The 144179-nt window shown below is 41.0% G+C and overlaps 1 long non-coding RNA gene across 1 annotated transcript; it reads left to right on the forward strand.

Moving 5' to 3' along the window:
- Positions 1–15524: 15524 nt before the first annotated feature.
- LOC128410352 (uncharacterized) lies at positions 15525–102774 on the forward strand. Its single transcript, XR_008329465.1, has 4 exons — positions 15525–15612; positions 36001–36161; positions 99212–99311; positions 102124–102774. It is a non-coding gene; the product is annotated as an uncharacterized LOC128410352 (long non-coding RNA).
- Positions 102775–144179: the final 41405 nt, after the last annotated feature.

Here is a 144179-nt window from a genome sequence, read left to right on the forward strand (position 1 = left end):
TTAAAGGCATTTTGATATTGGCAGTTTTATTTTTGATCCCTTTCCTTATGTTCAATTAAAGGGGGGGAACCCACACTTGTGATAAAAGCTCTATTAAGAAAGGGGATTGATAGTTCATTTTAATTAGGAGTTTGAACTGATTTCCTATGGGTAACTGTTTAAAGACTTTCTTGGTTCATATTAGAAGACATTGTATTCCAGCTTGGTAACCTTTATAGATCTTCTCCTCTGGGCTCAATGCTATTTAGAAAATGAGTTTTCAGTAATTTTTAGGAGAAAGAGTACAACGTATTTCAAGCCAGCACAACATGAGTTGTGGAAAAGCCTGCCCTTATTTAAGCCAGTGAAAATGGGCCGTAAATTTGAATTAAGTAGCCAGATCCCATATTGCCCCAATACAATTTGGGGATTCCCCAGGCTGGGCAAATTGTCTGTTGACTGATTAAATTGGTTTAATGGCCTATTTGTGCCACTGCAGTATACAGAGGGGTTGTAGTAAAGCCAAAGGTTTGTGTGCTTAATGCTGACACATGCTCTCCTCAAGCTATCTGGAGACCTAGAGGTTTTGAGGCTTTTCAAGGTGCAATATAACTAACACAGGCACCAGCAAATAGTGTGTTCTCATGTGTAAAGGAGAAACCCTTCTGGATACATTTAATATCCTAGTTTAGCCCTCTGTAGAGCCCACTAGATCCATATAGATAGAATCACAGAATTGTAGAATTGGAAGGGACTTCGAGGGCCACCTAGTCCCTTAAATACAAAAATCTCAACACACAGTACTCCATCCACTTTTAAATCATTCTAGACCCTGCAGATGTATGAGTATCTAAGGATCAAATGACACTTTGCACTGGATGTGCAACCTGTAGTTTCAGTTGCTGAAGCTAAGATTAGTATTTTGAATATTTTATCAGTAAAGAGAAGATGAATAATTTGCCTACTGTCTTAAAAAAAAAGCTGAACAATTTGCTTGATCTCTTGAAAATTAATTAATGAATGCAACACAAGTAGCTACTTCTTAAAATTCAGGGATGGCTTTTGCATCACTGTGATTCATTACCCTCCTCTTGATGTCACTCAATAAAAAGAAGTATTATGATAACCTCTTTCCATGACCTTAACTAAAGTGCTGTCAACTGAAAATTCACCTGTGTGCCCCCATTTACAATATGCATGAAAGGACAGGCATCGAAATGTATTTTCTGCAGTTCTCCATATCTGACTGCTTGTGCAGCATGGTGCAAAATTGCAAATTAGGCAAACATGGTAGATTGATGCTGGAGACGTTTAAGGTGTTGGTGGGGAATGAAATCTTCTCATTTATACATGAGATGGCAAGATAAATTAATAAAGGAAATTGACAATCATTTATACATGCCAGCATCAGCAGGCCTCTCAGCAAAACTGCCAGCCCTAGGTCATAGCTCACCTGCCACTAAGACAACCCGCAGTAAGGGCTAAAAGTTATTCTTTTGCAGACATTGTTTGGGCGCTTTGATTACAGTGGAGGCAGAAGTGCTTCTTTCTCCCCCCGCCCTTTAAAACTGGCAGAAGCTATAAATCAGCCCCTTTAAGAAGACTCAGCTAACTCAACCTAGATCGATTTCACAGGGAAGTTGATGAGCTGTTAATAGAATTACAACTACCTGTCATAACTTGGAAAACATATCTGTGGCAGTGACAAAGGGCAAATCAATTCAAAAACAGGTTTTCTTTCATTTATTTATTTTACTCCACACCAGACACACAGACGCAGAAAATACAGGTGTCTTCCTTTTTGAATTACAGTGGTACCTCGGGCTGCAGAGACTTCAGGTTACAGACTCCACTAACCCAGAAATAGTACCTCAGGTTAAGAACTTTGCTTCAGGATGAGAAGAGATATCGTGCTCCGGCGGCATGGCGGCAGCAGGAGGCCCCATTAGCTAAAGTGGTACCTCAGGTTAAGAACAGTTTCAGGTTAAGAACGGACCTCCAGAACAAATTAAGTTCTTAACCTGAGGTACCACTGTATAATGGTGAGTTTAACATAGGATATAACCTGAATTTTCCCAGATTGTTCAGTTGAGGTCAGTGGTTCAATATCCTAGCAGGAGGGTTTCCTAGAATGTTGTTTTCAGGGGCTTGTCAATACAGCTGTAAAAAATAGGGTTAAACTGAAAATTTAATAGACAAGATGATAGCATATTTTATTTATTGCTGTTTCCCATAGTTTTCCCACATAGCTTTAGCCTTTCACCTGCATCCTTCAGTTTACAGTATTCAGACTTGGAATGCTTTGTACTATCATATTTGAACATGAGTTACATCTTAATATAACCAAATTATAATGTATAGTCATGTGCATAGAATGGGATTAGAGCCATCTTGCTGGTTTAATAATGAGATGGACTGTAAAAAACATAGGTACCAATATATTTTTAGCAGATGGATTGGAATGGCTCTATGGAATCTTTCAGTTCAGTTGAGTAGTTATATTTCCCAAGACACAGCACTGGTTAAGTTTTATTTTTTAAACAGGAAATTATAGCAAAACTGAAAATACATACATATTGCAGCCTTTTTTAAAAAAACAAAACAAAACAAACTTTTAATACATTGTGTCATTGTCTGTTATATAAGCAAAGTTAAATATACAAAATTTATGAAGAAAGTTCATGCAGTTGAGAGTAGGGTTGTACATTATCCCATGCTGTACTTACTTTCCTCTTCCCAGGTATGGACATGAAGAAGCATTTATCACCTGCTCATAAAGGTGTGCTGAGGAAGGTATTCCTTCTGACCTATCTCTGTTTACATGGGAGCAGTTCCCATTGAAGAATGCATGATTTACTTCCGAGTATAGATTTACTTCCGGGTGGCGCTGTGGGTAAAACCTCAGCGCCTAGGACTTGCCGATCGCATGGTTGGCAGTTCGAATCCCCGCGGTGGGGTGCGCGCCCATCGTTCGGTCCCAGCGCCTGCCAACCTAGCAGTTTGAAAGCACCCCCGGGTGCAAGTAGATAAATAGGGACCGCTTACCAGCGGGAAGGTAAACGGCGTTCAGTGTGCTGCGCTGCCTCTCCAGATGCAGCTTGTCACGCTGGCCACGTGACCCGGAAGTGTCTGCGGACAGCGCTGGCTCCCGGCCTATAGAGTGAGATGAGCGCACAACCCTAGAGTCTGTCAAGACTGGCCCGTACGGGCAGGGGTACCTTTACCTTTACCTATAGATAAATAGGATTGTTTTGTATGTGAACTAAGTCAGTTGAGGATTCTTGAGTCTGGGGGCTGTTGCCTTAGTATACAGGAAGCTGCTGAACCAAATGGAAGCATCTTTAGCTGTTAATATCCTTAACAATCTATAATTCCATTTCCTCTCCTCCAATGGATATGATTGGCTAAGAAAGACCAGTGCTGTAATTTCCCCCCCAAAAGACAACAGGGCTAAATTTAGTAATGTTGGAGCTAGAGCTGTAGCAACTGACCTTCATTTGAAAACAAGATAAAGCTGTGTTGTGTCATATCCTGTCACTGGCATTTTAAGGCTTGATCCCAAAGGTGGCTGCCGCCATCCTACATGGTGATGTGCTTGTTTGATCTGAAATCAGAATTGAGCTTAAGGCTTGTTGCATCAGGGACTACCCTTTACTGCTTCACAAGTCTGAAAAGCTTGCTGTGCATTTCTAACGCTAAAAGTAATTTAAAGTAAGTAATAAGATTCAAGTAATCCCTTCCTTCAGAAAGGCCACTTCTGATGTTAGTTTGCAAATCTTTTAATTTGATGCCTGACAAAGTCACCTAGACAGCAGAATGTTTCCTTTTTCTGTGTTGACAATAGATTAAGCTATATATTCCGCCTACAAATGGGCTTCCTATGTGTTTTCCCAATGCTGCCATCTGTTATGATTCTCTAGATATTACCGCAGCCACTCTGAATCATTTCCAAATAACTGCAGTGAAGAGTGTAAAGAATATGAATAATAAAATGTATTTAAATGAGATATTTAAGTTAACTGAGTGCATCATAAAAATGATAAATGCAAATTAAACGCACACCATGAATCCCTCCCAAACAGATCTTGACACTATTACCTACTGCTCTAAAGGCAGAGAAGTTTCTTAGGGTAGGGATGGGGAAATCTGTGGCCCTCCAGAGGTTGTTGGTCTCCAAGTAACCACCAGCCCCAGCCAGCATGGCCAATTGTCAGGGATAATGGAAATTGGAGTCCAACAACATTTGGAGGGTCACAAATTCCTCACCACTTGCTTTCAAAGACCATTTCTGAATGGTCTTTGAGAGCAAGCCCTCCTAACTTTTAACCTTTGCTTGGTACCCCTCAGGCAAACTCCTTTTTCAGTGACTAGGATATGAAGCACCATGAGTGGAAGACTGAAATACTGTATACTGGTGCTCTTCTCTGAACACTTGCACAAGCACTAGTAAGAACAGTGGACGCTTGGGTTGCAAATGTGATCCATGAGGGATGCATGTTCGCAACCTGCAGCGGCGCGTCTGTGCACGTGCGGGTTGCAATTTGGCGCTTCTGCACATGTGCAAAGCACAATTTAGCGTTTCTGTGCATGCGCGAGCCCCAAAACCCGGAAGTAACCTGTTCCAGTACTTCCAGGTTTCGGCGGGTCCATAACCTGAAAAAACGCAACCTGAAGCGTCTGTAACCCGAGGTATGATTGTAGAAGGCTCCTTGTAGTGAAGTGCCACAATGTATCAGGGGTTGCATCACAGTACAAGAAACATGGTGAGTAAGACAGATTTTGACTATGGCCTACCCACTTTGTTGTTGTTGTTTAGTCATTTAGTCGTGTCTGACTCTTTGTGACCCCATGAACTAGAGCACTCCAGGCACTCCTGTCTTCCAGTGCCTCCCACAGTTTGGTCAAACTACCCACTTTAGTGGGTGGTAAAAAGTTATTGAAAAACCCCCTGCACATTTTAGAAGTTATTGTACAAATATTCCTGTGAGGATAGAGCATCTGCTTTGCATACAAAAGCTCTCAGGTTCAATCCCTAGCATCTCTATGTAAAGCTGGTGAGTTTTCTCTCATGCAACACTCTTCTGCTAGATTGGAAACAATAGTCTCATGAGTGGAAGAGGCTTTCTGTGACTCAGAGGGCACCTTTGGATTCAAGATAATGACAACATCCTTTTCACAGGTAACATCTGGGGTGGGGGATACATTTTCAGGGCAGGAGACAAAGCTGTTTAAGAATGTTTAAGAATGCAATCTGACTCAATACTCACTAAGTGGTAGGTGTTGGTGATTAAAGAGGGCGGGGGAAAGGATAGTTTTGCTTGGGCTTCTTGTTGATCTTGAATACCAGAGGGTCAAACTTGACAGCCTCTGAACCACGTCTTTGAATGCTGACCAACACTTTAAGGCAGTGGAGTCAATCCCCATTGCAGAAGTGGTTTGCCTGAACCCTGCCTCTGGTTGCTGTTTTCATCTTGCAACCTCTTCCCTCAAGTCATTTTTCTTCCACTCAGGCTCTGACACACATCTCAAAGTGTAGGGAAAGGCCATCCTTCCTGATTGCAGTTGAACGCAGGCTGAGGCATCAAATCCTAAAACATCCTAAACATGTCAATGTTTTCCTGTTATCTGTGAGCTGAACTGGTGCAAACTTGATATGATGTTTATTGCATGAATACAATTCATGTGCATTAAAAAAGAAAGTGTAGGAAATAGAAACTACAGGTAGACCAGAACAGCCTTGGGATAATGGGTACTGGAGAGTGTTCCTGCCTCTCTTAAGCTGCCATTTGCAAGCTCCAATTGGCCCCAACAGAGGCTTCTGTTGAAATACCAACAGCAGCTTCAGAGAGGTGATGTTTATTTCTCTTCTGATACTGTGTTACATAGGACCAGATGTTAAAGTCGTTAGCAACCGACCCCAGCCAGCTACATGATTCTTAATCTACCTGACACAGGAATTAAATGAAGGTTTCCAGGAAAATTATAACAACATTTATCTACAAAGTAATTTACAAAATAAAATTTGAAAGTATCATTTGGTGGGGGGAGGAAAATTAAAGCAGAATAAAACTAAATGTAGCAGAACTAAAATGTGCCTTTTTAATTTAGTTTTTTTATGCTGCTTGCTGCAAAAAAATAACATTTAATTTTCTGAGAAGAAATATTCTTTACTTAAAATGAAATGAAACTCGGCTCTGCAAAAACAGTTTAATTAACTTAGGGCTGCATTATGCAACAAGAAGCATTTTCACAGAAAGACAGCAGCTTTATCATCTGTAAACCTTTTGCCTCTAATTTATTTGTTACCTCATAGAGTTATAAACTACATTAACACTCATGCGTAGGGCTCAGCAATCTTTCAGAACTCTTGAGCAGATGCACGACAAGAGATCCTTTTCATTATTATTATTATTATTATTATTATTTATTTCAACTCAAAGAATAATGACTCTGCAATATCATGTGGTGAATGAGCAATAATTTGATAAACATTGTCGTTCAATTAGATTAGAGCAATTAATCTGATTCCAATTTAGCTGAAACATTACCATACAGGAATCCCTAGAGCCCTGTGAATAATCTCTAAACACATTGACACACTCAGCAGACAGACATTATCTCCACTCTTACTGTTCTTCCATATGGTCTCCTCCCATAGTGATGGAGGGCACCCTGCTGTTTCAATCAAATAAATGTCAATTATCTGAGATGGATTTTTAGTTCACAAGCTGAGGCTTGCTATTCAGCCAGCACATTTCCTGTTTGTGATCCTTTTCTGAAATGATCTCTCTTTCTCTTTCTTGGAATTGTCTCCAAACTCTGCTGCATCATTGAAAGTTGCCTGGGTTAAAATTGCAGGTGCAGGGACTACATGGGCCTGGCAGAAATGACGAGCAGAATCCGAAACCAGGGAAGAGAAGCAGCGGAAGAAGAATGGAAAAAGTTTAAGGAATATCTAAAGAAACACTATAAAATTAATGACAGTTAGAATGATGTTGGACTGGAAAGTAAATGGTTACTATTAGCAATGGTTAAGACAAAGAACAAGGATGATTAGCTTAAATTTAAAGTAAAATAAGAGAAGATTTGCTGAGTAATTGATTAGAATTTGGAATACAGAAATGGGAGGCATGAGGAAGTCGAGGAAGAAAGGTTTAAGAAATTAGGATATGAAATGGTACTTGTTTTTTGTTTTGTTTCTGTCTTTTGTTTGTTTGTTTATGTATGTTCTGTTTGTATGGTTTTAAAAACGGTTTAATAAAAATATTTAAAAAAAAATAAAAAATTGCAGGTGCAGGAATCAATTTCTGGCTGAGCACGAAAGAGAAGTAGAATGAAGTGGGAGCAGGGAAATGGTGGCAGACTTCTATATGGATACACCTCTTCTGGCCTCTTTATTATAGGTATTATAGAAGACATGCAACAGGCTATGGACTTGCTAGTTGCATTGGCATGACAGCCCATCAGGGGCTTGATAAAACTTGCTTCTATTGTGTGCCTTGGATTGTACAGACAGGGAGGTTAACAAGTGCCTGGGAAGTGCATGGCTTCCTCAGTTTACTTAGCAAAGGGGGCATCTTAAATGTGCTTGAAATACATTTGTGTAAACATGTATTTGTACATTTCAGAGCCAGGGAACCTGGGGCCCTCCCAGTGTTGATGGACTACAAGAGGTGTGTGGAACTTCTGGTATTCCAGATGCCACTTACTATAACTCTTATCACCCCTGGTCATTAGCCGTGCTTGCTGGGGCTCATGGGAGTTGTAGTTTAGCAACATCTCGAGTTCAAAAGGTTCTCCACACCTCGATTCCCAATAACTTCCACCACCGTTGACCACTGGCCATGTTAGCAGGCCATATTAGCAGAGGCCGATAGGAATGGATAACATCTGGAGGTCAACAGGTTATTGATCCTTGGTGTATATGAGCTCTGAGAATTGCTGTCCAATACTATACTTTACTTCCTCATTTTTTCTGTCTGCTAGCAGGCTATATTCATACAGTGGCACACCAAGGAAGTAATAAGGAATCAGATACTGAATCTGTATTATATTGGTGTGCTATAAATCATGTGTCTGGATCATAAGAAAGGTATTCCCATGGTGTGATTTTGCACATTATCAACTGTGACAATAATTATTGGTTTTTTATTTTTATTAAAAAACCATTGCTTTGAAATATATTTTACTGTTGTGCTGTGTTTTATTTAGTATTGTTGTAAAACCGCCCTTTGATTCAGACTGGGGGAAGGATGGGATATAAAGCATTTAATAAATAAATCTGGATTATTCTTTACTGTGGGCCTGATCCTTTACTGTGGGCCTGATCCTGTGCTCCTGTGTTGCCTTCTCTCCATTCTGATATGGTTGGTGCTCCTTGTGTGCAAGGCAGCTTTCCTGACTCATCTTGCACTCCCCAAAGCTATTATTGATGGTTGATGGATATGCTGGAACAGTGTGGAATGGCAGGCTGTAGCAGGATGGGATAATTTGGTAAGACTCCCTTGCACAAGCAGAGTTCATACACACATCTTTGGATCCATAATATTCACTACAGTTCATTTAAGGAAGTGTGGTATTTGATTCTCTTTATTTTCCTGATTTGGAAGATTACACACAGAAATTCTATTTGCTACAGCAAGCAAATTTGCATGCAGGAGTTATATGAGCCTTTCAGTGCAAGATGAGATGCGAGATGAATAATGTGATGTATTTATTGTATTGAAGCTAAAAGTTTTAGTTACTTAGATCTACAGATTTCATAAACAAAAAAGTGCCACTTACCTAATGAATTTGGACACACTTCTCACTATTAATGGAATCACACAGCCTTTGCTCGAGGACATTGGGAACTACACATTCTTGTTGATGTTACTCAATAAAACAATTAATGCAATCAATTTGGTGTGATGTGTGTCTTGTCTTGTAAACCACTGGGTCGTTAACTTTAACAATGTCACTGTGCTCTCACTATCAAATTCAACTAAATTAATGTTCACGGAATAGGTATGAAGAATTCATTTTGCAGAGAGAAAATGTTTAATGCACTGATGACATTAAAGAAACAAGTCACCTAACCTTCAATTTGTTTGGAAGGGTTTTGGCAAGAACTGCATATCAGTAGAAGGCAAATAAGAAGAACAGAATGCACACCTAATGGCAGGCAGAAATAGCTCTTGAAGAAAAATAGGTTCTAGCAAAAAAGACTCCTCTTCTACACACTCTTGTAAAGTCTGCAGGGAGGGAGGGTGTTGCTGTAGGTCAAGGGTGGCTAGCTTTAGTTTCCCAATATATTGTTGGGCTTCAACTCTCAGCATCCCTGAATCCCATTTGTCTTTCTGTTAGGAGTTGATGGGAGTTGGAATCCAGCATCCTCATAGCCACAGGGTAAACAAACCTGCTGTAGTGATCAGGCTTTGTATTGGGAGGTTTTGTGGCAGTTGTCTGTAGTTTCACAATACCTGAGATTTGGCCATGGGCTCCTGTGAGAATTCTAATGAGAGACATGAGTGGGACCAACAAAAATTCTATTTCTACCTTGCCTTAGTACAGTTGGGCAGGCAGAAGTATAGCATACTCAGCCAACAGCTTTTGTGATGGAGTACTCTGGGCTATGGCTGCTTGCTTTTAATGGGGTCTGGAAAGGATTTTAAAAAATCTGTTCCTGATTGCCTGCTGGCACATTTCTGACCTTTGCTTGGGTCTTCTATCTTCCAGGTGGCTTTTATTTTGGGCTATTTGGATAATTTACTTGCTATGGATATGGGAAAAAACACCTGCTTAGATGTGTGCATGTGGGAGTATTGGAAAGTATAAGAGTAGAGATGGCCCCCGACTGGGAAAGTCATGGTGGTGAAACTATGAATTCCCTCAAATGGGAAACCTAGAAAACCCCAAACTCTCTCCGTGAGGAAAATGGTTAATTTATCAGATGCAATTCCTGGGTGAGCTGAATTGCATTGGAGAAACATCTCATTTGGAGGTTCATACTAGTTTCTGTGGGCACAGGCTTAAATCACTCAATCCACACTAGTCCGAATAGCTACTGGTCCCTCATGGCTCAGGTGTATGACTGATTTCCAACAGGAGCCATGTCGTCAGTAGGGATAGTATTCCCCACCTCTGTTTTGCACCTGGAACTATATTGCCACCCCACAGTTTTCCATGGGATACTCAAGCTCCAAATATGCCCCAAATGAAGCCCCTCTGTTTCCTAAGACCATTTCTATAAAGGTAAAGGTAAAGGGACCCCTGACCATTAGGTCCAGTCATGACCGACTCTGGGGTTGCGGCGCTCATCTTGCTTTATTGGCACAAGGAGCTGGCTTCCGGGTCATGTGGCCAGCATGACTAAGCCGCTTCTGGCGAACCAGAGCAGAGCACGGAAATGCTGTTTACCTTCCTGCTGGAGCGGTACCTATTTATCTACTTGCACTTTGACGTGCTTTTGAACTGCTAGGTTGGCAGGAGCAGGGACCGAGCAACAGGAGCTCACCCCGTCACAGGGATTCGCACCGCCGACCTTCTGATCAGCAAGTCCTAGGCTCTGTGGTTTAACCCACAGCGCCATCCGCGTCCCTAGACCATTTCTATGCTGTGCAACAAACTTGATTTGCCATGCTTCTCATCACTTAGCATCTTCACTTCGGTCTTGGAAATTGCTTTCCACTTGAGTATGTTGCCCTTCTCTTCAGCCATATTCAAGTTTATCTATTGTTTCTATTAATTTCCCTGGTATGTTCTTGGGTCCACGTTGTTCAGTCTTCATACTCAAGCTGTTTTAGTCTTTGTGGAAACACTGTGTGCACTGCAGCATTGCTCCAACTCCAGCTAGTTCCTCCCTCTCATTCCCTTGTCGCTTCTCCATGTTCACTGTTTTCTTTTGGATAGTTAGGAACCTTAAAGGAACATGAAGCTGTGCTCTCTCTTGCATTTCTGCTTTTTGAACACTTTTGCAGTCAAGTTTGCTGACTAAGAATGCAAATATGTGCAAAAGAAAGATTTGATCTAAGCATAAATGCTCCTCTATCACACTGGCAATACTTTAAGTATGCACTGCTAACATTTTGCTAGCTTTTGTGAAATAATGGCACTGTGTAGTTGATTTCTGTGATACATTTCTTTGGTTCAGCAACCTTGTGCAGAATTCTCTTTTCACACTGTTATTTCCTTTGTCTCCCCAGTCTGATTAATCATTGGTTCAATGTATTTGTATTGACTGGGTCGAAGATTTAATAACTCTCCCATGTCAGAGCTATGTACAAGCCCTTCCCAAGGGCATTCACTGTACCATCTCTGCTCGCACTGTTTACCCACCCAGCTACATGGTTTAATATTAAAGGGCAGACGTAGCATCCCTTTCCATCTCCTCCAGTGCACGAGAACTTGAAAAACATAGTAAACATTACAAAGAAACTTCAGGATAACTTGGTATATCGTTCAGAATTCTTTCTGACCTTGTTTAATAGATAGCTATGTACTCCAAACTTGCTCAGAAATCAAATTAAGTTTCAGGGGTCTTCTCTACACAACAAGTTTACTGCAAGTAAGTGCTAAGTTAAAAGTGTTATGTAGAGTCCAAATTGTGAAACAGAAACATCTGGGACTTGATGAATACTAAGGCTGAAAGAAAAAAAGGGGAGAAACTGCTCCTCCTAATTCTTCTCAAAACACTCCTTTTCTGGATACACATTTGGTAGATACTCTCTCAATATTTAACACTGAGCATTAGCATTTGACACCCAAAGACTTCTTACAATAGGGAGCCAGCCAGACTGACTCTAGAATTTGGAGGTTCCTTGACATCCATCTCATTGTGAAAAGATCAACACAAAATTGTTCTGCAAAATTGTTAATGGCCCCATGTTTCATCTACACATCAGATGAAACTAACTCCCACTGTTCACATTGAAAAAAGGGGCTTCTGGAGGCAATAAGAATGTTGTGTAGTGCATTACAGTGGTGTCGCTTTCAGTGCTGTTAGCTGCAGTGAGGCTTGCTGACTTCATTTTTGCGGGGCGGGGGGGGGGGGGGGGCGGGCCTGAGGCCTGAGCATATAATAAATGCTTCCACTATTACCACCTTCACCACATCTCCTTGTCTAGGAAGTATTATCAGTTACTTGTTGCAGTCTTAAGTATTCAGCTTCTGACTCTCAGTGGCAGCCTTAATGTTCCATTATTATAATTTTCTTTTGGAATTGTTGTAAAGTAATCTTTTTTTCTCGTATTCAAATATTTGCAGACAATTAGCATGCATCACAGAGATAGCTAGCTCTGCATAAGTAATAGCCACAATGTCGACTATGTCTTTCATGCACCCTGGTTTTTGTGTAAAAGCATTGTGGTACTTAGAAGGCTATATTTATAATAAAACTAGTTATTCAAATGTTGGCTCTGTCTTTAGTGGAAGTGATGGCCTCTTAGCTGAGGAAGTGTCTTGTCCCAGTACAAAGTATCAAGGTAACAAGTGAGTTTTTCAGTAGGGCAAGGAGCCAGAAACTCATTAGACAACAACAATACATGCGCAGGTAGAAATGTGGCAGCAGGAACGTGGGAGCTATTCTGTATATTGTGTCTTGCTGGACCGAAGTTGTAAGCTCTTGGCACTAAGGACACAAGTTTGTTTTGTTGAGTCAAGATAACCAGAGAGAGTCAGTGAAGTTGCTGGATGAGGTCTTAGGGACATGAGAGTGCTTTCCCACTCCCAAGTCAGAGTGCTATCACAGAGATTGAGGGTCTTGGGAATGAGCGGACTTTGGTCTTTCAAAATTCAGCGGTGCTCTGTGCAGGGCCAAAATTCGGTGCACACTCCCCCCTCCCCCCTTCCATTCTGCTCAATTCAAGTCATAGTTGTGACACCTTGTGGTTCCCCCTAGGCTTGGCGTTCAGTGCAGTGGAACCTGTTGTGTTGCTCAAATCCACCTCTTTCTTAGGAAACAAGGTCATCAGTCTGAGGAAGATGGAAATGATCCATTAGGAAAGAGGGACCCAGTGCACAAGTTCCTTTCTACCCAGGCATCTATTGGGTACAACCCACAGCCCTCCAGCTCATTCTATTTTATAAGTGGTGGGCTGGGGGGGATATCATCTCAGTTTTACAAGCCTAGCTGGTATATCAGTATGTAGTAAGAGCATAACAAAAGACCTGCTGGATCAGGACAAAAGGGCATACAGCTTAGTATCCTGTACCCAGAGTGGTCAAGCAGATACTCATCGGAAGCCTGCATGCAGGACCAGTGCAGCAAAACCCCTTCTTCCTTGTGATTTAATTTCTTTAACCAAGATTATAATATTGTATACAATTATATATTAGTTACTGAAAAACTGAAACACATCATAGTAAATTGTTGTAATTTCACAGCCTTCTTTCCTGATAGTAGGGGTAGGATCCCCTATTTTCCCTTTCCTCTCTTTTCTTGTCATGGTTGACAGCTGCCATTGGCTTTCCTGACAAACTGTTGAAACAAAAAAATTGCTTTACATTTCCATCTGTGAATTAATGTGGAGATCAGGTCAGCGTCTGCATCAATATTTCTTACTGCCCAAGGGATAGGATAGTACTAATCAAATCTGGAAATATACCATCACCAGAAATCGAACATGGCATGTTGGTCTCATAATGCCACTGTCATATGAGTGCTTACAAATGTTACAAAGTTGCTTTGTGTACTGTAAAAATTGGCAGAGAAAATTATTATCCCAGTAAAAATGGCTTTTAAAAAGCAATGAGTAAATAAATACATATATTTATATGCAGTGGGGTTGCTGTTAGTCAATTAGATTTGGCAAGATGATGACATCACAGATGATAAATAAAGCTAAGGAGGCAATGCCCCCATCCCAAATAGCTTCAATTGACTGCAGTGACATCATCACTTAACCAAATGTGATTAACTACACCATGGCCTCACTGTTTCCAGAACGAAAAAGGTCACTACAAATGGGACTGAAGCAATAGCTATGCAAATCTGTGACTAGCAGCAAATTGGCTCAAAAATTGTGAGTGTGTCTGTAGCTCTCAGGAAACTTTTAACTTCATCAAAAAGTCCCTTTTTGCACTAAAATTCAAATCCTGAATTCAGCACAGCAATCTTCTGTATTGTATTTTTATGTATCTTATTTAGCATTTTGCCTGCTTAAATGTGTAGAGGTTCTCAGTGCACCTGACCTCTAGCTGTAAGAAGCTCTTTAGCATGAAAGAGCTACTGGGTCACAGGTTCACAGTTTTTCTCTGCCATGAACTTAACAGATGGCCTTAGGTGAGATACTCTCAGCCTCACTCCCCACTGCCTTCCCCATTCTGGATAATGATACTGACCTGATGCAGCTTTTGCAAAGATTGTGGCAATAATTCATGTGAAGGACTTTGAACACTCTAAAATGCTATATAAATGTCAGATATTATTATGCTGAAAACCAAATGTGTTTTTATATATATATATATATATATATATATATATATATATAACACAACCTGTATCTTCTTTAGCATATGAAATCCTTTAAAAATTGTTTTCACTTAAAAAGTAAGTGGTATAAGTTTTGTAGCTATCATGCAGAACCTATTAATGCAAGAAGTGCTGACAATAACAACAAAACAGGCATAAGCCAAGCTAGTTTACTTCTGATTAGAAGTAAGACTTTTATTCCAGAAGTCTTCTAAAGCAGAAAAAGCTGGGGGGGGGGAGGAGGTTATATTTACCTAGGCTATAGTTGTGCAGGCCAACCCTACAAATGTCTACTCAAATGTAAGAACCTCTGAATTCCACCAAGAGCTTTCGTCAAGCATTTATCCTGATTTACTTTCAAAGCTTATGTTGAGGTTAGATAGGCTTGTTCTTTTTAAGGATTCATTCCAATTTGTTTGTAGATAAATTAATGAGTGTCATTCTTTATACACTTGCAGGACATCCATACATAGCACCTTAGGGTGAAGGGAGGGTAGGTGATAAAATAATAACAGTGCTTCCTGTCAATCATTAATTCACCTCAAACTTTCCAGTGCATTTTCTCATCACTTTCCTAACTGCAAAAAATGGATTTGTTGTGCCTGGATGACAGAATGCTTTTATCCACTTTAATTGTGCAAACTGTACAACTGTACATTGTATGTACATTTTGCTTCATAGTTTTCCTTCCAAGAGGGGACTTCCTTCCTTCCTGCCTTCCTTCCTTCCAGCTAAGAATATGGGGCCCTCTTATAGACAAGGATCATTGTGCAGTTGCTCCAAGTACACCATTATAATCCAGCCATAGAAATACAAAAAGGATTGTGGGACAAATAAGACCGAAAATGCAATCATATTTTCCTCTTTCTTCATCTGGTAAGCTCTCAGCTTCCTACCTACTTTGAGCGTACCTTGAAATAACAAACAATTTGCTTTCCTAATGGCTATTTGTTTATTACATTTGTTACTTTAAAAAAGAGGAAGCTAGATTTAGAATTAGAACACAAAAATACCTTTAAAAGCCCTTCTGATTTAGCTCACTGCAGTCAGTTTAAAGATAGGCATTTGAACAACTCTGGGGTATCTTTTTCCCTTTAGGAATTTCTACACAAGAGAAGAACAGAAGCCACATATTGAGGGAACCATCAGAGCCATTTGGGTGATTGCATTTCTAGATTTGACAGGTAATTTTGGACATGACCATAAACCTCTATATTTTATTAATCCATTCTCTGCAGGATGGGATTTCTTTTTCAGAAAACTGTGATTACAACTGCAGACCTACTTTTTCATATCTTTTTGTCTGTGGCACTTAATATGCTCACAGTAAGACACCATGTACAGCCAATACACCCATGGGCTCAAATACATTGCTTCATTGAGCTGTAGCTTGGTTCATTCAATGGTTTTTCAATCTCTTGGTGAATTTGTTAAATAAAGCGTGCAATCTTTTCCTTATTTCCTGCTTTCCTCCCATCCCAATATAGCGATAATACAGACAGCTGCTAATACTTTAAATATGGAAGCTTTTCTTTTGAACAGTTATTACCGAGAAAGCCAGCCTCAAATGCCATTTAATTCTTCTGATTGCTTAACATGGCTCTGTAAAACAGGCCATCTTAGATGTTGTGATAGTTATAATTGAGCGTAAAATTCTCTGCAAGGATAATACAGTAGGTTACTGGGATTCGTGAGGAGTTAGCACAAGATAAAGGGGTCAATGAAGGGTGAGTGGAATTTGATAGGATGCCCAGTATAAATATCCAGATGAAACTACAGCTAGTTACTCAGTTCTTGATATCATGCCTTGACTGGTGGGGTAGGAATCCCCCTCCATCAGGCTGTTCAAGGCTTTAAATAGTCATTCATAATAAGAATTGTGATAGAATGATATGATTTCACCACACAGAAGAAACAAATCTGACAGCTGAAAACAGGCAAGGTATTAATCTCAGAACACCACATAAGGCTTTCTTTTCTTCCCATTCTGCAGTAGGAACAAAACCAGCTTCTCTTGTTTTTATCCCAGCTCAAATGTCATTGCTCAGGGAAAGGGTGATGAAGGAAAAGGAGAGAGAGAGAGAGGATGAGATGTGACAGGAAAACAGAAAAAAATGGAGCCCGTTTGTCCCTCTCAGTCTGCCTGAGGCCTAACATAGTAGACGGCTTCACAGTGATTACATTCAGCCAAAAGAGCCCAACAGAACAGCTTGCATACTGCATTTGATCATATATCATGTGGGCATAACTGAGTGGAAAATTTCACAAAGTACAGTCTCATCACTGAGCGAGGCAATTATTATGTTTTTTGGTGTCGCATTTGGCCTTTGATATTTTCTGACATGAGGAGTAGAAAGGGACAACTCTATTGTCCATAGCAGAATGGGTCTCTGCTCCAGTTTCTTTGAAGAAACCACCTTTTGGCACGTGACACATGGAGTCAGGTTTCATTCTCTTGGAGAACTCTTTTAAATACCACCATAAGGTTACAAGGGCTAAGTCTCCATTCAGACATTCCTGGAATGGGAACATTAATGGAAGAGGACTCTCAGGACCCCAATTCATACCTTATGCCAACTGTTACCTTCTTCTTTTGCTGCTGCAGAAACCTATGCACCCTGACTTTGGTGTAACTCCCACTGAACTAAGTAACTTTATTCGTTTTCAATAATAATAGATTAAGTTTATTTTAATATCAGTTAAGCTAATATTATAGGGTGGATTAAGCTACTATTACAGTTAAACCACTGGGTTTATCACAGTATATTTTTCTGAATAAATTCTGTTGGCCTTCATCCCTAGTTCTGATGCCATAGCAGACAATAGAAAATCTGTAATTTCCAAAGGGAAATATAAACTTCCCAGATGCTATTTAAGAGCCCTAGAGCACCATAAAATAGCCTTTCCGTTTATGTTGCACAGATTTACCAACCAAGATTATTTGACCTTACTTTTGTAGGGTACTACTAATCACGGATTAGTTTCATACATTTCACCTGTATGCGCATTTGCCTGAATGCAACTGAACTTAAAGTGGTGAGAGCACATAAGCCACAAGTCCACCAGTTCCACATCAGACCTTACTGTGTTGAAAAGGAAGTTCTGAGGGGAGATTCTACGTATGTTCACCTAGATGTCCTTAGAACCCCTTTCAGAACTTCTCTCTTGATGAGGATTGTGAATACAGTCCTTCCCCTTTCAATTTTTAGCCTGCATGCATTCACCTCAAATGTCTGAAAACAAAGCCTTTATCCTCTCCCTATGCTTTCAGGATGTCCAAAGCTCAGCTGACATATTTCCCCAGGGAAATATTTGTGCATATGCTGTCTCTTCATCTAGAGGAGACACATATTCCCAAAGGAATAGTTTTGGATATTCTTTGCATGCAATCTCAGGTTACCCTCATTTCACTTTTTTTTTAAAAAGAATGGAGCTAGTCCTATCAACATTCTGAAGATGGTAGACACTTACAAGCATTTAGGAATTCAATTAAAAATGTCTTCCAATTGGAAATCTTTTTCTGTCTTTGGAAGATCAAACAGTTTGAGCATCAAGCACCACCATTAACCCAGTATAGCTCCCCCCCCCCACTTTGCTAGTTAATATATCATTTTCTTTTTGCTATATCAAGCTTGGATAGCTCATTTCCTATTATTACGTTCTTTTTCACAATGAGTCCTACTGAAAATTTGCATAATGGAATTGTAGAGCAGGTCCAAAGGTAAAAAGAAAAGAAAAGTCTAGGTGTCTCTGATTATGTGGAAGAAGATATTCACATAGATTAAAACAGAATTGAAAGAGCACGGCTTTCTTCTGGTTGCTTAAAAGTTAGGATTTAGATGATGGTGAGATCATGGTAGAATCAGATATGACTTTTTATCCTGGGCTAAGTATAACTATCAGTATAAATTGGAGATTTATATTGAATGTATTTCAGAAAACAGATAAAGACGCTAAATCAATAGAAATGTTTTTAAACCTGACTTAGGTTTGATCTTATTGTCATAATAGATTTCTCCCTAAAATAAAAATACAACTGCACAGTTGTTATTGTTCTTATTTCATTTAAGGTGCATTGAGTATTTTGCTTCTCTTTTTTTAAAATAATATTTATTAAAATTTCAAAGAATTACAAAAGTAAAACAAAAATGCAAAATACAAAAAATACAGAAAAATAAAACAATTAAAAACAAGTCAATTTTTCCACATCTTATCTTTCATTTGCTTGTTTCCTTGACCTCCTCAAACCTCCCTTTTTTGTGTTCTAGTTCAATTAGTTAATTCAGCAAATCCTTTCCATCTTTGTTTTTATCTTAATAATTTATCTTAGTATATTGTAACTTTACATTCTCACCTTCAGTCTCTTTACATTTCCAGCACTTATTATCAGGCAAATGATATATTTTTGCAAGCTTGACTGGTGTCATGTACCACCTGTATATCATTTTCATAATATTCTCTCTTAAGGCATTGCATGCCGTGAACTTCATACCTGTGGTCCATAACTGTTCCCAGTCAGCCAACATAATGTTGTGTCCAACATCTTGTGCCCATTTAATCATAGCAGATTTCACCGTTTCATCCTGAGTATTCCATTTCAGCAGCAGATTATACATCCTTGACAGAGTCTTAGTTTTGGGATCTAACAGTTCTATTTCCAGTTTTGATTTTTCCACCTGGAAGCCAACTTTCTTGTCCAAATTGTATGCCTCCATTATTTGATAATAATGAAGCCAATCTCGCACTTTATTTTTTAGTTTTTCAAAGCTCTGCAGGAGTATTTTGCTTCTCAATGAGCTTTAACTAAAAGGAACTTACGGGCCACTTAGCAAATATGGTGATTCATGGCAAAAGTTCAGATCCAAAGCACCATACACTCTTGCATTAACTTGAATGTAAGTGGTGTACAATAAACATGCAAATGTGGATCACATGCTGAATCTTATCCTTTCCTTGTTGAATTGATGGGAAAAAGAAGTGAGGTCCACTGAGTTGCAATATCCTTTTATGAAATCCCTTACCCAGAAATGCAAAATTGGTAATTATTGCTCTTTGTTGCTGGGTTAATTTTACTTAAAGTTTATTTTATTCAGGGCACCATTATAAGGCAATGGTGTATACTTTATATTGTAGTTAACTTCTCTGAGTGCATGGAGGTGCCATATGGCAGGATGTATATTCCAGAATCCATAGAAATAAATATAAGGTTCTATCATTCTCTAATAAAAGACCACGGTTAGGGATGTATAACATTTTGGACCCAGCAGGCCAGGTTCTTATCTGCCCTTACTCCATGGGTCAGCTTTGACAGGTGGGCAGGGCCACCCACTTGACCATCATCTGACATCATAATGCTAATTAGCTATTTAGCTGAATTGGTAGAGCATGTTGGGCAAAAGATTCCTGCATTTGAAGGGTTTGGACTAGATGGCCCTTGTGGGCCCTTCCACGATGTCAGGTGATTGGTAGGTGTATGTATGTGTATGTATTGGGGGGGGGGTCCCATCCACTGGACAAAGTTGGCCCATGGGTTGGGGGGATTGAACACTACATGCATCAGTTGATATGCAGAGTTCAATCCTGCTTTCTAAGGTTGGAAGAGTTCTCCATGGGGAAGGTGGTCTCAAACAGGACCAAAGGCTAGAGGAAAAGACTTCACCATAATTAAATAAAATAAGTGTATTGTGGAATCTAGTTGTGGATGACCCTGGAAATCTTGGGCACATTTTTAAAACTGTCTGACTCTTCTTGTTTTCAAGTCCAAATTAGGGTTGAGCTTTCACAGTTGTTCTCCCTCTGCTTTGTTTTACAGTGGATACAATATTAATCACCTTAGAACACAGTTACCCTAATAGCGAAAAGGGAACTATTATCTGTTGTAAGGAATGCTTTGCAACTCTATCTATCTATCCCTTTCTCATTCATTTTAATTGCAAGGCAATATTTTACATTACTGGATAAGGAAACTTTAGGATGTTTAACTATTGAGCCTATAAAACTACTTATGTTGTAATAAGGTTTGCCTGGGTTTGTATTCAGGTTTGTAGTATTTGTGTGTAGGGTGGGACACAATGTGGCACAAAGTAAGAGTGGCTTTGAATTGTCAAAAAACATAGGAATGGGGTTTTTTTTTGAGGGGGGGTTCTGAGACCCCAAAAACTCTGCTTAAAAGCTTAATCTGCATCCACAATGGTTTTTTAATGGTACACAGGTGATATAAAGTACACAAAAGCCCTATTCACACATTTACTCACACGAAGCAGCAGAAGTGGGGTGATGCCTCTGGCTCCACCAATAACATTATATTGTTGTTGCCATGTTACCTTAGATCTTCAGGTATTTACTGTGGAGGACTTTGTGTGGACAGCTACTGATGCAAAGCTATCTCTTTTCAGACTCCTGTGTTCAGCATGGGAAGGCCATGGGAAGCACGGCAATAGGACATAATTTTGAGGACGGGGCCATTGCTACTATGTGTGAGTGTCCTGCATAAATGCATGAACAGAGCTAGAGTTAAAATGGGCTCAAAGCAGGTACATAGATAGGAAGCTGTCTTATACCAAGTCAGACCATAGGTCTTATCTAGCTCAGGACTGTCCACACTGACTAGAGTGGCTTTTCAATATTTCCAGCAGGAGATACTGGGGATAGAATCTGGGGCCTTCTGCATGCACAGCAGACACCCTGCCACTGAACTGCAACTTAGTTCATCCATCAAGGTTTTCTCTCAGGGTTTAGCCTTAGGGAGCTGAAATGAATACAATATGGAGTTTCCCTTGGCAGCTTACCTATGCAGGCACAAGAAACCAACTGCTGAAGAACCATAGACAAAAACCTTCCTTTTTGAATCCATTAGTAGCTATTCCTCAGAGTGTGCTCCCTTCCTTCTGTCTGGGGTTATATCATGACACATGGGAGGCAGAAGGAAGTGGGAAGAGCAGCTTCTGGAGGGCAGGAGGCCCTCGTCTTTCAAATCTCAAGTCCCACTGACACGAGTGGGAGCTGAAGGTGCCTGGTACCTTGCAGGACCGCAGCCCTTCAGAACGGCATATGATTAATACATGTTATGAATATCTATTAAATGTTACAGCAGGTTGGTGACACTCAGCCGTATCGCTCATTTATTACGAGCAGCTCTTCAGTTATAGGCTGAACAGGGGGTGAGAGAGCAACTGCACTGCAGTCTTAGATTGATGACACTTCTAAAAATTGTCCAAGCATGTGTGCAAAAATCTATCAAAATAAGAGTGTAATAAATGAGAAGGTAACTCTTACAGTGCACAAAAGCTGCAATCATGCCTCATTTCTCCTCCTCTATACAGGGGGAATAAACAATAGTCTACATAGGTAAATAACAATCTTGAAAGAAAAGATGGTATAGAGGAGGAATGGCACAGCCGTGTCAAGAGCCGCTTCTTTGTCAGGGTCAAGTTCTCAGCCTGGTGTGAGGAGCTGAACTGTAGCCACATCCAAATTGGGCTGTTAGAGGATTTCTTGCCTCAGGCCCCTCAAATTAATGTGAATAACTTCCATTAATCAGCAGGGAGCTATTCTGAAGAGTTAACACTCTGTAATGAAGGTTGTGGTCCTGCAGGACAACTAGATTGACAATAATGGAGAAGAGACTGGGTTACTTACACCTGTCAGCAAGATCATTATGAACCAAGCCTCCAAGCCATATTGTCTGCTAGGCTGGGTACATGTCATATATTGAAAGCATATTCTCCTCTCCCCAAGAATCCTGGGAACTGTACTTCACCCCTCATGGAGCTATAATTCCCAGTACCATTAACAAACTACATTTCTGAGGATTCTTGGGGTTGTGCTTTACATGTTTGGTATTTGCACAGCCCTAGTCATGCTGTTTATAGATCATCTCCAGAATCAGAGACAGCATGCCTCTGAATACCAGTTGCTGAGGAAAAACAGAAAGAGAGGGCTATTGCTCTTGTATGCTGCTTGTGAGCTTTCCATAGCCATAGGTCTTTGGTCTGAGCCAGCAGAGCTCTTCTTGTGTCTTTAGGGATGTTTCAACATCAAAGCATCTTACCTATGTTAGATAGAAGCACTGTACTAGTTGGTGAAAGGATTGTGGCACATTTGCAATGAAAACACCCTCCCAAATCATTACCAGCCAGTCTCTTTGAAAACTTGAGATGATCTTTGGAAATGGTAATGGTTTGGAAGAAATGTTGTCTGGATTCCCTGCAATAAATGAGTGATGAATAGTGTCAAAGCCAGTTTGATGGGCTGCTACACAAAGGCTAGTGCAGAAACACTCAATTAACACATTTAGCATGGAACTGTGCACTGCTTGGTTGCCAGTTTGACAGTGTCATTTAATAGGCAGCATATGTGGCCTTATGCTGTACGCTTTTGCCATGGCTAAAATGGAAGAAATAGATCTTCACAAGCAATTTAGCACAGCAGAAGGAAGGAAATGTAGCTGTCTGGCATTTGTTTTCATTTCTGAATCTAATTGCAATAGATTTTGGACTAACGACACAGACTATGACATTCATGTTCTATACGTTTTGCGAAAACCTGACACCATTGGGGAAGAAAAGCTACAATGGTTTTTATGATTACACATGATAATACACACATAATAAAATACCTTTCTAAATAAAGCTGATCTTGCCTTTGACCATTAATGCTGTAGTGCAGGAGTGCAGGGCTGAGAAATCTGTGGCCCTCTATGTAAGGGCCAGCCAGTATGGCCAATGGTCAGGGACGGTGGGAGTTGGGGGTTCAATAATATCTGCAGTCATGTGGGCTTCAGCCTCACTTTATGCTGATGGGAAGAAGAAGTGGGAAAGGGAGTGGCAGAGAGACAGAGAGAGGGAGGGACGGAGGGCAAAGGGGATGACTTTGGACTCAGTTCCTGCCCACCATCTGCATGAGGACCCATCCTCCACTGGCATGCAGACCCTGACAATTGTCTCAAGATAATGCAGTCCTTGATGGGCATGGGGGAAGATTCCCTACCCTGCTCTTAGCAAGAAGCTATGTTTGACACACTTGAAATAGCATACCTGCTTAGTTTTGGCATAGTTTCCCCCACTCAGTTACATTTGTCCCTAGACTGCACCACTGTGCCTAGAATGCATATTATGTCACTGAACCCTCTCTGGCATACAAAGTACCTCTTCCACACATATGTGGAGGAAAAGGGATTTAGCTTATCTGTCTTGGTAAATTTTAGTTTTCTCTTTGCAGATTTTGTCTATCCAACAATCCATAGCTTCAAGTGATAGAGCTCCGAAACAGGTCTGTCACCACAGTGAGAATATGCCTTTATTTCAATACAGGCGCATTTGTTTCCTCTTTAAACAGGGCTTCCCTTCTTTAATGCTGCTATAAGATTGACATTAAAGGAAAAGCAAGAAGTAAAATAATCATTAAATAAATGCTCTGGCTGATGAGATCTAAGTACTTACGCTTCTTCATGATGGAAAGTGAACACCCACTTCAGATTAATATTTTGTCATGCAGAATGAATGTAAAGGTGCATCAATTTGTCTTTACTGTCTGTAATGGAACAAAACTCGTTTGATCAAAAAGTACAAAACCTACATTTACTAAGCATTTTGATCCATTGCCCCTCTGCCTATGATGAACACAGTATTTAATTTTAAATGACCCAAATAGCAGAATAAACACCTCCTGGGTGCAATTTGTAACCATTTCCTGTAAATGCACATGCCAGAAATATAAGCATCCATTTGTATGCTTGAGTCTTGCCCATTGTGGCTAGTAAAATCTAGAAGAGAAGGCATGGCTGGTTGGGCCAAGGAGCTGATTAATACCTCCTTGTGTGAGGGGGCAGTCCTAATCCATGTGAAAAAGGTGCTAATAAGACCATTCTCTGGATCTGAATAATTATAGACCAGTCACAAATGTTCCCTTCCAGGGCATGATTCCCAAACAGGTCCAATCACTCTGAAATAGATGAAATTGATTTTCTAGATCCATTAATCGGGTTTTGGCACTGAAACTGTCTTGGTCACCCTGTATGATGAACTTGTATGATAAGGCACCTGTTGATTCTCCTTGGTCTCCCAGTGACTTTTGATACAATTAATCATGGCATCCTGGAGTGGCTGTCTGACTTCGGAGTGGATGCTGCTGCTTTGCAAGAACAAGACTTGCTGAAGCAGAACCAACATGGTTTATGCAAGGGTGAGTCCTGTCTCACTAACCTATTAGAATCCTTAGAGATTGTCAACAAGCACATAGACAGATGTGTTCGAGTTGACACTGTGTACTTGTATGAAGTATACTTGAGTTCTGCACCAGATATGGGGGAATCCTGAGTGAATCAGGATTCCTCTTTGTGTGAAGGAGCTTAGCACATGTGTATGACCCCTTCACACAGCTACTGAATGCACAACAGACAGGGGGTATGGCAGGTGGTTGTATCAGTCGTGGAGGATGGGACTAGCTATCATGTTCCTTCAACAACATCACATGTGTTTTCAGAATGTGAAGCAGATCACCTGAAGGCCACTTACCACATCAAAGCAAGTTTCTGTTTTCCATGCTTACCTCGACACTCAAAATATCTCATTGTAGTTGCTCACATTCGAATTAAATAGTTATAACAGCAACAGCAACAACCACACTGATGTGGTGAAAATGGTGAGTTTTACATGCCGAAAAATAACTTAAGTAACTGGCCTGAACTGGTTAGTAATTGCAGGAGTTTGCAAAGCTTTTGCTTGAAGCTTTCTGAATAGTCTACTAAGCGTGCAACAATAAGTAGGAGTTTTATTTTTTCTGGGCTTTAGTGAGCCCGTTTCACACCTCCATGTGTAACTCTATGGAGAGTGAAGTTACTTCAGAAACATGGCAACATCATATGATTTTGTTGCAGAAAAAAATGCATGTATGTGGTGAATGCACAGGTCTGTTGCACCACAAAATACATGCCAGTATTTTTCCAATGGAATCGTTTACATGGGATACATGGGAATTTTCCTACATTTGTTTATTTGAGTCACTTTTGGCTTCCTCTTCATTACATTCATTCCCAGAGTGGGTTGAAACATACATGGAACTCATATATGGCATTGGTGTTTGTATATGGCAGTGATGTCAGGCTGAGATGTCTCCCTTTCTCTGTCCCTCTTTCTCTTTCTGAGCTCTGCCTTCAAGGAGCTTGGCCCACAAAAGTTTAGTGGACTTGGTCTAGAAGTTGGCCATCACACCGGTAGAGTAATAAGGACTTTATTTCTATAGATAACCTTCACCCCCATCTATTTTTGGAATGCCAGAGAATCAATATGTTCTACCCAGAACCTTCTTATTTAAACCATCTTTAGGACGCTGGTTGTTCAATATCAATTACAACTCTTTTGCTTCACCTGGGAAGAATAAGAGATGAAAATAGTGTCTGGTTGAGCAATTACTGGGCTATTTTGAAAAGGTATGTTGAAGGCCCTTTTAATATTTAATGGAAGTCATCACTGGAATGCAGATTGGTTATCAAGATATCAACCATCTAATAAATCAGTTACCTCCCAGCTGGCATCTTTTAGGTGCATTACTCATCTTCGGCAAGTGTAATTGAGGATAAAAAAGCGTAACACCGATGGAGGCCTCTTCTTCATCTTCAGAACTCTTGTTTTAATTCTTGAACTGTCAATGGAAAGAGAATCTTCTACATTTAATTGCACACCTGTTGGACATCTTAAGAAGAAAAAGCCCTCCAGTTTAGTTGAATTAGGGTCGTGTGTATATGTAAATGGAAAAATCCTGTTAAAATAACTCTACCAAATTCATTGATTGTATTCCTAAAAACTTAGATCTACCAAACTGTTTTAATAAATTAATTCAAAACTAATGATGTAGGATCAGTGAAGTTCGGAGGTGTCAGCTGAAAAAAGAAGAGGTGCTCTCCAATAGAGCAAAGCCATACAACCCATATCACCTGCTCTAAGTTTTTGGACACCAGCGGTAGCCCATACAGTAGCCTCCATATATTGTTGGACTACAACTCCCATCGTACCTGGCCACGTTGGCTGAGGCCGATGGAAATAATAACTCAGCAACGTCTGAAGAGCACCATGTTAGCTATGCTAAAAAATATTAAAGCTCTCTAAGCAAACATGCCACTATAATTCCTACTTGAGGCTAATTCATCTTGAAGGTTGGTTTCAAAGTTTGTTGAAATAGTCCCAGCTGCTTCAGTTCTATCTTCTTTTTCAGAAGAGCTTTGACATTTGAGGAAAGCATTGCGTTGTCTTCCTTTTTTCGTCTTTTCCTCCCTGGGGTTGCCTGTTGCTCCTGGGAACTCTTTCTTCTGTTTAATGAGATATTTCTTGTCAGTTGCAAGGAGTAACCTTGATGATACCTTGATCTCTGTGTCTGTCTCCATATATCCTTTTGTTGCTGCTGCTGTTGAATGGTGAAGATTTCTCCCAGAAATCCTTCCCTTTCATAGAACCTTTTCTAGAGTGTCAAGGATTGACTTCCAAACATCTGGTGATCATTGATATTTTTGTTAGCGAGACATCAATGCTTTTTAACCTGACTATAGAGTATGAACCAGGATGCAGTCCCTGGAGCTCTGGAGGGAACCCCACTTCCTCTTAAACAGTTTTCTGAGTAATTATGTTTGAATATTTTTAAACATATGTGAATCTCAAACCAATGTTTGATTGTTTGACAAATAAACATCAAGGCTTCCAGGGTACTGACATGGGGTTCATAGCACAGGGAGTGCATGTTTATTGACATTGAAGGCTCCTCACTTCCATTTTGTTCAAAGGTTCTGAAGAAAAGTGAGTGCAAATAATAATAATAATAATAATAATAATAATAATAATAATAATGCATGCTCATTTTGCTCTGTACATTCCATCCCCAAACCTGTGAGTGAATGCATTAATGCATTAATATAATGAACCTGCAGCGTAATGTCTGAATCAAAAGCAGAGTTATCTTTTGGTATATTGCTCAACTCTTTCGTTTGTAAAGCTATTTATTAAAAAGAAGGCACTCATGAAGCTAGTGTCTCGGATTGGCCATCTCCTTATGTTAACTATCCTTGGATTCAAGCTACTGTATTCTGGTGAAAAATATGCAAGGTTCCTTATCAAAAGAGACACCCAGTTTTTCTTCAGAGGCCATACTGCAGTTTCAGTATCAAACGTGGGGGTTAGTGCTAATAATTAGAACCAGAATTTCTCACCCATTTTCTTTAGACCTTTCTGCAAACAAGGACTTCCTTCATTAATTAAAAAAATATAATCACTGGGCCTTGGCACTCAATTATGTCCAGAAACATCTGAATAATGAAAAATTGTTTGCCAGTTCTAAATATTGCTCTAGTTTTGAGCCCTAAAAATTCAGATGTCGCGTTGTAAAATTGTGTTAATGCAAAATCTGATGATATTTGAATTTTTCGTGTATTTTTTGTTTTCACATTCTGAATTCGATTCGCATTAATTTTACATTAGTTTAAGATTGATGGGGCACTACCACAGGATATACCTATTTAACTATGAAAAAGAAAATGTAGTCTATTGTTTCATAGGTAAACAGAATTTTAGCAAGTCTGACTTTTCAAACTCTATAGCACTTTGCCAGAATCCCTGTTATAGCCAGCAGTTAAAGTTATAGGTTCTACAATGTTGAAAAGCTGGCTATCCTGGCATAGAACTATACTTTAAACCTTGGGAAGGGAAACTGGCTCTCCAAGTGTTGCTGGACTACAACTCCCATCACCCATGACCATTGGCCATGCTAATTGGGACTGATGGGAGCTGGAGTAAAAAAACAACAACCTAGAGTCACAGGTTCCTTACTCCTAACTTAAGCAACAGTTTGAGCCATTTTGAATGATTTATTGTTCTGGGTTAGTACAACATAAATCATTTGGCTGAATCAAAAGCATTATTTCTGGTAGCAGCGCATAGGTTCAGAATAGTACATGATATTTCTTCCTGTACATCATAATTAATTGTACCAGCCACACCTAATGATGCTTACTGGTTTGATTCTTATTGATGTTATCCACCTTGGAGATTTCTAATGAAATGGAAAGGATGGTTTTAAAACCTCTCAATCAATAAGAAATAAAAAATAAAACACTTCTATAACTTACTGGTCTTTTCTGTGAATAAAATAAAAGCACCTGGATTATTTGGTGTAGAAGAATGTAAAGTAGCATCCACTTAGTGACCTGGCCATGCACATCAGCAGATAGTTTCCTGAACATGGTGAAACTGACTGCATCGAGCATTTCATAGGTGATAGCAGTAATATGTTAAATTGAAATCTGTTACTTTACGGATGTTGTTAGTGTTGTAGAGAAGCTTAAAAGACCCAGTTGAATGTGCAAGGCAGCTTTTAGAATTTAAATTGCAGACATGAGAAATGCAAAGATTACAGCATCATTTGTGCAAATGACCATAGAGGGTGACTGGCAATACATGTAGAACAATTGCTGCGAGAAGAGCTAAGGGGTGTAAGGGGACACAACAATTACATGGAGCCTAAAAACATCTGGCAACTATGATGTGTACATCTATCAGCACAGCAAATTTGCAATTAATTGTCCTAAAGATGGATGTTTGAGGAGGCGGCAAAAATTGGCTTGATATGCTGTGTCAAACATTTCTGCCAAGCTTCCTTTAATGCTAATAAATCATAAAATGTGGCCTAGACAAGCTTTTTCATATTTAAAATGCCCCCCCCTTTCTACTTGTATGGAGTATTCTGATTTAATTTCTGTATGATAATGTTACAGTCTAAAAGTTGCCATCCGTGACCCAACATACTTGTGGATCATGTAGTAGACAGCAGTACAGGCTTAACAGGAAAGCTAAGATTTGGAAAGGGTGGATGGAAACATTTTTATTCAATATTTCCTCAGAGGCCCCAGTTTAAGAACGGACTTCCGGAATGGATTAATTTCGTAAACCGAGGTACCACTGTATCTAGAAAATTTTGTATGGATTTTTAAAAAAGAAAAAACCCAACAGAGACTGGGTGAAATGTGGTTTAATACAAAGTGAAAGCTTAGTCTGAAAAGCACAGCTTTTCACCTTTAGGCAAGGTTTATAGCTAAGATGACTACAAAAGCAAATATATTCTGTGAGCCTGTTCGTATTGCCCTGACAGATTGTAATTTGTATTTACCTGTTCAATATATTAAAATAAAATGCAACCTTCTCCCTTAAAAAAAAAAAAAGATTTTGAGCAGAAGATGTCCTTTAAGTAGGTGGAATATTGAAATGATGAAAAAAAGTTTTTAAACTCTTCATAGAATAATCTAAAGGAGTTTTATCAGAAAGAGATAATCCATGGTCTATGTGCATATTTTAAGAGGAAACATTTGGAGGAATATTCCAATAAATGGCAAAGAGTGCTATGCATTTATTCACTTCCATTGGAATAAGCTTTCTCAATTACCAGAATGAATATGTCCCCAGTTTCACTGTATCTTTCTCAGCCGCTAAGTATATTCCAAAGGTTATTGAAAGCATGTAAATGCAAGCTCTGAAACACACAAAAGCTCTAAAGATATTCCTTCTTCATCATTCTAAAGTTCCCCAAAGACTTAGGCATTTTAAGGCAGAGAGACTCAATTTTATAAATGAGTCAAAAGGATGCAGAGCAAAGCAAAGACCCCGAGCTAAAGCAGAGGGTGGGAAACCTTGGGGTGGGGTGGGGTGTGGTCGGATGCGCCCTTCTAGGAATTTCTATCCAGTCCTCAGTACTTTTCCCAGGCCACGTCCCACTTCCCTAGTCACACTTCCTTTCCCCAGACCAGCCCTCCTTAGCACCCTCCTTAAGAACTCTGGCCTGGCTGGCATTATGTCCTTGAGTTGTGAATGTGAGTCTTGCTTGCCTTGATGGAGGATGCTGAACAATGTGTGTGTGTGTGTGTGTGTGTGTGTGTGTGTAAACCTCTAACTTTTGCATGGGTGGAACGTAAAAATAATCATATCCGTTGTTGCTCCTCTCTTTTACCTCTGGCCCCCACCCCCCACTGGTGGTTGCAGGAAAGTTGTCCTCAAGGGAACGTGGTCTTCAGATTGAAAATGGCTCCCCATATCTATCTAGAGGTCTTTCTGTTTCACTGTGTTACAGTGGCAATCACTCAGTTTAGGTAAATGACGCAAGTTAGCAATCCACAGCAACAACGATTTTGTAGCTACCGTATCTAGAATGCTGACACGCTCTTCTCAAGATGGTACTATGAAGTTTTCAGGTTGCAAAATGATTGCCTTTAATCTTTAATATGGTTAAGCAGCAGGAGGTAAATAGACATTTGAACATAGCTTTGCTTTTTATAAGTGGCATTTAATATATTCAGAATCTCCTAGACAACGTCTCTTCTGTCCGATGCTTTTGGCTTTTAGGGTTTTAATTTGTACTGTATGCTAGTGAAATAATGGAAAGTTCAGAAGATTTCCTTAGGGGAAAGCATGGTGTCTTGAGCCGGACCATCTGCTTACAAAATACAAAAATAATTAAAGGACACATTTCACCAGGACCTTCTCTTATGAAGGTCCCATTGAAATGAGTGGGAGGTGTGTATGAAGCAGCATCTCTTGTGCAAGTGCTTGCTCAGAAAGTGTTACCACTGGATTGTGGCCAATAACAGATCTTTATGAAAGAGAACTATGACTTAAAAAATGAAAACAAATGTTATTTCCCCCTTCACATTTGTGTTACAGCTGCCATAGCCGCCCCCTCGCAAACTGCTTTAACAATTACTTCCTCTGCTCTGGGAAACCTGGGAACTGTAGTTCTGCGAAGGCAACTTGGGAATGCTGGGAATTCTTAACATCCTCACTAAACTCCCATTTTCAGAATTTGAGCTCTTTTGTAGATACGGAGCTCGTTTGTAGAACTGGAGCTCATTTGTAGATACGGCAGGTGATTTAGAACTTCGCCTATGCTGCTGGAAAAACAACCTGGGATAGTATTACAGAGATTTGTTCACCTTGTGAAACTAATACTCTGTTCTGAAACATCTACTTCTAACCATGACATTTTATATTATTCCATGTTTGCTGTGGCCATACAAAATTGCAGTTCTGCAGGTCAGAGCTGGTGGGTAGGAACAGAGCCGTCCCAGCCATTAGGCAGGGTGAGTCCACTGTCTCAGGGCACTTCATTGGTTATTCTTTGACCCTGACTTGTGGCTTACTCCTGGCTTGTCCTTTGGTTCTGGCTTCTTTGCATGTCCTCACAATGAGTGTGTACTATAGTTCCTGGTTCACCTAAGTCAAAAGTACCACTCATACCTTTAGTATGTACCTTTAGACTCATGCCCTTTAAAACATTGCTCTTTTTATTTGAAAAAAAAGCAGGATGAATTTCTAGCCTTACTATTCAGCTGTAAGGCTCCCAAGGAGAAAACTTTTGTTAAATTACTGGTTCCTTCTGAACTGAATGCCCATGGGCTCTTGAAAACAGTGTGTATCTATTTTTTTGTTCCTTTGTTTCTTCATTAAAAGAATCAAGGTCTCTTGCCCCTGAAATGAAAAAGGTAAAAAAACCCCACAACACTATCACAGTCTTTCTCTGCACACCAGTCTTGTGCTGATAGAGAACTTTAGCTATCATGCTGTGTCGTTCTGAACTAATCCTCCTTGCTAAGAAAACTTTGATAGATTTCAGCTTCCTTTTATTTCCCGCCCAATAGCGATCATTGTGGCGCAAAATAATTTTGGAGGGTCTCGGGTAAGAAAAAAAGTGCTATTAAAGTAAGCTTTATTGATCTCTGTTGCAGGAGGTCTTATCACAGCTGACACCATCTGCGACTGCAAAAATGGCTTTTAACCAACCATAGAATAGTTAGTGCATTTAAGTGAAGATGGGCTTTTTCCTCCTTTTAAAGAATCAGATACAACAAACCTATCCTGGTGTGAAATTATAGATTCAAACGACTTGAAATTTATTTCTTTAAAGTTCATCCATTATTGTATTCATTTTCTCTCTCATCTTATTTTGATTTCTGAGGCTTCTTTAAAAAGAAAAGAAAAGAAAAGAAAAGAAAAGAAAAAGAGGATGGGAAGAACTTAAAAAGTTAATTCCAGCTTATTGCAAACACATGGGATGCCTTTGTTAGGACGAGGAGGGTGAGCACATGAGAATTCTTCAAGGCTGCACTATACCATATGGCACATTATGTCTTGTGCACTGCATTATACTTCAATATTCTCCACCTAAATGGAGTACTAAATTTGCAATAAGGACGTCTTTGCTCTTTCGGCTCCTCAAGAAGTTGTCTTGCCTTAACTCTGATATGCATTCAGGCTTTGTGAAAGGGACTGCTGTGGAACACTGCCATGCTCTAGGCACTATGCAGAGCATAGGTGACGTGGCACGCTTCCATTTTGAAAGTGACTTCTGTCGGACAAGGTTCACAAATCTTTTGGGCCCTGTGCGCACATAGGAAAACCAGAGAAACTGTTGCCGGCACCACACATCCCTCACAATGAAGCACACACTGCAGCCTGTTCCACGGGCTACAGCTGAATACTGCTTTCACTTTGAAGTTCATCTGGAGGGGGCAGTGGGGAGAGGACACTGGGGGCAGCAGGGAGGCCTCTGTATTCTCATGTGTGCCTGTTGATGCCATGTCAGTGATGCCTGCTGTAGGCCACTGGCCTGTAAAATGCAGTTTAGAATATTACTGATTCACTCAACCGCATTGCCATGGCAAGTCATGTAACTTTTTTCCATTTTCCATGAACCAGAAGGCCGCAGATGTTGTCCGGCAAAACAAATCTCTAGGCTAGCTTAATGAGACAAATGACAAGTCGTTATTGAGGACACTAAAGTTCCCCAATAAAGGTTGGATTTCTGCTCAAAATCTATTAGGGCACTTTATGTCCTTCTCTTTCATAGCCTTCAAAACCTTCCATAAAAAATGTGTTTACTGCTGTCTCAGATGATGAAGTCAGATTTAAAGGTGTTAAAAAAAAAAAGTTTTCCAGAGCATTTTACTGCTTTGAATGCAAACACAGATGAAACTAAGTATGAGTCGTAACCAGAAGGCTTGTCTTAAAAGATGATGCAGTTATACCTTCCCTTAATGAAATAAGATGTTACTTTCTCAAAGATAGATGGCTTACATTAGAACCATAAAATCAATAGGAAGGTCATGAATCCCAGTTTTCTGAATCAAGGTAACTTTCTTTATGTTGAAACATCCCAAAGATTGTAAAAAGAGCCCCGTGGGGGTCAGTCCAAAAGCCTACATAATACAGCGTCTGATACCCACAGTAGCCAACAAACAGGACAAAAGCCTTCTCCCACTGTTTGTTTGTTTGTTTAATTAATTAATTAATTAATAAACTTATGCCTACTTTTTCAGAAATCTTCTTTACAAAGCAGCTTACACTGTGTTTAATTTTTTTAACAAGCATTATGATACATAAAAGACAGATGGAGAAGAAACTTTTATTCCATAAATTAATCAATTGAATAAAACAGCAAAGCAACATTAAAACCCAGAGCCACACAAAATGAGTTTCTCCAGATATGTTACCCACTAAAAGCCACTGAGAGGAGCTGGGTCTTCCATGCTCTCTTAAACATTGCAAGAGATGAGGCCTGTCACACTCTGAAAGGGACAGAGTTCCACAAGAGAGGTGCCACAGCGGAGAAGACTTTACTACAGGTGGTCAGCAATCTTAACAGGTGGACACCTAAGCCAAACTTCTGATGTTGATCTCGTGGAATGGGCAGGTTGACATGACAGCACACCATTCTTCAAGTAGCTTGGGTCAAAACCATCTAGGGCAAGGTGGTGTCCATATTTGGTAGACTATCATAAAGAACTATAATTTCCAGAGTTCTCTGGGAAGAGAAATTCATTGTTAAACCACTCTAGGAACTGTAGTTCTGTGAGGGAATTGGGGTTCTTCTGAGAACTCCCAGCATCCTTAATAAGCTACAGTTCCCAGGATTCTTTGGAGGAAGCCGCAACTATTTAAAGTGATATGATGCTGCTTTTGATGTCTAGTGCAGATGGTGTCCATGTCTCAGCATCTAGCACTTGCAGTTAGACAAATATCAATATTGTAAATACATTTGTGATCATTTGCTAGGCCAAAATCCAATAACCCAACTGACTTACACAGTTGTCTTTGACATAGTAAAGTCTTCAACAGCTTGCCCAGTTTTCAAGCATAAAGCCACTTGTGTGAAATTCAAACTGAAAATTCACTCCAACACAGAAAACAGCTTTCACATAAGCACTTCCACCTCTCACCAGCAAATACCTGTAGAGGTATGACATTTAGCTCCATGGAAGACAATGGAAGGACCTGGTTGACTTAGCTGGTGCTGGTAACGTAATCAGTGAATTGGGGCAACATATTTCAGAGATAGGGTGGTGCTTGCTTCCGTGCAAGAGACAAATAGCATGGACAATATAGGTATATTTTGCTCACTCAAAAGAGGCCAGCTGAAGAAGAGATCAATATGTATTTGTAGAAGATGCTTGCCAATACAGCACTAGTTCTTCAAGGGATCCCAAGCAACCAGATGCTGGGTGCCCTCAGAGTTGCTAATGTCAGTTTCAAATAAGCAGCCCCACCTCAGCCACCCCCCCCTATGTTAAGGAAGAAGGAAAAGCATGTTGCTAAGCAACCACAGCACCCTGTTCTACTTACTCAGCACCTTGGCGAAATGGATGAGCTTAATATGGTACACATTTTATGAAAATGCTATAGGTGGGAATAGAAATTCCCTTGGGACAGTGACTAATCTGGTGTGTCTGTGTGTCTGGAGCTTCCCTTCCTGTCCTGATAAGGCCATGGAAATTGAAGTGCAATAGCTGATTTTCAGTCATTTTGAATTTCAAGTCCCGAACCTCTTGGTTTACCTCATTATGAACTATTATTATTTTTTAAAGACTCATCATGCTGGTATTTTCCATGTGAAATTGGCTGCTTAGTTGGGCACACAGCTATGGGAGCAAAATTTCCAATTTCTAATTGCACTGTGCACTCCAATTATGCTTATAATAGTGCGTATATATATATATATATATTCATTTGAATGTGAAGTTTTCCCTTCGTGATAAAAACAGAAGCCTTTAGAAAACTAATGTGTTTATTTATGTAGATGCCAGGATGCATGTATGGAAAGTGCTTTAACTCCAGCGATGCCAAGGCACTCTGCCCGAATGAGCCTATAGCAGTCTGCGTTCTGAAGCTGCCATCTCCCAAACAAAATATGTCTCCTAAGAACAGTGAAAATGAAATAATGTTTCACTAACCCCATGTGGAAGAGGGTGGGCAATAGCTCAAAAGAAAGATATTTTGGAATTTTATACAGTTCAAATAGTAAATGAACCTGACACTTCCCCAGAATTCCGCAGATAATGGCTCTTTAAGTACCTTCCTTATGAGGTCCTAGAGCAGCTCTTTCTCTTAATGTAATTTTCTTAAAAGCCATATTTCGAGCAGGAAAAATTATACTATTATTTCATTGTTATGACCATCAGCTTCAGGATAAGCTTTGCTGCCTCCCATAAAACTGCCTAGAATAAAGTATATTAACTCCTGGGGAAAGTGTAAATTTTCTTATAATTACAGATTGATTCTGGTGTTCTCACCTGCTCTAAGGCACTGGGAGTCAGCAGGGGAAAAGAAGAGGATGGCGCGGCCAGCGGTGACTTTGCAACAGCGGAAAAGCAGGCAGCCACAACTCTCTTGGCGTTGTCGCCTTTCTTCACAAGCAAGCTGTTGAACTGAAGGTACAAAGAGATTTCTCACCCCCAATTTCTTGAGGCTCACAAAAGATGATGCATCCTATGATCTTGCCCCCAGCGTAACCCTGGAGGAGGCTAAGTACAATGCTAAGCAGCAGCATAGCTCCTGGTAGTAGTAAGAGTTATGCAATTCCACATTCTTAGTGGGACTGGTGCCAGAGTTCGTGTTGCTGGGCATCTACTGCCCATTTCCAGGGGCCTCCTCTGCCCCTGTCCTCCTTGCTATTGCTTCTTGTTCACCTGCCCTCTCCGAAAAGGCAGTAAGGAGAAGGAGTACAGTGGTACCTCGGGTTAAGTACTTACTTCGCTCCAGAGGTCCATTCTTAACCTGAAACTGTTCTTAACCTGAAGCACCACTTTAGCTAGTGGGGTCTCCCACTGCTGCCACGCCGCTGGAATACGATATCTGTTCTCATCCTGAAGCAAAGTTCTTAACCAGAGGTACTAATTCTGGGTTAGCGGAGTCTGTAACCTGAAGCGTATGTAACCCGAGGTACCACTGTAGTAGGTTTTGCATGCCTTGTCCTCTAGCTCCATGTGCTGGTACTGAATGGGCCCAGAGTGGGAGGCAAAGAAAGAGGGCATGGCAATAGTAGGAAGGAAAAGGGGAAAACTCAGGGAGATGGCTCTTGAGAGTATTTTGCTCAAGAATCAGCAAAAACCTGGAACCAGCAATATGCTCTAGCATGCATCCCCCAAATTCACACACTATGCAATCATTATGTACCATGACAGGGGAAGGTAGCCCATCTAGGAGAAGGAAACTCTGATCCTAAACTTCTGCTGCCTTGTGGCTGTACTCATTCATGATAATTTGTAGACTTAGGCTGCATCCAGACAGCACTTTATTCTGTTTTCCTGCTGTCGCTTTACCTGAGCATTTCTGTGTTTTATGTGAAAGTCTTACACCTTGTAAAAGCCACTTCCAGAAATCTAGTGGAATCTAGTGAAAGGCTTGTTAGGATATTTCCGTTCCACCTTAAAAGGGAGCAGGATGTTTGTATAACAGCCTGCGTAGTTTCCTGTCTCACAGGATGTTTATGTTGTAAGTTCGTTTCGTTTTCTGCTGTTTTTGCCTGAGCAGTCGGAGCAGACGGTCATGCTTTCTTTGTTCTGACCAACGCCTAATAAACTGTAAATATGCATGTTCTGCTCTCATGCTGTGCAACTTCTGTTGTGTGAATTCTGCTGATAGAGTGTGCACAAGTCCAAGAATGTGGCTATCTTTTCTTGAGGCTTCATGTCGCTATAATTGCTAGATATTGCCTGACTAAGGGAGGTCGATGGATCGTCCGGCACCGAGCTTGGGGGCTCAGATGGACTTTATCTCCCTGGCAGTATCCCAACAACAGGTTTCGGGCCCAGATTCACGGCACTTGCAGGAGTAAGACAGCGACAGACTGCTGAAAGGTATGTGCTGGGAAAGTGAAAGCAGAGGCTTTTCTGCCGCGGCAAGAGTCTTTGATGTCCGGCAAAGACTAATTGGCCTGGGAGCCGAGCCAGAGGCATCGTGATTTATGAGCTGCCGAGATAAGACGCAATAAAGGCTCACGGCTCACGTAAAAAGCTGGAATGGAGTTTTTCCAAGCTTCAGAGGCCACTGAGTGCCCAAAGTTAAATCGGCACAATTATCAGACCTGGGCAAAATGGTGTGAGAGTTTGCTGCGTCAGTTTGGAGTCTGGCATACTGTATCTCAAGCCACTCCAGTTCCTCGGACAGAGAAATGGCAGGGCCAGAATTTGAAGGCCGTGGATATTATTGTCTTATCCGTCTCTCTGGAGGAAATAAAGACGCTTGCTGGAAATCTCACGGCACGTGACATGTGGGATGCTTTGAAAAAGGCCCACCAGCCAATAATCCCAGCCCAGTGTTTGAATGCATCGGAGGTCCTGGCTGTTTCCCAGAATGCTAGTGAATGCAGGGATGCTGAGGGCACCGGTTGCAAGCTGCAGGGGGAGAAGACTGCCACGTCATCCCAGGCAGCATTCCAGCCTCCAGGGGGAGCCAAGGAGTCGGCAGCTGAGAGCTCTGTTTCTCGTGAGAACCAAGGTCAGAGCCTTTGCAGAGGCCGGAAGACCAGATGTAAACAGAGCAAGATGCTTGCAGGTGGCCAGGAACGGGGGGGCAAGTTGCAACAGCCCACGCCAGTGGAAAACAAGGCTGTTTGCTGGCACAGCTCCACCAAAGGCTAAAGGCACGTCTGATGGCCAGGAGCAGGGGGGCAAGTTGCAAAAGCCCTCGCCAGTGGAAAACAAGGCTATGTTTGCTGGCACAGCTTCACCAAAGGCTAAAGGCAAGCTACAAAAGCCCACGCCGGTGGGAAACAAGGCCAAGGCCAGGTTTGTTATTGACTCTGCGGCCACGCACCATCTCACCAAAGACCGCCATCTGTTTATCTCCTTCACACCTCAAGATGGAGAGGTCCAGCTGGCTGATGGAAGGACTTTGCAAGCTACAGGAGTTGGGACTGTGAAGCTTGAAAGTCTGCATACTACCATTAGTAATGTACTTTTTGTTCCAGGAGCTGCGGACAATTTGATTAGTGTACCACAGCTGACTGGGCGTGGTTTTGAGGTTTCCTTCAAGAGGACTGTCTGTGTCATCAGAAAAGGCAAAGAGGACATGTGGCATGCAAAGTTGGTGGATGGTTTGTTCAGTCTAACTTATGATGATGTTGCTGTGTCTAATGCTGATACTTGTTGTGTTGCACAAACTAACAAGGTTCTTCATGCAGGATGCATTCACGATGCACATCGCAGATTTTGTCACCTCTCTTGGCAAGCGCTAGCCAAGATGCCTGAGTTGGTTGAAGGTTTGGACATCAAACCTTGTAAGTTTCACATGAAATGTGTCTCTTGTGCAGAGAACAAGGTGAAGGTTGCTCCAAAAGGCAAGGAGTCTAGCAGGCAGGCTTCCAAACCCTACCAGCTAGTTCATGCAGACCTGGTAGGTCCTCTAGCGCCCTCTTTGGGTAGAGCAAGGTACTTCATGGTTCTAATTGATTCTTTTTCCAGGTACATTCATGTGTTTATGCTGGAGCAGAAATCGCAAGCATTTCCTAGGTTCAAGGCATTCTGTGCTTGGTTGGAGAATGCTCACGGTAAACGTATTGGTTGTCTGTTTACTGATCGAGGCGGGGAATTCACTTCTCAGCAGTTTGAAGCTTTCCTGACTGAGAAGGGAATCCAGCATGACATGTCAACGCCTAGATCGCCATGGATGAATGGGCTTGCGGAGAGAGCAAATCAAACGTTGCTGCAAGGCATAAAAACCTTGTTGCATGATGCCAATCTCCCTGAGAAGTTTTGGGGGGAGGCTCTCTCGAATTTTGTTTACACTTTTAATCGCAGACTGTCATCACCTATTGGCTGCACTCCCTATGAGAAAATGTTTGGTAAGCAACCTAATGTCAAACACATGAGAATCTTTGGTTCTGACATGTGGGTACACACCCCACAAAGCAACAAGCTTGGGAAGCGTGGGGCACATGGTTTGTTCATGGGGTACGAAAAAGGTGCATACAGGGTATGGATGACTAACTCTAGATCCATAAAGTTCACAAGGAGTGTTGAGTACAATCCTAAGTGGGGGGAAAATGTGGGAATTTTCCAGAGTTACCCAGAGGAGGATGAAGGTGATGTAAAGAAAGCAGATCATGCTGAGAAAGCTGAGGAAACTGAGGATGATGATGATGATGATGATCAGAGTTCGGATTCCAGTTCAGTGGGCGGCGCTGCTGCTGCTGTCAGTGACAGTGATGACACAGCAGACTACAAGAGCGCAAAGGCCTCAGTCAGACCATCTGATGAGTCTGACAATGAACTGGAAGAACCACTGTTCACCATTGGTCACTTTTCTCCTAAGAAGGAGGAGATGAGTCCAGAAGACTTGCGTCTGGTTCGCAGGTCTGAAAGGGCGACCAAAAGCAAACCTCCAAAGAGATTTGCTGATGAGTTTGCTAAGACGGCAACTGCTGTTCTTAGTAGCTCAGAGAAGGTGTGGGAACCTTCAAGCTTCAAAGAGGTCCAGGAGTTAACCTCTAAAGATGCTGAGCCTTGGCTTAATGCCATGAAGGCTGAAGTTGATTCCTTGAACAGGAACCAGACTTGGGAACTGGTACCGGTAGTCCCAGGGATGAGACTGGTTGGCAGCAAATGGGTCTTCAAGGCCAAGACAGACCAGAATGGCAAGGTTGTCAGACACAAAGCCAGATTGGTTGCCAGAGGTTTTTCACAGGTACCAGGGCAGGATTACCACGAGACCTACTCACCCACGGTCAAATATGAGAGCATTCGGCTGATGCTCAAGATCGCTGCGGAGGAGAAACTGCATGTTTCCCATCATGACATAAATACAGCTTTTTTGTACGGGATTTTGAACGAGCAGCTGTACATGCTTCCACCTGATGGGATGCAGATACAGAAGGGAATGGTCTGTAAACTGCGGAAATCCTTATATGGTCTCAAGCAGAGTGCCAGGTGTTGGAACACAAAACTCACTGAGACATTGCTTTCTCTAGGTTTTCACCAGGGCAAAGCTGATCCATGTGTGTTTGTCAAGGAGGAGGGGCAAAACAAACTGTATTGTTTATGTTTTGTTGATGATCTTCTGATGTTTTGGAAGAATCAGGCTTTTTACCAAAGCACCCTAGCTCAGCTGAAGGAGCACTTTGACATGAAGGATCTTGGTGAGGTATCCAACTATCTTTCTCTGCAGGTGGAGAGGGACCAAGCAGGTAATTTTCTGGTACACCAAACACAGAAAATTGCTGATGTATTAACCAGGTTGAATTTGGTTGATGCAAACCCAGCAGACACACCGATGGTGACAGGTTACCAGGTAGACAGTACTGCTGAAGCGTTTTCTGACACAACGCTGTACAGATGCATTCTAGGCAAGTTGAATTTCATTGCTAGATGTTCGAGACCTGATATTGCTGTAAGCACTAACCTGCTTAGCAGACATGCTAACAATCCTACTGTTCAGGATTGGAAAGCTCTGAAGCGCATAGCCCGGTATTTGAAAGGGACTATGCACTACAGGCTGAGGTTCACCAGTCAGAAGACTGGAGGTCTTGAAATCTTTGCAGATGCAAGTTTTGGAAGTGACACCACGGATGGTACAAGCACTTCTGGAGTATGCTACATGTACAACCACTGCCTGTTTGACTGGTTGTGCAAAAAGCAGACGACAGTTAGCCTAAGTTCCTGTGAAGCAGAACTCAATGCTCTGTCATTTTCACTTATGGATTGTGAATGGTTGATGCAACTGTTTAAGGACATTGGGGTTTCTGTAAAATGTCCTATACAAGTGTATCAAGACAATAGATCTTGTTTGGCTTTGCTGAACTCAGAGAGTTGCAAGCAAAGAACCAAGTACTTGCAGATTAAGCTACATCGTGCAAGAGAGTGTATTCAGAAAGGACTCATTCAGGTGTCCTACATGCCAGGAAATGAAATTCCTGCTGATCTGTTGTCTAAGGTTGTTAACAGAGAACAACTGAAGGTTTACGCACAAAGGTTGCAATTGGGTTGAACCACAGGTACTACAGGTTACACGGAAAGGGGGAGGATGTTAGGATATTTCCGTTCCACCTTAAAAGGGAGCAGGATGTTTGTATAACAGCCTGCGTAGTTTCCTGTCTCACAGGATGTTTATGTTGTAAGTTCGTTTCGTTTTCTGCTGTTTTTGCCTGAGCAGTCGGAGCAGACGGTCATGCTTTCTTTGTTCTGACCAACGCCTAATAAACTGTAAATATGCATGTTCTGCTCTCATGCTGTGCAACTTCTGTTGTGTGAATTCTGCTGATAGAGTGTGCACAAGTCCAAGAATGTGGCTATCTTTTCTTGAGGCTTCGTGTCGCTATAATTGCTAGATATTGCCTGACTAAGGGAGGTCGATGGATCGTCCGGCACCGAGCTTGGGGGCTCAGATGGACTTTATCTCCCTGGCAGTATCCCAACAAGGCTAGCATTCATTTCTGTTTTAATTATTTCCAGAAAAAAGTCCATTTGCAAACCCATTAACTTGGGAAATTGTAGAAATTTTGCATTGCTGAAACTTGGGACACTATTCTGGCATACAGTTATTTCCCACCATTTAAAATTTAGCATGACATGTTGGTATAGGGATCAAAAAGCCACTGTTGCATAATGCAATGCTTGCAACCAGCTGGGATTGCATGACAGAGCCAGTTGCACGAACTGGTACTGCCAAAAGAGGATAGGCATGTTGTGATGAATTTTCATGAACACACACACACACACACACACACACAAAATGCAACCTGGTTCAGAAATGTGGCAAACTGAATTTAATACTTGGAAAATGAGAAATGGAAAGAAACCAAAATGGGCAGATCCATCCATCCCTGATCTGACCATCCTGACAACCTGTGAAAGGACCCACGACCACCCTGTAATTGGCAGCAGCTCCACCTGGAGGTGCCAATTCATACACAATCCACACTCCCACAAGCCGCCACGTGAAAGCCTAAGAGCATCGGAACCTCAACATTTAATTCATAACCTACCTCATCAATTTAAATACCGACTTTCCCTGCAGACTTTGCTACTGTGCAGCAACTTCCTGTGCAGAAAATGAGTTTTTGCCGTTCTGAACAAGATTAGCGAATCTTCAATCAGATATGCTTGGCCTATAATGGGCTTGGAAAGCTTATAAATACATTTTCATTGCAAACATTGCTGGCTGACAAATGTCAGTTTTGCAGCAGATTTGTAGGGAAATGAAGAATGTATCATACAAGGAGGGCTCTGCTGCTGGTATGATCAACTCTTAAAAGCAAGCCGAGACCACCTTATCTGAGCCCTTTTATTTATTTTCCGACTGGGCTCTCCCAATCTGTGATTTTCTTCTGGAATTCTTGGTTTGTACGTTATGAGTTGTAGCAAAGGTTGTGTTTTCCTGAGTATGTTGCAGGTTGATTGGACTGCAGAAAGTGCTACAGATAGAGGCTGCTCTTTTCCTAAATCAAGTTGCATCCAGCAAATGTATACCTCTGACTGCCAAGGAAGTGAGAGAAGCCCAAAGCAGTGCATTCTTGGGAAGTATTGTAAACAAAAAATGTTGCCTTTCTTCTGTGTAGGAAGGCAACATAGTAAAGTCTTAATCTCAGTTAAAGTAAAGCTGCTGGCTTAGCATGTGTGCAGGAGTTTACCACGTAAGCTGCACGTTTCATTGCAAACCTGCAAATATTTCAAAAGAAAGGCTTCTGTACCGAGTGTTGTCATAAAAGGGCTCTAGTGCCTAATCTAAAGCATCTTAGTGGCCAGTTCAGTTGAATGAATGAATGAATGTATAGAATCTCAAAATGTCAGCAACACCACTGCCCCAACTGGTATGTCTTTTGAACCTGGTCAGCAAGCATATTTCTAAAGAGGGGCACAAAGACTTCACTTACTCCCATGTGAGCTAAGGGCGCTTTCAGACGGTCACTATTTTCCGGTGTGGTTCAGTCACCTGAAAACATTATTTCATTACTAGGTTGAACAATTAGAGTCACCTAATTACCTTTTTTTTTTTTTTTGCAAAGCAGTTTGCCTTAATATGCTTTTTGGGAATGTTACTTTAGCCAGTACATGAATTTTTGCACACATTACTTGGCTGGAGAACCTCATTGCAAAATTCAGAGAACTGTGAATTTCAAAGGATGGCTGTGTTTCAGTCTGCCTTTTGTTTGGAAAAGTGTGTATTGCATATATGTGAACTGAGTTCAGTTTCTCCCCTATCCCCTGTCCCCTCCACAGGACAGATAATAGTTCTTCTCATGTGCAAAGTCAGGCTGTAGTAATATGTCAGCCTTATGACAAAAGAACCTGAAAGGAACTGATGGAATATCTCATTTTAAAGTTGATAAATGTACGAGTTGATCAGGAAGGTACCTGGATATTTGAGGAGAACTGATAAGATGCATAGGAGTCTTCTGATTACACACAGATTTCATTTAAAACCTTGTTTGTTGCTGGGGCTGTTTACAAAACACAGCGGGATGCCAAGGAACAGCTTTCCAGTCTGAACAAATAGATCAAACAAGCCTAATAGTAAACAACATGTTGCGCTTGCGTACACACACACACACACACACACACACACACACATTACTGACAATCTCAGAAGGATTACAGCAGGAAGTTTACATCACTAACCTTTTCAAACATTTATCTTGATAGTACTCCTTTTGTCAAATTTTAGAGGGGGTGAGTGGCCCTACTTTGTAGAAAGGCATTGCAGCGTACTGATAAAAAATGTTATTATTGGAGGATAATGACCATTGTTGGCGCCTCTTTATAACAGCGGTATAATGTTAACAACACAGAGGATTGCTTCAGGATAAATGAGCTCTGGTAAGGTCTGTTCAAATGTTTGCTTTCCTCCTACCTAGCTGCTGGCATTTCCAACAATCCGCCCTGGGTTTCCTTTTCACTTTCTACAAAGTTCTTGTATTCATATACAAAGTCCTGAAAAAACTGGGCCTGGGATATAAGGACTGCCGGAGGCCTTATATCTCAGCCCAGTTCCTGAGAACATCCAGAGGAGCACTGTTTGGTATCCTCCTGTGTTGCAGAGGTCCAGCTGGTCTGAACTAGAAGACAAGTATTTAGTGGTGCTGCTCCCATTCTGGGGAACTCTCTTCCAGCAGAGATTCAACAGGCACCTTCACCTTTGACTCTCAGGTATCTCTGGAAGACCTTTTCCATTTGGTGGTTTGCTTTTTCTTAATGCGAGTTAGTCATTTCTATGATTATTCAATGATGTGAGCAGAAGTGATTCAGTTGGTGGAGCAGAGCTAAAGAAATGGCCTTCCTGCAATAGTATTGCTACTGCTTCCAGAGAGGGGGGATACAGCAATGAGGTTAAAGCTGTGTATGGGAGCAGCAGTGGGAGCACCACATTGGCTCTGCTATTGTGTCCAAGAGGCCCTGAAGTCCTTGCTGCCTCTCCCGTCCACCTGATGTCTCTAGGAGATGATTGCTGAAGCTCCATTCCACCAAGTTTGGTGAGTGACCCTCCACCATATCTCAGGGAGCTTCCAGGCTGTCCCTTTTTTCAGGTGGGATTCAATCACATGATGGCAAATTCAGGTGAAACTCAAACTGAATTGGTGCTGCTATGCAACAAGCCCACTACCCCACCTTGCAAGAAGACATTTTGTGATCAGAAAAGTGATGGGGAAATGCATTGGAAAGTGCAAGATAACAATCACTTAGCACAACATCGTCTAACTTCTCCACAAAAAAAATCAGAACAACATTGTCTAACCTCCCCACAAACTTTGTGGAAACAAATCATAATGAATGCTCAAGAAACACCTCATCTGGAAGCAATCTTGTTCTGGAATCTGGAGGATTCTCCCATGTGCTATAGGATATACTGGGATGGTTTCTAAACCTCAGAATGAAAGATTTCTGAATCAAGCAGTAAAATATATTATTGAATAAGAGGCATTTCCATTAAGAACTCTTTAGGAAACTAAAACTTAGTAGAAAAGATAAATTATTCAGTAGGTTTTAAATACTGCTTGGAATTGTTTTGAGGTTTTGTTTTTTAAAAAAACCAATCATAAAGAGACAATGCAAGTATTGGCTTCACAGCAATGCTTATGCCAACTGTGTACCCATGCGGACATGAGTGAGCATTCAGAGCCACACGCCATCTCACAGTGGAAAGAAATGGAAAATTAAACCTCTAATTATTTCACTGGAAATTATAGGATTATATGCAACCAACCATAGCAGATAGCGGATAAAATGCCCAGCTTTGTTTAGTGTGCTTATAAAAGTGTGCCGGAAGAGTGAAAACTCAGGAGTTACTTTAATTGTGCATGTGTGTTTTTAAATAAACAAGACAATTACAGGAAACCATTTTCCTCCTGAGTTAAATTGTCAGGTACACTTTGCGACCACAGTTCCACAAACACCTGAAAGTTCCACTGAGCACAACAGTATTTACTTTTGAACAGGACTAGAGCTGCACTGTTAAAAGACAGATATCAACATGTGCTCAAGGGAAATGATGTTCTTAAAATGATGACTAACAGTCTATGTCCTTTTAAATGTGTTTGTGAAAGGGGGGTTATTAGTTTGCTTTGTTCTTTTTCTTGTTTATATTATGTATCTTGTGGTTTTATTCTGTATTTTTGTGCTGTGAACTGCCCTGAGATCTTTGGCTGAAGGGCAGCATACAAATTTAATTAATAACAATTATATCCGATGTATGGTTGATTTAGAAACCAGAAATAGGTCGCTCTCCTTTAGTCAGGATATTTGAGCCATCTTGGTCCAGCTGATAAGCAAATGAGACTGTATAAAACAGGAATAGTGAACTGGGGATAGTATGTATGCACGCATGACAATGTATGTATGAATGTTTGTTGTTTAGTCGTTCAGTCGTGTCCGACTCTTCGTGACCCCATGGACCAGAGCACGCCAGGCACTCCTGTCTTCCACTGCCTCCCACAGTTTGGTCAGACTCATGTTTGTAGCTTCAAGAACACTGTCCAACCATCTCATCCTCTGTCGTCCTCTTCATCTTGTGCCCTCCATCTTTCCCAACATCAGGGTCTTTTCCAGGGGTATGAATGTTTATTTTCCTCAATTTTTTTATATAAATGAATCCTCAAAACATCTTACAAAGCTACAGGTGTGCTTTTTGTAACTATCAGCTCAGGGCTTTGTATCATTATACTTCTAAAGACAGAACTGTTTAAACTTGTAATGCCCAAGATGGCTGGGATTTTTCTCCTCTTAAGATCTTGGGCCTCCAGAAGGGTGGAAGTGAGCTGTAGAAAGGGGAAGAAGCAGATTCCTTAGTATGGGGATGAAGTTGAAGGAACATACAGGAACCAAAAAGAAGGGGTGGAACAGGGAGAGAATGAGGAGTAGCAGAGTGTAATTAGGGCCTGAGCGGTAGGTCCATCTTAGTTGGTCACAGGCTGTGCCTTTAACTTAATGTATAGAAAGATTAACAAGCTGAGTTATGCATATTGATCCACTGTGAAAAGCACAGGTGCAAGCTGTCTGTTTTTCTGATCAGTTGGCAAGCCTAGTTAGTTGGCTGTTGTGTGGCCCGATGTTTGGGATGTCCCATGGCATCTGCAACCCTTGTTCTGCTCTGACATCATTGCCGGTATGTGTGGGTACCCTGTGTTGTTGCAAGGACGCTGTTACCACGATGGCAGACACTGCTGGCAGAGAGCAAGTTGGCTATCCCTGGAATGACCATAGAGTACAATTAGGCTCAGTTCCCTGAAGATCAGGACCTAATAATGTGAGCTACTGAATCATCTGGGTCAGGTTTTAAGTCCAATTATACAAGCATAACTGAAGAGTGAATTGCAAAGGAGTGTAGTTCATCAAGCCTTAAGAGATGCCTTAAGAGCCTTAAGAGATGTCAGCAGTGAATTATTATCCTGTTGAAATAAACAGAATAAGATAAACTCAATTGACCTTTAATACTTTTGCTGCTCACAGTTTCCCCAGTGGAAATCATTCCCAAGTAAAGCTGGACTAGATCAAGCAAATGACCTAAGTTTACCATCAGGCAGAGTGAGGAAACAACATTAGAAAACAGGTACTGGGGGTGCCCCCTAAATTGTCCCACCATTACCATACTTTGGAGCTGGTATCCCAGTAGTGATAACAGCATTTGCTTACTGCTGTTCTGGGCTGCCCTGCCCCAACTCCCAGCATATTATGCACAGCACTGTTGCGAAAGGCCTTAATGAGGCAAGCAGGCAGAGAAGCAGCCATTCTGTGTATGCTTGCTTGAGCCCCACTGCCATTGCAGGAGGAAGCAGAAGGCAGAGAGGTGCAAAGGGAGTGAGAAGTGGTGAGGCCTCTTGGCTGGAGTGGAAGATAGTGAGGAGGGTGGGTGCAGAAAAGGTGTGGTGTACCATAAAAACAAAAAATGTACATTAGTTGCTCTGCCTGCTTTTGCCTCTGGCCCTACCCACTCCTGGCAGGTGGCTCTTAGAAGGTTGCCCAGAAGGGAATGTGGTCCTGAGGCTGAAAAGTGTTCCCCTTGTCTCCTTTACTCACTGCTCTAACATCCTCCAATCACTTCCTCCCAAAGCAACTTTTCAAGCACAAAAGAGTCCACTCTTACTGTGTTGTGTAACTTTTTTGAGTGTGTTTGGGTTCAGTCTTCCCCTTCTTTAATGTAATCCTTGAATATCAGGGATGGCTGCTATATGGGTGACCCCAGCCAGTTACGGATGGTAGGACTGATAGCTCAACAAAATTTGCAGGGCCACAAGTTAGCCACCTCCGCCTTACATGAACTGAACAGGACCGACAAGTAGATATGCGCCTATTCTACTCTAGTTAGGTTGATGCCTGGTTGGTTTATGCAGAGAGCGCTTCTTCTCAAAATACTATTCACCAGGCACCTTTTGTTACTCACTAAAAGATAAAACCTGTTCCATTGTACTGAGAGTTTGCTTTAATGTTTTATTCCTAGACTCTTCTTTTTCTACAATGACTGTGAATGCTAAAAATACCCTGTCTAGACATTTATAGTATCCCTTGCAAGCACCATAAACCCTGGTGTGAAGAGCTGGAAAAATAAGTTTTGTCTCATTGAATTCCCCCTGGCCCTCCCTAATGCATTCCAATGTGCTGTCCAACTTTTGCATGTATTATGTTTTCAAAGTTGTGCAAATGCCTTAGAAACTGTTTTAATAATAAACTGATAACAAAGGCTGCATGCACACCAGACAATTAAAGCATCTCTGCAAAAGAATCCTGGGAATTATAGTTTACTCTTCACAGAGCTACAGTTCCCAGCACCTTTGACAAACTACAGTTCTTATGATTCTTTGGGAGGGGTGTGTGTGATTTAATTGTACGGTGTGTGTAGAGTCGAAATCTCTGAATTACTTCATTTATGTAAGGATATAGAGGTAGGGAGCAACTTGATCTAACAGAAAGTACTGCTTTGTTGTTAAATGAATGACACCTGCTTAGATTTCAGAAGTGTGCCCTCCCTTTTTATATATATAAAAAACACACACATAAAAACAGATGTGGGGGAAGAAAGATTAAAACTAACTTCAGGAACAGCTATGTTTGTTTACTATACCAGATGCGGATCTTATGTTGTTTATAATCCGGCACCTCTGAGAGAACTCATTGATTGTAATAAACCTGCTGTAGAGAAAGTGGTTACTAGGCTAAAACAAAATACAGTGGCTGTTGCCCAATGCATCTACTACTTAGTGAATCACTGGTGTCATATTTTGCTCCAGTCCTTCAGAAGCTTTTGTTGTGATAGGTCCTTATAGCCCATGTCAAGCCCACCCTAATAAAGCAGCAGTATAGATCTGAGGCTAGCATTAAAGCAACAGTCTCATTTAAGTGCAGTATCTAACCCATCGTTTAAGCACAGCATCTGCCAAGGCAAATTCCTTCCAAAATATAACAGGTTTTGCCTGCTTTGTAAAGATAGAGAGGGATGTGTATAGGCAAGCTGGAGTCTTGTGTGGCAAGGGTACTTGCAAAAGAGCCTCTTTAGTATCCCAGGGCAGATGTATGAAAGAAGGTCATCATCAAACCTTTATTGGCATCACTTACAAACATTCAGAATAAATAGGCCAATGTGATCTCGTCACCATTTCAACAGTACAGTCATTTGCCAAAGGGAAGAAGAGGCGAGCAATCTATTTCACCTCTGTGGGACACCAGCAAGGGCAGGGGTCCTCTAGTGTACTTTGGCGGCAGAAAATCAAATAGAGGAACTTGGCTACTGTCTTGGTGAGCTCCTGGTCTCTACCCTGTAATAAGAAGCGTATAACCTCTGTCTCTGGTTTCCATGTTGGGATACATAGGTGGTCTAAGAATTGTTGGCGGAGACCATCATATATTTTACAATTAAGGGGCATGTGAGCTATAGTTTCCACCAGGTGGGCATCACATGGGCAGATCCTATCTATGAAAGGAGGTCTTCAAGTAAGCAGGACCTAGTGTGTGTAAAGAGCTTTGAGAATTCAGGTTAGCACCTGGAATTCTGTCCAGAAAGCAACAGGTAACCTCTACAACTCTTCAAGGACATATGTAATGTGGTCCTTACAATCCTACCTTGACTGCTGAATCCTGGGTCAGCTGTACTTTGTGAATAGTCTTCAAAGGCAGTCCTATGTAAAGGCTATTAGAATAATCTAATCTAGAAGTTACCAAGGCATAAATCAAAGAGACAAAGTCTCAATTGCCAGTTGCCCAGCTGGATGACTTAGCCCAGTGCATTTGCTGACCTGCCTGTACGTGTCCTTTGCAGTCTATGGAAGCTGGACCCTCAGGGAAACTGCACTATACATTCTTTCCCTCCCTTAACTGGCAATTTACAAACAGTGCTTAAGCCTGAGTTGTTACTTCCAACATTTTTATAATGTTTGTTATAATAGGATGTATGCATCCCGTTCTCCCTGGGTAGGCTGAAGTCGCAATTTAACTGACTTCAGTGTGGAGACCTTTCCATGACCAGTCCTGCTTCTCAGATTAAAAAAACAAAACACCCCCGCAACAACTTGCAACCACTGAGAGTTAGAAATTTTGGTTAAATAGTGGAAACTTTAAGGGAAAAATCTCACATGCTCCATTCTGGGTGTGCAGAAGTACTCTGCATGAGTCTTTCTGGTTTCTAACCAATATAGGGTTAGAAGACCTGTAAAAGACCTGATTCAGACAAGAGCTAGGTCTGACAACAGCTAGATCACCATAAACCTGCAAGTAAGTGGTAAAATCCACTGGAATCTCAGTCTATATGTTTGCAATATCAAGTTGCTTGTGGGCCTTCACTTTTATGCAGTTTGAGAATCTCTAATCAAGTTTAATCTGTTCTTAGTCTGTCAACATAACTCTCATTTACTTGCAAGGATGCAACCTCTGTTTGATCATATATGCATAGAGCTGTAGGGTTTTCGCTGTGTGTATATTTTAAATGCTTGGTTGTATAGCTCACGACAGCACCAGCTTATAAAATGTGCAGATTGTAGACCAAGAAGAAGAAATTTCCATTAACTGCTTATGCATGTGGAATCAAAGCAAGCGAACATATTCCTTTCTCCTGAACAGGGGCAGGCTGCAATAATTTGCAGGAAATTAAAGCCATTTTTCCTTGCTTTGTATGCTTCATATAATGGTGTGCCAAGTTTCAGCCTGAAACAGATTTTAATGGCTACATTGCAAAACTTTGAAAAAGGTTATAATGAAGACGCAGGCAAACACTGAACCATCTCTGTGTAGCCCACTTAGATAAGACATATGAATCTTTTTGTTTGGCATACAAGGATAGAACAGCTTGATCATCTATGCTGCCTAGCACATGCCTGGCTACACTAGCCTTGCACAGAGCGAAGTAGGAAAGAGGCCACATTCTACAGCCATATCCCCCTCCTAATGTAGGACGTCACAGAGAGGAGAGAGAATTTGACATCCATTATGCAAGCTAGCCTCTTGAAACAGCCTTTCTTGCTCGAATCAGGTTAAATGTCAATGTAAAACCTACATTGGTCTGAATGAGAAATGCCTCTTTTCTCTGCTTTCTATTCTGCATGGGCCATGATCAGGCATTCATATAGTGCAGGAGAGGCTCAAAATCAATTTCAGCCTCACGGGTGGAAAATGCTTTCTGACTCCCCTATCCTGCCTTGCAGTGATCATTACCGGAAAAATAGGGATGGAGGATTCAGTTCAAGGCCTCTTCCTTTTTCTAGATCACTCTTGCCTGCCACACCCTCTGTGGTAGTGCATATGTTTTTTACAGGGGCAGATATATCATTTCACACATGCACAAATTGGGGAGATAAAGGACAGCGATTTGTAAACCTGTCGATTTCAGTTGTCTCAATTTTCTAATTCCAAGTTCAGTTTTCTACATTTCTGCAGCACTTTCTTTTAAAAACAGTGTGAATTTCTCCTAATAAACACATATTTTGCATTCAGAAAGGATGGGCAAAAATTGGGCAAAAAATCACACTTGGTCCCCGAAGGTAGCCAGCATATCCCTGCAGTACTGCACTTACAGTGGTGGTTTTGTGGGTACAGAGAAGAGCTAAAGTGGCTGGAGACTAGAAAGGATCCACCACAATGGGCAGCTTAAGGAATGGAGTGCTTTGCAGCTTTCTTAACATTCACAAAGTGGGCAAATCTAGTGAGGAGAAAATTACTCAGCCTGCTTAGCAACAGGTGATGTGAGCCCACACTGCTAAAGCTGAAGAGCAGCAAACCTAACTTTAAGCCCCTGCCCCTCCAAATGTTGCTGAACCATAACTATCATCATTCCTGACCTTGTCTATCCTGGCTGAGACTGATAGGAGTTGGAGTCTAACACTAACTGGTAGCCCACTGACTTCCTACTTCTGTTATAACACAATTATATGATCCTCCTTTGCACTGGGGCACTGTATACATTCACCCCAGATATCACCCCTCAATTATTTATGAATCATTTCCCCCTTCTTCATGTAGCACTGAAGTTAAAAATACGATCCCCCCTGCCATCTGTTAAGAAAATTTTCTTTATAAAGGGAATATACTAAAATGATACCACCGATCATGAATTTATCTTCATGAGATAGGGATGGCTTCATCTTTCATAAGTGTCATTGTGAAGCAAAGTTGAATAATGAAGCCACCTTTATCAAGAATAGATGGATTCAATTTCCTCTGTACCAGAATGTCATACTTGAAGCACATCTACTTCTTAAAACTCGCCTGTGGGTTTTTGCCCTCTCTTGCTCTGATGCAGTTTCTCCACTTTTCCCTCCACCATCCCTGCTTATTTTATTTTTGGTTTCTGCCACATAAAGCAAGCCTCAAAGGTTAGTTGTTCTCTCTCTTTCTCCATGTTCATTCTTACATTTGTACATCACCTTTCGTTTGAGGAGCTCAAGGTAGTGTGTATTTCATTCTCATTTGGTCTTCATTCCATCCTCACAGCAACCCTGTGGGGTAGGTTAAACTGTGCAATAGTGTGTGGCCCAAGGTCACTCAATGAACCTCATGGCTCCATTGGGATTTGAATTCTGGTTTCACAGATCCCAGTCCAACACTCTCACCACTACACCATCTTGGACCAAAGGGAGAATAATGTCACATGGCTTTTCCATGCAAACTGAAATAGAGTTTGAAATGGCAATTGGGAGTGGCAATTATACATCTGTGAATATGTTTATAACAATATTCTAGCATGTGTGCATGCTAAAGAAAGTTCAAATGAGCTAAGGCAAAAAACATTCTTAGCAATAGTCCAGGTGGGGATTGGGTTCAAAAGAGTGCACGGGAGAAACCCCACTTGATAGTTTGTTTTCAACCATTTCCTCTGATGTCCCAAGGGCTGCCACTCTATGGAGAATCTCTGTGCCTTCTGGCTACTGCCAGAAATGTGGGCTGGAGGCATTGAGAGTCGGGACTGCCATGCGACATTGGTCCTTTACATGGGTTTTGGCAGCATTCCAGGGAATGTATCCTGTGTGGTCTGGTCTTGTGTTATTCATTTCCATGTTCAGGTGTAGTCAGTGCTTTTTCTCTCTAGAAAAATAGGTGCCAGTACTCACCATGAAGTTGTTGTAAGTGCCACACTTTTTAACAAGAAAAAAAGAGGTGTTCGTACTGCATACCCTTTAGTACCCCTGGAAAAAAGCACTGGGTGGAATCCAAAACTTAAGGTTTAGGCATCTGTAAGATGGTGCAGTGGATGAAAAGAACAAACAGACCATTTTTTAATGAAACAAATTGGGTAGAATAAAAGTATGGAATTGGGATTGGGAGAGTATATCATGGGGAGGCTATGGAAAGACTTTGCTCAAACTGCTCCAGATTCTAGTGCTCTGGACAACAGGACTTTGAGGATACGGTTGCAGGAAATGAATACTTAGGAAAGTACTGTAGCAATTGTTCCTGTTTCTCAACTCTTCTGTTTATTTTGAAGTACCTCAGATCTGAAAATGGAAATGCAGAAATAGTGATGAGAGTTGAATCCTTTGTAATATATTTCTTTCTGCACCAATAGATGGAGCTCTTCCTTTTCATCTATGTTTCATTCCACCAAGTACAGCGATCTTTCTCTGGCTATGTCCCCCACAAGATATAACCTTCATCTAAACACCAGTCAATAGGCATAATTATATGAAAGTTACAGAGGCAGTCTTTGCCACACCACCTCTGTACATATCCATGTAGCAATGCCACTTAGCTTATTACACATGTGCGGTAGCCTGCTGAAAATATGGGGGTGTCTTCTTGCAACCTGTCTCTCAATCCAAGAGAGCCTTAATATAATACCTTGCTGAATTCTCTGCAATATTCATGCCTTTTGCCCATCTACACAACAGTTGTTCCGTCACAGCATATGGAGGTGGATCAATCACATTCTGCACTTTCAGCATTCACTTTAAGAGAAGGAAACACACAGAGACTCAATTTTCAACCCAATTATGTACTAGGAAGGAAATTCTGTGGGAATGACCTTCCAGGTTTTAAACTCCTTAGAGAAACAAGGAAACATTTTCACATTATATTTACCTAATTGAGGAGATTCAGGCTATTAGATGAGATATAAAATAAATTAAATTCCATGGCAGGTGAACACCCTAAGGGTACTTTGGTGCATTACACTATATTAATATTCTTCAAGACCGCTGCGTAAGCTTAGGAGAGCTAACTTCAAAATGAGCTGTATAGGCCACCTGCAGCAATTCTCCCCTCTTCTCTCGCTTCCCTAGTCAAGCTACAACACTAGATAATTTTGCTCCAATTATTGATTAAATAATTGGCTTGGAATATGTCGGGTTTTAAAGAAATCTCATTCTCAGAACACAAAAGCAAGCTATGCAAGCATATGATAGAATGTCCTAACCTTGCAATTCTAGTTCCCATTAATGCACATATTGAAAAAGGTAAATACATTTTTACATATCCCTCTAAAGGCGGAGAAAGAGCAAAATATCTTATATTGGGAAAGGGATATTAATTCACAGGTCTTCTTAGAACCTGGTCAGAAGAAAGATAAAAGGTTTTAATGAGCAGCAAGGTTTTTCCCCTGGATGTGTGTGCGCATCCATATGCATTTGCTGATAGGACTATAAAACCGAGGGATTTCGTAATGCTCTTCCAAAAGGATGACTGGTGAAATGGAGCGCTTACTGAGATGATAAGGGACTAGTAGTTGGTGTTCCTTATTACTGCAGTTTGGGTTAGTGGGGAACTTTTAATTAGGCTCTAGAATTTTAAAACTTGCAAGGTTATCAAGAAGAAATAATCCCAGTCACTAGACAGTGTCTTTAGTGGGGAATAGAAGGCACATTTCTACTTGGAAGAAAGCAAAGCATTTCTTTACAATCCAGTTCTTCTTTCATGCCAAAGCTTGGCAAAGAGATCAAGTGAAATTATTCTCAGATGTCAGAATTTTGGCTGTTTTCAAAAGATCTTAATGATATTTTGGGATCAGGTCAGTAAGTGTCCCCCCCCCCACATGCCTATTTCTTTCCATCCCCCCATTCCTTGATATTTCCAGTTTCCACAGTTTAATCATTATGACTTAAAAGCCTGTGCCTCCTTTCCAATTATAGCATAATATAGGTATAATCTTTGCATAGTTTCAATAGATGCCCTACTTTCTGACTGTTTCTTTATAGTTACAGAGGCAGGCTGTGATTTCACCGTTGTTTAAGAGTTCATCTGCTTTATGCTCCAATCAATATATTTCCCTTTCTTCTCTGCTATATGATGAAATCAAGTTTCAAAAGAAGCAATGAGAAATGGGCTTGGCAAGTGCCACTGAGGTTATGGATTTCATCTTAATTCTTATTGCAAGTGCCTCTTCCGTGGTAGGGCTTATGTTGTTCGTGCCAATTTACATTTAATGCTACAATGGAATGCAATAGTTTTACATCGTCTTTTAAATTGCTGAAAATTTCAATATAAGACTGCTAAGAAATATGTATTTCCTGGGCTGCCACATCCTATGCTCATTTTATTTTTTCACATTGCATTTTTACAGGTAAAACACATTACAAGCATACTTTAAAACAGGGGCGGGCAGACTTTGGACTTGACGGCTCTATTTCATTTTTTGGGCAGAAAAGAGCCAGGTGCAAAAGTCATGAGGTTAGAATCAACAAACAGGCTGCCTCTGAGCACATTCTGAGTCTAGGAATTGGGTTTCAGTACAGTCCTTTCACATAAATGTGAGCACACAGTCCTTTCACACAAGTGTGCACTTCTGGCTAGCCAACTTATTTTAGCAGCCTAGCCTAGGTAGAATTAAAAAGTCATTTTGTTGTTGGCATTGTTCAACAACCTATATCTGCAAACATGCAATCGATTTAGAATTGGAATGCCTTGTCGATCTACTGCAAATCACCCAGAGCTCCACCAGTAGATCCCTATCTGTCTTCTGCCTTAAATCATTTAACACATGAATCAGATCTGGTCTGTGGCCTTGGGCTGTTTAACATCACTCGGGCTAAGGCTGAAATTACCTCCAAGGTCAGAACAGGGGCGCTGATCCACCCTGCAACTATTCTGTGGCACGTCTGAGCTGGCTGCACATGAAACACATCATTTGCCAAGGTAAACACCAGTCAAAGTGCTGCTGCTTTAAGAAGAGCCAGTATCTCTATTGGAGAGCTTATGCTTTGCCTGGTTCAATCTCTAGCACCTCCAGTTAAAGAAAAGGATCAGGAAGCTGGTGGTGTAAAAGATGTCTGCCTGAGAGGTGCTATCAGCAGAGGAGACAATAATGGGCCAATAGTCTGAGACATGTTCCTATGAACAGAACTCGTTAATTTACTGCCTCCTGAAAGAAGCATGGCATGGAATGGTGGGTAGGGAATCCTTACTGCCCACTTGATAGGAACTTTGGAAGCTGCCTTATACAGAGTCAGACCATTGCAGTGGCTCTTCAGGGTTTTGAGCAGGGAGTCTTTCCAGCCCTGCCTGGAGATTACAGGGACTGAACCCTGGACCTTCAGCTTCCACGGCAGATACTGTACTGCTGAGCTACAGCCCTTTTGTTTTAAGTCCGATTGCTTAGCCCGGTGTGCAGAACACATTTAGACTGATCCTACTTCCGTGAATGCTGAATGTTATTTGTATCTACTGGGTAATTTGTGTTGGCTGATTAGATTTTCACTTGCACAGTTATTATAACTTGCACAGCGTTCTATGTATAGCTGTTCTACTTTGTGGTAGGCTTTAGGACTTGCAGAGCTCAGTTGTTTACTTGCAGTAAGCTAAGATACCTGCTTTATCATCCCGAAGCTCCCATCTGGGGAGACATCTGGCAACCTTGAGATGAAAGGGCGCAAAATAAAATTTAAAAAAGAAGAAAGTTTCCGCGACCTCGGTGAAACACGTTCCTGACTCCTCAAGGGCCTGGGAGCATCAAATTGAAAACCTTGATACATTGCAATGTCTTTAAAGCACTCTTCCCCCTCCCCCCACTTACACCTTGGCCATACTGTAAAGCTAGAGAGAGAAAATGTAATAAATGACCAAAATCGAGTGTAGTGACATTGTATGGCGAATAAATTGAAGCATTTAGTCATAAGACTAGTAACAGAAGGAGAAGGAAATTAAGAAGCATAGGCAAGGGAGACAGAGTATCTAGCAGAACAAATGGATGCCATCATTTCTGAATGTGTCATTTTGAATTGAAGTAAACAATTGCTATCGGGATGCATGCTTGGACCTAGCAAGCCCCCCCCCCCATTTAAACATTACAAGAAATCTAAGTGAATTATAAACATTTGGGAACATAACATCTATTTATCTACTTTTTTAAAAAAATCATCACTGACACTGCAGTACTAAAATTAGCATTACTAGTTTCTCCAACCAGCTTCTGAAAGTATAACCACAAATATCTAAGGGTCACACAGAAACTCCAACCTCCAGCCTTGGAGCAGCAGAGCGATGCACCACTGCACCCCAAGTCCCAATGCTTGTGCTGGCCAGCATGGAAAGGGCATTTTTATGCAGTGTCATCTGTAGGCTGGGGCACCTGAGGGCAAACAGGCCCCTCAGGGGATCTGCGGGACTTTAGATCCCATGGATGCAAAGACTCTGGTGCCACACCCTAAAACACCCTGTTGCGGATGTTTCTCCCAGCTATGACCACCAGCAGAAAAACCAGCAGTAATAACTTCCCATCCACGAGGGCAATGCTTGGGGACTCCACTGTGGAAGACACTGCCCCATCAGCCACTCTCCCTTTCACTCATGGAGACCAGTAGAGAGGCATTTGCACACCATCTTAAACCCTCCTCCTTCTCAGGCATCAACATCAGGGAGTTAGACATGTGCCCTCAGCGTGCTTTCCTAATAGCTTGGAGCAAGTACAGGTCAAATTCATGTGGGATAAATCATGCTTGGATAGAATTTACCCAGATCAGAACTGGGAGTCTCACCTACCTAAGAAATTGGGTTAACTGATGCACATACACAAGATAACTCTGGTTTTCAGCCAAAGAAATAAATAAAAAGCAAATGTTCCTGATTTACTAACTTTTCTCAACAATGATATGAAGCCAGCAAATTATAAGTTTTACAGGTTTGGGAGAAGCTTGGTCATTTCTGAAGTAAGAAATCAATTCTCCTCATTGCTCCTCTGGCAGGTCCATCAGCTTATATCCTACTAACCAAGGACAGCTAGAGTCACCTTTGCACTGTCTTTATACAGAGAGTATTTCTGAGAGTTAGCCCTGGGATTTGGAACCAGTAGCTGGAAAAAGAACAGCAAATATGGCTGGCTAGTAGCCGATCACAGCCACAAATGTAATTTTTGCATCCAGTAGGGACAGCCTCTGATCTGCTCTGACAGGAAAGCAGAGAATAAGTCTTCCAAAATGGTACCTGGCATCATAGGTCAGGATGCGGCATTAATGTCATGGGTTGGAAGGGAGACATAGGAACATAAGAAACTGCCTTACACTGAATCAGACCTTTGGTCCATCTAGCTCAGCATTGTCTACACTGACTGCTGGTGGTTCTTCAGGGTTTCAGACAGGGTTCCCGTTCCTACCTGGAGATGCTCTACCAACTGAGCTATAGCCTATTTTTATTTTTGGACCCCAGAACTGGAGTGGCAGACCAGAGGATGTCACATGGAGTTGGTATAAGTCTCTTAACAAGGAGCAAAAATCACAGCTCATTCTGATAATACTTAGAACCTAATGGCTACACACAACTCAGAGATGGCGTTGAGGCAATCCCATATGATACATGGGATTGTGTTCCAGAAGAAGACACATTTGGTATTACTTGCAGGATACAGGGATGATGGGAAGTTGATTTGCTCCCCTTTGACATTTCAACGTCAGCTGATGACAGTTGGGAGCAAAAAGGCAGGGACTAGACAATACTTGTTCTCTTGGAATTGAGTATGGACACAAGTACAGGTGTAGATATAAAAATCTTAGCCCACAAAACCAGTTCAGGCTTTAAAACTAGTGAGTGAATGTATTAAGTTCATTGATTAAAAGTTTGGGATCCTGGTCTACATCCCCTGGTATCTTACTACAGTTTAGGCAATGCTACCTTTATAAGATGGACTTGATAGATAAGGTGTCTGCTAAGTTGATTGGCTATATATCATGTGCTAACCTTTAATCTTTAAGATGACATTTTGTACCTCTGAAGCTTTAACTCAGGCAAGGTGGGAAAATGTGCTTCTTGATTTATTCAGTTTTAACTTGCTACTCTTACAGTATTTATAGACAACTTAAATGTCCTGGTTGTGATCTTCAATCATTTTAAACTGGCACCAATATAGAAAATGTTACTAGGTCTTACGGCAACCAATGGGACAAGTTAGTTGCAACTAATTTAAAGCCCAGGAATTTTAACAGGATTTAGGTACACCTACCTTTCTTTATATCTGAGTATCTATATCTTACTCATTACCACTGAATAACTAGGACTTTAACCAGGATCCAGGAGTTCTGTTATCCCCACTAAGAGAAATAATTGGTGGGAGGTAAAAGTTTGAGTAGTGAGTTAGTTATATGATTGGTTAATCAAGTATCTAAATAAATGTCTTTTAAAATGTTTTAACTGAATCACATTTTTGAAGTCCATGGGCTGGACATATATAATTTTCCTTTATGGAAGGAAAAGTTCTAAGTTAGCTTTCCTGTATAGGAAATTTAACCTGTATATTTATATTTAACAAAGGCTGGAATACTGTTATACATGCTGCCTCATGTTATTGCTTTATGGCGGGGGTGGAGGAACAGGCCCATGCAGAACTCACCTGAGGCCCAGGGTGGAAATCTTGTTAGAATAAATTATAAACAAACAAAGAAGCAGCCAGTCTATGGTGGAGACCCCTGAGGTCTGGGGAAAGTATACCCGGCTTTCTGCCCCCCTCTTCATGGGTCTGGTGGGGAAGGAAAAGGAAAGGAAAGATCTACAAACTGGGAGAGGCTGACCATAAGTCATGAAGAAGGGATGTTCTCATTCTATTGCAGAGTGAAGACATTTTCCCCAGGGAAGTTCTTTGAAGCATCATAATAAGGAACAGATGAGAGGGGAAAGGCATACAGCTATGGACAAAGTATGAGTGCATGTTAGAAACCTCAAGCTTGAAACTCATGTCAGAAGGGATGGGGAATCTTCCCAAGCACTGAAAGTATGAGGATTCCATCTCATAATGAGGTGCAGAACAACCCTGGCTACATGGCTATTGTTTCTGCAGTTGTCTAGCTTTCCATCTGCTTACTGTGTTTTCCTACCTAGAGCATTACTACCGAGACACTTTCTGCACAGCAAAACCCATTTCTGCACACCCAGTTGCTTTTCTAGAGTGCAGACATTACTGGTAAAGTGGTTAAAGTGGTTTCACATTTCCGTAATGGTTGGTTGTTTCTGCACGAAGGAGTGCTTCTGATATTATTACACATTGAGGTAAGTTGGGCTAGAAAGATTAACGGAGAGGAGAAAGAGTTACAGCTATGGACAAAGTGTGAGAGTGCTAAATGACAGAACTAGAAGCTTGAAATGAGTGTTGGCGGAGATGGGGAATCGTTCATGTGCTTAAAAAGAGCTGTGTCATAATCACGACATTGGGAGAGACAGTGATATGACTACCAGGCTTAAAGCAAATCTTTCGCTGGAGCAAATTTGTCCCATTTAGAATGCAGAAGGCCATTAGTGGGAGTAGTTGGCATATATCACTATGGAAGATGCATAGGTGAATGACCCACTGATGCTGTGGATAACATTATTAGGTTATATAACAGTGCAGCCAGACTAGACATAGGTATATTGCGAATGAAAAACTCTTTTGGCCAGCTTCAGAGATAACCGGGAATCACTATTTACCACTACATGTGCAAGAGCCAACGAGAACTTCAGGGTCAAAGATGCACTTTCTCTGTTTTTCCTCTGCTGCATTCCAGACAAGAAAACTGAAAGCTTCTATTTTTATTTTAAGCAAACCACAGTTCTGGATGCTTCAGAACTTTGGCTTGCTTTAGCTATAGTTAGCAAAGAACAAAATAGGATCAACTGTAGATATAGATCCTGGGTTATTCTTCAACCATGGTTTAAAATATAAACTTTCATTGAGGAAAAAAACTATGGTTAGTTTAAGACTGGAAGGGGAAGCTTTCGGTCTCCTCTTCATAGTTACGAAAGCTGAAGGTTTGCCATGGTTGATACATGTAGTAGAAAACCAAGGTTTCCTGCTGCACTTGAACCTGGCCTAAGTGTGAAGAAAAAGGTGAGATTAACAACTGCAAACAATTTTAGATCTGGAAGTTTGTTCTTTAGGATTGTGTATAGTTTCAAGCCTTAATCATGCCTTATTTAAATATATTTTCATACACCCTGGTTTGGCTTTTGGTGACTATTGTCTTTTGATATTGCCCTACATGTGTATTTACAAATTTGTCACAGTGACCTTGCCAATGTACAAAAATCAAAAGAACTGGCACACTTCTCTACAAAAGAAAAACACATACAAATGAACATACCGTGCAAGATCAGTGCATTCTAAATTGTTCTGCCACTTTTATTTCTAACATAAATCATTTTATCTAGGTCTCACAGTGTGATCCTGGCTAGATAATAGATTTGAGAATGTTTGATGAAGCACAAATTGAAGACTGAAGGGTGTAAAAACTTTTGCATTTCCTTTAAGTTTCTTGGAACAAACCTGGAAGTGTCCACATTATTGGGCGTTGCTGTCAACTGGCACAGTGGTGATTTGAGGTTCTGATGACATGTGCCATATCATGAATCTACACAACGTTATGCAGCATTAACAAGTAGTGATATAACTGTTGCTATATGTTGTAGATGGATATAGTACAGGCACCCCCAAACTCGGCCCTCCAGCTGTTTTGGGACTAGAACTCCCATCATCCCTGACCACTGGTCCTGTTAGCTAGGGATGATGGGAGTTGTAGTCCCAAAACAGCTGGAGGGCCGAGTTTGGGGGTGCCTGATATAGTAGGACTAAAGCTCAAGTGATGTAACTACAAATTGCTTATCTAGAGACCTAGTTCCTCATTTCCATGCACACCGAAAAGGACATTCAGATGCCTGTGGGAATCCTGCAAACACAAAACGATCACAAGAGCAATATCTTCTCCTGCAAATTCTGGTGTTATGACAGAGGGGAAAAGCATTTTCTCTCCACTCTCTCCATGCCATGCTTTTTAAGAAACTTCTATCACAGTTATTTTGGTTGCTCTTTCCTGAACATTCCCTAACTTTGCAATATCCTTTTTGAAGTGGGATTACAACTGTACACAGTAATCTGAATGTAGTCACATCAAAGATTGGCATACTGGCATCATGATATTGGCACCCCCCAGTTCTTTTCCTAATGATTCCTAGCATGGATTTTGCCTTTTTTACAGCTGCCCCACCGTGGATTGATATCTTCACTAAGCTATCTACTACGACCCCAAGCTTTTGCTCCTCGTTAGTCACTACCTTTTCAGACCCCATGAACGTATATGTGATATTAAGAATTTTGGCCTCAACAAGCATCATTTTATACTTGTTTACATTGAATTGTATTTGCCATTTTATTGCCCATTCACTCAGTTGAGAGAGGGCTATTTGGAGCTCTTTGTAATTTCCCTCTCTCTTTAAGAACCCTGAACAGTTTAGCATCATCAGAAGGCCTGACCACCTCACTGCTCAGTCCTAACTAGATCATTTATGAACAAATTAAAAAGCACGGGTCCCAATACCAATCTTTGGGGAACTCCACTTTTTACATCTCTTCATTGCAAAAAGTGCCCATTTATGCTTACTCTCTGGCTCCTGCTACTTAAACAATTCCTGATCTACAAGAGGACCTCTTCTCTTGTTTCATGACTTCTAAGCTTTCTCAGGAGTCTTTGGTGAGGTACGCTGTGGAAAGCTTTTTGAAAGTCTTTGTACATTATGTCAGCAGGATCACTTCTATCTATATACTCTTATCTGGCAAAGCTTTTGCAACACAGTGAAGAGCTTTGGAAGACTGTGAAGATAGTAGGAGAAACAAGGGGATGATAAATATTTAAAACATGGGTGGTTTTTTGACACTGAAGGTGTAGAACACATGATTTTGATCCAATCCCATGATTTCTTCATCTTTTGTGAAATTCTTTAATTGGCATGTGGCTGATTCTGTGGCACTTTGATGCTGAAATGTTTAAAATTCTGCAGCATTCTCTCAGCAGATATACGTTGATACAGAATCCAAACCATTCAGATTGGTTGAAAGATCTTCTCAACTCCTTTTGAACTTTAGTTTCAATATATGGGAAAGCTGATGTTTTGAATTGTCTCTGATCCCTGTGGCCCAAGGGCTAGTTACGCATCAACTGCATTAATGAATGTAATCTGAGGGAAACATTTGTCAGAAGGGGGTAGAAAAAGAGATCATGGGGAGGAGGGAAGTATTATGGGGAATGGAGTGAAGGGGCAAGCCCTCTGATTATAAATCTAAAATATTTAAATGATGGATTCACAGAATCCCTATTAGACATCAAAGCTGCCTCCTTATTGAGAGTATGCTTTTAATTTATAGGCCTTGATTCAGGCCAAAACTAAGTCTGATAAACTGTGTGGTGAATTCCCAAGATGATTAAAAAAACCTGACTCTGGTTTGTTGCTCTCCACAAATATGTGAAGTTGGGAAAGCAAAACTTAAATGGCTAATTCCTGAGGTAATTCAATGAAACTTAATGGATATGGCCAGCAACTCAAGAAGACACAACACTCCTTTTGATAAACACCAATTAGGCCACCATATCATGCTATTTCGTCTTTATTGTTCAGTTTCGGCATCTCCAGCAAAACAGAAAGCAAGTCTGTCCAAGAGACAAAAGCAGTCTCCTCTTACAACTAATAAACATGACAAGTCCTTTAAAAAAAGGGTAAAAAGGGAACCAGAAAAAGTGTAGCAACTGAGGTTTACAATGTAGCTGAAATACAATTTAGAAACTTCTTTCATATATTAAATTGTTCAAATGATGTGAAACTCTAGGCCATGAAACTCTTTAAGATCTCAGCGCAATTAGTTTAATACGATGGATGATGCTTGTTAAAGGAGCAGTGCTGACCAAAATGGCTGAAAGCTATAGACATCTCTGTTCCTTATTTGGGGTACTTTCTCCTGCCCTAGGTCTTTGGAAAGCAATGAAGCATTCATTATCAATGTGACAAATGATGAATGTTTCATGTATGAAAAAAATTAAGGTAAGCTTCGTGCAGATGATTGATCACTAAGAGGAAGGGTGATGATACATGGGGTTGCCAGATGTTTCTTCTGCTGAAGGATCATCATTTTTTGCTACCACATCACAGCCCCAAAGCACGTATGAGATGCTCCATTTTTCCACACATCACACTTCCATTAGAACATAACAGATTACCTTTATTTCAGATACCACATGATAAAAATATTGCTTGCTTTTATATATATATATATAAAAGATGAGCCAAAGTTATGGTACTTCTGTCCAACTTCTGACCCACAAACACAGCCTACCCAGTCAAGTTAGTATAGCAACCCTCCAAGGATTCTGTAAAACTTGTTTTGGTGTCTGCATAAAAGAGCCACTCACCAAGTGTCTGGCAAACCACAAATGATTTGGCCAGTCACAAGTCCAGTCTTAAGTCAGAGTGTGAAGTCATTGGCCTCATATGAAACAGCTCCCACAAGGAAGTCTGTTTGGAAGGTGCCATCGGTGGCTGACTCTGTGGTGCGAACTTTCTTTCTGTTTCTTTTTTGAGAATTTTAGTAGAATGGAGAAGATTCACAAATTTATCTACAGGTTTTATGCAGCTCACACAGATTTATTTGTAGTGAGTCATTCTCACCTAGTTGCTACTTCCTCAGTTAAGTTTTTTGTCACCAGCACAGCAGAAACAATCAGAAACACTATTTTTATGTTGTATAATATATGCTTTTATTTTCTGCTGGAACATACTCTGTGATTCTTCTGTAATGAAGGACAGTCAAAGCATTTGGTAAGTAAATCAGTAAGTAACAAAATACACCAACTTTCCCTCCTCTCTAGCACCAGTAGACAATTCAGAAACAAAGGGCAGAGTCTGGTAATGCTCTGATACTATCTGCTTCTTGACAGATTGGAGACAGGATTTAATGCTAGTCAAGCCAAGCCATGGGGTAGAGGAGGCTGTACCAGGCTTGTTATTCCTGTCTGCAAATTTTATCCAAGAACATTACTCCTGTTCTGGGTTGGCTTTATCTCCAACTTCAGTTGCCTTCACCTCTTGCACATGTGGCAATTCAAGTTCAATGAGTTATGATGGTGACCATAGGAGGTCTAGCAATATGGTTTGCCAAGGCTGCCAGTCTGTTCATATATCTATTAGCTGCAATAGTTCTGATTTGGCACTCTAAAGATACGAATATGCTGATGACCCAAAATGGAACATATTTCTGCAACCTTACCAACATTAGGCTTCAAACCAAATCAGTTGACCTCAGGTTGCCTTGCATTGAGAGCATCCGGGGAGTGAACAACTGATATGGGACTATTTATATGCAAAACAGAGGGAGATTCACCAGAGATGAAATTAGGCCAAAGCTGATGCTTTTGCCCCAAAGGAACAATTTCTCTTTGCTAATGACAACTGCAGTACTGATGGAAAATTCCCTGTTCCTATGTTTTCAGAGTCAGCTCACTAGACTGCATGTAGATCTTCTTTTTCTTCCTCCTTCTCTCCTTCTCCTTCCTCTTGATTAGCTTTCCTTTAACCTTCCAATCTGACTGTGCCTGCAGGATCGTGATGTTTTCATCAATTATATATTTTCATTTCATACCGGTAATCAATACTACTTCAGAATACTAATGTCATACAATATCTTTGTCTCGATTCCTAAATGAATTATAGCTAAATAATGCATTTTCAAGCAAGAGAACAAATGTACATTCTCCCCCCGAGCGCACAAAGAAACATGCAAAGAGAAATCACTGAACAATAAGGCATTGATTTTTCTGGTTCCAAAACTTTCATCTTGCTCAAAATAGGTAAAGACAACACACTACTGCAGGCAGTATAAATCAGAGAAATGATGTAGTGTATTATCCTCTTTCAAAAGCTGGCAAAAAACGCAGAGAGGGGAAAACTCCAATAATGTCTCTTGTTTCTTCAGCACCAAAGTCTGCAGTAGCATTTGAAAAAGAAGGCAACAAATAAAAAAGGGAGGCAGAAAGTGGAAAGACCCAAAGCGTACAGATTGTTTTGGTTTTGTTTTTTTAAAAGAAGCTGCTCATTACAATTCTGTTACATTGTGGGAATATTACAAAAGCAAGAACATTCAGATGCCAAAGTGACACTACATTGAGACTACTCACCCAGTGCAATAGGACTGTGCAACTAGCTACGCACTGAGTGGTGTTCAGGGTGCAAAATCTAGGCATTTGACAAGTAAGCCAGTGTCGTGTAGTGGTTAAGAGTGGTAGACTAGTAATCTGGGGAACCGGGTTCGCGTCTCCGCTCCTCCACCTGCAGCTGCTGGATGACCTTGGGCCAGTCACACTTCTTTGAAGTCTCTCAGCCCCACTCACCTCACAGAGTGTTTGTTGTGGGGGAGGAAGGGAAAGGAGAATGTTAGCCGCTTTGAGACTCCTTCGGGTAGTGATAAAGCAGGATATCAAATCCAAACTCTTCTTCTTCTAAGCATAGGTAGCACACTGTTACTAACATGCACACATAATTTCAATCTGTTTTAAGCAATCTGGTGCAGTATATCACTACACCTTGAATTAATTGTTGTATATATGGGAGTATTTCAATTTGGGGTTGATGCCTGTTGAATCAACAAACAAAAAATAGGATGATAATAGATAGAAATGTATGAGTGCAGATCTGTGAAAATATTCTCGCATATATTTTTTGCCCAAAGGATCGTCCTCACTCACAATTATTTCAGTGCTCCAGGTAAGTGTTCTGTGCGTTACCTTCTGGAACCGACATGGAGGGAGCCAAGTAGCTCAGTGAGAGAGCACATACTTTGCTTGCAAAGGTTCCAGGTTCAATTTCTGACATCTCCAGGTAGGCTGGGGAATACTCATTATGGAAACTTTGGAAAGTTAGTGCTAGACAGAGTGGGCCAGGGATAGTTTGCATGGGCATCTTATGGATGTTGCTGAACTGCAATTACCACCACTCCTGACCATTGGCCATACTGGCTGGGGCTGATGGGAGCTGGACTCCAACAGAAACTCTGGAGGGTACCACACTGGATACTGCAACATAGACAATACTTACATTGACCATTAGTATAAGGCAGGGATGGGGAATCTGTGGGCTTTCAAATATTGTCCATTCCAGCCACTATGGCTAATACTCATGTATGATGGGAGTTGGTGTCAACAATTAGAGAGTCACACTGCTTCCCCATTTCTGGTATAAGGCATTTTCCTGTGTTCCATCCATACTGACAAACAGGATAGTCAAACAGAAGCAAAGGATGTGGAACATCAAATGAGAACTGTACCTTTTTGAGTCTTGTGGTACTCTGACTTTAGCATAAGGGGAGCTTGCATGTGGAAGACTTTGGCTTTCAGGGGTTTTTTTTGGGGGGGGGGGAGTGGAAGTTGGGAGGCAGTAGAAGTTACCGCAATTACCCATTATATTTTTTGCAAAAATAGGTATTTATAAGAGACTATCCTGCTCTCTCGCCCTCTAAAATTTTCTTGCTATCCTTAATTGTAGGCAGATGCAACCCTATGCATATCTGTTCAGAAGCAAGCTGAGCATGACAAGACTTAGTCTTGGGTAGGTGTGTTGCAGCCAGAAAATGTTTCTATAGATAGGGTAAAAATCATGCATATATCCAGACATATGCTTAGTGGTATCTTCTAGAACAGGGATAGGAAACATATATGGGCCATGGCTGCCAAGATTTTTTACCTTGGACTGTGCAACACCATGAAGCTGCCATATGGAAACTCACCTGCAGGCCAATTGTTCTGAGAAAAAGGAGGGAGGAAAGCTTTTCTGAGAGAAAGACCTTGGCAGGCTCAGCGTAGCACATAAGCTGTGTGTTGATTACCTCTCTTCTACTTCAATATGCTTTTCTTTATGAAAACCATACTGACGGTTTTTAGCACAGCCACAGAATGCTTGGGTTTGATTCCTCTTAACACACGCATCTCGTTTTCACTTTGCAAACACACACACACACACACACACACACACACACACACACACCTGCTCCCAAATCAGTATTTTGACAGCGGTGGTGTGTTTGCATAAATTTATTCTGCAATCTTATGGAAACAGTGTCTTAAAAGAGAAGTACAGTTGAGATTAATTTTCCTGTGGGCTTTCACTAAAATACGATTATGCAGTCAATATGCAGTAAAAGTATAGATGAACAGCTTACCATTATTACATCAAGAAAAGAATATGGGCTCTTGAAAGCAGGACTATTCATTTATTCTTTAGTCTTCTGACACATTCATGCTGTCCCTTATGTGCCTCTTGTCTTCAATTTGCTTGTAGGCCACAAAAGAAATGATGGCCACAAGGTGCCTTCAGATTCTTAAGGAATTGTCTGGGGTTTACAACTCAGCCTTCTTTTCATATGGACCCAATACTTCTCCAGGATATGTGCAAAACTGATGATCGAATAAGAGTCCTTAGGAATTCACTTAGAAATTTAACTGGATCTTTGGTAGCTAATAACTTGATTCAGGAGTTGTTGAAATGCACCTGGGGTGAGGGACTAGCTAATGTTTGCATAGATTTTCAAGACTCAGTTTTAGAAGTAGGAGATTACATTTAATAGGACTTAGGCACATGAGTGAAATCTGGACAGGTATCCCATAAGTACTAATTTATAATCCTTTAACTGTAATGGTGGAATCATACAAGGGGAGGGGATTTTGTAGGTCAGGTGTTGGGAACCTTTGGCCTTCCAGATGTTGCCAAACTACAACTCCCATCAGCCCCAGCAAGCATGGCCAATGGCTAAGGTAAATGGGAGTTGTAGTCTGGCAACTTCTGGAGGGCAGGGCCAAATGTTCCCCACATTTTGCTATCTGAGGTGAAAGACAGGAGGTTTATCCCTCCACAAGTCCATGTACAGAAGCTTTGGGGGCAGAAAGTCAACTGTCATTTGACTTTCAATTCAACACTGGCTGTGTTTTCTACTTGAGGGAAACAGTCTAGCTTATAAGGTGGAGCACAGGCTGTGTGAAGTGGTGCCATCAGGACAGGACTTTAGGGCAGATGTCGAGGGTCCTACTCTGGGGAATGAGCAGGGGGGCTCCCAAATGTAGTAGGACTGGCTTACCACATTTTGAAGTATGTATGCTACTATCAATTAAATGCAGAGGTTAGAATTCCTTAAATGCACTACTGGCTATGTGGCAAACACAACTCTGTTCTCCAACCCCTTGTGCCACTCACAGTCTCTACCATCTGTTGCCTGAGGTGACTGCTTGACTCTGCCAAATGGTAGGGCCAGCCTTGCCTGAACTCTCCTTTTCCCACCTTGATCAACTATAAGCACCTGCACCCTATTGTTAACTCCCAGATATTCTTTGCACTAGACAGAGTAAGATTAGATAGGCATCAGGTGTGGTGTGCATGATTGCCCCATCTTCATGTGTAACAGAAATGGTTGGTCGTAATTCAAAACTGGCACATCAAGCCTGTGAAAGACCTGGAAACATTAGAAGCTTTGCCCTCACCTGGAGTGTCCAATTTGGCAAAGAACCTACAGCAGCTAATAGCCAGTGGAAGAATTTGTTTCATATGGTAAGTAATTCACATTGCCTACAAGGTTAACATCGGATTATACTTTCATCTTCAGTTTAAGTGACTTAAATTCTTGAACATATAAAACTATATGGAATACAGACTTTTACTGGAGAAAAGAGATCTCATTGATGGGGATATGTGGAACGGCAGCTGGTTTGTTTATGGCTTTTGTGTTTTTATCTCAAAGTGTGAGGTTGGGTTTTATGATTTAAGTGAAATGTTGGATGAGAATAACGGAGCAGAGACAGACCGACCCCCCACCTCAATGTGTTTAAAGTTTAAAATTCCTAATGTCATTTCCCCAGCAACTATGATGAATATTTTATATAAATTACTCATTATTGGGCAGGGGAGAGACCTTAAGAGGATGGAATGTTATAAGGAACAGCTCTAGAAAACCCTGAGACATTTCTATATGCTTTGGATGGTTCCTTAAATAATTAGCAAATATAGGTTGTGTTTTTCATAATCTGTTGTGTAGCATTTCGTGCCTCGTTTACCTATAGGGCCATGCATACAACTGTAGTACACAAAGCATATATTTAGGAATACAAAGCCCCTATGTGCATAGAACTGGAGCAAGGCATCTGTTGTTGGGGTTGCTCTATTTTGGAAATTGATGCCAGCTCTTGGGTCATTGCCCATAAATATTTGCAAGTGTTTGGCGAGCATCCGTTTGCACTTTAATGGATGCTTCCTGTCTTTGCATGATAATGGTAGTAGCACTACTTTGGATCATGGGATGAATAAATGAAAAACAGAGATAAACAAGGGTTGCTTTTCAAGTTGCAATTTAAAAAGAGATCAACCTCCCAGGGCTGTTTCTTTTCACGTCAATGGAATTGATGCTCAAGAAAGGTTTTCATTCCCTTCTCTTCCTCCCTGCAGCCACTGTGATCTCCCCCAAAGCCTCTCCAGAGTGAACTGGGAGGGTCTCCTGAACAACGTGGGATAGGATAGGACACAGAAGTGGGGGCTACTGGGAAGGAAAGGATAGCTGGCTACTTATGCATGGCCAAAAAAGGAGGAAATGCATCATAAAGAAAGATGGGGGGGGAGAGGGAAGAGCAAACAGATTTGCATAGAATTTGCATATGCTATTATATACATATACAATGTAAAAATAATCCAAAGAGAACTAACAACTTCATCCACAGAGGGGGAAAAACTGTGATTAAGTGAACTATAGACCTGCTTTGTCTGCTGTCTGTGTAGATTAACCATTGATGGAGACCTTTCATTACATTAACTAGAATCCTAAACCTACTTACCCAAGAGGAAGCCCCATTGAACTCAGTGGGGCTTACTTATGAGTAAGTTAAGACATGTATATGACTACTTCAGTAACACTGTTCTTTGTGAATAAACCACACGTGAGCAGGGGCTCTCAGGGCTCCAGAGAGGCTCAGTCCCTTCCTATAATAAAAATTTAAAAATGACAAAACAAAAAACAAAAAGCTGTTTACTTCAACCTCAAAGTAAGAAATAAAACTGATCCACACGAGAGTAACTTGTGAGAATTAAACACACAGATTGAATGTTGAATGTCTTTTACCAATCACATCCCTTCTTTGCTTGAATTTGCAGCTATGACAGTGTCACGTTTTGGCTAGATGTGCATAAGAAGACATTGCAAATCTTATCAAATGCCCCAAAATAACAAGTGTCTTCATTTGAGCCCCCTTTTGAGATGATGCCCTGGGTCCAAATAGCCCTGTAGTGCCCTACCCCACCCCAAAAGGCCCTGCATTTAAGCCTTTGCAGAAGTTGGCCTCTGACATCTTATAAGTAACGGAGTTGTTATTTGCTATCCATCTTGAATAGTGTGTGATGACACTGTCACTTTAAGTGGATTCTGCAAGTTATTAATATGTATAAGAATAACACACAATCATAATCATGTAGCAGCCTTGTTTATTTGGACAAGGTTCAGTGGATTCTGTGAGGGAAACCTGCAGATTTTTATGCAAACTAAATACAGTTTAGCTATCAAAATCAGTATAACTAGGCCAGATGCTATGGCTGCCTGTTTTGGCACTCTGTCCTCTCCCCTTGGCCCAAGTGTATCCATATGAGCTACGTGTTATCAGGTAAATAATTTAAGTAGATGAATCAGTTGTGAGGGGAAGAAACGTATTAACCGTTTTATCCAACAACCCTCCGTCCCGATTCTTGTGCTTGATATATGAAAGGGGTGGGGCGAACCCTTTTACTTCAGTTTCATTTCATTAAACTCAATTGCAAAAATCTGTGCTTTAGTCTGATAAATTCCAGTAGATGTTTTCCAAAACTGAATTAGAATAAAAAGCAGATAAATGACATAATGTTTTATTTCCTTTCTTTTTTGAAAATTATAGCTGACATAACTGAATCTCATGTGATAGTTTATTAATTCTTCACTGGGCTTTCAGGACCAGGAATTGTTTTTAATCTTCTTGGTGTAAAAAGTAGTGTCATTCTTTTTTTTTTGTTCTCCTGCTAACCACCACAAAAGGTTTGGAGTAGGTCATTGGACTGGGCTGATGCATTCTGATAAGAAAGTCTGTTTGGCACCAGGAAGATTATTTTGTTCTTGATTAGTTGAGTCATCTGGGACACTTGTCTATACAAGTGTATAGGAATGTGGGGTGGTTAAGTGATGATTTGAGTGCTATGTAATGCACATCTGACTTGCATGGTCTGAACTGGAAACATCTGGAAATTAGTGCTGTTATGATGCTCAGAACTGTATCATCTGTGTGGGAAAAGGACAGTTTAATGCACTGTAAAAGAAGAAGAAGAGGGGTATCTAAAAATTCCATTATTGATGGTGGGATCATGACTAATGAATGCAGAACTACACAGTTCTAAAATAATTAAAATAATAAGGCGCGGTAGAACGTTGGAAATAAAGTAACATCCATGCATTCCTATAGCCATAGGTCAGTGGTAGAGCATGAGTTTTACATGCGAAATATAGGGCTAGGAGAGACTCCTATCTGAACCCTGGATAGCTTCTGTCAGTCAGTGTAGAGCAGGGAGCATGAGTGTGTTACCTGTGGGTGCCTATGGAAGGTCTTGGTAAATATTGCCTCAAAAATTCACAATGCGTGATAGACCTTTTGGTCTTTCTGTTCAGAGCTTCTGTCTGTAAGCAAGTGCAGCAGTGGCTGATATAGATGCTTCCCCCTTCCAACTGATAGTGAGTTACATACCTGGACCATTTTGTGGCTCTCTTTTTCTGCTCTTTTAGACATGGTAACCATTTTGTGTTAGGCCATGTCCTCACAGCAGCTGTGACTGGCACCAGTGATACTTTATCAAAATTCCAAGTGTGTCTGCTGACTCCAAAAGGTTATAGCAGAGAATACTGAGCTAAGTAGACCAATGGTCTGACTTGGGATAAGACAACTTTCTGTGTTCCCTTTCCAGTAAATATATTTTATCATATTTGTGCCAGTAGATAAAAGAGGTACACCTATTAATAGGATACTGATAGGTATGGTCTAGGTCACAACCCAGAGAGTATCTTTAAAAGCTCTGAAACCTCATTTGCTTTTGTGTATTTTCATTCATCGAAGCCTTCTTTGGAATTTAACTTGCTCTCCTTCCTTTGCTGAACTCATTGCAACAGTCTATTGTCAGTATCCACCTCTGCTTCCTTCACTTTTTTATGGTTGGCAAGCTTCTCCCAGACCCTGTTTTAGGAGATCCTTCCCCACCACTACCCAATTATGCTTTAATCTATTTCCAAACAAATATCTTCAGGATCTGAGGCAAGAACTCTGCATGCTTCCTACTCAAAGCAGTGATGGATGTTACATACTTAACATGTTCATTACATTTCAAAACCTTCCCTAATTGAAACAGCTCCTGAAACTTTCTTCCAGGGTATAATAAATGCTAGGATTTATCTGAAGCTTTATATTTTAATCCATTCTTGGTCTCATTGACTGTTTGACCTTCCTGAGAGATGCTGCAATTGCTGCCAAGGTCAAGCAGGCAGGAGGGACTCTCACATGAGACATGCCACAAGATAAACAAAGAGAGGATTACTCTGTAAGACCAGCACATTTCTCTAAAAGGTCATATTTTATGTTGAATAAAAAGACAGCATGGGCACTGCTTGCAAGGAGCGTTCAAAGAGCACTTTAAAGCATTTTTACACTTTTAGAGGGGAAATACTTATTCACAGACATCACAAACCAGGTTCTATATCCAAATTCCAGGAGCAAGCTCATAATCTAAGATTTCAATTCCATTTGCCAGCTCTTCTTGACACATCACAGCCTTTTCCTAACTCGCCAGCATCCCAGCCCTCTGAGTTTCACCTTTGTGTGTACATCCATAAATTATTTCTACCTACAGTGGTGCCTCCGGTTATGAACTTAATTCGTTCTGGAGGTCCATTCTCAACCCAAAACCGCTCGTAACATGAGGTCGCTTTCGATAATGGCGTCTCCTGCTGCTGCCATGCTGCTGGTGCGTGACTTTCGCTCACATCCCTGAGCAAAGGTCGCAATTGGGAGCATCTACTTTCGGGTTAGCGGAGCTTGTAACCCACAGCGTTTGCAAGGGGTATGGTACGTAACACAAGGTTCCACTGTATTTTCACATGACGACATTGGGGTATTTCAATATTAACTCAAATTAAATTGTATGTGTGTATGCATGCACTTCAGCAAAAAATGATTCCTTTTTTTATAAATTTATTTATTTGGTTTTTCAGATTAAAATTTATAATCACATATCCAACATACAACATAGAAACAAGATTCTAAAGAATCTTCTAGACTTCTCTCCTCCCCTTTGTGGGCCCTATTCTTAATAATTTCCTCCTGCATCTTTTATAGTAATCCAAATCTTTTAACTCTCAATTGTGTCCAAAATTCACCATTAAACTACAAGTGTTATTCCAATCCTACTAATGATTTTAACTGTTTACAATGGTTTTTAAGATAGATTATAAATTTTTCCCATTCCTTGTTAAAATTTTGGTCTTCCTGATTTCTGATTCTTCCAGCCATTTTAGCCATTTTGACATAATCCATCAACTTGATCTGCCATTCTTCAGCAAAAATATTTCCAAGAGACGTTTTGTTTGAAGGCATATAGTTTACCCACACGACTACCTTTAGGATCAAGGTGCTAGATCAATTTTAGACTTATTTTTAAACGTGGAGGAGTTTTGTGTGTTTTAAGCTTCACAATCTGCTTCAAAGGCATTGCCAAGAAGTAGGGCAAGAATGGAGAGCTAGTGTAGAATGGTGGCTAAGAGACTTCTGGTTTGAATGGGTAGTGAAATCCATAGAGGTGCTTAGAGATGGGTATTTATTGTGAGATCAGTGGCAGACCTTGGCACCTCAAATTTCAGTGGCACCCTGTGTAACACCAAAATCTGGCACCCTATGCCTCTCAATTTCTGTTGGACATTGTAGTTGTGGCAACTGCTGCAGTGCCCCAGAAGCTCCCCTAAATCTGCGTTTGGTAAGATCAGTCCTTCTCATGCAGGCAAGGGTGGTTTTTTTTCTGAATCCACACAACATTGTTGGCATCAGAATACTACTCCCTCCACAATTTAATCCAGATCTATCCTTTCCATAGGAAACCCTTTAACTAAAAAAACCAACCTGTTGCCATTGACCCACTTGTGATATATGGATGACCTGGTGACTTCCAGCCACCATCTGAAAGAACTCAAAGTGGTGTTAGGCAATACCCACTCCCAGCAGTATTTGCAGAATGGGAGAATAATAATACTGATGTACCTTATGGAGTTGTTGCAAGAATTATAACTAGATAGGCATATGAAGTGCTTTGAACCTAGGAAACCTAGGAAAGTACTATACAGTCGTACCTCGGAAGTCGAACAGAATCCGCTCCGGAAGTCCGTTTGACTTCTGAAACGTTCAACTTCCAAAGTTCCTGCAGCCAATCGGAAGCCACGGAAGCCCCATCAGACATTTGGCTTCCAAAAGAACGTTCAAAAACCTGAACATTCACTTCCAGATTTCGATCGTTCGGGAGCCAGAATATTCGACTCCCAAGGCATTCGGGAGCTGAGGTACGACTGTACAAATACTACCTAGTACATTTCCCTCTATTTCTAATGTTTAGGCTGTGTGTTCTGTTCTTTATGTAGGCAAAACATTGCACCCATGCACAAGAGGAAGGTATCAGAAGGCTAGGGGGAACCCCAATGCTTACAAAAATACAAAAAATCCTGGTGAACACTTTCTTAAAATGGAGAACCCCCAAAATTGTCCAATGAGATTGGAGAATGCTCTGCAGCCTTGGAATGCTGATACAGGAGGGACAGAAAACCAGGACAGGGAGACAGAATAGAGCGACTAGAATCCTGAATTGTAGAACTCCACACTGCAACATTTTATTAAGCCTTTGAAATTGAACCATCCATCATTTTGCCATGTTTCTCCTGACACACTGACCATACTACAGTTCTTCTGCCAGAATCCAGCTTCAGGACCATATGGAATCTAATCAGGCTCACCTATCTCTACCTGGCTTATTCCAGTCACAGTTGTACATAGCTTTGCATTGTTGAGGAAGCTGCAGGGAGGTAGCACCTTTGCTGTCAAGCTTTGAAGCAAAAGTATTACAAAAACCCTGAATGCTGCATACTTAGGCAAGCAGCACATCATTCCTCCCGCTAACCTTTTAAGAGAAGATCCATGATTTAGCATACAAAACGGATTACCTTTCACCCCAATTAATGTTATAATAATGAGTACCAAAGGCAGAAATAATCTTTTGCCACTTATTATAAAGTGTTGCCAGCACAATCCCTTAAATTCAAGGCGTAGGTCATCAGCAGCTCTGACACAGTGGCAATCACACAGCTGAGGTTTACACCCTCCCAAAGTTTTTAAATAAAATGGGTCAATTTAATTTCCGGCGCTATCGGTATGGCGCTTGGAATAGTGAAGCTCAAGAGTTGGAAATAGCTAGAGGTCTCTCAAATCTGTTGAAAGTCGCACACAAAGTTTCAGGCTTAAAATGTTATGGCCCCCCCCCTTTAAAAAAAAGTAATAAAGAGTATTTAGTAAAGAGCATTTAGCCTTGAAACAGAATGGGGACAGCTTAGGAGGTAAAATTAACAACAGCTTGAGCTTTCGTAAACCCCTTGCAGTGGTTTAAAGGACCCACGGTAAATATTTTTCTCCAATTCCATTTTCAAGCTTGCCAAGTCAATTCCTGTTGTGCTCTCACAAGCACCGGGAAGGATTGTACAGCCATTATCCCCGTTGACACAGTCTTTTTGTCCTGTGCAATTCTAAACACACACACACACACACACACACACACACACACACACACACACACAGAGGCATCATTTTAATTGTTTGGCTTAATCTGATCCCCAGCCTCCTTTGCATTTTTTATCGCTACTGTTATTTATCTAATGAGTAATTATACTTGAGGGGGGAAAATAATGTTGGACGGCAAGCAGACACAGAGGGATACCTTAAATGCATTGACATATTGAAGCAAGGCTTTTAAGGAATGCGCTTGGACTTTCTCATAAAGGAGCAATTAGGCTGCCATTGGAGAGTCAGACTCCAAAGCAGAGGCATATTAGCCTCAAGCAGGAGTTCAGCAGTCAAGCCCGCACTCCCTTTGCTAATAAAAGGAACGCTGCTGCTTCAGAATATCCTGCAGTGAAGTGAAGAAATCTATAAAGGACAGCAGCTGCCCCATGCCCACTTGGCATCTCCAACAACTGACATTGTGTGGATTCAAGCCCCAAAGCCTGTCCTCCATTCCAGGGCTCAGTTTGGGAGCGTATGAAGAAACAATAAAAACACATGTTAATGTGTCACTTATCCCAGCACTTTTCTCTAAGGCAGTGGTTCCTATCTGGTGGTCTGCAGAACCTAGGGGCTCTGCATAAGCCACCGAAGGGGTCCGGGGCACCATTCACATAACAAAAAGCTACCATAGAGATATGGAAAGTTGGGGCTTAGCTTTTGAAAAAGAGGGGGTCTGCAGTACTTAGTTAATTGGGAACCACTGCTCTAAAGTAAGGATGGACCCTATGATGATGACGATGATGATTTAAAACCCTTCAGCAAGTTGTTTGTGAATGATCTAAACCAGTCTTTCTAACCAGGTGCCCTATAGATGTTTTGGATAGGGGCTATTTTTCAGCCAGAACTGAGTTCCGGCATCTCTTGGGGAGGCATTCATGGTGAGTTCTGGTACCTCTTTTTCCAGAAAAATAGCACTGTTTGGGACTACAATTCCCACCAGTCCCAGCCAGCATGCAGGAAAAGGCTGGTCTAAACTATTTGAAATGCAACCAATAAGTTGTGGTAACCTTCCTCTCCCACTTGTGTCCAATGTCACAGAGCGCACAAAAATGTCAGGTGAATGCTATAGATGGGCTGAAAATGCATCATTTGGCACTTCTATTTTGTCTCTATTTAGTGAAATGTAAAAGCATTCTACCAGTTTCTTGCTTCCAGTTCCCATCTCCTCTGCTGGTTGTAAACCATTGCAGAGGTCATTTTTTAAAAAGCGGGCCTTTTGCTCCCTGGCAGGCCTTTTGAATATTAGCCTTCAAGTTTTCTCTTACCCGGTCAGCATTATTAACTACATCAATGACTGCTGCTGTTTTCCTTTGCCATTGCAGTGAAACCTGAGCTACTAATTGCAGTGAGCTAATTTGGCAGTGGTATATGCACTTCCTTGAAGGCATTAGTTAAAGTCTATACCTTTCTGTGCACAAAGAGTGCTTAAAAGAGAAAGCATACTGCCAGGGCAGCAAAAAGACCGACTCCTGTACCTTAATACCTAATAACATATCCTATAATTAGCTGGAAATGGGGATGGATAGATTGCAGCAAATGGCAGGAGAGCCCATACCTTCTGCAGTGGCACAGCTCTGTAAAAATTGTAGGTACAATATTTATGTTTAAGGATGTGCATTGGATATACACTGGACTCCTGATGAACAAGGCAATCTGTATCACTTTAGGTTTGTTGGTTGGTTTAATTAGATTCTCCTCTGTCTTCAAGGCACCATATAGTCCTGTTGCAGCAATAGCGACTTAGTGTTTCCTTATTAAATAAGCAGACTCATTTCCTCACCCGCCTCCCCAGCTTCTGTTAAGGTGAGAGTAGATAGTTGAGTTTTAACAAACCTCTCAGACCAAATTGTATAACGTGTTAGCCAAAACAATTTCAGGGACAGCTGTTTGCTCAGGTTTTGCTGTGGAATGTACTCAAATGATTTGCACTCAATTGATGAGCAAATTATGTACCCTGTTTCAGAAAGGGCAGCCTGTTGATGGCTCAGCTGTTGGACTGGCTCTTCTCCACTACACCCACCCAATAGGGCTGTGGTCATCTTTGCAGCACACTGCTCTATCCTTAGGGTGTGGGGCAGGGCTCAGCGTTGTTGGGCACCTACTGAGGCCCACACCCCAAGTGCAAGTCCTCTGACTCTGCTCTTCTTTGTCCTTCACATCTCTCTCTTTCCATCTGCGCTGTATGAGTGTATGAGCATTGGGTAGCGCAAGGGAAATGAGTGCAAGCCTCCATTTGGCTTCTTTTTTTAGGTAGAAATGTGGACTGGACACCAGGGGAAATGGCAGTTGAATGGTCAGTGGCAAGAGTGGTGAGAAAGAGGAGGGTCACCCAGGAAGGGGAGTCTTCTGAAAGTTTCTGGCCCACAGCAATGCAAACTCTGCAGCCAGGGGAGAATGATTGAACCAATTCCTGGTATGTAGAGCAACCCTTGGCTTGGTCCAGAAGCTGGTTCAAAATGCTGTGGCTAGACTGTTGGTGGGGACGAACTACCACCAGCACATAATTCCAGCGCTTAAAACCTTGCATTACATGCTCAAATGTTATTGGGCCAAGTTCAAGGTTCTTGAATTAATTTAAAAGGTCCTTAACAACTTGGGTCCAGGATGCCATAAAGACCATCTGTTTCTTTATATGGTTCAGATGCATGGCTTGTATCCACCAGAAGCCATGCATTCATTGTTGTGGGTCTGATTCTGTGGAACTGCCTTCTGGCTGAGATCAGTCAAGTCCCCTGCATTCTGAGCTTCAGATGCCTGAACAATACAGCAGGCATCTTAAGGACAGTTTTCTGCTTTTATGATGATTTTGAATTGATCATATCCTCTGTATGATTTTGGTAATTTGTATGTACACCACTTAGAAACTTTGCTGATTAAGCTGTATATAAAAAGCTGAAATAAATGAAGTAACTGGTTTAAGTAATATTGACCATGAAGACTCTCTATGGATATGTACACAAGGTAATTTGTGTTTGTGTTCAGTTCAATGCTGATATCTCTCTTCCCTTTCCCCACTATGTCCCATGGCCTTGCAAACCTCTGTAGGCACTTCTGCATATCTGACTTTGTGACTATCTAGATCATTGTTGTGCTCTAAAATTTAAGGAATTGTGATTATACATTAATCTTGCAGCAGTTTGTGCTTTGAAATGGTTAAAATACCTGAAGTCTAATATTTGTGGTATACACATAGGATATGTAGGTATGTTGGGTATGTATTATATGTAATGTATTGTATTGTATTTGTTAACTGTTAATTGTATTTCTATGTAAATTGATGTATAATAAAGATTATTTAAAAAATCTCAATGTTTATCTAGCTGCAAGAGTGGATTCTGCTTATAAGAACAGACCATATATTGATAAATCACATGATTTGTGACATTAGCACATGCTCTGTAAGTTTTTATCATGAGAAGAGAGTAATTGGTACAAGAAAGAAGAGTTCCTTCATGAGCTCCTGTAATATATGTGACACACACAAGGTGGCAGAATGAGCATAGGGCTACCTAAGTAAAAAGAATGGAAATGCCGCAAAAGAAATGTTTCCCCCTTATTTTTGTTCATATTTCTCAAAAGCCAAGTGATTTCTAAATATGTAGAAAGGTGGATATGATTATTTAAGACTTCAGTCTTGCCAATCATCCCATCCTCTCCTAATAATTGGCAATTAAATGCAAATGTTCAGAGCTCACCGGCTACTTCTGGAAATTAATAACCCGGGCAACTACTCACACCCTCATTTTTATTGAAAACACGATTCTATCAACATATTGATTCTCTAAGTGAAGCTGAACTTTTCTCAGCTGAAGGACAGCTGCAAGAACATACCCCTCAATAACATTTCATTTTGCTTTATAGATTTATGGGCAAATTCACCCCTGATGTAAAACCAGAGGGTGTAACCCAAACAATCTTAATAGAGTTGTATTCGTTTACTTTGAGTATGAGTCTCACATTTATGATTAACTTTAATTCATCCATGCTGCAATCTACTTGTTTGGGCACAGCACAGTTGAGATTAAATCCATCCCTTTGTCATGTCCAATAGAGTTACATTTTATGGAGCCAGCCCTGCTACTGGCCAGATGGACATCTAGCTAGAATAAACACAGTGCTCTGTGTCCTGCTGCAAGAATAAATGCCAGGTTGATGCTCCCTCTTCTACTTTCCCTGTCTAGTTGTTTCAACCTTTGGGTAGGAATGGGAGTTAAGGTGTGTCCAACTGCATGGATGTGTTCAAACACTTCTTGCCCTCTAATGCTGTTGGGTCCCTTTTCCCAGAAGATCCCAGCCCCTTCCTTCTTCTACAACTGATAATTTCAGTTAATAAGGCTATATATTTTTCATGCAAATGTTGGTAGTATATAATGCATCCATACATTATGTTTTCATAAAAAAATAAATCTGAAGCGAAAGCTTCATGGGCTAGAGCCTATGTTATTGTATGTGTGAAATACTATCCTTGGGAAATATGTGTGTGTGTATTACAAAACAAAACAAAACAAAACAAAACAAAACAAAACAAAACAAAACAAAACAAAACAAAACAACAGGATGTCATATCCAACATGCAGCTAAAACTACAAGTAACCAGGGCACACATTTTAGAAACCACAAATCGGCACTTTAATTCTTAGAACCACGGTCTGCCAGAATTATCAATTATTGCTATAGGGATGCCAACATATCCAACAATGTTAGTAAAAAGAGAGAACTTCTGGATGCACACACTGGACACATTACCAGTGCATGGCCTCAACCTCTTTGAGGATAGTACCTTAGCTTCTGAACTTTCCACCCTCAAAACTCTATAACCACTACTTTGGAAACAGCATCATTTTTCTCAGAGCAACTGATAAAGGTAGAAGCCAAAATGTTATGTTAAAGCCCAGCTCTATTCTAAATATGTTGATGTTTCGAAAGCATTGCAGGGTCCACGATGCCTGCTACCTTGGCCTGTGTTGGGATGGCTCATTAGACTGCAACACTGACCTGTGAAGGAGAGAAAACTTCTTGCTGCAGTTGGTTGCAGTAGTCAAGAAATACTCTCAAGTCCAAGCACAATGGTAATATAGGGAGGTTATTATGCTACATTTTGTTTAGGCCACATGAATGACAAATGGCCCCTGTCTTAAAGGCGAAAGGGTTTTTTTCAAAGCTGGAAGCAACAGTAAAACTTTTATCCACTTACCGAGTCAGCCTTTGAAGGGCAAAATAACTCTCATTAGACAACGAAAAGTCCTTTGATCACATTGAGTAGTCATTCCTTTCGCTTGCTCTTTCACTGATGGGATTTGGATAAAAATGCCTTAACTAGATATGATAAATGTACTGGGGTTCAGTGGCCAAGATCTTTACTCACTGCTCTGAATTCAAAGGCTTTCTCCATCTGAAATGTGAAATTATGCAGGCCTGACCCTACTCTTACTAGAGAATATGTGGCCCATGGAATGTGCTCCTGAAAATATTAATGGCAAAAATGTCAGGTATGTGTTCCTGGAGCAGCGTCGCTACATGTCGCATGTTTCTGAGGGCATCTTGGAAATGCATTTACCTGTGCTAATGAGTAGATTATGAAATTCAAATGTGTTCTGTGGATGGTTAAATTCCTGCTGACTGTCATTAGAAAGTAGATGCTGGGTTTTCCCTCCCCCTCCTTTTAGCAGTTCATCCTATGTACAGCCACACAACTGTTTAGGTAGCATGTAAAATAAGGGTTCATCAAATGTATCTCTTCCATTGTACATATTTTACTCCTTTTTCCTAAGGAGCAGGAGGGATGGAGGAAGTATCTGTTTTAAATGGATTCATATATGGATTCTGGTAGTTCTAACACAATCAAGCTTTTTCTGCATTGGACTGCCTCTTGCGTCAAGTGTCTAAGCTGCCCGTGCTTTGTCAGTTTCCCCCTCTTATTTTTTAAAAAGCTTGGCTAATAATATGGAAAATTCTATGCAAAACATACATACATTATACAAGAACCTTGCTGTACTGTACTTATGCAACATACCTCTATCTCGATCTCTATCACAGTTATTTGCATCCTTGTAGGTAATCTGTTCATGTACTGGATTGAATATGTGTATAATATGCATAGACTATTATACATATAACAGCACATATGTAAAATGCAAGAATTGTTCATATTTTAAGCGGAACTGTGGGAGGGAAGTGCTTCCAAGTTCACTGCCACAATGAGAACTATGAACAAGCGAGGCCATTTGGCATCAGACCCAGCTAGTACTGGAACGAAGCAAAGGTTTGTCCTTGGGGATTCTCTGTTTTATACAAAGGCTTCCTGGATGCCTGCCTGCTCTAGCACTCTCTCTACTGACCTGGTTGGCATTTGGTGTTTGATGTACACCAGTGGCTGAGAATCACAAGTGAGGAAGAGTGCTGTTGGGCTCAGGGTCTCTTTGTGGGCTTCCCATGGACATCTGGATGTCTACTGCGAGAACAGCATGGTGGACAAGATGGGCCTTTGATTGGATTCAGCAGGCTCTTATGTTCTTATGGGCATCACACTAATAAGGCCCAAATTTAAATAACATTTTAAGAACACAATCTATTAATTTATCTGTTTCTTATGTTCTCAATCTGAATTTGGTTTGACACATTTCCATATCAGTTTCTGATCAAGTTGTTTTAAACTGTTTTTAATATTGTATTTTAATTTCAAAACCCACCTTAGGGTGACAGGAAATAAAGTAAGTAAGTAAGTTCGTTCTTTTTTTTTTTTAGGATTCTTACTGCAGGATGCAGGAATTTTTTATTTTATTTTATTTTTTATTAAAGATTTTCTTGTTTTACAGAAGTAAGTGTAATGTCTCTCGTATTTTTTCCATGTAACCTTTTTACAAATCCGTTTCATTTGTTGAGTCACTAGGGGGAGAAAAAAAGAAAAGAAAAAAAGGGGGTGGAGGGAGGGAAGATGGGTGGGGGTGGTGTCGGGTGGCGATGTTTCTATTATGCTTGTAAGTAAGTTCTTATGAAAATTTGACATTTTAAAACAAAGTTCTCCTAAAATACACCTTTTTGCATGCAATTTTGTCCAATACACATGTTTTTGAAAGCATTTTTTCTTAATTTTTAATGCACACTTGGCCCTAATATACTCCCCTTTCACACATTTTTGAAGTTGGAGAACTGCACTGCAACATGTGTAGAAGTATGAGCTTTGAAGGATAGCTGTGTTTCGTTCACTTATTGTTTTGGGAAGCAAACTGAACCAAATTTCTCCCCCATCCCTACTCAACCTAGTTCTCTGGGAAAGGGCATGATACAAACGTTAAGATAAGTAAATATATTTGTCTAGCTGCATTACAGAATTAAGTAGAAAGATGTGAGCATTTCAAGTGTGACTCAATAATCACAACAAGCACAGAGACCTGGGTAATGGGCATGAAATGAATACTGTATTTTCTCTAAGATTGCACTTGAAGTTGCTTAATTTAACTATGGCAAGCAGTTTATTTTTAGATTATGGATTATTTCTCTTGATGCTCCCCACTCTTTTCTCACTGCATATGTACATGCTAGAGAACAGGCTGGCAGAATTTTTACCTCTGGCTTGATTCCTATCTCAAAACACAAGCTTATTTGATTGGTGTGGTGTATCTTAAGACTCTTTAAAAGATAAAAATAAGTAAGCACTTCATCAGACTTCCTTGTTTGTTTTGCTTCAGAGAAGGGAGGAGAGGATAACCGTGGAAGATATTTCCAAGTCAAGAGGCAATGGCAGTTCTAATTGTTCATGTGAAACTCTGCACATTTGTTGACAATGCTGCATTAATCTTTATCTGCAAATACATGTTTTCGTGAAATGCAGGTGAATGCAGTCAGGTAGATACTCCCAAGAGCTATCTTTTAATGTAAAAAGTTGAACCCAAAACAAAGCTAGAATAATCCAGCACCTCTTTTCTGTGCTCAGTATTTGTCATACTAATCCGTTCATTTCATTTTATGTGAAAGGGTGTGGTTTGAGCAAGGAGAATGACATTGGATTGAATCTAGTCATCCCCTGAGATGGTGAAAGAGACTAGAGGGGAAAGAAGCAATGTTACTGGAATATATTCTCCAGTGCTGCACAACAGCTATCTTGACATAAAGGGGTGTCATGAATTTACCACATATATGATTTGTAAAAGCCACCATATGGCCAATCAATTCATCCTTAAGACTGTGCAATGCATGAGTGTGGTATGGAATTTTGTTGGTGAGGGAGTGGAAATATGACCAGCAGGAGAGGTACTGTTATTGTTGACGGGGAGAAAGAAAAAAGTGAAAAACAAATTCGGGGGGGATCAATATCCCCTCTAGTTCCATTAGAACAGGGACTTCTGGACTATCTGTCTGTCTAAAAAGTTCAGGAAAAGGCACATGCTATAACAGATTATGACAGATTTTACTTTGAGCAGCAATATGTGATGCATGCATTATGAATAAATTACTGTGAAAATGTAGTATAAGACGTTAGCCTTTACAGTTTTTGAATGAGCCAGTCACACTTTGTTTTAGTATTGATAAACCAGATGCTTTGAAATATGGTCCAGAACCTGAACCTCTAACCACCAAGAAAATATCTCACCATTTCTAATATTTGCTCAATGTTGGGTGGGGAAAAAACCCTTCAACCAAATCCAGATTAATCTACTCTTTTCCACCCTGTTTCCTGCCTCTTTGGGAAAAACAGCAACATTTGGAATACAGTCCCCCCCCAATCTAATTTTCAGTTTTTCTGCAAGATGGTCTCATGTAGAATGGCTTTGTAGAATTTGGATTTTCATCAGCCAATGTGGCTTCACTGGTGTAATCTCATTGCAGAGGCTATGATAGGGTTGCAGGACTGGCTCAAGACATTGTGCTGCTTCAGGCAAAGGCTGATATGATGCCCCTCTAGCATTCCATGTAAATAGGATGATAGAACTGGTAGTTGAATCTTCCTTGAATACTGGTTTGTTTCCCTGCAACAACTGAGGGAGGCAGGCTACTTCAGAGGGCACAGAGGAGGCTGTGTTGCCCACACAGCTGTGGCCTCCAGCACCTACTTCTTGAGATGGATGCTTAGCTCAGGCCTGAGGGGTGGGAGTCAGTAGGAGGCGTGCCAAACCCATAAAATGAGTTTGTTCACAGAAAAGCCTACAGAATGACAGGGCTTTTTCTGCTTGTCATTAAAATGGCTAGATGGGTGCTGGAAGGTAAAAAGCTTTAAATGTTTTAAAATTAGATGATAATAGTGCCACATCAGTGTGCTTTACAGACCAGTGAGAACAGTATGGGAGTTCAGCGGGGTATGAGTTTGCTGTCCCACTGCTGGGAAAAAGAGATCCCTCTTGAGAGAAGATGCCGGGAATGCACGCAACAAACGTGCATTTATCACACTGAACACTGAAGCCTTTTCTTCTGGGCAGTAGTGGTCCAGGTGGCAGAGCAATTTGTCTTTGTGCTTGGTTTTGGCCTTTGTGTGCAGATAAAGCACATTTCTTGCTCATTTTCATATCCACGTGTCTTTCTTGGGTGGCTTGAAATGTGGACCTGTTGAACACAAATCTGTTTTAACTGTTTTTAATATTGTATTTTTCAGTTGTAACCTGCCCTGTGACCTCATGGAGGGCAGATAAATAATAATAATAATAATAATAATAATAATAATAATAATAATAATAATAATTATTTCAGGGCTCGCCATGCATTTCTTCAGCCCAGCTTCCCTAAACCTGTCTCAGGAAACCAGTGGTGTATGAACTCCTGTAGTTCTACAGGTTACAATTTTCAATAATTGTTAAAGGGAAGTCTTAGAAAAACCTGTGGTTTTCTCAGGGCTTTTTTTCAGCTGGAACAAATCAGAGTTCAGTTCCAACACCTCTCAGTTGCATGCCATTGCCATTATAAGAGAACCGGGGAGGCGTTCATGGTGAGTTCCAGCACCTCATTTTCTAGAAAAATAGCACTAGCTTTTCAAGCCCTCTTCTCAAAGTAGCTCCAAACAGAGAGGTAAACATGTAGAGCAGGGGTGGGCGGGCTGCATATCCTGCTCCTGCCTCAATATCATATTGGCGCTGCCTCAAAATTTGTGCTTGGGGCGGAACTTTTGCAATGGGGAGGCTATGCACAGCAATGGCATTATACAGTTCACAACTAGGCTAATTCTTCCTGGTCCCTGACAACTCTAGGATCCCTACACTGATAATGCCGGCTCCCTTCGGTTGGTTTCACCTTAGTCATCTTAAGGGCAGTTTCAAACAACTGTAATATCTGCTTCAGAGTCTTTCCTGGGATAGTACATTGTTCATTGGTGAGGATCAGGGATGAGTGAATCTATCATTTACTGTTCCTCTTAGTTTCTCATTTTTCCAATCTTTAGTTCCCCCACATTTCCACATCAGTTTAAGGTTTGTTTTTTTTAAGTCCTCATGAAAAATTGTCAGTATTTTAGTGTGAATTTCTCCTAATATATAATGTTTCATATGCATTTTTTCCTAATATACATATTTTCCCAAAGAATTTCCTCAAATACCAGTCCTTTTTGTATGCTGGTTTCATCAACATATGTTTTTATTTATGCGCTGTACCGTAATAAACACATTTTTGTAACCATTTTTGGTTGGAGAACTGCATTGCAAAATTTGGAGATGTGTGAACTTTGAAGGAATTCTTTGTTTCAGAAAGTGCAAGTTAGGTAGGTCCACCTTATATGTGAAATGAAATGAATTTCTTCTCTCAAGCTAGGATGCAGCAGCAAAGCCCAGCTCATCCTCCTGTATTTGCTACTGGAGAGTTTAGCCCTCCATCCTGCCCTATAGTTTGCTGAGCATCATTTATAGTCCACAGCAGGCGCAGAGAACCTTTCTCAGACTGAGGGCCCCATTCATTTGTATTTCTAAGCATGAGTTAGCCTTACATCACAATAACATATTTATCTCGGAATACAATTTGTAAATCTTTTGTATCGTGAAACAAACTTCAGGGGGATTTTGTGTATTAATGCAGATCAAATATGGAAATGGATGCACCCTAGGAAATATTTCTACTGAAGCATATGGGGAATGTTGTAATATTAATCCTGATTAGAGGCAGTTTCTGATACAGATAAGAGAAAAACATGCTATCCAGATTTCCTTTTTCTTTTCAGACCTACTTTTCTCCTTCAGCTCTGATCGAGGAGGACAGAATGAAGGGCAATATTTGCAATCTGTGGGTGGGTTGCATTGTCTGGTGCTATTCCCACTGAAGGATGCTGGAGTGGCACTTTGTGGATCACATTCTGTCCACAACATTCTCTCAAAGCCTAACTCATGTGCCTTGAAATAAATCATCTAAGGGTGGAGCTTTTACAGCTATTTTTACAGCTCATCTACTTATGCAATCTCCTCACACCCTATCTTTAATACCTTAAATGAAATTTCTCCTCAGCAAAGGCAACAACAGAACTAAATAGTGCAGGATGAGCAAGTGACTGATATGCCAGAATAACAAAAACAAGAGCATTAGGAGAAGTGAATGGCTGAGAGATCTGCAGATATCTGCTCTCTGATTAATGGTGGACAAAGGGAGACCCCAGGTTGATGTCCGTTTGGAACAGAGAGGCAATTTTCTGTGATCCCTCCTCCCCCTACAGTCCCCCTGCCATCCCTAAATTTGACCCAGAGGTCTGAGGCAACTTCTAGAGCAGACTTTGGGGTGCACAGGCAAATTTCTGGGGTGGGGAGAGGGGGGTGGAGAGAGAGAGAGAGAGAGAGAGAGAGAGAGAGAGAGAGAGAGATAATGACCTCTTTCTCTGTTCTGTTGATGGGTGTCTCCCATCAATTGAATGCCAGTCAACTATGGACTGAATTTGATAGCCTCAGACTGTGATGTGGTTTATACCTATGTACAATAAGTAAGTAAGTACAGTAAATAGATAGATCAATAGATAGATAGATAGATGATAGATAGATAGATAGATAGATAAATAAAGCCAATGTGCATTAAAAAGGCCTATATAGTCTTTTGAATGATTCTACCAGAATATGGATCATTTGTTGCTGTTGTGGGCATCCGTCTGTCTTGAGAAACAATGGAGTGCACCTCTGAGGGTGAAGTCAAACTGCTGGAGAATCACAGTGCCTGCTGTGGCTGTAGAGACTGATAACTTGTAACTGCTGCCTCCTATGTTTTTGCTGCAATAGCAGCAGCTGTTTGATAAGTGTGATAATTTATTTAATTATTAAATAAATAAATAAATTTATATACTGCCCTTCATCAAGAGATCCCAGTGCAGCTCACAGAATAAAATACAACAACAACAACAACAACAACAACAACCCTTTATCAGGAAGTCCCAATGTGGGTTAAAATAACTTAACACTCAGAGTTAAAACAGATTACAGTCATGGGAATAGGCTGGCCCCTAAAAACACACATCTTACGTGTCAGGCAGTAAAGAGTTGCATGTTCATCATTTATTGAAAGCTGTATAGTGAAGAAGCTAGATGAACCTCTGCGGGGAGGGAATTCCACAACTTATGAACCTCTGTGGGGAGGGAATTCCACAACTTATGAACCTCTGTGGGGAGGGAATTCCACAACTTAGGTGGCGCCACGGATAAAGCCCTTCTCTGGGCCACCCCTCACAACAGAAGTTGTGGAACTACCAAGAGAGCCCCTTCTGCTGATCTTAACACCTGAGGTGTGTGTGTGTGTGTGACTCTCCAATATTTGGGGGCTAATTTGTTTAGGGCTTTAAATGCTAGTGCGGCCCAGAAATGAACTGGCAACCAATTATAATAATAATAGTACAGTTCCCATGAATTGTTGAGGTGGGGAAGGAATGTGCTTTAAATGCATGGTGTGCACCCAGTGTAACACAACTACCCGTCTGAAATCTTTTTAAAATATCTTTAGCAGATGGGTGTGTTATTCTCCATATTGGGTGGAAGAGGATCTCCCACTGATCTCAGTTTGACTAGCATGAAAACTGTATAAACGGCACACTTAGCACTGGAGTTCATCTGCATGAACTAGGCAACAGCAGTATAATTTATATTCTAATCCACAAAGTCTCACGTCACGTTGGCATAGTGTCAACCCTTGGTGTGAAACGGCTTGCAACTTGCTCTCTTCCGTCTGGGCCTCGTTACCCAGCCTCTTCTAAATAACCGGCATCTTAGCCTGCACATTAAGACATAGAAAGTCACTGACTGTGAATCAGAACTGATGTGACTGTTGCTTTGTGTAAGGCTTTAGATGTTTTCCTAAAGGGATTACCACTCAGCCATTAAACAGTGTTAGAAATGCTGATGTCACTCAGCAAGTTAAGGAGAATACATATCCTTACAATCCCAAAGAAAAAAAGCACACCATTTATTTGGCTCCATTTTTAGCTTTCTCTTCTTGTTAGGTGGGGGGAAATCCACCAGTAGCTTCAACAAGGAAGAAGTAAAGACTGGGTCTTTCTTTCTTTCTTTCTTTCTTTCTTTCTTTCTTTCTTTCTTTCTTTCTTTCACAATGAGTTCACTGAAACTTCATTATACTTTTCCTGATTGTTACTGGGTGGAAAACACTTTTGCAAAAAGCAACTGCATGGGTACGGATTGGTGCTATTCTTTAAAAATCCTGACCAAGCAAGAGCCTTGGTCAACTGTAGCATTCCCCAATGGATTGAACTCTTGCCCTTCACTCTATTATTTCCCCCTGCCTGCTGCAGTAAGCATGATTTCAGGTGTGCTGGTCAGCACAACAGAAAGGAGGAGGTGAAAACAGCCTGTAGAATAAACAACAACTGATCTCTCTCTTAATCAGGGAATGTAAAGAAGCCAATTTCTAGGTTGCAGCAGACAAACCTAGGTATGACGCATCAAACCAAAATGTCTGGGTCTGTTGGAAATGCAACACCAGAGATCAGCCAGTTAGTGACTTAAGGGTAATCTGTTATCAGTAAGTCAGCTAACCAAGAGCGGTGGTGGTGGTGGAACTGTTGCCAGGCAGACTGGCCTGATGTTGGCTGCTGTACTGTATGCCCTGATTGCTGTGCAGTTCTGAGGGAGCGTCTCCTCTGTATTTTTAGTTGAATGCCTACTTGCTATGTTCAAGGCCTCAAGACAAAACTTCTCTGTTTATTTCTTCTCAGATTGTACACTGCTTTTGTTTCATTTCCTCAGAAAAATGTTACTGGGATTTCTTTTCTCTCTGAACTCTATATTATTTAAGCACTTTTGCAAACATGGAGTTCTAGTTGCTGTATACTGCTTACTTGAGAAATAGTTTCTATGAGCTTCTAAGGTGGACAGATATAGAAGATTCCAGCATCCTCTGTAGGAATGTCTACTGGACCTGGATATATGGTCTTTGTAGCATTGCATTCCCTTCTGATCTAGACTGCTGCAAAGGACTATATAGATGGTCCAGTGAGCACTGACTAGCCTCCTAGTTTACCTTCCCAATGGCTGCTAAATATGCATGAAACACTTCTAAGGAACATTCTTCCCTGTAAGCGAATGGGGTCATTTCCAGAGAGAGTAAATGATATTGCAAATGGGAATGGGATTTGGCTCACCAATCTGAACTCATGTAGAAGTGATTGTGGTGATCACACACAAAATGGGATAGAATTCATTAGACAGTCTTTCTATACAGTCTGTGGTTGTATATAAAAGTGTGACTTGGCTCTGTTTATGGAAAAAAAGAGAGATTTATGTGTTTATGTAGCTGACAGAATCCAATGATGTGCCAATTTCTTTTCTTCTTCATCGTTTCAATTGCCACAAGTGCAGTTTCTTTTTAATTCCATAGGATAGCTTGAAAATGGGGGTAATATACCCAAGGTAACACGAGTGCCATTATTTTAATTATGTTTAACTACAAACGAGTGCAATCATGCTCTAATGGGAAGCATTCAAGTATCTCCTCAATAAGAGATTTAGAGACAGTAGATGTGATCATAGTCTTCTGTGGAGTGAAGTGTTCCACCACTGAACATAAGCAAAACTGCAAAAAAGCTCAGTCCTCTTTCAATTAAATAGTCAATGAATATGTTAACTTATAAATATCATTTATTTACCACAGAGTTGATTGCACCTGAAGAGAATTTCCACAATGCAACCAATGCTTTCCTACTTTTTAAGCTTTTCCTCAAAACGTCAATAACACTATTAGAATAATGCAACTTTAAATTGTAGTTTCTTATTGCCACAGAACTCTAATGCAGCTCTTGAAGGGATTTAATGGGGTATTGTGTTAAACAGCTAATGAAACGAGTGAAAATGACTCTATACATTGCATACATATGCATGAGAAGCGTATTCCCTCACACTTGGTGCCTTAGCACAGAATTTCCTGAGCACACAATTCATTCTTAAAACAAGTGTAGAACTTAACTTTAAAAGGCTTCCTAGATTGCCCCAAGAATCTCACCCAGAATCATACCTTTGGCGAATTAAACAATTGATAGCTTTTTATGCTATGTGTGGGTTTTTGTTTTGTTTGGTTACTATGTTATGCATTTCTGTGTTTTTATATTGTAAACTGCCCTGTGATCCTTGGCTGAAGGACGGTATAGAAATGTAATAAGTAAAAGCTAAATAAAACCTCATAATATGTGCCATTCATTCCAATATAACACTTCAAACTAAGCATAGTATTTGATATTCTGCCTACTTATTTTCCTGGCCCCACGCGGCACTGGTATATGATGCCCCCTAAAATGGTTGCCCAGAAGGAAACATGGCCCTCAGGCTTAAAAGGGCTCCCCATCCCTGTTTTACATTGCCTTGGTAAGTTTGTAAGTGAATATGATCTTATGCAGTTGCCTTAACTCACATTCTCCCTTCACCATTTAATATGCCTGTGTGCTTGGAGACAAGCACAGATTTCACCTGCTCCTTGTGTGAAACCCTGATAAGGTATGGGTCTCTTCAGAGTAGTGTCACTGATTTGGAAACATGGGCTTGTGGAAGAGCTGAGGGGATGGGTGACAGTCAAGACCTTATCAGGATTACACAGCAACCTCCTGAAATACGTTCAGCTCAACTCCAGCTGCCATAAAATACTCAACCTACATTTTGACATGCAGTATAGGTGGCCCTCAATAATGGAATCATATGAAACTTGTAATGCTAGAGAAGACATAAGAAACACTGATTTTGTGCAATTTTGTGAGCTGGTTTTTGTTCACGCTTCTTCATCCAGAAAGCCTTCTAAAACCCACCCCCTCCCTTTCCAGTAGCAGGAGATTGAGAAATGAGAAAAAAATATTTCACTGCTTGCTAACCATAACTGCCAGTCATTGTAATGTGTTGTTGTCTTGTGATTGGCACCCCACTACTTCCTCCCTTAGTTGAAAAGGATTTTGGCTGCCTCATTCCTGAGGGCACCACAGGGTCACTTTAAGAGTCAGGCACATGATAGCTATAGCGTCAGAATTCCTATACTTGGAGAAAAGCAACAACACCAAGCCTTTTCAGATAAATGAAGCAGTTGCCTGTGATGAAGATGTCGGTTTCCACAAGGTTAGCACACCACCCCCCCACAAACTTTTTCTGTTTCAAACACTCCCCAAAGCATTGGGGGAGCCTACTAACATTTTACAGACCTTGGGAATTCATTTTGTCTTCATATGTTCTTCATTCCCTAGGCATAGGATGGAGCTCTATAAATTAATTGTCTGTTTCTGTAAGCAGCCCCCAGTGCAGATGGAGGTTTGATTAGCATGTGTGTATCCTGCTGACGTCTGTCCACTGCCCCAGCCACTTTGACAAACCCAGCCACCGAGTGGCATAGGCTTCACCGTCATTAACATTCTTTAGCTCTCCAGGAAATATACATGAAAGGCTAGCATTTCCATTAGGCGAGGCAATGCTTGCAGGAAATAAAGACTGACATATTCTCACTGGTAACTGAAGCAATCCAATGTCCTCCAAACAGAAAGTCATTTAATGAGGGAAGGCATGACCTGGCTTTAGACAGCTAATGACTGCTCTGTGTACAGAATATCTCCCAATGGAGCAAAAGTTTATTGGTATGAAAAAACAATCCTCCAGGTTGTGTGTATATATATATATATTTAAGGGTTATTTTGGTGCTTCTCATAATCATGCTTTCATACTTCAGAACCAGAATGTTGTTTGTAAAAGTAATTGAAAAAATGGCTGCCCACAAAGTGCTATTATTTTACAAAAACACAAAAGCATTAAAAAAATAAACAAGTCCAGCACAATAGTCTTGTACATTGATCACATTTTAACTTCAGTATTGTGTGCTAATATATTGTTGTTTCTCTACCAGATTTGAAAAATGACAATTATTTGTACTCCTGAAAACTCTTCCTTCCTTCCTTCCTTCCTTCCTTCCTTCCTTCCTTCCTTCCTTCTTTCCTTCCTCTTCTCCCCAAATGGCCTGAGTATGTTAGTAATTGTTTTGATTGTTAGTGGTCTTATTGTTTAATTGCCATTTGTTGTGTTTTAAGTTATTGAGCAGTAGAAAGATATAAGTGTTTAAATAAATGTTTGTGGGTATCTATCTAGCTACTGCCTGAAACCCACTCTACACCAACTGAAAGCAGTTCTGGGTTTCAGTCTTTCTCAGCCTTACTTGGAGATGTTGGGGATTGAAACTAGAACCTCTTGTGTGCAAAACGTGTCCTTTAAATGTTATTACCTCAAATGCTTTTGAGGAAACAAAGTCATATTTGGAAGTGCTCTTGTGTGAACTGATGGAGTCTTAAGCCATATTTGGATGTTTCCCTTCACATAATTACAGTGCTATGATGGGTGTGTGTGTGTGAAGGCATGTTTCCTGGCCCCACAGGGGTGGCATGTCCCATTTCACCAGCTGAGGCAAAATGGGCATGTACTACTTCCTGCCCTCCTGCTACACTGCAGCCCCCACTTACGCTGCATGCCGGAACACCCCCCTCACCAAACTTGGCAAAAGAGGAAACGCTTCACAAGGAGTGAAGAAAATGAACAGCAACGCTGTGTGCTGGAATGCCCCATGGCAAGAGGGGGCTTTCTGCTGGCAGCAGAAGCAGTGGGGCAGGTGGGATGGGGCCTCTTGTTCTTCCACTGCCTGAGGCAGCCACTTCACCTCGCCTCATGGGCCAGCTCTGTGGCCTCAGCTCCTCTGCCACATGCTTGTTGGCCAGTCCATGCGCCTCTCACTTGTGTGATGGGGGATGCCATAATAGGGCTTTACTTCAGAGTAAATTTGCATGGGTGGGGGGACGAGATAGAAAATAGCACAGGGCTCCTGCATCTGTAATAGTTGTGTGGAAGAGGGAAGTTGAATGGGTGTAGCTTGCCATGTTGGCTACACCAGCTGAAATTCTGTCTTCTACACAAATATTAAATTTAGTGCCTGGTCTCTTTTACATCTGGCCACTCTAATACATGGGGAGATAGTAACATATATCCTGGTCCTTGGGATGTAACATCTCCCGTTTGTATTCTGTTTGACTACACTATTCATGTTAAATAAATGCAGTATGCTAGTAGAAGCAATGATGGGTTTGCCAAGTACTCTGTTCAAGTGTTGCAGGTTTAACATTTTTTGGGTTGTTTTTTTGGGGGGGTAACTTGAAGTCCTACAACTACCTGCAGTCAGCTTGAATTTGTCCCATCTTACATGTAACTAAGAAATCCCTTTGGTTTTCAGTAGAGGACTAGATTTGCTTGGAAGATTTTGACACTTATTTTGGAAAAAAGCTTTACAAGATATAGTTCCAACATGATGTATCTAATTCCTGGTTCGCCAGCTTGCTCCCTTTTGCTAGGTCTTTAATCTGCTCTATGTGAGTGAACTGTGTTTTACAGATCAAGTGAATTAATGCACTAAGTTCTCTGGTGGTGGATTTCAATGCCTTCATGTACAGAGAACTTGCTCGTAAAGTGTGGCACATAAAGGAAATGTATAACAGACCTCCATAAAGTTAAATCTCCTAGTACAAGTAAACTCTTATCAATGGTAAGCTTTAAAGAGCCATCTCCAGAAGCTGGACTGGATTGAAACTTCAGAATAACTCTTATGTTCTAAGATTTACAGTCCATTAGGAGATCTATTTATTATTTCCTTTCCTTGGCGCCTAATGGCCCTTTAAAAAAATGTGAATGCCTATTAACCACAAAAGTGACTCATAGCACTTTAAAAAGTGGATTATTGCATGCAGTGGGACAATGACAACTCCTGGTTCTGCTTCTCTGTTATAATACCCCTTTGAAGTAGTGTTCTAGCGATTTGTATGTTCACAAAGGAAATCATCACTGACATCTTGTTTGAGATAGACATACCTGTTTAGGGCATGGTTGGGGAAACTTTGGCCTTCATTTTGTTTGTTTGTGCAGCTTTAAGCATAACAACTACGTTAGCAATCTGGCCCACTATCTTGCATCTTCCATCCACAGTCATTGTGGGGCAAGGAAATGGTGGAGAATATTCAGGTAAAATTCTGCAAAGTGATCTTCTTGGGGGGCGGGGAGAAAAAGGAAAGGTCAGACATTTTCTCTGAGGAGTATCATCCTGGAAATGTTGACTCGGCTTTAGTAGTACCAGAGAGGAGAGCACAGCAGATCCTGGTTCACAGATGTGCTTCTTAGGTTGCAGTTCTTAGGTTTTCCGGCAGTCTCAGCTAGCGAAAAAGAGCATCAGTGGGGGAGTCCTCTGCTTCAAGCCAGCTGAATGCCCTGAATCAGGGTGTTGTGGGGATGGGGCCTCAAAAACCCTCAGGCCTCTCTGCTGTGCCAGCCCTGGAAGTGATGCACCCCTTCTGGGGCTATGCATGTGATGGTGGTTCTGTCACTCCAGTTTTCCACAACTGCTGTTAGCGTGCCAAGCTATGCACACCTTCATATGGGTAAAGTGCATGGATTACAGTTAGACTTGCATTTGAGTTAGTGTGCAGTGAAATTGGGCTGTCTTGTCACTACACTGCATTGGCTTCTTAGTGGCCCAGCACAATCATAAAACCAACTTCTGTCAGTAATGGGGCCATTGCATTGTTTGACTTTTTTGCCATCACTTTCATTTTTTTACAGCTGCAATGAGGCCTGTAAAGAAGGAAAATTGAGTTGTAACAACAACTTGGATGAATCATTATGTAGCAATAACTTGTAACACTCCTATTATGGCTCTTTTCATTTGCCGGGTAAAATATTGTTGCTGAAAACCCGATTTCCAAATGCATACACTTGCATTATTAACACATTGGTTTGTTTCAAACAACTTCCCTATTAAAAAAATACCATTTTGCAAGGTCAGACTTTGGCAGAAGTTTTGAACCCCCAAATCTGAACTGAGACAAATAAAATGAGCCTTCTCATTTGTTTGCTTGTGTCTGTGACTATGTATATTGTGTTTTTGTTGGATCTAAGTGATGTTAGATTAAGGCTTTTGATATTGGCTGAAATTCCAGCTAACTGTTATACCCAGACTGAAATTCTTTTTTCTAAGAACTGAGGAAAATAACTCAAATGGTTGCCACCCTTCTTTCATAAGTGAGTTCTGACTAACTCTTGTCTATCTGTATTTGTGAAGCCCTGAAAACATAATGAAGCTATTTCATTAAAATGCATCATTTGAGACTAAAGAGATGTCTGAATCTCTTTGAAAAATGTCTCTTTTGAACATTAAGAGGACAACAGGAAGAAATCCTTCAAGATTTCAATAGAAAGAAGATGCTTGAGCCTGAAGGATCAATGTTATACAAAGGTTGGATGCAAGGTATTTTTTTCCAACTTCATTAGTGACTTGGAAAGATGATATTGTTATAGACACATCTGAAGTTGTTAAGAAATAGCTTGCATTTATTTATGGTTTGTAAGAAGAATAGGAATACATGGATGTGTTTACTTTGTACACTCTGTAAATAAAAAAAAGTAAAGTAAAAGAGAAGGAGAAGCTCAGCTGGTGGTAGTTGCTTTGACCTGTTTTTGAAAACATCTGGAGATGCTTCACATTTTCTTCTTTAAAGTATAAGATGAAGGCAGGATCATTGTGATGACTCAAAGAGCTGCCTGCCTTCTCCGGAGTACAAGGAGGAACATGCCTTTTCTTTCTTTTCCTTTTCTTTTTACAAATAGCAACTTGAAAACATTTGTAGCTATTAAATGCTCTGGGAGCATCTGTCTCCATCCTGCCAACAATGATGACTGGGGAAAGTGGTATCTACAGCAGTTTGATATATGCCCTTCCAAACTCTTATTGGCTTGTTAATAAAATATTCTGTGCTGCGCACTGATATCTCAAGCAGAGGTCACCTAAAATGAACAGTGATGGGCTGTGTATGTGTGTGTGTGTTCTACTCAAAGTTGGATTTTAAGTAGAATACCCTGTATTCTACTCAGACTTGGATTTTAATCTAATTTTTCTGAATTCCTCATTTATTTATTTTTGAATGATAAATATACTCTCACCACTCTCTTTTAATGCATTTCTGCTTATATCTAGACTATTAAACCTTGGAATGTCTCCTCTTTTCTCTTTCTTTCTTAGGGACTGGATTTGGCCAATTACAAGCTGGTGCTGGGAAGCCCGCAAACAGGACATGAGTGCAATAGGTCAAGTCCCCTGAAAAGTGACTAGAAACTACAACGTAAGTCTTTCATGCTTCCATTAAGTTTATGATGGTCACTTGAAATTTCTGTACGTTTTGACAACCTGTGTATTGACTGCAAGCTGTATGCAGTCACTTCCAGGGATAGGGTTTAGCTTTTTTGCCTGCCATTCAAAAGCTAAATTTTTGGTCAAGAACATAAGAAGAACCTTCTGGATCAGGTCAAAGGCATATTTAGTGCAGCATTCTGTTCTCACAGTAGCCAACGGGTTGCTGATGGGAACGTCGGACTTGCGTTTGACCGAGCGACTCCTCCGGAATCGCCTCTGACAATGTTTAACGACCTGAGCCTCTGATAAGGCTCCAAGCACATTCCCCCATTACGCAGAGTATCCAACACACAGGGAAGGACGAAATAGGATGAGCTACATGGCTAATTTTATTTCTCTCTACGCAGACAGAAAAGAAACATCCTCTCTCTGTGAGAGCAGAGAGCAACTGGAAAACAAAAGAACAGGAAACCAGTAACATTACATCCATCTCCTGTCTTCCGTGAGACTGCCAATAGCCTGGAATCTCTGGAAAGCAAAACAGAGTCTTGTGACTCCAAAGCACTGCACAGTGGCAACACACAGAAACCTAACATGGAAATCTATTAGCAGGACATGAGTACGATAGGCCTCTTCCTATTCCACAACAACTGGAATTCAGAGGCAGGAAGACCTTCATGATAAGTAGGCTAAGTTATGGGTATGTGCAACAGACTTAATCTTACATACAACAGCAGATTGCTTGGCTGTAGGCAGGGAAATGACACACATAACAATTCGAAACGGCCAACATAAGCCCCAAGGTTGTGTGAGTTGGCTGTGGAACAACTGCACAAACACCCAAATGCTTATTTTTTCCAGATATCCTATTTGGGTGGTGTATTGCTAAATTGAGAACAAATTACTTTCTGCTCTGTTTGCTGAGTCCTCTCCATATGTACTTTGTTAGTTGTTTATGTTCTGTGAAAGCTATGAGCCCTTAAAGATGTGAGTGATATGTTTTACCCTCTAGGTTAGTTCACTGTATATAAGGTGTACCTACTAGAGAAGGGAACCTACAGGAAATCCACTACAGGCATGCATTTTCAAAGTTCTTGCAGATTTTTATGGTTAACCATATTTTGGCTGAATAAATATGCTATATTAGTGATGAGGCTAGAAACTATTCATGCGAAACGGAAGAAAGATCCTTAAAAGTTTAAAGATCTTTAATAAAAATCTATTTAATCAAAATACTGAAAAACAACAACACACCAGAGGCAGAGAAACAACAGATAAAACACAACCTTTAAATAAAATGTCAATTATTTAGCATGACAAAAGCTTTCTGGAATTAAAATGTCTTCAGCAACCAATAGAAGACAGACCTCATATGAATGGAGGCCTACATATGAGAATATGTCTACTCCAAAAATGATGTAGGTGGTGCTCTCCCCCCCCCGAACATTTCTTCATATTAAACATTGCATATGTTGTGTCTGTACTGGGCTGATCCAATACATTATGCTCCTTGGAGTGAATACATAATTCAACCACACTGGCTGTTGAATCTTACTAGTGATGGGACAACATTTGCCAGTGTATATGAGGCCAGCAGGCTAGCTTATGGGACACAGGGCATGCTAGCTTAGGAGGTGCTTGGTGAATAGTGGGAGCTATTGGCACCTTCAGCATCTGCCATCTGAGGCAGCTGCCTCATTCTGCCTTATGGTAGGGCTGGCCCTGTGTGTGCGTATCTATGTGTTATGGTTCTTTAGCACCAAGGCTCATTCCCATGTCCTGCAGCACGACTTGGCTGACCTTGCATGTGAAAAATGCACAGTTGCGGAAGATTACATAAATTGGGTTCATGCGCGTACACGCCTCTGTATTTGTTAAATTTCATTTGTTCATTTCACACATTATTATTATTTTATTATTTGTTAAATTTCTACACCGCCCTTTATCTGAGGATTGCATAGTGGGTTATAATATAAAAACACAAAAATACATAACATATTAACAAACAAAAACAACCCCCACCCAGTTTAAAAGGCCATAGATTGTTTAATTAGCCAAAGGCCTGGGAGAAGAGCAATGTTTTTGCCTGCCACATAAAGATATGTAACGAAGGTGCCAGGTGGACCTCTACAAGTGGGGAGTCACCACAGAAAAGGCCCATTTTCAAGTTGCCACCCTCCTGACCTCTCACGGAGGAGGCACATGAAGAAGGGCCTCAGATGATGGGTCTGGGTAGGTTCATGTCATGGTTTTCACCCCCCCCACCATACACACAGAGGGAATTACCAGCCTTGTAAGAACTGAGTGAAAAATTCACTTCTTCTTCTTATTATTTTTTACAAATAAATTCTAGAAAAGCAATAGAATATAGAATAAGATCAAGACCAAATATGTCCTGCAAAAGAGAATTTGACTTTGCAGACAACAAATGGGAAGCCAAAGTTTTTTGTGACTTTGAAGCTTTCTGTCTGCCAGTGGGGTGGTAGGGACAGGACTCATTTACAATTCAAATGTGGCTTGGTTAATAAAGGATAATTTGGAGCTGGATGTGCATCAAATATGTCCTCTGGGTTGTAAAGATGGGACCACCCAGGCTTCAGCTAATATTAGTGTTTACATAATGTTAGAAGGAAGCTACTCTCCAATTAAAAACCCACTGTCTAACTAGATGCTAACTGGTTATATACCCTGTAGTCTAAATGTTAATAGCTTTGACCTCGTTCAGCTTTATCTTAATCTGCTTGACAGAGCAAGTGAACTCTTGGTTACACTATCCATGACGATTCCTTTTCCTCTCACAGCATTTTTCTAACAGTGACAGAGCCACCTATTGTAGGCTGAATGAAAGCCTGTCCTCCCCCCACTCCCAGTCCCTGCAGCTATAAGGCTAAGTATATGAATGGCAAAACCCTTGTGATTGACGCTCTTTCAACAAAAGCAGATCCCGTTGACTGATGATAAGAGGCAAAGTTATACAACAGTGTTTACAGAACAGTGCAGGATAGCAAAAAATGAGTGATAAAAGCACTAATCTTATTGTTTCTCTAGATGAGACAGTGACCTTTTGTATTTGCACTTGCACAAGCCCACACATTGTACTCCCCACCCTCTATCTGAGCTTTTGGCTGCAGAAAAAAATTCCAGATTCTGAATGCAAATGTGAGCCAGTACCTTAAGCCACACAGCTTGACTATACTTTAGTTTCGGAAAGCAAAATGCTCATTCTTTAGGATTGTTGTGCTTCTATTTGCTGTAAATCGCCTCTTGCAGAAGATTTACATTAAAAAACAACAACAAACCCTCTACATGTATAGTTGTAAAAGTAATAAAACATATATATCCCTCCTTTCCATCCTCTGATTCCTAAGTTAGACATAATACTGGGCAAGGTGGACTGCCATTAAAGAGGCAATAACATTTTCCTATAGGAAACCAATGGGGTGGGGGTTTGCCTTGCATTGAGTTGTCACCCTGGCTATGGGATGCTGCGTTCATTTCTGGACTTATAATAAAAAGGATAGGGTTTATATATGTTCCACTCATCCTCCAGAAAGACCAAAGTTTTCATCTAATAAAACCATCTACTCACTGATCAGGCTGAGATCCGACATAATTTCTCACCACCATCAGTTATGTCCACCAATACAGTCTTTCCACTGCATCACACAGGCAGAGCAATGTGTGCAGTGCCTGATAAAGTTCAAGGACCAGGTTGGTGCTTCCCTGCCTGCTTGTTTGCTGAGGGTTCTTTTCAAAGGTGCTGTCTGTGATGCATTGGGAGAAGATGGGAGAAGATGCATTGGGAGAAGATGGCTAAGTAAAATAGCCTGCCTTCTCAAGTCAGCACCAAGCAAACATTGCTAGTGTTAGCTTAGGAGGATGGAAGTAACTGGGGAGAGGATTCAGGGAGTGGCAGTTATCACTATTTCTGCTGCCCCTAGCATTTGCCCTTGAAGTGGCTGCTTCATTCTTCCTAATGGTAGGGTCAGCCCTGCTCCTGATGCAGATGTGAAATCCCATCCAGATTGCAACATATATCCAAAAGAACCTAAAAGATCATCACTGCGTACATTCAGAAGTGCATAATCTGCTGCAATTGTTCTCCTCACCCAATCCTACTTCCACAGGTGGGTTTCCCTTGCTGGTTTAGGGGGACTCTATAGCTCCTTTCAGGGACGCGGGTGGCGCTGTGGGTTAAACCACAGACCCTAGGACTTGCCGATCGGCGGTTCGAATCCCCATGATGGTGTGAGCTCCTGTTGCTCGGTCCCTGTTCCTGCCAACCTAGCAGTTCGAAAGCACGTCAAAGTGCAAGTAGATAAATAGGTACCGCTCCAGCAGGAAGGTAAACAGTGTTTCTGTGTGCTGCTCTGGTTCGCCAGAAGCGGCTTAGGCATGCTGGCCACATGACCTGGAAGCTGTACGCTGGCTCCCTCGGCCAATAAAGGGAGATGAGCGCCGCAACCCCAGAGTCGGTCACGACTGGATCTAATGGTCAGGGGTCCCTTTACCTTTACCTTTATAGCTCCTTTCATACAGTGTTCACATGTTCATACTACTTATGGAGCAGGTGCAGAATCACAGCTCTGGCATCACGATGCCCTGCTATCTTGGCCCAACACCTCCTTGTATGGAGCTGAAGGTCCATATGTACAGCTGTATGCCTGTAGATGTTCCACACAACCTGCTACAATTAGGATTCCCAGTTGCATGGTCCACACATGTGCATAAAACTGTATGCCTACAGGGTGCTTCTTTCCAGATCTTCGGTGCTATGTGGGGCAGGGCCAGTGGGACATGGCAGTGTCAGGGCAAGGTCAGTGGTATGATACCACTCCATCAACACGTAAGGTGGATGCATGTAAGATAAGGTATGAAGGGGGCTTATATAATTCAGTGGTGTCTCTGGTAGCAAACATACAATATGGTAACTCTGAAATCAGGCTAAAATGACCACCATTAATTCTGTATTGCGCCCCTTCACCTTTCTGATCTAAAAACTTACAAAATCTCTCCCCCCCCCCCCGTGCTTATACTGGCGATTTCCTCACAGCTCGTTGCTCCAAATGTGTCTGAGCATTGAAGGACAATGCCATGCTGGCAGGCAAATGCTTTGGTCTCAAGGAGAAATGAGTTGGCAACACTCATGCAACAAACTCACATGATCTGTGGCAGGGCAATTCAACTTCAATTGCTGAATGAACAAAGCTGCTTGCCCCTGCTAACTAGAGATAGGAATTAAGCCACAAAACTAATGAACAGTATGGAAACAAGGATACATTGTCCTTCACTGATTTTTTTTTTTTTTGGGGGGGGGGGGAAACTAGCATGTATTCACACTCTGATGGTCCAAAATGGCCACCACAAACCAGATTTTTTCCGTTACCAAAGGTCTGACTTTTATGAGCTGATTTCATCACTGGAAAAAATCTATCTTCACAGAGCCGTACAATTTTCATTAGTTAGAGATGTCCTATGCATTCCCATGTGTTGGCCATTTTAGCCTGTACAGGGGGGTTGGTTGGGAGGAAAAATCTCCCAAGAGTGACATGCTACATGAAAGAAAGCTTTCCAGTGGGCAACATCTGAGGGACAGAAACAGATGCTTCCATCTGTGGCCAACTAGTTTTAAGTGTTTAGAAAGTTTCTGTGTTCTGCCTTGTTCCACTATATTTAAGGGTCTAGTTCAGGGGTAGCCAATGTGCCCCCACTAATGTTGCTGGACCAAACTTCCATAGTCTCTTACCAAGTTGGATGAGGCTAACGGAACAACGTTCGAGTACATGGGAATTCCATAAGGAGGTAGGAGCAGACACAGGTCAATCTTTTAAAAATACACTGTGCAAATTAGGCACAATTCAAGTGGTGACTTTGATGTGCACACAATGATGTACCTGTCGGCATGTGTGCAAGCTTTTCACAGAAGATAGAAACGAAGCCCTTGACTATGTGAAACACAGGATTTCTATGCTGGAACTGCTGAGTCACAGCCATTGTGTCAACTTATGTACTGTAAGTAACCAACTGGCATGAGTCAACTCACATAGAGATTCCTCTAGCAATAAAGTAAGGCTCAGATGCTACATAAAACAGTACAGGTCCAGAGCAAATCCACCTGGATTTTGGGCTGAAAGACCAAGGAAAATGTAGGTGCATGGAAGTTAAGTTGTAAGCAAGCACAATTTGTGACACTGCACAACATTATTGCTGATCTTGGGAGATGTCTGTCAAGGCATCAGCTTTAGCTTGTTGGAAATTGCATTAACTCTGTTCTTAAACTGGCAAGTGTTCTAAAATAATAATCTAATAAATGTATATCTCAAGGCAATTCATGTTAAAAAGCAATAAAGTACCAAAATGATCAATAGAACAACAATAAAGCTAATGCATTTCAGCTGACACCTGACAGAATTCTACATGGTGTGTTTAGGACCGATGTGCCACTTTTTCAAGTTAAAGATGATAAGCCTGGTCCCCCATACCTGTAGGGTCCTAGATGGTTCTGGATTACAGGACATGGATGCTTTATGCTGAACTGTATTCTGGAATCCTGTCTATGGACCACATAGGGCATCTCGTCCACATTTACAGAGAGAGATCAAAATTATCACACAAGCACCTTTACTTGCTTTACTGTGCTTGCTGTGTTCCACTTATTATGCAGGTGGCTGCCATTTTAATTAATTGTAACACAGAACTCTGCCATTTAATCAACATGTCTGGAGTTTTAAGATAATGCTTTCGTGATGGCCAAATGCCTTTCAGAACTTTCTGAGGAATTGGCTGAACACAAAGTCTCTTCCTCCTGCCCATGCTGTGTGCTCCCAATTATCATTTACCAGAACCCACAGAGACTCCAGGAGAAGGTCTTTGTATCATAGTCCTTAGGTGGGTGGCAGTGTCTAAATTCAGTGGGATTGAAGGGGCAGCTATTGTGATGACTAGAGATTGATCCTTCCCTGGGAGTGGGGTTGGACACAGGCATAAAAGATCTGAGATTTGGTTCAGGGAGTGTGGTTGAAGTAAACTGCAGTACTAGATAGCCAATTATACAGCCTGTTTAAATAGTTATCACCCTCAGTGGATAAGCTCATGCATTGTGTTTGAGGTCCCATTCTCCTACATGTTTCCTTCTCCAGTGAGAAGCAGTATAGACATATACTTACAAAGATCACATAATCTCCTTTGAGTGGCAAGACAGACAGTTCTACCCTTGATTTACTTAGATTGGCTAGGTGTGTGCTAATTTACACCATCAGAAGTTTAGTTTGCAGTTGTGTGAGTATACACGTGTATTCAAAAGTGTTTTCTTTTTTTAATTGAAGGGGGGGCTGAATTTTCATGGGGATGATGGGTAGGAACTTGATACAATTGACACTATTATAAAAAGGGATAAAATAAGTTTTGCAATCATGACAATTTCATTAGATTTAGTCTACGTTTTAATTAAAGTTAGCAACATTTGCATCCTTCTCATTTTGCACAACTCTGTTAATGAACTTTTAAATGAAGGAAATTCAGTCTTGACTTGTGCGTCTCAAAGTTCCAGTCCATTAATTGATATGCTTGTTTATTTATTCACTTGATCAATCAGATGGTTTTCAGAGAATAAAAGTATATTTATTGCTGAAATAGAATTGTGTATGTAGTGTTTGGAAGCAGCAAGAGATTAATTCTGGCTTCATTCCAGGTAACATGGCACCAAGATTTGGTTGAAATTCAATGTTTTCAACTCTGGCAACACTGCATTAGAACAGGGATGGGGGATAGGCCATTCAAAGAATTCATAAAGGATTTGATGTGTTGAGAGTTCCCTTAAACCCACAGATCTTCCAGAGATCACTCATGGATACACAGAGAATATGCCCAGATGCTACTGGAATTCAGCTGATTGTGGCCATAATTCAACCATTCCATTGTGCTAGCAGAAGCCAGTGCAAGCATTCCCACAAACACAGTGGGACTCCACTACCATTCTCCCACATGCACACTGTCCCATCACCAGATCTGCTCTGGAAGGTCGGGAGAACCCTGATAACAGATTTAGGGGGTATGCAGGAAGAGGAACAGGAGAGAAGGTTTTGTTGCACAAGCAGAAATCCTTGCACTGATGAAATCTTAGTCTTGGTGCTATGTTGCATGCAACCCTATAAATATTAAGGAACAATTTAGCAACTTGCAGCAGCTGGATATTTTGCATTATTGTCTATCAAGTATATTTCTTTTGTAAAAGTTGCTATTTAAATCCCACACCTGGTATTTTCTGTACTGGGAAGATGTCTTCTGGAATGAGTATGGAAGCGCCTCAAAGGGGATGCATCTTTCTGCTTCCTTTGCAATGTGTGTGTCTGAAGTATAGCCAATGAGAAGTAATTAGAGCTGTAAGCTTTAATCTGTTAATTGGTGCGATTAACTGATTAAAGCTTTAATCACAGATTAGGGGTTCAGCAGGAAGCAGGCAAGCAAAAAGCTCAAATTTTCACACACACCCTTCTTGGGTACTCTCAAGTACATTATTCCTATGTTAACTGAGAGTGTGATTGTCATTGCCACCTGTAGCCACCTGTATTCTAAAAGGGCTCCTCCAGACTGCTGGCTTTAAGGGGGGAGTATTTTGAAACATGTCACTGATGCAGTAGTGGACTGTCCACACACCATCCTAATAGTTGTTCTGCAATGCTTCCCTAGTGCTACCCTGTCACTGCTGTTTGGAGGTGTAGTCTCATGCTATAGTGCAATGAATGCTGGACAACCCCCACCCACCCACCCCGGAACATTTGTGGTATGAAATATTACAGGATTTCAGCAGGGAGCTCCAGGACATGCACCAGTTGGAAACAAAGCATTATGTCCAGCCCAAAACTTTTTGCAGGTACAAACAGTAAGCACTATTGTAAGTTGGATTGTTTATAAGCATACCAATGCCATCATGAGCTAAGGGCATCTGGGGCAGGGGAGATCACCCCTGAACCATAATTCCCAGCTTGTTTGTTTGTTTGTTTGCTTAGAATAGAGAGCAAGTTCCAGAATTTGTAGAACTTGAGGTATGAGGAAAAAAGTAGAAGCAGTATTCTTCACAATTTTGGTGAGAAACTGGCCTGCTCCTCTTTTTCCATGTTTTACTTTGCTTGTCCTCCTGGAAAACACCCCATGGAAACCCATGATGTGAACACACATTATTAGGAATGGACACAAGGGAGCAGGCATAACAGTGTTTGAAACTGCCGGGTCAAGTGAGATGGAGGGATGGAATGTGAAATTCTCATGCCAGTACAACTTTTTCCAGGAACGGTGATGTAAGAATTTCTCATAAGTTCTCTTTTTGCATGCTTTTTGAATTTTTTAATACTGCTTGAGTAGTGTATTAATTGGGCTGATCTCCCCATTTTTCACTAATATGGAGTTGGATCCAATTGATGCCCTTAAACTCATGGAGGGGCTTTTGATCTAGTGGAGGTATTCACTAATGGAAGAGGAGGGGGAGCAGTTTTTGAATTCTAGACATGTTCTACAATCTCTTTTTTTTTACACCAAAGCAAGAAATTTGATCATCTAACCCTGAAACACTGTCCTCTGCCAATAGTTACAGTGTTTCTGCTGCAGATAAGATGTTGCAATTTTGGGGGGTTGGACTAGAAAGGCCTTTGGAATGATCCAGGAGGACTCTTCTTATGTTTGGACCCAATATTAATATTCCAAGAGCCAAAACGGAGCATGGCTATGAGATGGTAATGATTTCTAATGGACATTTCCCTGCTCATTCCAGTGAATAAGTAGAAGCACATAAAAATGCTGAGACAATTACCTGTGGGGATATGCCATTCAAGTAGAGAAAATGAGTAAGTGTTATTGACAAAGTACAGGGGGTAAATGTGAATTACACCACTTCCAGGTTTCACTGCTCCAGGTTGCTAAACAAATAATATACAGAAAACACTCTGAAAGCAGGCTGTATCATTCTTTGAAAGCCAATTCAGCTGTAAGGCATCTCAAAGTCTCCTGGGGGCCCAGCATCATCCATCAGGAAGAGACCTGGCAAAGTGAGAAATGAAATTGTGGGGAGGCCAATGTGGTAACTGCAAGTGTCATTGCTTTGGTTTATTATGAAAGCACGAATTAGTTTGCTTACTGAAAAGCTTCCTAGCTTCCAAAGAGAATCTAACCATGATGCAGTGTAGCTGACACGCTGATCCTAGCTATTTATTTATTTCATGCCCTTAATGAAGTCCAAGAAAGCTTATAAATTTGCTAGACTTTAAGGTGCCACTTTAAGCAGACTTTAAGGGCTAGAGCAGATGTGGATGATGGAGGTCCCTTCCACTTCCACTACACACTGTATGTTCATATGTGTTCTTCTGAATGCATGAAGCAGGTGTTAATGACTACCAAATGGCTTTGTTCCACTACTATCCATTATTGAAACTAGTATAGGTCATTTGCTCAGGGTCATTTGATGAACTTATAGCTGGACATGGACTTGAATCGGTGTCTCTTAGCTCCATGTCCCTCCTCTGGCTATTGGACCACATTGTGACTGCCTTATGCCACAGCAAGTGATTTGAGAATTGCAACAATAGTCATAAGTTAACAATTTTATAATTACAAGGTTACCATAATACCCCCAAAATGTACAACAAACACAAAATTATATACTCTCTATATTAGCTAAAACCCAGACAATGCATATTTTCAGCCAGCATCTGTGGTCTGGCATCACTGCCATCATCAGACAGTCATGAATATGGTCTGCACCTGTCCAGATTCAGCTGAACTTCTAGTCCATTGTCTTCAATGCCACAAATATAGTTTCACTCAGAAATGGAAATTCCACTGCTCAGCTAATGACTGAAAACCTGGAGCAGATTATCTTGTCTTAATTGTGCATCTGTTTACAGAGTTATGATTTCCATTCTGTGTCAGCTGTGTGTATATTAGCAATTGTGCTTATTCACCAATGATGAAAGGGTTAGTGAGAAAATTGACTGCTGGCTTGATATGTGTGGAGTCCAAAATCCTCTTTCAAAGTTCTTACAATCTTGTCAAGCTATTCAGCAAAGTGTTATCAACATTTACGGCTTCTTTAACTTTCTTTTGAAGATGGGAAATGATGAAAAGAATTTTTTTTTGATAGCGTGGAGGATCATCCACAGCTGTGGTTCTGTTTTTCAAGATCCTTACTGATCCAATCATTTTGTGTGACAATTTCCCCTTTTGCCTTGAAGTTTAAAATTATAGTCATTAATTTTGTATGTCAGTTTAGTGATGCAAGCCGAATCAGCCAAACACCGTGGATCACTAATTTCCACGCAGTCGTCACCTCTGAATTTCAAACGCTAACATATTTCTCAATGAAAGGTTTGGAATCTTTTCAACGTTCTATTTTGGCTGACCTTTGCATAACTCGATGTGAAAGATAAGAGAAACTGTACTTTGGAACTGCTTCGTGTAAACACATTTGAAAAGGTGCGAAAGGATTTGTTATGTTTCTGAATCTTGTGCCATCGGAAATGCATTCATAGCAAACTGGATAGTGTCTATAGCAAATGGATAAATTATCAACACAAATGAAATTCCACTGACATTTCTCTCTTTTCTTTTCTTTTCTTTTTTTAAAAAAGTGGGCCTGTTCTATTCACACATGAAAAAATATTTGTTTTCTTCTTCTTCTTTTGAATAAAAAAATCAGGTAACTCAATCAGAGTATATAGGCGAAGGAATTTATATGAGTTTTGCCTTCAGTTTTTTAAAAGTTTTATTCCAGATATTTTTCATTTATATACAACATTAACAAGAAAGGAAATATATTAGAAAACTAAATCCTAGAGAGACCCATAAAAAGGTGTATAATCAAGGTTAAAGATGGGTAGACTGAAGTTAAATCAAAGGGGGGGGGTGAAAGGGATTGAGAAATTGTGAGTGATATCCAAGTCAACAGTTCTGTTAGTGCAAGGACTTCAGCCCTCCCCAGTGCTCCCAGCACTCCCTGTACATCTGCTGGGGAAGGTTGGGAAGAAACCTAGAGCAGATGTAGTGGTGGGGTGGGGTGGAAGGTAGGGTGGAGTGGGAGGCAGTGGAAAGGATGAGGAAGTTCCATTGTGCAGCTAAAAGTCTAGCCAAACTGTTGAACTGAATACCATCCAGTGTCAGGAAAGGGAAAGAGATGTTTCAAAAGAGGAGAAGGAAAGGCAAAGGGCTGACAGGAAGGAAAGGAATTCGAGTTGGATGTACACAGTTCCTATGGTGTAGTCACTCTCAGTTCCTCAGTTCTTGTTTTGATGGTCATATTGTTTGGAGAATTGTTTCTGTTTGGGTAGGTTTATTTCAGGTTCCCTTATGACTGTGTTTTTGCGAAGAGACTCTTATTGCAAGGCTAGTAGATTGTGGTCCATTTTTTGCTTTCATTATCCTCCCCTTTGTTTGCTAATTAGATGCTATTAGGTCTTCCTTTCATTGCTCAATCCTGGATGGGAACATCTTATGATATTGCAGTCTTAAGTGCTTTGCAACTAGGCCTGCTCATCATAGTAATTATATCTATTGTTTATCGCTCACATTATCAAACACATTTCCTCGGATTGAAGAAACTGATGGAAGCAATGGAAGGAAGAATTCAAATTCCTTTTGTGGCTTTGCTAACCCCTCTTTTTTATAGACCACAAGGTATGAATGAACTTATCAATTATGACCAGTATTTATTAATCACATTTTTAATCTACTTGTCCACTAAGGAGCTCAGAATAACATACATGGGATCTCGTTCCTATTATTCCCACAACAACTCTAGAAGATGGCTTATGCTGAGAGATAGCGATGGGTCTGAGATCACCCATGAGTTTTATTCCCAAGCAAGAATTTGAACCAGTGTCTCTTTGGTCCAAGTTTGCCGCTATATCTTTTTTAAAAAAAATAATCTTTATTCAAAATTTTAAAGGTTACAATAAAAAAGGGAAAACAATTTTTTTTAAAAAAGAAAAACACATAAAAAATACAATCATTGAAAAAGAAAAAAAAAGAAAAAAGAAAAAAGAAACAAATCAAACCTTTACTTAACTTTCTTCCTTTACTTATTTCCTTGAACCTCCTCACACCTCCCATTTTTGTATTCTAATTTAGATTGTTGTTTCAGCAAATCCTTCCAACCTAATTATCTTAATAATTTGTTTTAAAATACCGTATCTTTACCTTCTCTCTTTCATCAATTCATTTTTAATTAATCCTTTAATATCTTTTTACCAAAACCACATAAATTCCTTTTTCAAACATCTTATCAACAAAATCCTTGATTTTACCATATTTTTAGAAACCACTTTTACTTTTACTTTATCCAAACTTAACTCTCATCCAGACCTATATAGCAATATTTATTCTTAAGACATTTCCCTGAGGTCGAAAGAAAATTCCCTTCCACGAATTTCCCAACTCTCCTAAAAGTAAAACAAAAAGATAAAACAAAAAGATAACTTATATTATATACACTTTAAATTCCCATTTTTCATTCCACCCATACCCCCTTCCCGGTTTCAGTCCCCAACAAGTCTCAAAAAAAAAGGACCATCAACCACCAGATCTTATATCTGAGGCTCTTAAATCTCTCTCATAGCTCCTCAGCCAGTCTTTTTGATAGTCTTTGATATTAAAAACCAAATCTCGGGGAGACGCCCGCCCAACAGCATCCACATTCCTTCCAGCCAGGCCTATGTACTTAAAGATAAGGCCTATAGGGTATTCCACATCTTGTTTCATTCTCCTTTCAATTCCAAATGTCCCCATAGCTCCAACTTCCACCTGAATCAAATTTGTAATCCAAAGGTCATGAGATCTCCACATAAGGAGGTCTCTCCATCTTTCATTTTCTAATTCAGGCCAGGCTTCCATCTTCAAATATTTGCTTCTCCTTGTTACCATCATGTCAGGCCTCAAGTTACGGCTCGCCTTTTGCATCTGTGGGGTTACGGCTCCCCCTTTTTTCTCTTCAAAAGCAACATTATTCTCCTTCTCAACTTTCTCTGTTTGTTAAATTGAATATAATTCCTGTGCCGAGTTCTTACCAAGTTCATTGCTGGTACTAACTCTTGTGCCCAAAGTTGTAACATTTGTAGTCAAAACACCTATTTGACCTTGCAGCTTTCCCAAGAGAAAGAAAGTCCTGTTCAGTTCAGACTGGATTTCCTTTCCAACTGCCATTCTTAAGCGTATCAAGGTCAAAAAACAATTTCTCAGCTGGTTCTTAATGCAATGTCCCAAAGCTCCCTCTAGGGGGATTTAAATTTCTTTTTACTCCTTTCAGTACAAAACCAAAAGTTCCATACGTTAAATTGTAACAGTCCTTCCTTCTTTTAAAGCATAAACTTGTAACAAATGTAGACAGTAGAGACAAAGCCCTCTTTTTGTATCTTGACAGCTAACTTGACAGCTGTCAAATTGTTCAATTGCTCATCAACAGGCTCTCACGGACCACTCCTGGGTCCGGGGGGGGGGGTGGCACATCAATTCTCAAATTTAGTTCTTCTCCTGCAGGTTCCCCTGCTTCCAAATAAAATTTCTTCTAATCTCAATCAGTAGAATTAAAGTCTTTAACAAAAAATAAGACTCTCCACGACCTTAGTTTGAGGTTCTTTGCTTTAGATTATTTACAGAAAGGGGAGGCAGACTTCCTGTTTGGACCTTCCCCGATCAGTGCCGAATTTATAAGTATTTTAAAAATCCAATTTCCGTACTACTCACGGGTTATTGTTTTAGAGTCCAAATTGTCCCAGGAAAGAGGCAGCGCTCTCCGGCAATGGCTATGCGGCTTCGCTCCACGGAAATAGCCGTTGACTCTCAGCACCGCGCCACTTCCCCCTCTTCACTTCGGAGCCCATTAGTGGGTTCCTTAGCGAGTTGGGGGGGTGCTAAAGGTGCCCGCTGAGTCCCATGGTCACAGGCTTCATCCGCCTGTGATTTTTGAAAGGGTCCCCGCTTCGCCGTAGCGGAAAAGACCCGTTTCCCACGGAGCTATTCCCTCCAGTTCAGAGGGAGTCCGCCATTGCCGGTGGCGCCACCCCGGAAGTTTGCCGCTATATCAGCTGGGCAACTGAAATGAATGCAGAATGTGGATATGTTTCAGTGACCTGAATGAGTCATTGGAAACATATAGTCTAAACTGAAGAACTAAACTGAAGAATTGGTTCAACTCAGGAAGCTAGCAACTAAGTCCAAATTAACATGAGCAAATGCTGATAGATACACCAAATATTGATGATCAAAGGAAAACGGGCTATTTGCAGGAAATCAGATGTTGTCCTTGGCATTTCATGATTTGTATGATGTAAACTTGTAGGGAATTGTTCTCCAAACATCATAAGAGCCTGATGGATCAAACCAATGGTCCATTCTGTTGTCACAGTGGCCAACCAGATGCCCGTGGGAAACCTACAAGAAGGACACAAACACAGGAACTACACTTATGCTTTCAAGCAACTGGTATTCAGAAGCACTACCAGTCGTGGATGCAGAGCAGAACCATCATGGGCAGCAGCCACTGGTAGCCTTGTCCTCCATGAGTTCATTTAATTCTCTTTTAAAGCCATCCAAGTTGGTGGCCATCACCATTTCCTGTGGGAGTGAGTGTCATAGTTTATGCACTGCATGAAGAAGTACTTCCTTTTATCTGTCCTGGTATTCCTGGAGTAGATGTGGTCAAAGCGTCATGAAGTACTTTGCCAACTTTTCCATGTTCTCAGGCAATTTTCATCTGGAGTGGAACAGGTTTATGGTATATCTGTTATTCCGAAAGTCTGTAATGCCAGCTGGGTCTAGGGTGCCACAATACCATAACAAAAGCTTTGATGTACGTCAGCATAACGTTTAAAAATTGCTGTGAAATTTGGAACCGTCACTTACTGCTAGCGAAACATAACAATGCAGAAAGGTTAAGCACTTGAATGCAAAACCAAACAATGAAACAAGCAAACAAACAAAAAAGCAAGCAAGCAAACAAACAAACAAACAAACAAACAACTGGGTGTGTGTGTCCTCAATCTCTGTTCTAGCGAAATACATGACTACTATAATTTGTACCTGCTTATAATAATTTTAGGCTCATGGGGTGTTTGACCAGTAACACACATTTATGCTTCTTGAACCAAAGGCGCCACAAAGAGCCAGACTTGATTTGAAAGGCTAATAGAGAATTTGGCTTCTTTCCCGTACAAGAGGCAGGTATTTTATCCACTGGGTGCTAATGAAAAATTACAAGGTACTGTGTCACAAGCCTACAAATGGATTAGAAATTAAGAAAGGAAACAAACTCCATAGCACAGGAGGGGAGAAATTGGACTCTGGCAGCAAATGTGATCTAGTAAATGGAGAAATGGGATTAGATCCTGGACAGTAGCATTTAAGTCTTGCCCTCAATAATTCAGTGTGTGACCTTGATAAACTTGTCTCTCAGAGTATTATTGTTGTTGTTTTTAATAATCATTATAAATAGTGGTTGGTTAATTTACATGGTTTATGTATTGCCCTTTGCATGGGATAGAGAGCATTTTACAATAAAAACAAGCAGGTAAGAATACATAAAATCAATAAAACCAGAATCCATTTAAAATGTAGAACAACAAATCACCGAAGGACAGCAATCAGGTCTCTCCTCATCTAAATGCCCATTGAAACAGATGTGTCTTCGTCAGCCATATACCATCAGTGTGCATTGTGCTTTGGGAGGTTACAATCTCAAATTTGACACAGAGGAAACAACAGAGAAAGGGGAGGGATGTTCAGGCTGTGGGCAAAACAAGGAAGCAATGTGCAGATTTTTGGTTGGTTGCATGTTATTAGGCTTATTTACAGACTGAGTTACAGTAGGGCATAGGGATTAGGGAGTTTGCCCAAAGGCTTCACACGGGGGCGGGGGGAGATTTTGAGGAGTTGGGCGAAGTTTAACTTGCACAATTTCAACTTCATGTGTATCACTGAAAATAAAAGGGGTGGCGGTGGGTGGTTTTTTGGGGGAGGAGGGGAGATGCCAGCAATTCTACCTGCCATTGCACTCACCTTGAGAGAGCATTTGAAGGTGCAGGAAGAGTGTTCAGCAGAATTGGGAGAGTCTCCAGAAGGTTGTTTCGACTATATGTGATTTTGGCTTTATGCACTATTGTTCCAAGAAAAACTTTGTGGCATAGGAGAACCCCACACAAACATTGTACGTTTGGATCAGAAAGAGTGCCTGCAATTAGTCCTATCCTCTTTGCAACTGGGATGGGTATGACTGTTGATGTGACTCAGCACCTCTGCAGACTGTTTTCAGGCAGTGTGAGATATTTCACCAGGGTGAGGAGGAAGCACTCCATGAAAAGCTAAGTAAAGAGGCAGTGGAGGATGCCAGACAGTTGAAGAAGTAATGGGAGGAAGAGAACTATCAAGAATGGAAAGCAAACTAATAGTTCATTTTATGCTGCCTGAAGAAAGAAATCTTGCTGGCAGCACAAAGGCTGTTTTTTTACAAACTGGGTCTGTGTTTGGATGATAGCTGGGAGATAAATATAATGTGGAACTTGGCACAAAGGAATCAAAGCCTGCCCAGCTTCTGGAATCACATCTCTTTTAGTCTTCATTGTAGAGAAACAAAAGAAGCCTTTAAAAGACCTGGTAAATGTGTCCATAAATTTTGCTAGCTTAGACGGAACAAGTAATGGTTTGAACTAAATTAAGCAAAACAAGCAGAGAATTCTGTTCTGTTTCCTTGGACTGCCTTTGAAATGAAATACAATTCAAGCCCCCCATCTCTAGGAATATGTTTGTCAGGTGCATTGCAGATTATTTAGGCAAAGTCAACTGACAAAAGTCTCTGAGATGCTAGGAAACCTGTATATTAAACAGAAGAAAAAGCCAGCTCCAAGGCAGCAATCATAAACATACTGGAGTCAGATTATCCCCAAGTGTGCTCCATAAAGGCCACATACCTCCTAGCAGTTAGCCTCCAGAAACATCCATGGTCATTAAAGGTGCCCACAGGTGCTCCCCAGTTTTCCTTATTCCCATGTAATTTCCCACATCTTCCTGACAAAATGGCTTAGCCTTGCATGGACTTAAATGACCTAAGGACCTTCCTGGCATCAACATGTGCATGCTGTATTGTTTTTAACACTTGATTGGGAGCCGCCCAGTGTGGCTGGGGAAACTCAGCCAGATGGGCGGGGTATAAATAATAAATTATTATTATTACTATATGTACATGTCAGACCAACCAGTGTCTGTCCTGGCCCAGCCACAAAGGATGCTTGCCAGCTGCATCTTTGCACTGACCAGGGGACCAGCATTCTTGTTCAGTTCCAGTGCTCTGACCGGCCTCTTCTATCCTAACAATGCTGCCTGAAAGGGATACGGAAGGAGCTTTTGGTACTTACCATTTTTACTGGGCCGGTGGCCATGTGGCCTGAGAATTTCTGCACGAATTCTCATTTATCAAAGGGCTTTCTAGATAATCCAGCTCAAGTAATATCCAACACAGGGATCCTTAGTGATACTCCCCATCATATTCTTGAAGCATCTTTTCCTTAATGTTTGCAGTACTGAAAACTAATATGAAGCTAAAATTCCTCTGTAATTTCATTATCTTGGAAGTGATTTGATATACCCTGCTGAGAATTAAACACTGAAATACAGCACGGTGTACAAAATAATTCCTGTCTTAATACATTTTATGGCCCTCAAAGGAGTTACCACACAGTTCAGATCATCATTAGCTTCTGTCTTATTCAGATTTCTGAGTCTTTAATTTGAAAAGAAAATTAAACAATTTTCATTTGACCCACGATAAGGTAAGAGAGCTTTAACTCCCCACTCCAAACACCACAGATTTCAAAAGGCTCCTACTCAGATTATTTCAGGACTCCTACCCCCATCCCATCCCAGCTGTTTAACCGCAAAATTGAACCCACAGAACACACTTGAAAGTGAAGAAATTGGGTCTCTTTTGCATTAATTACACAGCTGAATCACTGTTTCTGTTTCATGCATGCTGGTTAACCTACTACTATGTTCTCATGCATCAAGAACAACACTGGAGTGGGGAAATCAATTTGATACCACACTCCATTGAATAATTCAAGAGGTTTTGCTGGATCCCGACACTTCTTTGTACAAAATGTTAGCATTAAAAAATTGCTCTGAAAAATGCTATTGTTGAACCCAAGCGAGTATTATTTTGAAAAATTCAGGTTGGTTCTTTAGGGATTTGATCATGATTCTGCAAGCGGCTAGTGTGCCAAAGGATTCAAACTGAATAGGTTTCTTCTGCTGATCTATATGTTGTGAACAAAATGGAAGACTTAAGCAGAAGGTGGTCTATAAAGACAAAAATGGCAATCTCTATAATTTTGCTTGCAATCCTGAGGTTCACTTAAGGAGGCAACAGTCTCTGAAAAATGTAGAGTTTTGAGGCAGTCTCTCATACATGATGGAACAATTGAAACCCTCCTGGATGGTGGTGGATTGAGCAGAGGGGTCTTGGCTTTTTCACTGCTCACTGTATATCACTAGATAAAAAACAGTAAAAACAAAACCCATGGGTCCCAATATGGATATTTTATTGGAAGGTTACTTTTTACACCACTGCATTGTAAAAACTTCCTGTTCTTTAACCAGTTACTGATACATAAGAGGACTCGTCTTCTTACATCATGACTGCTAAGCTTACTCAAAAGTCTTTGGTGAGAATGGTATCCAAAGCTTCTTGAAAGTCCACATACCTTGGAAAACATCATTGCCATTTCCAGACCTTCTTCTCCCAAAACAGGTAGCATCACTTACTCCATGACATCACAACATCATGTATTTCCTTGCCCCTGTTCACAACAGTGGCTTATTGTGGTGAAGAAATGGTCAGCATTGTGATGGAATGGTACAGGGCAAAATGTTATTACTTGGTAGAGTGCTGCTGTAAATTCACTCTCCTTATTTGTTACCCATTTCACAAGTAGCATTATTATTATTATTTGGGGGGGGGGGGCGGGCGGGCGGTAACTTAGGTGGAGCTTTAATATATATTTTTACACCACAAGAAAAAGTGGTTGCAGCATATTTTTCTTTCAGGAGCACTCACCATTTTCTCTTTCCCAGAATGCACATGATAAAGCTTTGCTTTGGGACATTCTGAGGGAAAAGTAAAAGGGAAGCCTGCAGTCAAAAGGAGCTTTGGTGCCACCAGCGCCTCAGGAAGTGGCAACAAAACAAAACAAAACAAAACAAAACATTTAAAAAACGACTCACTGTAACCATTACTGCCACCAATGGTAAGCCAAAAAACCTGTTATGAAATGTTGGTCTCCCTCTAGATTCATCTTTTCTGTGAAGGCCCCCCCCCATGAATCCCCCCCCCCCATTTTCAAGCTGGAAGTTCCTGTTTGAAAATTTTTGAGTCTACTAAATCTATGAACTGGAAAACCATTTTCAGCAACATTCCTGCCTCCTCCAGACGTACAGTTCCACCCTTACACTAGATTTCCCTTTACAAAAGTTTAGATGTAAATGCCTTGGTTAGAAATGATGGGAGCTTCCACATACTATGCTTTACAAGGGCTCTAAGAGGATAGCATTGCTTTCAGGAAGCTTTGGCAAAAATCCAAAGAAGTTGTAGAACTGAATACTCTAAATGATGAAGAAAGGTTAAGGACCTTGAGTTTATCCTCATTAAAAATAGAAGACTTTGATGTGTAAAAATTACCAGAGAATTATAGCAATGAGAAATAAGAAAGAAAAGGCCAATTATTCTAGTGTAGTCCTTCTTTCCACCAATGTAGCCTTATTCCCTATTGTACAGTTAGTGGTGCTCTGCCTAGACCGAATGTAAATGCTGACGGATTGGGGCTTTTACCACTTCCTATGGGAAACTGTTGCACAGTCTAATAGAAACTTAACTTTCATCGAGCTTTTACACCCCTGAATTTCATGGTCCTTTGCCTTTTCTTAATTTCATCCCATCAGACCTAGTTTTAACACTTTGAATAACTCTTAAGTAATTCCGCTCCCTGGGGTGTACGCCTTCAAATACATTATACCATTTCATTTGTCATTTCTTAGTCAAGCTCTCTCATACATATTTAATTCCTTCACTTCAAATTAATTTTTCCATCCCCCTAATAATATTTCCATTTGTCTATATCCTTTGGATTATAGAGTACCTAGGCAGAAACTTAATTTCCGAGAAAGAAGTGCTTCAGAATAAATAAATAAATAAATAAAGGAACAAAGAAATTGGTTAGGATGGCTGCTTCGTTATATCATGATATAATAGGGGCCGAGCAAGTGAAAAATATTTCAAGGACCAGCCCTCAAAGCACTTAAAGAAATTTAATTGCTCCCATATGAAGGAGTCCTGGTATAAGTGTGCTGAGAATCTCCTGTTTATTCTGATTCTCAGTTTGTGCTCAGTTTTCCAAGTAGTCCAACTGGAAACTGAAAAATGCTTGAGGGTTTTCACAGGTAGTGGTTGGCCACATTTAACAAGAACAGAAAGCTAAACTGGATGAGCTTTTGGCCTGGTCAGGCAAGACTCTTATTAGGTTCTTAAGAATATAAAGATATGGTATATGTGTGTGTGTGCGCGCGCTTTACATCCTTTCTCAACACAATGAGCTGACCAAATGAAATGTGAAACTTCACCTAGATTTAAAGGCGTGAGCTTCCTATAATTATAGTCTAGGATTGTTTCACAATATGACAAGTGTGTTAATTCTGGGCCATATGTAGCTGGGCAGAACATGAACTTAATGCAGTGTGTGGAGCAGAGCTGTGCCTTCTTTCATATGGTGTGAACTGAGCCAGGGCTTCTGCCATCCACTCTGCCCACTGCCCACGCCGTTGCTGCATCTTCTTCCTCCTCCCGCCATCGCTGTAAGGCTCTTGACAGTAGTGGCTGTGGTGACCACAGTTTGAGTTGGTCCACAAGTGGCCAGCCCTCCTGTGGCTGGGAAGCCATGCCACAGCACTCCACTGTCTCCAACCATGGCTGCTGTGGTCAGTGCACTGGGCTAGGCACAGGGCTGCCTCCTGGCATCGTGCAATGTTGGGTTCAAGCCAGTGCCTCTGGCAGTACATTATGGCAGCAGCAGCAGTAATACCCTTGCCTACAGCTCATAGTCTTTCTCTACTTCCAGCTTGCCGCTTCCTGTTTACATAATGTCCTTGCCATGTCACTGCCATTTTTTATGTTGTCTAGGTGCCGAGGCTGGTATAGTCTATCAAAAGCACATCTCAAATTAGGACCATGACAGTATTTTCTTATATAAAGTTTATATAAATAAGGCATGCTCTGCTTCCAATTACATGGCTTTCTGATAAAATATATCGGCTAAATTGGCCTTTCCCCTGTTTCTAAAGCCTCTACTTACTGTAGCTAAGCTATCAAGAAGTAAACAAAGGTTATCAATGCCCCAAAGCATTTCTATGTGATTCCGTTGTAACCCCATTTAATCTTGTTTCTTATCCTAAATTCTAAGCAGATGGGTGGTTGTGTCTTTTATCTGTCAGGTGCAAGAGTGTTGGAATTAGCTTGGAAATAAGCCTCTGTAAATTCATGCTTTATCCAAGTTGTAGCCTCATTGGCGCACCAGATTGGCATTTACCAACGATACCATGACACCCTGCAAGAGCATAGACAGTTTCTGCCTGGAGTTGCTCCTTGATTATATAAGTAAAACTCTGTAATGAGTTCAGATTGTTATGAACCACTATTGTCTTGCCAGAGCAATGCAACCTTTGGTTATCAACAGACTAAAAGCTGTTTAATTGTGGTGATGTTTCCTTACAGCCTGGGACCTGGAGTCCCCAGTGACTCTCTGCCAGTTGCACAGAGGAAGGAGGAGCAAATTGGCTTTAGAGACTAGGCTTCTTCTTCTTCTGCAGCCCTTCACACAAAGTCCCCTTACCAATGTAAATATTCAGAAAGAGGGCAACTGGCAGGAAGGCCCAGTGATGGTTGTTGGTTTCCCAAGACTTGTACTTCTGAGCTTTTCCAGAAAGTTTGTGTACTTTCCCCAAGAACAATGGTGAAGTGGAATAGGAAAGTGAGGAGTGCAGCTCTGGTACATTTTCTTTTATGATTTGGTGGCCTTTTATTTCATATACTAATGACAATCATGGAGCAGAGCTATTGTCATCCATTCAATGGCAGATATGGCTATAATAACATCAGTGCTTCTGATTATTCTAAGTCTTAACTGAGGGCTAGGGAGGTGGGAGGGCAGGGTATACAGAATGATTATTATTTTTTCTTATTATGCCTTACTTATTGTTTTCATTTTTAGTTTTGTAAACTTATCAAATCCATTTTTTTAAGCAGCTGATTTTATTTACCCTCTAGTGCACTTTTCTGCCCACAGATTCAGATGACAAGAAGAGATAAACCTCAAACACCACCAAGTCCTCTTGGAGGCTGCTACTGCCATTGTCTCTGCAACTGCATATCCCTGTATTTCTAATATGTTGTGGAGACAGGGTTAAATTTGCCTCAGGGCTGGACGCTATGGGCAATAGGTCTCCAAATCACCACATGGAATTGTGTTTATACGCTAGAACTGAAACAAACCAGTCACATAAATCCTTCACAAATTTCTTCTCTGTGACTTTTGATATCAAATATTCACTGACTATTAGAATGTCTGCCACCTGCCAAATATTTGTGGCTCGAGGTTAGTTTGTGATATCTGATTTCAATATGCCTTATTTGACAGCTAAGAAGTCAATTTTATTCAATATTTGGCAACATTTGACTGTTGACAAGCATGAGTATTTACTGTTTGAGGGGGGAAAGGCATGTAATTGGTGTTTGACAGTATTTGACTTGACAGGGAATAATATGAACAGGAATAAATGTTGACATTTCTTTGTATTTAGCATTTGCCTTTATTGATTGTTTCTACCTTTGTGGTGGCAATAGCTATTTGATACCTAACATCAGCACCCCAGCATTACTGGCCTTTCTGCACTTACCTTTTATAGTTACTTGGAGTTTTTTCCTTTGTTGTTACCTGCTGCCACATGATTTTATTCAGCTGTTGTTCCAAAATAATGTTCTAGAGTAATCCTTTTTTCTCCTACCATAAAAACCTGACATTTGGGCCTTTCTGTAGTTACTTTTTATTGGAGTATAGTTGTTGTGGATCCAAAAATTCCAAGAGTGAATTTGTAAGTGACTGCGTAAGCTTTGGGCACCTGCTGCTGTTATTAGAGAGTGAGTGTGGGGTTTTCCTTTTCACACTAATGGTGGGTTGTGCCTGAATTGAGAAAGGTTCTATGGCTGTAGTCATACCCCTAATGTACCCTTGCATTCCTCCAGCCTGTAAATGTCATAAATTTCCCACGAAAATTTAACGAAATAGATTGTACCACTTTTCTCCGAAGGTGGTATTGTGGGACAGTGTCTCTGTGCATGATACTATCAGTTGCTAATGAGCCATTAGAGAGTTCCCTTAAGTGAGGGCTCGTCCTCAGTGTTGGGGAATAAATCCATATGCATATTCCTCTGTGCATAGGGACTATGTCCCTTCACTGCAGTAAATACAGACCTCCCACATGTACAAGTTATCTAGTGTGAGTGCAAAGGGAGAGGATGGACTGAGAACTTATTCATCATCCCAAGTTGGGTCACACAGAAGTGTTTTGCAGATATATTCTAGGTGGACATTCCTCATAACTGGCCTCCATGTGCATTATTCTGTTGCACAATGCACCAGTTGATGCTGTGTGGATCATCCTGGAGAGAGACTCTGATTTTTTTTGCTTCCCACCAAGCAGCTGATTGGCAATATGCAGTATTTTAACCATAGGTTATTTTGTGTGAAGTCTTGGATATGAGCCTCCAAAAATATCAGTAAATTGTATGGTTTGAGAAGGACAACCAATGTTGTGCCAAATAATGATAAAAGAAATTGCATTCAAAAATTACCAAAGGGGCAAGAAAATGTTGCTGAAATTGTAAAGCGTGGGGTGCAAGATTTTTGTTGCTATTACCTGACTTTCAATGTAGCTGAGGGGTCCTGTGAATGTGCTTTCTTTTCTTTTACAAATTGTCCCTCTGGTGGTCTGTATTCAGCAACATAGAAAACCTCCTGAAAGTTCAGTTCTGTTAATATACACATTTTTGTATGTTGCTTTCACTAATATTGACAAGTAATATTTCCTAACATAATGATTTTTTGTATGTTATTTTCATGCACATATGCCTCCCCCCACAACTTCCCCTTAATGTACCCATTTTGGCACACATTGTTTGACTAGCAAACTGCATTGCAAAATTCAGGCAATTGTAGATTTTGAAGGATGGCTGTGCTTCGATTCATATATTGGTTCAATAAATGCCAGTTAGACCATTTCTCATTACAATGCAAGCAAAATCAATTTTCTTCCCCACCCCTACCTGTGTGTGCTTTATTTTATTCCAGAAATCATCTCTCCAGTGGTCTACATTCTGCAGGGCTCCTTGGTGCCCCTGTGCTTCCTCCCATGGATAGACATTTCTGTGAGTGAATGAAGTTCGGAAGGCTGTAGACCATGGTCATGACAGCTGTTCATTCTTGTCTTTTAAGTGAAGTCCTTTTACTTTTAAACAAATCAGTGCAAAATGATTGTTTTCAAAGGTAAAAGGAAAGACTTCCCTTGAGAACAAAGTCAATGAACACACGAATCTCAGGCCCTTGGTATCCAACCTCTCTGACTTCCAATGTGTCAGTTGAAGCCTGGGGAATGACATCACAAGGTAACTCCTACTACTGGGCTTTTGCAGATCAGAAAACATTATCAGTGGGGAGCAGCAGAGATCACTGGAGAAACATATCATTTAAATAAAAAATGCACACGCCTCTTGACCACCTTGCAACAGTACAAGAAGCTCCAGCCTGAATCACAGAATTGCAGAGTTGGAAGTGAGCAACTCCCTGCAATACAGAAATATGCAGCCATTGAATATGGGGATCGAAATTTTTATGTGCCCTGGGAATGAGTCAGAAAAAAGGAAAAATCTCTTGGATGGCAGATTTCAGCATAGCACAAAAGAAGACAAATCAACAAGTTAATTTAAAACAACAACAACAACAACAACTCCTTTTGTCTATATTTCTAGCGGCATGATTGTGCCTGCAGTCTGTGCTGCAAACATCAGGGAACTGTTTCCTCCCTGATTCCCTTCTTGGATGTTATGCAATGTGTCAGCAAGACACAATTTGCTGTACTAGAAATATCATTTACCTTAAACACTGGAACCATGTTCCTCTAAAATAAAGTAAATAGAGTTAGAGAAGAAATTAATTTCTCTCCCTGCACATTATCTAAAATGGGTTTGGGATTGCCGACACTCTCTCTCTCTCTCTCTCTGTGTGTGTGTGTAAGCTGATATGATTGATTGCTGTGATTTCTTCAGCTCTGGCATTGCACAGAATGTGATTTCTGAAGGCAGTTCTACATTCTTTCATACTGCTTCAGTACAAGGGTGAAATGTGATGGAGTCAGTACCGTGAAAAATGCAGACCATGTTGTGAAGCAGGGGTGGGATCAGGGCCTTGTGTCTCTCCCTAGTCCAGAGCCTTCACCATTATTTCTCCATCCCCTCCTTAAGTGTTTCTGCCAGGCTAGACAGTCATGGTAAATGTGTGTGTGTGAATATGTGTAGAAAATCTGGCTTTTGTATGGTTAGAATATAACCTACTGGGGTAAAGGGTAGTGTGCTTCAAATAAAGTAATATGCAGTGTTATTTAAACGCATTTGGGGAGCTTTACTGTACCAGACCAGATATCTTTCTAGTCTAGCATACTGTTTCCCACAATGGTAGGTGCTTCCAGGAGATGCTAAACTAGGCATGAACATTAGTGAGTCTCCATGAGCATGATGTTCCACAACCAGGGGGAAAGGCCGTTTCCTTTCTGTATCTCAGATTGCGAGGACATCTGATATTCTCAGGGCTGGAGAAGGTACATATGGGAAGAAGTGATTCTTCATGTATTGAGATTCCAAGCCATGCAGAGCTTGAAAAGTCAAAACCAGCTCTCTTGAAATGAGCCTTGAAACAAGACAGGGAAAGAAGGCTTTAGCCTTTCCTCTTAACGAGTGTGCTCCAATCTCTTGATCAAATCACTTTACACTGAATGTGCAGTGTGTAGCTACCTTCATATCTTGTTTTTCTTAAACTGATTACAGTCATGAACAGGATTGTTGCTTTGGGGACAGCAGTTCTAGGGGAGTGGAGCTTTACCATTCCCTTCCCAGCTCTGTCCCCATGAAGCCTCCCTCCTCCTGCATAGCTACAGGCTTAGGTAGAAGAAAAGAAAAGAAAAACCTGGCTGATGTCCAGCTAAGTCATACTCTAGAGCAGGCACATCCAACACCCAAAAGACTGCAATCTATTGCCAGTATAAAATGACTGGCAGTGATCTACCCATTGTCACTGGAAGGGCCAGAGTTTGGCCAGAGTTGTGGAGCTTTTTTGGGAGGGGTGTTGTATAGCTATTTTGGGGAGGGGGTGGCCAGAGTTGTGGAGCTTTTTTTGGGGTGGGAATACCCTCGCTAGGAAGTTTCTTAAGACCATTGCTTTCAATAGGCCTATTGTGAGTATGGCTAATGCTGCATATCAGCCACACAGCCAGTGTGGTGTAGTAGTTAAGAGTGGTGGACTCATAATCTGATGAACCGGGTTCGCGTCTCTGCTCCTCCACATGCAGCTGCTGGGTGACCTTGGGCCAGTCATACTTCTTTGAAGTCTCTCAGCCCCACTCACCTCACAGAGTGTTTGTTGTGGGGGAGGAAGGAAAGGAGATTGTTAGCCACTTTGAGACTCCTTAGGGTAGTGATAAAGCGGGATATCAAATCCAAACTCTTCTTCTTCACTCAAAATTGCCATAGTGTTTACTGCTTCATAAGTAACTTAACTTTTCTTTCCCCCCCATTCCCCCCCCCCAATTTCTCATTTTAGCTGGAATTGAGCTTTTCATGCCATGAATACACTGAGGTTTTGTTATCCAAGGGTCTTAACTGATTGTAATCTTGGTTAAGTCCCTGTTTACCACTCAAATAATAGATATTTAGATTGCATTTTTGTTACCTAATCCTTATCCCTTTTCCCTCTTAGCAAAGCAAATTAATCTAACACTTTGCTTTGGTACTACACTTGTCATTAATTTCTGAAAAGCAGGTCTGGTATTCATGATTTCCTTCTGTCATGCGAAACTAATAGTCTACTTCTCAATTGTATTTTTTAAAAGTTAAAAATACGTTGTGGGGAGGGTTCTAGTGGGAATACTAACAGGAACTACTGATAGTATGACCCATACTTTTAAATAGTAATAAAAGCAGGCTAACAGCTGGTTCAAACATTGCAAGGAAACAGAAGGTAGAGGAGACATGCACATCTTACTTGTCCTTTATCCTACATTTCTGATACAACAGTGAACAAGGTCCATCTGCTCTGCAGTGATCCTCAAACAATTAATAGAAACATAATGCTGGAAAGCTGTAGCACAAAATGGATATTAAAATAGGTGTTAGAATACAAAACTCAACTTCTAGGCTGGAAAGAAGGCATTCAGCTTTTGGAGTATTACAGAGAAGGGCTATCAGGACTAAGAATACCTCCGGTCTGTCAGGATTTTGTAAGAGGGATTCAAGAGCATACTGGAACTTCAGCTTTGCACAGAGCTCTTTAGTAATAAAATCACTTTAAAAATAACAACAAATGGGACTTCTTGCAGTTTTGAAAGTGATGGGATCAATAAATGATTAAAGGGAAGCATGTAAACTCCCTGCAAGCAAATCAGGATGAAACATTATAGTGGTATAACTGTCCCATAAACAAATCAGAACAAATGCACAATAAAGACTAGTCATAGTTTGACCACCCTGTAAACTATGTGCAGCAAATCAGAATGAATGCTGGAGGAACAGATAATCTGGAAGAACTCTGGAAGACCATTAGTTCATCAATCTTCATGTTATCAATTGTTTTGTTTGTTTGTTTATTTATTTATTTATTTAAGATAGTTATATACTGTCTACTTATTCACATTTCTAATTAACATACATAAAAACAATCTACAGAAAATGGGACAATGAGACATTAAAGAGTTATCATAAAATCAAACACTACCTTAAAACGCCTGCGGAAACAAGAAAATCTTAGTCATGTGCAAGGAGGGTGCTTGTCTAATCTCAGTTGCGATGGAGTTCCACAGGCTTGGGAACACTACACTGAATGCATGGCTTCTAGTTGTTATGAGCTTGGCATCTGAGCTATGTGGACCAACAGCCAAGACTCCCACAAAGAGGTTAATGATCAGGTCAGAATATTAGACATCAGGTGGTCCTTAAGATATCCTGGATCCATGTTGTGAAGGGCCTTGTAAATTAATTCAAGAAGCTTAAACCTGGACAAGTAGTGTATAGGCAGACAGCCAGGGCAAGCATGTAATTGATTGATCAAATTTATATCCCACCTTTTCCTCCAAGGAGCTCAAGGTGGTGTACATAGTTTCCCTACCTCTGTAAACAATCCCCATAATAACCCTGCGAGGCAGATTAAACTGAGAGGCAGTGACTGGCTCAAAGTCACCCATGGAACTTTACGGCCAAGTGGGTATTTGAACCCTGGTCTCCTCAGTCCTGATCCAATGCTGTAACTACTATGCCACACTAGCTCTCTTTTAAGGACTGGAGTTTTGTGCAGGCAGAAGTCTGTCCTCATCAACAGTGTAACTGCAGCATTTTGTACCAGCTGGAGCTTCCAGTCCTGTTGTTTCAGAGGGAGACCTAGGAACCAGCCACCCACAGATCCTTTGCCTTCCTTGGATTAAAAAGCAATCTAACTAACTGTGTCCAAGCACTGGTTCAGTTACTGCACACCCACACAATCCAGATGTTATAGAGAAATAGAGTTGGTGTCTGCAGTGTACTGATGACACTGTGCTCCAAAACCATTCAAAGCAAAGCACCTTGGGATTCCAACAAGATTCGACTTCCAGCTGACGGGCTTCTGTATGTGGAATTGTGGGGTGGGGAGCCTCATCTTGTCCTTTGCTCCAGGCAGCAAAACATCTTGGGCCAGCCTTCCTCAACAATAGACAAGATAGCATGACAAATATAGAGCAATGATGATCCACATTTAATTCTCAGAGTAATTGAAGAGTCAGGCAGAAGAAAACAAGGGAGTTTTTGTTTTTGTTTTGTTTTTTAAACCACATGGATAGAACTAGACTATAGAGAGGAACACAATAAGGCACTGAAGTAATTTTCCCCAAATAGTCTCTCTCACGTTTCAAAGAAACACTTTTACAGATTCTTTCAGTGGAGTCTGCCTTTAGTAGCAGATTTCTATTTTGCTTGTAGCTGAGCCCCATAATTCACTGAGATGAGTATTTGTGTAGTCTGTATTATTTGGGTGATGCTAAAGAAGATGAGCCAACTTCTGACATTTAAATGTCTTGGTTCTTTTTTATGTATGTATGTATTTTAATAGCACAAAGGTTAGCCGGGCCAGTGTTAGACTTGATGAAACTCCAAGAAGAGCGGCGAAAACTCTGCCCATAAGAAATATCTCTTTTCCAGCTTATTATCATCCTATATTATATTTCATATCGCTGTCATCACAGAATTTCTGGTTAAAGAAGACTGCAGAACTAGATATATGAGGGAAGATCAATGTAATACAAAATGTCTCCTCTGCATAAAACCCAAAGACCTTTTATAGTCAGTGGTAGATATGGGGATTGTGAACTTCAAATCCAGAGAAGGTAATGGAAATATGTTCATTGACTTCAATCAGGCACAGAACATGGGGTTACACGACTCCAATCCAGAATGTTTACAATAGATGGGGCAGGGCATCTTCAGTCATCAGTGGAGTCGCAGATAAGATGGGGCTTTGGATAATTCTGGCAAGACTTCCCTAAAGAAATGGGTTGTGCAGCACAGATTGGGGGCCTGGCATATAGTTATGGGGGCATCCCTGCAAAACCTTTGCATTCGGATAATAACTTGAGTTTGGTGGGAAGAGAAATCACAAGTTTTATTGTAAGGACAATTTACAATATGCCATAAAGTTAAGCAATTGCCAATCCCATTTTTAAAAAAAATTGTGTACATATATTTCCCAAAGGAAATGGAATAGGTTTGTAAGCTTAAGAGTTACAAACTTTTGAAGCATGCTTTAAAGAGTTTATTTAAGAACAACCTAGCTGACCTGCCATTCACACAATTAGCAATTTTAAAAGAAGTAAATATCAGGCATGGGGTACCAATCTAGATCAGGACCCTGATGTTACTTCTATTGTTCCAGAAGGTAGGACCTGAATCAATGACTTCAAGTCACAAGAAAGGAGATTCTGACTAAACATCAGGAAGAACTTTCTGACAGTAAGAGCTTGTTGACATGGAACAGACTCCCTCAGAAGGTGGTGGACTCATCTTTGGAGATTTTTGAGCAGAGGCTAGATGGTCATCTGCCAGGGATGCTTTAGTTAAGATTCCTGCATTGCAGTAGGTTGGACTAGATGGTCCCAGGAGTCCGTTCCAACTCCACAATTCAATAATTCAATAATTCTATTATCATCTCGGCTGTCCTCTAAGTTGGCTACTATTTTGTTACTAGTATATAAAAGAAAGCATAGGAAGGTGCCATATGCTGAGCCAAACTATTGGTCCATCTGCCTCAGTATGAGGCAGCTTTCTCTGTTCCTTTATTGGTCACTAAAGTTATTTTCTGTGATAGTTTCTATGTGGTTAGGCTGAATCCTCACCTCTGCAATGGGATCAGTGGTGGAGCTTCATGCTCTGGGACTGGGAGCGGAGAGAAGGTGGGGGTGGGGCTGGCGCGCGTCCCTGGTTTATACAGCAGACCTGAGAAACCCAGGCTCTTCTATGACATTTTGAAGGAACAGACAATTTTCACTTGGTTTTGTGTCTGGACTAATCTGTAAAACAAACCTTGATGTGCTGCATTTGAAAATCAAACTTATTTTGTGGAATTTGTGCATTGTCATTTCCACAGTAACAAAAATAAGAACCAATTTAGCACTAGAAGAACCAATTTAAAGTGGAGTTATGAGGCTGTATTTGTTTTGGTTGCTCTATGTCATTCAGACTCCAGATGGAAAGCTTTGTGTATTTAAAACAAAACAAAAGCAAGCAAACAAAATCAGTTATTTTTGCTATCTTGGGTTATCCAAACTAAACAGGAAGTTAAATATAATGTGCCCCCCCAGCAAATTCCACCTTTAAAATGTGTCAGGGAAATTCTGGGTCCCTTCCATCACAGAACATGCTATGTATAGGCTTCCCACAATGAACATCACAAGGTTTCAGACTGAGACTCAAAATAGACTATGACTTTATTCAGAGACTAAGGGGTATATAAAAGCAAGAAAGCAGCAGGATGAACAAACATACAAAGCCTGCATTCTCCCTTAGATGAAGAATCACACAGAGCTTATATCATCATGGGCTTCTCTTTTAAAAGTACAGCAGTCACACTCAAGCTATAGTCCCGCCCACCCATTGTTTTACAGTTTTAACTAATGGTTTTGTTTTAGTTTTGCCTGAGGACAACACAGATCTCAGCAGAAATAGGTATATCTGTTGAATCTTGTTCTTTTTCACTCAGTTCTGCCCTAACGCTATTAGAGAGTCAGTAATGGTGGAATGGTTAGGACCTGGGAGATTGTGGTTCAAAACCCCACATTGCCATGAAGTTCACTGGGTGGCCTGGGCTAGTCACTGCCTCTCAGCCTAACCTTCCTCACAGTGTTGTTGCAGGGATTACATGATGAGCTGGAGAACCATGTACACCACCTCGAGCTCCTTGGAGGAAAAGGTGGGATATAAATGTGATAACAAACAAACAGATGATAATTAATATATTCCACCTTTCAGTCCGAGAAGGAATACCACTTGGTTTATAAACAAATAAAAGGCAAAGGCAAAATAACAAAATAAAGCCAATTTTAAAAAACATAGATACCTGTCACTGAAATATATAGTAAAGCAATATCCATTATTAAAACGTATAACAAACAAGCCCATTGAAACAGCAGAACAGTTAAAACAACAGTCTGGAACCCTGAACAATTAGGTTGCTAATGTGTAGATACTGGGAAACAGGACCAAGGAATGGCATGATCTTGGGAGTGGGGACAGTGCCATGCCCCCAGGGTCTCATTCTGTATGTGATGCATGCACAAAGGAGGCTAAGATTCCTCAATACAAGAATGGCTTGTTTCTGGGTCCTCACATAGCTCAGTTGGTAACTTCTGCTTGTGGTTGTTGGCATATTCTTTTCTGGATGTCCTTAAGTATCTCATATAACAGGTGTGGGGAACCTCGGGCCTGAAGGCAGAATGTGGCCCCCCAGGTCTCACTTTTGGGGTCTCAGGAGTATCCCAGGCATGTACCCTTCCCATTCTCCTCAGGCCACACCCCTCACCATCCCTGCTGTGCTCCATGTCCTACTCAAATGCTTTTATCTGGCTGGAATGTGTCCTTGAACTATATAATGCCTCTTGCTTGCCTAAATGAAGGATGGAGACGTGTGTGCTTGTAGAACATAGCCTTCTGTACAGATTTGTCATTCCAACCACTTTTTCATCTGCCCCCTTTCAATTTTTGCAGGTTCATTCTTATAGGTGCATAACTGCTTTTTGCACTGTTTGTTGCGATACCACAATCTGTGTTATCACTGTTACGATATGGATGCAATGCAGCTGTAAACTGCTAGCTTGAAAACAAAACATGATGGGAATGTTGGGATGTCCGTGGGAAACAGTGGGACAGTCAGCTCACAGGGCAATGCACCGGAATTAGCTCAGAGTGTAATTTGAGCTCTTCCTCTTGCTCTTGTACAGGAAGTACAGGAAGTTTTTGTCACTTGACTGCTGGAGTTTGAAGAGTGCAGTCATTTTTTCTGTAATGCTTCTAAGACAGAAATAAAAGCATGTAAATACGTTTTTGTCTATCTCCTTTTCCCTGCCGGGGGAGCAGGAGGGAGGGGGTTTGTTCTTCCCACGTTTGGGAAGAATCGCCTATCGTGGCCTAGCCTGGATCTTGCTGGGGAATGCAGCCAGGGAGGTCAACAGGAGACCAAGCCGGGTGCCTGGGAGAGTTGCCAGTTTCTCCAGATAAAGGCTTGATTTCCGACAATCACCTCCTTTGCAATCTCCTCTTTCACCAAGCCTGTTGGCAGCAGCTTGCTCTCTAACAGCAGACTGTTAATTTTCAAGCATTTTGCAACTGTAAAAAAGTAAAGGTAAAGGGACCCCTGACCATGAGGTCCAGTCATATCTGACTCTGGGGTTGTGGCGCACTCATCTTGCTTTATTGGCCGAGGGAGCCGGCATACAGCTTCCGGGTCATGTGGCCAGCATGACTAAGCCGCTTCTGGCGAACCAGAGCAGCGCATGGAAACGCCGTTTACCTTCCCGCCAGAGCGGTACTTATTTATCTACTTGCACTTTGACGTGCTTTCAAACTGCTAGGTTGGCAGGAGCAGGGACCGAGCAATGGGAGCTCACCCAGTCGCGGGGATTCGAACCGCCGACCTTCTGATCGGCAAGTCCTAGGCTCTGTGGTTTAACCCACAGCACCACCCATGTCTCTTAATTATGATTATATAATTATAATTAATATGTGTGTGTATGTGTGTTCAGTTTTGATGTTATAGAAGGTTTTTGATGCATCCATGATACATACAAACTTGCTTGGGGGAGGCGGGGAAAGTCCTGAAGCATTTTTTTGCTAGGGGAGTAAAAAATAGGGGTGGTGGTGGTTTGTTTTTGCCATGTTAGAAGATTTCTGATACATATGTTATAGCAATGTAGAGAACACACTGTCAATATTTATTTATTTATGAATTTACTTGACACATTCCTGGTTGACAATGAGATGCACTCTTCATCCAAAACAAAGCAGGTTAGCCCCTGCCCTTACACCAGAGCGAAATGGTTCCACTGTTGAAAAGGCAGCAGTGGGGATTTGAACCCCCAACCTTCTGATCAGCAAGCCCTAGGCTCTGTGGTTTAACCCACAGCGCCACCCGCGTCCCTCTTAGCTGTACAGAGACTCCTTTTATTAGCAGAAGTCAACAATTGGAAACAGTAGTGAACTCTGAACATGACGTATCTCCATGTAAGCACATTTCCAGTGTTGTCAAATACACAAGTCAGCAGGTGTTTTGACGTGCTTTTGAACTGCTAGGTTGACAGGAGCAGGGACCGAGCAACGGGAGCTCACCCCATCACGGGGATTTGAACCGCCGACCTTCTGATCAGCAATCCTAGGCTCCGTGGTTTAACCCAAACCCACAGAGCTCTCCTCAATACCCTTTCCATTGGCTAAACCTAAATTTGACACATGTCTAAGGGCCAAGCTAGGCACAATGTGCAAAATCCATAATGAGCTGTTCCAATGTCCTTAAAGCTTAAAAACAGCTGAGGAGTTGCTGAAATTATTTTGGAGGGAGGGAGCAGCTTTTCCCTGTTCTGCTCCCTGAAGCTGCTGATAACCCCTGCCGGCGAAAAAAAAAATGAGAATCAAGTATTTATATCTGTCTGGTGCATGTGGATTATAGTTATGACGGGAGTAGGGAATGGCTTGGAAACCCCAAGGCAGAGAAAGTTATAATTTAAAAAGGAAAATAGCATATACCTATATTAAAAGGAGGAAATCAGAGTTCATGTTTAAAAGTAAAAGGAAGAAAAAGTTCTACCCTGATGATAATAAATACTAGGTTTCCTAGTCCAATGTCTTTATATACAAGCTGCCATGTTGACTTGCCCAGGTTGGGTCCCAATATGGCTCTGACAGTTCTTTGTTCTCAAGCCATTTCAAAGTGTTCTCAAAATGGGACCAACCACTTGTTACCTGGTCTGATGGCAGTTCTAGTTAAAACTATGATATGTAAAACTTTGTCTTGTACAAAGGTAGGCATCAGTGAAAGTACTGGTGACTGACAACCTATTAAGACTCACTGCTCTCCAAACACTTGGATATGTCAACAGACTAATTCTGACTGGAGCTATGGCAAGGGGCAAAGGTTTGTGCACCCAAAACAGAAAAATCCACAACCATCCCTTACTTGGCGGATGGGGGTGGGGAGTTACAAACAGAAATAACATAACAATTTGCTTCCCTGTTGCAGCACCCAAAATCAGCTGCCTGAGCTGGCTGCCCTAATAGTAGGGACAGCCCTACATATACTTTGGCCCTCTCAGGTCTCTTCTCTGGTTTGAAAATTCATCCAGTTAGGACTGGCCAACAGGGATCCTTGCCCAGTTAAGAAGATGACCAAGAACTAGCCAATCATAGCTACATAGGTGAATAAGCTAATAAACTTTCTAACCATCATACAGATAAAGGGTTTTGTGGGTGTGCAAGTTTGAAAACATGGAATCCACAAAAGGAAATTCAGCACAAATATTAGAATATGCTTTGCTTGAGAAAATGGTTGTTGGCCTTAAAAATAAGGAGGTGGTTAGGCTAATGTGATCAAGCCTTACAATTAAAGGTTATTTTCACAGGGCCAGTCCTACCATTAGGCAGATTGAGGCAGCCACCTCGAGTGGCTGATTCTGGGTGTCAATAAGGGGTAGGAAAGGATAGGAAATGGTGAGTTACTGAATTGCTTATGCACTCAAGGGAGAGATACTTCTGATTTTTTAATTTTTTTTTGGTCTGACGTGCCAAAATAAGTTGTCCAGCCTTGGGTACAATGTACCTTGACTTGCAAGCAATGCCACTTGCAATGTCTTGGGTGAGTCCTGCATTTTCACCACATACCCACACTATCCCCTTTGCTCTAATGGCAAAGTGGCAAATAGGGGAGCATGGTATCAGTGTACACGAGCACAGGAGCTCACATGAATGCTAGATGCACAATGACTGCTCTCAGTTCCCTGCCTATTAAAAACAACAACTCTGGAATATTAACATTGCCTCTTCTTTCATAGCTTCTCCCTATCTTTAATTAATAGTTAGTGCCTAAACCCTGGGACTGCTTAATGCTGTGCCTCTCTGTACTGCTGAGCACAAAGGGGCCTTGATCTTAGCTGAGAACTATAGATAGTGCTGTCATATGGTGAAAGGATAATGGCAGTATTCTAATGCTAATAGATGTTTTTCCTGCATGCAAATGCAAAATGCAGTGCTTCTTCATGCGCCCGCAAACAAAATCTTTTTTTAAAAACTCACATCAAAATCTAGCAAACAACTACTACACTATAAATAATAGATCCGAGTACAGATTTAGATCAGAAGTGAACAATATATTTAAAATTAAACTCTGACCTTATGAAAAGGAGAACAGCTCAAAAAAGATGGTCATTATTTCGTAAGTTTGTGCTGTAATCATGCAGATAATGTCTTGGTCACTGTAGAATGTTTAACTGGTTAGAATAGAAGTAAGCCCCCCCCATCATTATTTTTTTAAAATAGCCTTACCGCTACAGGTGCTGAGATTGCTATATGGCTATTATCAATTATTATTATTGAATCACTTCCCATGAGGTATCCCAAAGCATTTTACTATATATTAAAAACAAATGTAAAAATTACAAAGACAAAAACACTTAAAATGTATATATAAAAACAATTAAACAATTACACATATAAAAGGAGTTTAAAACAATGGTAGCCCATACATGAAATCAGTTCATATCCAAGACAAGTAACAAGTGAGATAAGGATTTTAGAAGGCTTGTTTAAAGAGGAATAGCTTTAAAGGTAAAGGACCCCTGACAGTTAAGTCCAGTCGCAAGTGACTCTGGGGTTGCGGCGCTCATTTCGCTTTACTGGCCAAGGGAGCCGACGTTTGTCCGCAGATAGTTTTTCTGGGTCATGTGGCCAGCATGACTAAGCCACTTCTGGCGAAACCAGGGCAGCGCATGGAAACGCCATTTACCTTCCTGCCGGAGCAGTACCTATTTATTTACTTGCACTTTTTGGGGGGGTTTGCTTTCGAACTGCTAGGTTGTCAAGAGCTGGGACAGAGCAACGGGAGCTCACCCCATTGTGGGGATTCGAACCACCGACCTTCTGATCAGCAACCCCAAGAGGCTGAGTGGTTTAGACCACAGCGTCACCTGTGTAAAGGAATATCTTTAGCAGGTGCCAAAAAGACAATAGAGAAAGTGCCTGTCTGATTTGGAATAGGAGAGTGCATGTGCCAACACACTACAGGCCTGATTCTGACATTGTGCAGAATAGACCTCGTGACAGGATGGTATCTACAGGAAGCCCTCTTCTGAAGAACACAGTAATGGTTTGGTATGGAGGTCAGCCGATTAGGGCAAATAGGGCACTGCACCCCAACCTGTCTGCCCTCAGCCAGCCATCACCTTACTTACTTACAGGAGCTGACACTGGCTGTCAGTTTTCTCCTCCTCTTCCTTATTATTGAATTCCATGCCTTCTGCCACACCAGTCACAATTTCCACCAGCCACCACTGGTAGAATGTGAGATGATCTTTTAGCCAGCAGGCCTGTGCAGCTCCCTAAGAGAGTCACATGAAGACACAGAGCCTTAGATACCTGACCATACAAGGTGTAACTCAGTTGCCATAGTGATGGGCACGCAGGTAGGTTCAGCATGTTCACAGGTATTTAGCAGCTTTCATGTTTCATTTTAAGCAAACCTACATATTATACTTACATTTCTCAAAAAATGCAACTGCAAGGGCCCAATTCTTCCCTAATCACTGCATTCGTGTACTTTGCAGAGAACAGGAGCAATTCAAGCACCCACCTGCACAATGTGCAATTGAAGGGAAAAAAGAGACTGTATTCTGTGTTCAGGCATCTGTACTCGAGTGCGGCACTGCATCTTATAAGAAGTGGCCCTCAGGCATACTTAACTTTGTGTAAGATATGCTCATTCACCTTGGCTGAGAAATTGCTCTTCGCCTCAGAAAAACCTTTTCACAGGTGGATCATTGGTACAGCTGTAGATTAACTCCGAAGTTAACATTAACACCTGCACCCGAACCTGAAGTAAGACTCTCCACAGGACCACAACAGTATGTGTGTTACTTGGATGCCTACTTCTAATATAATTAAAAACAGATTGAGCAAAGTTCTCTTCTGTGCTGACTGATTTACAAAGACTGAAAGGTGAGAATAAGTGTTCGTTTTAACATTTGTATGTCACCATTCCTCCATTCTAAATAAATAAATCACCGAACTATGAATAAGACTCCAAAATAAATGCAACAAAATCCCAAAAGATTAGTAGGATACATTAAAAGTGGCAGCTTGTTGAACAATATTTGGGGCAGTTAAATCCATTGGACAGATTGGAGAAGGATGTGAAATACTCCAGTCTTTTGATTGACAGCCCACTCCCAAGTTCAAAAGCAAGCCAGCCAAACACTCTGCATGAGGAACAACCAACTAGAGAATTTTGCTCAAGCTGTGGAAGCTGTTTTTCAAGGGAAAATAAATATCAAATGCAATGTCTCTTCTTAGGAAGGTGGAAGAATCTGCAGAAATAATTAAGGATTCTCCCCTACCCTTTTTCTTTCTGCATATCTCTTCTAATCATGCCAACAGCACATAACCCTGCAGAGGTCAGAGGAGTTTGCAGGAAGAAACCTCAACTTCAACTGTTATGGTGGATAGATTTTCCTTTTTCTTTTGCCGCTTTCTGACAAGAAGGTTCACATCCTTGAATCAGAAAGGGAGCTACTTCAGACTCATAAATCAGTATTACTAAAGTGTATCAGCAGATCTGAAACACTTTTACTGCAAATATTAGTGATAATATGGGCCTCTGGATTGCAGTGGAATATGGATGAGCACAAACCATTTAGGAACAAATATTCTTGCTGATAACTGACAGCCAGCCAAAAGCAGGCCCTGATAAAGATAAATAACCTGTACTCAGGGAAATTTTTTGCATCATTAAACATGGTGAGCATATTAGCTAGCAGGGGGTGGAGCTGAATCCCTAAAGAGATAAATCTAAATTATGTGCACTGCAGTGATCATAACGGTAATGCACCATCTTGGCTAACTAGCTGACATCAACGGGGAAGGGAATTTCAGATTTAAATGAACCAAACTAAAGAGCATTGCAGTGCATGCATACAGATTAATTGGAACATATTCATGAACTTTGTAGCCCTTGGTCTACCTTTTATTTCACTCAGTGTCAAACTCAAGGAGCTTAGAATTTCCCTGTCCGTTCCTCTGCCCTCCCCACCATGCAGGTTGATTAATGACTCTTCAATTTGCTTTCTATTAATCACCCTTCATTACATTTGAATCAGTTTCTGCTGAAAGAGCCATTTGGGTGTGGGTAAGATGGAATTCTCTCAGAATTAACGGAACTTTCAAAAACAGGTAAGCTTCGTGTCTTGATGATTCCTCTCTCGTCCTATATATACACATTAAACTTTTGGGACTGGAATAATTACACTGTATGGTATTTTTGCTCGTAGTGCCATCTAAACTGCAGAATCAATAGTGTTTGACTATAGCCATGCACCGTAGCATTTATTAGTGGCAGTAGCAATAGCAGCAGTGTTTTATGACTATCCTGGCAGGTCAATAGATATACCCATTGAATAGGGAAATGGGATTTCCCTGTGTACCTGACAGCAATCAGCTCTCAGGCTGATGGCTGAGAGTGTGAGCATCATTTGGTACTGATATTCAACAGGGAACTCAGAGAAGAAATGAGTATAGGAACCAACATGGATCTGTAGCGAAAATTGAGGGGTCAATGTGTTACAGGCAAACTATTACGTTTCAAGGGGATGTATGGAATTCAGTGAGTCTGCTTGGGCAAGCCTCTTTCTCTATGGGCAATAGGACTTTGAGGCAGATGTTGAGAGCCCCAGTTGGCAGATGAAGCTGGAGAGTCCACAGACTCAACCCAGTCATGTTCTCCCTCCATGCATTTAGCCCTATGCTTACGAGCAACTATAGAAGAGAGCATAGGAAAGCCCAGCATCTCAAAAAAACCTTTAGCCTCTCCCTCCAAAGAGGACAGTGGGACTCTTTCTGAAGGAAATAAAGATAAGAATGATAAAATTCTGGCCATACAATTGCATTCCAGCTCACACTTCCCCAACACCTTTGCTCTACATTCTAAATAATCTTCAGTTGGTGTTAATAAATCACATTGACCTTTGAGGTCCACAGAAAGTTTGAAATAAGCACACAGAGATTAACCATCTTGTTGCTTCTGCTGCTACAGTATGCAAACTATTATGTGGTAGGTCATGCCAGGGCAGGATTGATATTGCTTGCCAGCCAATTTATTAAGGAAACCTTTGGACCTTTGGTTTACTGTGTATCTGCACAGAAAAATCCCACAAGAGCCTCTTATCTATAATCAGTAGCAACCTGGTGCAGTTGTATTTCCCTTTCCTATCTGTTGGATGTCTGGAAATTCTTTAGATCCATTGTTAAATAGTGCTGGAAAGCAAATCTACCACACACTAATTTCCATTTGAAAAAATCAATCATATATTAATTTCCTTTTAATTACGAATCTGCATATTATGCAAATACAAAGACAGGAATCTGCATCAAGCAATCCATACGTAATTATGGGGATACAAAAAAAGGACAAGTTTAACCAGTGATGTCAGCGGCATACGTTTGGGTGCATCCTTAATGGTGCGCATATACTATCCATCATGCACCTTTCCCCATAGAACAACCTGTCCCAGGTTCATGGAAGAGGAAAACTTGGGTCAGGTTCATCAGTGCTATTGAAAAGATGTAGCTCACCACATGCTTTGCATGCAAAGGTCCAAGTTTAATCCCTGTCCTCCAGTATCTTCAGGTGGGCTGGGGAATACTCCTGCCTGAAACCCTGAGGACCCACTGCTAGGCCTGTATGCAGCCTTCCTTGTCAGGTGGGGCAGCCACATTTCTTAGTGGGGCATTTGTGGGTAGCACAAGCCAATGCTCCTGTCACTCACTGGTGGGTGGAATGTGAGGGCCAGGCCAAGGGAAGGGGAAGGCAGTGGCCTTCCTCTTCACTCCTCCTCCATGCAGAGAGTGTGTTGACTTACACAATCAGGTATGTTAAGATAAAAATTAGTATGAACACCATGAATTAAACAACTTGCATATTTAAAAAAAGGATATTAAGGATGCAGTGAACAAAGGGATACTAAAATATATAAAACAGACAACCAGCTAACTGTAGTGTGTACAGCAGTGTTTGTATTCCTCTAGGGCTGTTTTCATCAAGCACTCAAGAAAAAGAATAGAAGATAGCCACTATGTGAGTATAGCGAGTTCTTTAAAAAAGTAAAGGGTAACTTAGGGTAAATATTTTTTCCAATCACTTTAAGTTATCTCTTTATTTCACCCTTTAGCAATAAGTACTCAATCCTGCTCTACTAATAATAATGACTGCAAAATAAACAAACTCTTACTTCTTACTGCAGGCAAACATACTTCTTTATTGCACACAGCTGAAACTGAAAAGCAGAGCAAAGGAAACCATGCCCATAATGCAAAGTTCTAATATCGAACTCAAGGGTCATGTACTGTACAGATTGTTTCTTTCCAGGATCACTTAAGAAATCATAGGGTAATTGTGATCATGAAAAATGCACCCACAGTCAGGGGAAGTCTTGAGTATGCAGATCTTTGGGGGCTCCTCATATGTGGCTTTTGTTGCACACTAGACCTGCCTTGTTTGCTGCATTTTTCAGAGGGTCTTATTTTTAAATTGCTCCTGTTCTTAAAGCAAGTTGTGACATAAAAGACAATGCCAGATTCCATTTAATTATTATTATTATTATTTGTACCCCGCCCATCTGGCTGGGTTTCCCCAGCCACTCTGGGCGGCTTCCACAAAGACCAAAAATACACCAAGATGTCACACATTAAAAACTTCTCTGAACAGGGCTGCCTTAAGATGTCTTCTGAATGTCAGGTAGTTGTATATCTCTTTGACATTTGATGGGAGGGCGTTCCACAGGGCGGGTGCCACTACCGAGAAGGCCCTCTGCCTGGTTCCCTATTGCTTTAAAAAAGATACACACACACACACACACACACACACAGAGAGAGAGAGAGAGAGAGAGAGAGAGAATCTCCTATGGATGGATGAAGCACAGCCCTTGTTCAGTGCATCCTGGCTACATGACTGCCCAACACTGTTGAGCAGGAGAGACCAATGACCTGACTAAGTATGCATTCCACCTCCATCCCTATGTTTGTGCTCACTGCTGGAGCAGGTTGTTGTAGCCAAGGTTGCTTGAGAAATTCAGTCTTTGTGCACTCAAATATGAATGAGTCTGATCCACATCTCATAGATTAATGTGTGGATTGGAAGTTAACATGACTCTCAGGTATGACACCAATGTCTTGGCATAGTTCTGTCAGTGAAAGAACTTCTCTGACAAGTTCTTAGCATGTCAAAATAGCTTGCAAATATGGATTTCAAGAGACCACACATTGAGAAATGTGTACCTAGGGACCAGCATATGAACCCTCCACTAGAGGCATGATAGTAATCTCTAGCCCAGAATGTCAAAGGGATAGGGTGGGGAAAACCCAGTTCACCCCTCTCTTCCATGTACTCCTATGAGGCCAAAATCCTAGAAAAGGAACAGGCACTGAGCCATTCACACATCTCCCTCATGCTCTTTTTGTTGGGCTCTTCACCCAGATAAGTCACCTCCCTCCCTCTCTGCAAGGAGCACCTCAACACAGGCCCAGGAAGGTTCAAGCTGAAAGCAAACAAATTCTTAAAACACAGAATCTTCGGCCTAGACACCTAGTGCTGGTATTAACATACACATACACCTGCAGACAAACACCCAAACCCACAAACACACCCACCCACCATTGCTTCTCATTCACAGCTGCAATAGCTCCTCTGAGCACTGGCTAGGTGAACTATTACCCCATTTCCTGTCTTTCACAGTACCATGTCCGCTGTAATGATCTCTGGCAGGCAAGCAAGCCCCAATAAGAAGTAATGACTCCCGGGAAGTTTATGTACGTTTATTTACAAAAATACATATCCAGAACCTGGCTTCTCGCCAGCTCACATTTACATTTGTTGGTCAGTCAGAAGTTTCACCCCTCCCACAGCAGGAAGGACGTCAGACTCCTGCCTTTCTCCTCTTGCCCTTCCGTTGCCATCTGATTTTATCCCAGTTTTTAGATCGGGGACTGAGAGGCTGACATCCCATCTCCTCCCCACTCTCACTCGACACAGCCTCAGATCCCTGTTCATCTGCTGATTGCCTAGCAATGCTCTGGCTGCCTTCCAACTCTTCCTCTTCTTGAGAGATAAAAGAGTCTTCGCCGTGAAGGGTGTGTGTGTCACACAGTCCTTTCTCACAGTCCTTTCTGTCAGCCAATTCTCGTCCATAGAGTAGATCCCTTGTTCACTTAGTTCACTCTCTGAGTCTAACTCAGTCCCTGTGCTCTGGGGGGGCCACATTCCTGACACCCAATTGCCTTGCTTCTACCTCTTTTCAGCTCTCTCTTTTCTCCACTTTAGAAGTGTGAATGCAGTGGGTATTAGGCACAAGTGGATTTATGTTTTATATATTGTACCAATTAGTGCATTGTATTAAATAATAATATGGGGGGAGTTATTGTTATTGTTTGTTATTATGGTAATTATTTCTGTGTTTTTCTATTGTAAACCGCCCTGTTAAAGTAGTAAGTATCCCTTCCACATCCCACTTTAATAAATCTGGAGCTTTGGCAATCAATGTAAGACCTTGGTATGGGTGTGAATTTCTGGATCCTGAAGTCTCTTAGACACATGCCTATGGTGATATGGAATCGACCCACAAAAAGATTCTCCTTCTTGCAAGCATATTTAAGGGTCATTTGTGAAATGCACACACACACACACACACACACACA

This window comes from Podarcis raffonei, chromosome 3, assembly GCF_027172205.1.
Source record: "Podarcis raffonei isolate rPodRaf1 chromosome 3, rPodRaf1.pri, whole genome shotgun sequence".
NCBI classification, from domain to species: domain Eukaryota; kingdom Metazoa; phylum Chordata; class Lepidosauria; order Squamata; family Lacertidae; genus Podarcis; species Podarcis raffonei.